The sequence below is a fragment of the Syngnathus acus genome, chromosome 8, assembly GCF_901709675.1.
Source record: "Syngnathus acus chromosome 8, fSynAcu1.2, whole genome shotgun sequence".
Taxonomy (NCBI): Eukaryota; Metazoa; Chordata; class Actinopteri; order Syngnathiformes; family Syngnathidae; genus Syngnathus; species Syngnathus acus.
Genome location: NC_051093.1, coordinates 1732168 through 1865492, shown reverse-complemented (window position 1 = coordinate 1865492; position 133325 = coordinate 1732168). Strand labels below are relative to the sequence as shown.

Genomic DNA, 133325 nt, shown 5'->3' with positions numbered 1-133325 from the left:
CCGCTTTGGAAATGGCCCGCTAATATAAAAATGTGTTGGCTCTTGCCAAATCAAACTACCGTATTTTCCGCCCTAAAAGGCGCACCTAAAAACCTAAAATTTTCTCAAAAGCCGACAGTGCGCCTTATAGGCCAGTGCGCCTTATATATGGATCAACTGATGAATTTGTTGATCCATACTGGTTGTACACAGTGCTCTGCCAAAATGTTTCAGTACGTTTTAGTACGACTAATAAATTACAAGGTCGCATCGCTTCCCAGCATTACGGCAACTGTAGTCACAGGGCGTCACCGAATAGCTGTTGTACCCGCGAGGCTATTTCCTGTCAAAATAGGCTGCTCTGTTAATGTTTCGAGTAAATCTACGGATCGATATGGAAGGGAAACATAGGTAAGTAGTACCAATGCGTTAGATCGAACTTTAGTCAGTTCCGATCATTTTATAGGAGATCGTTTGAGAAACGCGATTGTTTACACTTTGCTGAGGCTCATGGGAGATTGCGAGGTGAGGCTCGTGAGACTTTGCGGATGGCTAATGCTATTGCGATAGCTGCTATACGTACCAGGCTATTTCATGTCAAAATAGGCTGCTCTGTTAATGTTTCGAGTAAATCTACGGATCGATATGGAAGGGAAACATAGGTAAGTAGTACCAATGCGTTGGATCGAACTTTAGTCAGTTCCGATCATTTTATAGGAGATCGTTTGAGAAACGCGATTGTTTACACTTTGCTGAGGCTCATGGGAGATTGCGAGGTGAGGCTCGTGAGACTTTGCGGATGGCTAATGCTATTGCGATAGCTGCTATACGTACCAGGCTATTTCATGTCAAAATAGGCTGCTCTGTTAATGTTTCGAGTAAATCTACGGATCGATATGGAAGGGAAACATAGGTAAGTAGTACCAATGCGTTGGATCGAACTTTAGTCAGTTCCGATCATTTTATAGGAGATCGTTTGAGAAACGCGATTGTTTACACTTTGCTGAGGCTCATGGGAGATTGCGAGGTGAGGCTCGTGAGACTTTGCGGATGGCTAATGCTATTGCGATAGCTGCTATACGTACCAGGCTATTTCATGTCAAAATAGGCTGCTCTGTTAATGTTTCGAGTAAATCTACGGATCGATATGGAAGGGAAACATAGGTAAGTAGTACCAATGCGTTGGATCGAACTTTAGTCAGTTCCGATCATTTTATAGGAGATCGTTTGAGAAACGCGATTGTTTACACTTCGCTGAGGCTCGTGAGACTTTGCGGATGGCTAATGCTATTGCGATAGCTGCTATACGTACCAGGGTATTTCATGTCAAAATAGGCTGCTCTGTTAATGTTTCGAGTAAATCTACGGATCGATATGGAAGGGAAACATAGGTAAGTAGTACCAATGCGTTAGATCGAACTTTAGTCAGTTCTGATCATTTTATAGGAGATCGTTTGAGAAACGCGATTGTTTACAGAGGGCTCGTTGGTTATTGGCTAGTGGATGCATACCGCAACCCTAGTCAACCTCAGTTTGATGCAGTATAGCTTCTATTTTATGCGCCTTATAAGCCGGTGCGCCTTATATATGGACAAAGTTTTAAAATGGGCCGTTCATTGAAGGTGCGCCTTATAACCCGGTGCGCCTTTTAGGGCGGAAAATACGGTACTTGAAAACAAATAATAATTTGATTAATTTTATATTCATAAGATTCAAATATGTTGCCATTATTTCATCCCTCTGCAGAATAAAATAAAATATATTTTTAACACTGGCTGCTGTGCCTGTATCAGCGACAACACTTTGTCTTGCACGATGGTCGGAGGATTGGCCTTCGGCGAGATGATTTTCACCAAAACGCCATCGATGAAATCTCGGCTGGCCACCTGCAGGTGAAACCTGTGGCCGCAGTTCTTCACGCACGTCTCCACGACCTAGCGAGTCGCACAAGATCGTGAAATACATGCCGCAGAAAAAGATGCGATTTACCGTCAGTGCGAAAAGGTGCGATTTACCGTCAGCGCCAGCAAGACTTCTCGGTAATTCTTGTTGCCGCCGAGTCGTTTCCTCAGCGCTCGCATGGCGTCTTTTGGCCTGCGGGGGGAAAAGAAAATGCGTGTTGACTTGAAAGAAGGACTGAATGGGCGGCTCTCCGACTGGAAACAAAATTACATTCATCCAAAGTGTATCGCTTGGATTGAAACTTCCACTTCCAACCTGCACTGACTCAAAAGCAATTGTTTGAGAGAAGTACATAACATTTTCTGTCTTTCTTTTCTGTGTCCGTCTTATGAGACCACGTGCTGTTACACCGGTTTGGCAATAAAATTGTTTGCGCAGCACGCAAACAGACGACCATTTGTCAGCCAGCGGAGGTGCGCGACGGTGACAGCACGAGGCCATGGCACCATCTGCTTGTCTCGCTTTTCTCCCGAGGCGACGTCGCCGCCGCTGTCCACACATGGAGAGTCGCCACTGCGGATGACGCTAGAATTAAGCGCTTCAACGAGCAAGCGTTTCTTTAATGAAAGATTCACATCACGATTATTTCTCTAACTGGGCAAGCGTTGACTTCAGTATAAATTCTTGCATTAAGGCGTTCGGACGAGAAGTACATAGTCAAGCTTGTCCATTCAGTGACACCTCCAACACTAACAAAAGGCCTTTTTGTGGTGGCCGGGCAGTGGCTATTGTGGAGTCAGCCAGTAAAAACAATAAGAGCTCGGTGACAAACTGCCGTGGGCACGGGCAGCATTCTTCAGCAGTCCTACGCTGTGCTGGCTCGAGTCAATTGGCTAACTCACCCCTCATCCGTCTCGTTTATGATGTCACAGATCTCCATATTGAGGGCCCAGTCTTCATTCTGGAGGCCACCTTCAGTGGCTCTCTCTGGAAGAACCAACAAACAGATTTTTTTCAACTCTCAAGGAATACACACACAAACAAAAATGCCTTAAAGACCCTGTAAAGTGAGTGCAGACATTTAAGACATGTTTCAAGGTAATTGATAAAAACGTGCAAAAATTGACAATTCTGTAGAGTCTAATGTAGAATAGAATTGTGGAGATCAAGGATGGTCAAAAAAAAAAAAAAAGTGTGTTGCCCAGTTTAAATACTGTTGAGAAGTGGAAGCCTGGTCATCCTGGAAGAGGGACCCTCCCATCTGTGGTCTCTTCTCAAGGTTTCTCATTTCCCCTAGCTGGAGTTTTGAGTTATTCCTTGCCCTCTTGGGAGTTTAAGATCAGGGGATGTTTGAGAATATTTGCCATTTTTCACATGTCCTGAGTGTTGTTAGGTCACCTAAATGTTGAACAGAGGCTGTGATTTACCGAAGTCAAATTCCTTGTTTAAACATGGCGAATAAAAACTCTTGAATTTTGAAATCTCTGACAGACACCATTCACGCGTGGTCTCTGTCAACACCTCATTTTCACCTGAGTGATCATCAGTGGTGTCAGATGGTTCCGAGGCAGGCAGTGTCTTGCAGTGTCAACTGGGCTCTTTATTCCCACCCTCCACATTTAATGTCTTCAGTCCCATCACCACTTCTCTCTTTGCTGCTGTCACACTTAGAACTTCTCAGAATACAACACTGTCAGTTGCTCGGGGCATTGTGAGCTGGCGACTCGCCTTCTTTCAGCACTAAACCAGACAATCTTCAGAGGTTGGTCATCTTGCCCACACGGAAGGGGAATCTCATAGTTTGTGTAATTTTGAAACGTATCTGTTCAGACCCCAGCGATGGACTTTTTCTGGCACACCTCGTACTTGCCTTGTATCCTCTCATCTAATCACAATATTGGAAACGCCTTTCATTACAAGGCGGTGCATTTCTGGAACACTGAACCCTGCAGCTCCATCGTGCACTGAACCCCATTAGCTGATAGAAGCATACTACATACATTTGTTATGTATATTATGATTATGAATGCACATAGACATAATGGAAAATAGTGTTTGCCACATCCCTACAGTCAACTTTTCAAAACTAAAGCTAACTTGAAAATATTCCCGTCCGCTTTAATGCATTCAAATACACTTGCGTGTTGTCGAAAATGATGCCGTTTGAGCGAATGAACCGAGTAAGTGGAAAGTTTAGGGGGGGGGGGGGGGGGGGTCGTCTGGAAGCTCATTCCAGTTAGATGACGTTTGTCGCAAGGATGCTAACTCGAGATTTCCAATGGGGCGCCACTCACCCAGTTCGTCTGAGTTGTTCTATGGTACATTTCGCTGCATGGCAATTGCACAATTTTAAAAGCGGACGTACCTATGCATTGGCCCACTGGAGTGCTGTAAGGATTTCCGAGTAAGAACTCCATGTTGACAGCAAACAATCCGCTTGGCGCCGACAGGCGGAGGCCCAACCGCTACTCTTAAGCCCCGCCTTCTAAGCGACTCTATTGGACAGCACACATTCACAACTTAAATGCCAGTGGTTAGAATGGCTGTCAGTCATAGTGTTTTTCGCGGTATCCGCATACATTTTAATCCAGCTGTGATTGGTTTTTAAAATGTCTCATGAGTGTTTCAACTGCAACAAAAATGTTTTTGTGTAAAACACGATTTGTGAATCGAGCTCTGAAAGTGGAATAGACGCTAACTTTGACGGACGCACGAAGGTATTTTTTCCCAGTGTACTCGAATGCAGCACCCAGTTGCTACGCAACACCCCGTAAACATTGAAGAGCTGTAGTGTAATGTGATTTATTTATTTTGACATATACGCATTTTGCGTTCCCAGTTGTGGCTGATTTGTAGCTTCTGTGCTAACGCAGGTAACACATATAATTATTGAATTCAGACGAACCGTAATCGGCGTTTATATTTACATGTTTTGACCAATTAATACGCGCACGTGTCAACATCGTTTACTACGTTCATTGATGACGCTATTGATGTACCCTTTAGTGAATTAAAAATACAACGTTGTTACATGCAGTATCCGACACATTCTGAGATGCAGTATTTGCCCCCCCCCCCCCCCTTATTAGTCAACAGGTACAGTATTTGCTATATTTAAGAAAAAGATAGTCATAGTAGTCTATACATGCATAACCATTTAAAATGGCCAAATTAGGTTTTAGTTTGTGTTTTTCTTTCTTTTAGTCATGCCTTCCAGCAAGGAAACCTCCAACCTAAGCGCCGGTTACCATGATAAAACCCCAATTTACATCGATGAGGAGATTCTGCAGGAAGCCGTCCTGGAGCAAGGTCTCCAAGATCAAGCTGAACGCATTGCCAAGCAGGAGGGAATCCTCTTTAAAGAGGCCCCCAGATTGAGTCTGGAATACAGAAGTGAGTAGAAAAATGCAGGCTTGGTGATACTGAATGCGTCTCGTGGAATGATGGTTTTCCTCACAAGACATTCAGAAGATTGACCACTTGTGGGAGTTCTCGGCGTTAACCAAGTTAAATCTCAACAACAACTTCATCAAGAAGATCGAAGGATTGGACCATCTGGTTAACCTGACGTGGCTCAGTAAGAAAACATGTTGTTTTGAATATTCCTTAAGACAATATTGAGTCTTCAATTACCCTAACAAGCATGTTTTTGGGAGATGGGGCAAGCCTGACTAAGCTGGGTCCTTCAAGCCCGGACTTTTTGCTGTGCAGGAAAAACGTGCAAACTTGAAACAATAACGCCCATTTTGTTTCTTAGATCTATCATTTAACAAAATCAAGAAAATTGAAGGTCTGGATGGTCTTGTGAAGATGGAAGTGCTGAATTTGTCCAACAACCACATCACTCTCATCGAAAACATGGACAGCCTCATGGAACTAACTGTTTTCTGCATTGCAAACAACAAACTGCATCAACTGAACAATGTAACAAAAAAGGCGCATTGTAAAATGAAAAAAAAGTGTGTGGTTTGGGACACTTGCCAAACCCAAAGTCACTGTTCTGCACTCCAAAGGTGGTCTATCTGCGAAAGTTCAAGAAGCTCTTCAACCTCAATATAGATGGAAATCCGATCCCAGAGGAGAACAATGAAGAAAAGTACACCCTTTTCCTCGCGGCCTATTTTCAGCAATTGAAGTTCCTGAACAACGTTTTTCTCAACGAGGATATTGTAAGAAACGTGCAGTGTTTTGAAACGTTTTGCAACTTGCATGTAATATGATGCCCTGTGCATAAAGAGGAACAGGGCGTCGGTCAAGTACAACCTTGACATTGAGGAGATGAACCAGGAGGAGTTACATGCCCAACAAGCAGCGGAGGAAAAACGAAAACAGGAAGCTATACTACAAATGCACGAGGTGAGTTCAATCAACTCGTTTGGGTTTTGATCAAGATGGCTGCCAATGTCTTTATTTTTATTTCAGGATTCTTTTGTGGAGCAGTTGAATGGAGATTATCTGTACAAAAACATTATCCAAAATGATACAGAGTTAAAAAAACTACAATGCCTGCCGGGAGTGGACGAGTTGCTGGAGGCATATCCTTTGTCGCGGGCGGCTTTGTCAAGCGATTCCCGTTTGTTTGCCTCCCTTGACTCTTCTCGTTTACATTCGAGCAGCAACTGGTTGACCTGTGCAACCAGCTCTTTGAAGTGGGCCTAGCCGAGTACAAGCGAAGAGACGCCGAGGTCGCCTCATTCTTCGCTCGACTTGACGTAGACGTGACGGACAGCCAAAGCAGAGCCTCCAAAGTGTTGGCTGATTTTCAGACGGAACAGAAGCAGGTGCGCTCGCAAACGGGGAATGGAATGTCCTAAACATGTCCCAATTTGGGTTCCTCTACGAGATGGCGTGCTTTTTCAAGACATATTTTTGTGTACAGAGAACATTGGACTTACAACAGGCAGCGAAGAATGAAAAGAAGAGCAAGATGGACATCTGGCTGGAAGAAATCAATGTTTTGTGTTACAACCTAATGACGGTGGAGTTTCAACTCTACAGCTACCTGGAGGTACCTTGTGCGATGTTAACTTTTGATTCCAATTGCAATCTATGCCGACGATGTCACAAAAGTGAAACGACGCTCCCCACAGGAAACGATCCGAAAGTTTGACAACAACATCTCCGAGATGACCGGCGGTTTCAGCGAAACGGCTCAAGGCATATATCCTTCACACGTCCTCGCAGCTCCTCTTCAACTTTACAGGACGGACCTTTTGTCGCTACGGGAAAGTCCATATTACAAAGCTTTGATTCCAAAAAGTCAATTTTATGAACTCATGGGATATGTTGACATCTTCACATATTGAACTCCGCATTTAGTTCGCTGTTCCCGCTATAGCTGTGCCAGGCCTTCCTTGACTCGATTGCACATTCGTCCAGTGTCGAGCACTGGAGGACAGCCATCATCAGAAGGTAACGCAAATTGCCGTCACCACACTGGAGGTGGTGGCGAAGGGAGAAGCCGAAGATGATTTGCCCGATGATGTCCGAATGGTAGGTAGCGGCAGCACCGCACGATATCAATTAACAGCAGTTTTGATTGAGGTTGAATTGAGGTTTGTCTTCCTAGCTAGAAATGCTGCATCCACAAATACAAAGAACTTGTCACCATTGCCATTTAGCATAATAAGGTCTGACACCCGCCCTTCTCAATGTAGCTGTTCTTGGACAAAAACACAGTGATGGACACGCTGGCTGCCAGCCACGACAACCATCTGCAGATTATCAATGACAGGGAGACGCAGTTGGTCACGCGAGCCGAGGCCTGGAAAGTGGCCCTCATCAATGGGGTAAAAACCTGAAATGACTTTTGGGTCTCCCGTGTGCACGCCGCTCATGTTGTCCTTCTGTGACGTTTCAGATTGAAGACACGGAACTGAAGAGGAACCGAAAGCGCATCGCAGATATCCACAGACACGCCGACTATTTGAGGGAACAGCTGAAAAAGTTGATGTAGTGCAAACGCGGTGGGCTTGAAAGAAGGGGATTACATTGTGCCCAAATATGTAGTATTTGCTCCATGAAAACAAATATATTGGCTGACGTATTCCTTGGGTCTTTTTTTCCCTTTGCAATGTTGTGATAGTAAAATTCTCACTTGATTTGTTTCACTATGAATAAGTGAAGTATTTTTCTTATATCAATTACATTAATTAGTGATATAGGCAGTACAGTTATACTGGCTAACCAACAGCAAACGTTTTTTTTTTATCAGAGATAGCTTCATGTGTCCTCAAAAGTATTCTTTGACGCTGATTTAATGTCTTTACTTTTCATTAGTACGTCCGATTTTTTTTTTACCTATAAAAGCGTCACAATACGGATCCTACCATCCATCCATCCATTTTCTATACTGCTTGTCCCACGGGGGTCGCGGGCGTGCTGGAGCCTATCCCAGCAGTCATCGGGCAGTAGGCGGGGGACACCCTGAACTGGTTGCCAGCCAATCGCAGGGCACACAGAGACGAACACCCATCCGCACTCGCACCTAGGGGCAATTTGGAGTGCTCAATCGGCCTACCAAGCATGTTTTGGGGATGTGGGAGAAAACCGGAGTGCCCGGAGAAAACCCACGCGGGCACGGGGAGAATATGCAAACTCCACACAGGGTGGGCCGGAGGTGGAATCGAACCCACACCCTCCTAACTGTGAGGCGAGCCGCCCAGATCCTACCGTGTGTTGTAATTTAGCTATGACGTTTCAGAAGAAAAATAAATCAAACTGTTGTTGAAGCTAACCCTTAATTCACAACTATGATCATATATTTATGCCAAAGTTTAAAAATGAGACGAAGGGAGCGAACGTATTTTCTTTTTCCGTTTTGTCACACACACGCACACCCTCATTGCGGGAATCGAACTGACGGTGCCGGTTTTGTGCCAGATTTGGTTCCCCCGTGAAGATTTGTTTTTTTTTTTACCTATAAAAGCGTCACAATACGGATCGTCCGTCCAAATCTGGCACAACACCTGTTCACAAGACAGGCGAGTGTACCTGCGACCGCCGAGGGGCGCGTGTTTCGGGTTTTCGAAGTCGTCAGTGCTTTTTGGGTAGTTTCTCGTCATATTACTACAGTTCCCAAAATGCCACTCGGTTTGACAGCCCCCAAATAAAAGGTCCGCTCAAGCCCTACGCTTTCGACCAATCACATTCCGGGAAACAGAGCTCTCCATTCAGAGTTGCGCTGAGGTCGCCAGCCCAAAGAAATAGTTTAAAGTTTTGGACCTCGGCGACTTCGGGCGCTCGCCTGCTCCGAAGTTGATGACGGTAGCCGACGGTGACCCGTTGCCGCTCGCCATGCCCGTCCCAGTCGAGTGCTGCCTTGCCCCGGACGCGGCCCGTCCATCCCCGGGCTCGCTTGTCCCGCCTGGGCCGATCAATGGGCAGCAGCCCGGCGTGGCCACGTCGCTGCTGTATAGCGGCTCCCAGTTTCGAGGCTACCAGAAGAGCAAAGGGAACGCCTACGACGTGGATGTGGTTTTGCAGGTACGTATCAGGTTGACTTTTAAATTTTATCGCTCGCGTTTTTGTTCTCGTGCAAATGGCATTTTTTTTAGGTCCACTTGCGACCGACTTGGCACGTCGACGTTGGCTTACTTGACATCCAATAGCAACACACTGACTTAGTTTAGCGACCGGTTGAATGCAAGTGTGACATTTGAAATGCCATTGTTTAGTATCATTTCTTACAACTTTGCATGAACCGATAACTTTGCAATAGTGGTGCAACAATTAATGGATTAATCGACACCCCGATTATCGAATTAATGGACTATTGATACTTTAAGGTTATTTATTCAGCACGATTTGCAAAAGTTTTTCCCCTACAATGGAGGAGCATGAGAAAATGGGATACAGCTTCACTTTGTTTGACAGCATACACTAGATATTACACATTAGTAACCACACGTTTCACTACAATTATTGATTTTTCTCTAGCACGTGACTCCCGAGGACTCCTACTTGTGTGGATATCTGAAGATCAGCGGCCTGACTGAGGTGAGCGAGCTCAAACATTTAGCTGACATCAGGACTTGTGATGGTTATCTTATTGGGGGTCACCGCAGGCCAGTTGACCCGGCGATTCTCTATTTTAAGGTCTACACGCCTGCCCTAATTTCTGAGACAAGTGTGTATCCATTTCATTACGTAATACTTTGAGGGGGGCCTGACAAGGGGAACAGAATGTTCAAGGGTGAAACTTGTTGTCAGCGGGTCAGCTTGCGCTCGCATTCAAGATTCAAGAGTTTTTTATTCGCCATGTTTGAGTGTGCCAAACAAGGAATTTGACTTCGGTAAAACACACCCTCTGTTCAACATTTAGGTGACTAACAACACTCAGGACATGTGAAAAATGGCGAAAACAGTGTAGACAAATTCAAAAAAGGTGTGAAGAGCAGGATGTTATTGCACAGTAATGACTCTGAGACTCTAAGAGTGGTGTGAGTTCATCAGAGCAACAGCCTGGGGGAAGAAGCTGTCTCTGTGTCTGCTGGTTTTGGCGTACAGAGCTCTATAACGCCGTTTGGAGGGGAGTAGTTCAAACAGACTGCAACCTGGGTGAGAAGGGTCTGTAGAGATGTTACTTGCACGTTTCCTGGTCCTGGACAGGTACAAGTCTTGGATAGATGGGAGGTTGATTCCAATGATCTTTTCTGCAGTCCTGATTGTCCGTTGCAGTCTGTGCTTGTCTTGTTTGGAGGCCGATCCAAACCAGACAGTGATGGAGGTGCAGAGGACAGACTGGATGATGGCAGTGTAGAAGGTCTTCAGAAGCTCTCGCGGCAGGTTGAACCTCTTGAGCTGTCTAACCCTAACCCTAACCCCTCTGCTGGGCCTTCTTCCGGACAGAGTCTATGTGGCCGGTCCATTTCAGGTCCCGAGAGATTGTGGTTCCCAGGAACTTGAAGGTGTCTGTGGAGAGAATAGTATTACTGCGGATAGTGAGGGGTAAAAGTGGTGAAGGGTCTCGCCTGAAGTCCACTGTCATCTCCACGGTCTTGAGCGGGTTCAGCTCCAGGTGGTTTTGGCTGCACCAGTGGACCAGTCTGTACGCAGTCTCATCACCGTCCTGGATCAGTCCGATGAGAGTGGTGTCGTCTGCATACTTCAGGAGCTTCACAGGAGAGTCACCTGAGGAGAAATCATTGGTGTAGAGAGAGAAGAGCAGTGGGGAGAGGACGCACCCCTGAGGGGCTCCAGTATTGGTGGTCCGGGTGTCAGATGTGATGCCCCCCAGCCTCACACGCTGTCTCCTGTTGGTCAGGAAGCTGGTGATCCACTGACAGGTGGAGGCAGGCACCGCAAGCTGGATGAGCTTCTGTTGGAGGATGTCAGGACTCAGGAGCGATGGTGTTGAACGCCGAGCTGAAGTCCACGAACAGGATCCTGGCGTACGTTCCTGGGGTGTCCAGGTGGTGCAGGATGTAGTGCAGTCCCATGTTGACCGCATCATCCACTGACCTGTTTGCCCGATAGGCAAACAGGAGGGGGTCAAGCAGGGGGCCCGTGACATCCTTCAGGTGGTTCAGCACTAACCTCTCGAAAGATTTCATGACCGCAGATGTCAGTGCGACAGGTCTGTAGTCATTCAAACCTGTGATGGCAGGCTTCTTGGCCACTGGAACGATGGTGGAGCTCTTGAAGCACAAGGGCACCTCACACAGCTCCAGAGAACGGTTGAAGATCCGTGCAAAGGTGGGCGCCAGCTGCTCAGCGCAGACTTTCAAGCAGGAAGGTGACACGCCGTCTGGGCCTGGTGCCTTCCTGGTCTTTTGTCTCCGGAACATCTGGCGCACTTCCTCCTCGCGGATCTGGAGTGCGGGCGCGGCCTCTGCAAGAGAGAGAGTGGGTGACAACGATGATAGAGGTGTGGACAGAGTAGTTGTGGGGAGAGGTGAGTATGTAGATTGTGCTGCAGGAAGTCCCGTTGTGTGGGAGGACCGATCAAACCTGCAGTAGAACCTGTTTAGCTGGTTAGCAAGCCTTGGGCTCTCCACAGGACGGGGGGTTCGTTTCTTGTACCCCGTGATGCTCTGCAGACCTTTCCACACTGTTGAGGGATCAGGATTGGCAGAGAGGTGTCTCTTCAGGTTCTCCCCGTAACACCTCCTGGCTTTCCTGACCTCTCGGTTCAGTGTGTTTCTGGTCTGCTTGAACAGGTCGCGGTCGCCGCTCCTGTAGGCCTCCTCCTTGACTTTGCGCAGCCTCCTGAGGTTCGGTGTAAACCAAGGTTTGTCGTTGTTGTACGTGCAGAAGGTCTTAGTCTGCACACACAGATCCTCACAAAAACTGATGTATGATGTGACAGTGTCAGTGAGTTCATGCAAGTCTGAAGTTCTAATTTGAAGTGGTACTGGCACAAAGTGAACACATATTTGCTCTCATTTCTCCCAAAAAATAAAATAAAATAAAAACAGCAATGGTAAACAACAGTGCAAGTATGTACTGAGTGTTCTACAATTGGGTAGCAACAGACGGATGACCAATTTCGCCTCTCCTGCCTGCCTTGCTAACGTCTTAAATGTTTTGCCACCAGGAGTATCCGACGCTCACGACATTCTTTGCTGGTGAAATCATCAGCCGAAAGCGGCCTTTTCTAACAAGGAAGTGGGATGCTGATGAAGATGTGGACAGGAAGCACTGGGTACGTCCCCGTTCTCCCATGACCTCCACCAGGGAGTGCGACGTTTGATCGGCGGTTGTCTGACGTGACCTGAAGGGACTTTTTCCCGCAGGGCAAATTTCAGCCATTTTATAAAGTGGCCAAAAGCTTCAACTCTGATGACTTTGACTACGATGCGCTGGAACGCAGCGATTACGTCTTCATGAGATGGAAAGTCAGTCCCCAAGTGTTTTTTCAGTGACCCTTAACATTATCTCTTTGTCCTCCTGATTGTGAACTTTGAACCCTGCATTTCTGCCCTCCCAAAGGAGCAGTTCCTGGTCCCCGATCACACCATCAAGGATATCAGCGGCGCGTCCTTTGCAGGCTTTTACTACATCTGCTTCCAGAAGTCCTCGGCCACTATAGAGGGTTACTACTACCACAGGAGCTCGGAATGGTCAGTCGCCGCATTATGAAGGATTGAAATGGGTATCTGGGTACATTTCTCGAAAAGGAGCGATTTTGTAGATGAGGATTTTGACCGACAATGTTGAAATCTTTTTTTTTTTTTTTTTTCCAGGTATCAGTCCCTCAACCTGAGCCACGTCCGAGAGCACAGTATTCCCATTTATGAATTCCGCTGAAAAGACTAGCGACAAATGTTTTTGTCAAGGAGGGTTCCGCTCACGCTGCCCCGGTCTTCAATGGGATGCCCAAAAACAACATCAAGAAATACGGATGGCGAGGGAGCCACTTGCTATCCCAAATGGAGCTCGGTGAACCCCCCCCCCCCCCCCCCCCAAATCAGAAGACGCTCTCCGACTCCTGCGCAAGACTGAGAGAAAGATGCGAAGGCTAACGGACGCGATGAAGAGGTCTCACTGTGGCCGCAAAGCCCATCTTGACCTCATTTGCCAACCTGGCTTGATTTTGGTTTTTAATTATGTTTTACAAAGGCAACATTTGCTCACAAAAAGACAACTTTGCCTTGAAGTTGAACTAAGTAAGCCTTTCAGTCCTTTCTTTTCTCATTTGATTTAAAAGACTAAAGACATCTTTCTAATGTCGTGCTTTCACAACAACTGTTGACGTAACAAAGCTTTACAGAGCACATCACGGAAAACATTGGCAATAATACAAACACAACAACGATCCCTCCATTTGAAAATCAACAACTGTCATGCACTCTGGATGATCAATAACCATATCGGGTTGTGACTCATCAAATAGTCTTAAAATGACTTCAAAATGGGTTTTTTTAATCAAGCCCCCCCCCCCCTCTCTCATTTACAATTATTATTTTTGAAGAACCATGTAACATCACATACCATTTGTGTCGATATCACACAAGTCAAAGTGGCAAAGACTTTGCCTTGCTGGGAAAGTTAGTTTTTGAAGAAATGGGACAAGGGTCAGTCTAGTGGAAGCGTCACTAAAAAAAAGATTGAGCTTGAAACAGTCTTTGAGGTGCTCTTGGAAAAGTGACAAACTTAAAATTACATTCTAAACCTCCTGGTGCTTCACATCAAAACACAATATTGTATCGGACTTTGGGGGGGGCAGGATCTGTTGAATTTACCGATATGGCCGATATGGACTGATGGCAAAATGTACCTTGTGTGACATTTGCTGGAATACACCACATTAAAAAAAAATGTTGGATGTGTCTGCTGCACCAAGCATGAGGAGCAATAAAAATTTGTGTGTATCATGCGTTTCTGCATTTGAACTCACCTGCAGTGCAGTGTCCACTAGATGTCAGTATGGCGCTGCATGTCTTTGGCATTAAGTTACTACTGGGCAGTTTGAACAATTCAGTCAGTCAGTGGTGGGGTAACGTCACGGCCTTAACTGGATTCAACTGGTAAGTGTGCCAAATATACCATCGACGGTCACAGCGATTGAAGGGACAAGGTCAAGTCACGTCTCTAATCGTGTCTACCAAAGAGGCCTGATCAGTCAATCTGAACTTTTTGGCATGCTACATATTACATATTATGAAACCTTAATGAGAAAGGTACGGAAGAGGATTAGGGCCAGTAAAGAAAAAAAAAAAGGGGGAGGGGAGTGACAGGATTCTGACCTTTTTTCTCAGAATTATCACTTTAAAGTGAGAATTCGACATTCTCACTTTAAAGTGAGAATTCTCACTTTAAAGTCAGAATTCTGAGAATAAAGTCAGGATTCTCACTTTAAAGTCAGACTTCCCACTTTCTGGGAATTCTGACTTTATTCTCAGAATTATGACTTTAAAGTGGGAATTCTCACTTTAAAGTCAAAATTCTGAGAATAAAGTCAAAATTATGACTTTTAAGTCAGAAAGTGAGAATTCTCACTTTGAAGTCAAAAGTCAGAATTCTGACTTTATTCTCAGAATTCTGACTTTAAAGTGAGAATTCAAAAAAGTCAGAATCCTGTCACCCCCCTTTTTTCCCCTTCACTTCCGTGGAACAAATGACTCGCATCTCAGATAAAAGAAAATGGAGTAAAAAGCAGAGCGGTTGGGAAAATTCCACGCACCAAGTACTATTCATACGTGCCGCAGCCATGGAAACAGGCGGAAGCAAGCAGGTGCGAACGGCGCTGCAACGCTTCCTTCTCAAGATGCCGGATTCCTTACTCATGCATACTTAATTCACTCAAACTTGAGTCAGACTTGGCAGTCACACGAGCTGCCATCTAATTTTACACACAAAATGTTGTGAACTATGTATTTAAGGAATTATCTATTCACCTGCATAGAAGTGAAACCAAAGCTGGCATTTGAAGCACAAGGAAGTCAAGTTTATTTTTATTTTTGTATTAAAGGTTTCGTTTCGTTTATTTCAAACGTGAAACAAGAATAAGATTATTGTACACAATGAAAAGACATGACAAAATACATGCATATACATACATACACACACATACCTAAATACATACATATACATATATATATATACATATAAAAATATACATATATATACATATACACATACACATGCCTACAAGCGTAGCAATAAAGATATAACCGCAAAAGAACCATAAATTACATTCACATGTCTGAAAAGGAGTAGGAAGAAGTATAATTTATTTAATCCCACCCCCTTTTAATAATCCCTAAATACCCAGCCATAAATCTTATGCCTCAGTTATCCCAACAAAATACTAAATTACTAAATTATCTCCCACCTGCTGCTCGCTAGACACTAAACGTGTACCTACACACTATTAATACATACGTATATTTCACACACAGACACTTAACATACATACATACCTCAAATACAACACAAAGATACCTGAATGGTAGAAATAAACAAAGTAAAAACAAAAAATAAAAAACAGCCTGAACAAAACAATGACAAACAGACAAACAAAACCAACAAAGAAACGTAAATCAATAATTACTAAGCACCCCATGATACTCATACACCCTCATTTCTGTACCTTGTAAAAATAATTTCTTCTTTATATCTTTTTTTAAACTGATAGATGTTTGAACATTCCCTGAGCGTTTCCTCCAAAGTATTCCATAACTTAACTCCACATATTGAAATACAGAATGTTTTTTTTGTTGTGCGTGCCTTCCTTATCCTGTAATTAAATGTCCCCCTTAAATAATAACCCCCTTCCCTCCCAATGAAAAGATTCTGAATATTAGTTGGCAACAGATTATTTTTTGCTTTGTAAAGTATTTGTGCTGTCCGGAATTCCACTATATCTTTGAGTTTGATGAGTTTTGACTCTAAGAATAATGAATTTGTATGATCCCTGTATCCTGCCCCATGAATGATCCGTATTGCTTTTTTTTGTAAAATAATAAGTGGATATATTGTGCTTATGTAATTATTACCCCAGATTTCTACACAATACATGAAATATGGAAGAACTAGTGTATTATAAAGGATGCGAAGTGTTGTATGATCCAGAGCCTGTTTTGCTCTGTTTAATACTGCGATGCACCTTGAGATTTTAGTTTGTACATGTTTAACTTGTGATTTCCAACTGATCTTATCATCTATTGTCACCCCTAAAAATGTAATCTCATTCACTCTTTCAATAATAACCCCATCCAGCTTTATCTCTAGTTTCAAATTAGTTCTGTGATTACCAAAAAGTATTACTCTTGTTTTGCTTAGGTTTAAGGATAATTTATTGCTGTCCAACCATACCTTTAATTTGCTTAATTCATTATTTATTAGTGTTGTTAAGGTGTGTAAATCACTACCAGAACAAAACATATTTGTGTCATCTGCAAACAAAACCATCTTCAAAATATGTGATACCTTGCATATATCATTTATATATAATATAAAAAGTTTAGGGCCCAACACTGACCCCTGAGAGACGCCACAACTAATGTCTAAACACGCTGAACAATTGTCACCCAACTTCACAAACTGCTTCCTTTTTGTTAAATAGCTCTTGTTTCATCAGAGTTGAATCTGGAACTGAGAAGAGGTGGTGGCAGCTTTGGCTCTTTTGTAGTGACTAATCCTGTTTCGGTTTGGTTTGAAGAAGTTGGCCAAGTTGATCAATAAGACTGGCAAGAAGATCAGACAAACAAAAGTATGTTTGCTGCAGCGCCATACGCTAATGTTACATTTTGTCTGGTCTAAATGAAGCTCCTCATCACGTCAACATCAATCCTCTGCAACAATCTAGCACTACCTTTGTCCAAACAAAGCTCCTCAGCTCACTTCAACAAAGTTCCTTGGCAGTGCTCATCAAGGACAATACATGGTAAAAAGTTCAAGTAGCTGGTGGGGAGTGAACAATACGGTTACAACACGATGCAACTCCCCGTAAACCCAAATTAAAAGTTATTTGTGCTGTAATTAGTGAGGTCATTCCTTTGGAAAAAAAAAAGGTCAAACTGTGTTAATGACAACAGCAGTGCATCCGACATGTTCTTACATGTGGAAAATTGGAGACAAGTGCCATTTGACTGAAACATTGATGCGCTGCTTCAATCATTTGCTAACTATTTGCTATTTAACTAACATATATAACTATTTAACTTATTACTTGTCCTTTTTGTGACGTGCTGAAAGGTTAAGGCAAGGTTGGACTTTCCCGTAAGTGTCACAAATACTGCTGTTGCGTCACGCAGCCACACCTGTACAGGTGGAACGCGTATAAATGAACCGGTGGAGCATCTGTACCTTGCATTCCCAAACACAAGTGGACGCGTTCTTGTTTTCGTAGTCGGCGGACTTTGCAATTATCATGTCGTCGCCAAGGTACCCCATCACCATTCGTTTAACAGGAGTGATGGAGAAGGACAAGAAAAAAGTAAGGAGCCTGCTTTTCTTCTCCCTCTTAATTTTGGAAGCATTCTGACCCAAACGCTTTAACGTGTAACGTTTTGCTCCTCCAGATGTACATCACCTCGGTGCTTTGGTCGGACGAGGAAGAGATTGTCATCTACAGGACTGTTGAGGACTTCAAGAAAATGCATGTAAGTGCAAAACACCTCCTGGATGTGTCAAGACACTTTCTGACAGCTAAATGCGTCACCTTGCCTTGCGTTATAGAAGCTGATAAAGAAAGCCTTCCCCGGCACAAAGAAATCAGAAAGAATCGTGCCTAAGTTTAAAGGTATTGATCATCACATTCCCTCGACCTTGCTGTCGATGACGGCGGTGGCCCTGACCTGAGTGTCATGTATGCTTCTAGTCACAAAGAAGGCCAAAGCAGGGCAGAAGAACGGCCCCTCCAAGTCCCTGAACTACCTGAAGCCCTTGCAAAGGTACTGCAATGAATTGCTGAGCTGCGATCCGCAGGTCAACCAGTCGGTGCACCTCATCCAGTTTCTCCACCCCAAAAACGAGGAGCTGCAGCCAGAGTACTCCAGGAACGGGTAAGCATGTTCCTTTCATTGACACATAAAGGCAAACACGTGGCCGACCCATCAAGTCTAATGACTAACGTGAGGATTCGAGCCATCCGACGGGAAAGATGAATTGATTGGGAAGAGCGCTTTGCAAAATTTGAGGCGCTAACGGGAGCGCCAAGTATGTCAAGTGAGACAATGATTGCAGGCATGATTACAGTACACGCCTTAGTTAAGTGACCAAGCAGCATGGCAGCGCAGCTTCGCCTGAGGCCTGTTTCTAAGAGTCTATTTGTTACTTCTTGGGGGTAATGGCAATTGACTGAGCCAAAGGTGGAGCACACACTAAGCTGGATGAGAGCCAATCGCAAGGCTCATCCTGAAAAACAAGCATAAAAACTAAGAACTATTTTAAGTCTTCATTGAACTGACAAACCGTGTTTTGGAGCTTGGTTCTGCACTGTATTTACATCCAGTTTGTCTTTCCACCCTCAGCGTCATAATCAAGCCCCCTGAAACCCAAACCCAACAAGAGCAAGTCTTTACCAAGGGCAGCAACGTGACCCAGCCCTTTTCCACGGAGACTTACAGGTGTGTGGCCCCCTACGAGACCAAGGACACCAAGAACAAGCCCTTCAAAGTGGTGGTGGATGAAAAAGTCGACGTGCTCATCAAGGACAAAGCAGGTGAGCTAAACAGCTTTGTCAACTTTGGATCGCAAGGCAAAACAAAAAAGCGTCCAGTTCTGAGGTTTTCCGTTGTGGCTGGCCTCAGGCTGGTGGCTTGTGGAGAATGAAGACAAGTGCATGGCCTGGTTTCCTGCTCCGTACCTGGAGAGGACGGACGATGAACCGGAGGAAGACAACATTGATGGACTTCCGGAAAGAGGTACAATGTCATAACCACCAGCGACACCTTGTCTTTTTCTCAAATATGTTGAACACGCCACACTGAGTTTGACTCTTTATCTCCATCAGGATTGTTTTACACCGTTACCAAAAGCTACAAATCCAACAAAGATGACGAAATAACAGTGAGCATCGGTGCCTCGGTGGAGGTCCTGCAGAAGTCCGAAAACGGCTGGTGGCTCATCAGGTATTGTTGGCCAGCATATCAATACAACAGTGTTAGGCTTGTCATTGTACTTTGGGTCAATGGGTACCACACGAGGACTGCAGTGCTATGGAAGCATTGACATTTTGAAGGGTTGAGACTATCACCGTACCCAATGATAAAACAAACCTTAAACAGTAAAGGTCAAGGATCCAGGAAAATAAATTTGGTGCTGGAAAGGGTACAGCTTTCTCTCTTAGAGGACTGGGATGTTAGGCTGATATAAAAGTGTAGGATTAGGGTTTGTAACTTACATCCCAAGCCATTGACAAGGCACAAACAGTCATTTATGACTGTAATTACCAGGTGCACAAGGGACCCAACCTGACCCAAGGGGTACAACGGTTTGCCAATGGGGTGCTACCCTCAAAGGTCCTGCTTTTGTAGTCCTGAGACAAAAGACTTGAACGGACTTGGGAACACACCCATACCCCACTGGGAACTTGGGAACATAGCTGCAGCCTTGGACTAAGTTCAAGGGTACTTGACCCTATTTCTGACAGTGTAGAGACTTAGTCCAATACTTGAAGATTTGAACTCAACCTCTGACCTTCCGCAGATACAATGGCAAGGCCGGCTACATCCCCAGCATGTTCCTGAAGCCCCCAAGCCACATCCGCATGGGGGGAGGCCACCACGGGCACAGCAGCCCCATTCTTCTGTCCCCGACCAATCTGGCAGTGCAGGCACAGTCCATGAGCCACTCTCAGGAAACAATACAATCGATCCCCAGCGGGCGTGGCTCACATAACCCCCGACCCCTGACCAGGCAATTGTCTAGATCCCTCGAGGTCCTCAGCCCACCCGTGTCCACTAGTCCCGCCGCCAAGCCGACACCCTCCATCTCACTTCCCAAGCCGAAACCTGTCCCACCCGCCAATACAAGACGTGCCCCATCTCCTGATCCAAGACACACCCCATCGCCCGGTGCAGGACACACCTCACTTCCCAATCCAGGACGCAGCTCACCTACAAATCGAGGACACGCCTCGCCTTCCAGTCCAGGACGCAGCTCACCTCCCAATCCAGTACAGAGCTTACCTCCCAACCGAGGACACGTCTCACCTCCCAATGCAAACTACGTCCCTACGCCCATCATCTTGGTGGAGAATGAGGACATGAACGATCTTCCCCTGAGCCTGACCATGGACAGCGAGGACGACTTCACAAGCGACAGCGACTTCAGCAGCGACGAATACAATTCATCCTCGGCCAGTACAACAATCAGCCTGAGCATGAGCACAGACAATTACCGAATGCGCCACAGCCGCACCCCTCCGCCACCATCTAGGAACATACTGGACCCACAAAGCGCAACAGGGGGCAAAATGATGCCCGCCGTCTCTGACCCAAACATCTTCAAGAGCGTCTCGGCACCCAAGGTGCCGCCCAGGCCGCAGACCGAGGAGATTCTCAGTCGTTGCACAACCATCACCCGCAAGAACGTAAACAGATCTCCCAGCCCGACACCGACTCCCATACAGACTCGGTAGAAGAAGCCAACATTGGACAATTTTGATCAAACAACTACAATGCGGAAGAAGTCACACCAACACGTCGACTTCTCAAACAAACTTGTTCAAATGTATTTATCGTATTATACTAAAAAGATGGCTCGCTCCATTGCAGCTAAGGACCATCACAGACGCTCAAGTCTTTCCAGTCTTGTCAGGGTATATTTTCTGTACTGGAAAACCTTTGTTGTGCTTTATGCATTTTCACATAGAGCTCATTTATACCCAAAGGTACTTGGCATGTGTTACGAATGCTTGAAATAGACTGGCTGTGTTGTGGTTTGTTTGCTTGGAACGAAATAAAAACATGGTGATGAAATGCACTGTGGCGTAACATTACTTAAAGAGCAACTACATACGCATCCGGTAAATCTTTCGGGTTCAGACATTGTGATCCTCGATGATGGAACTCTCAGCTACATGAACCACGACACTACCATTTTCTTGACATTCAGTTGTGAGCTTTTCCCTGGGCAGCTGCGGGAAGCCAAGTTATATGAAACACTCCACTAGCAACAGGCCGATTATGATATGTGCCCGAAAGGTAGCTTGTGAACCTTTTCACTCAGTCCTACGCCAGCTACACAAAGATATAGGTCAACCACTAGCCTATGTTAAAACAGGTGAGGTACTACATTATCAGTAGTTCCATTTTAATTATTACATCGTTATATTTTTCCTGCTTGTATTACGAAAATCTGCACCCATTTCCACACAAGCTGTACAAACGTCAGATATTGAACCCCCTGGTCTCTATAATATACAGGCATTGTTTTCTATGCTTTCTTGCTCGATAGCAATAAGGTGCACAAAAGTCAACTACGTGGGCTACAATGTAAACTAACTACCACTGGCCCCGTTCTATTAATTTTGCAGACCATTGCGTTGTGAAACGAGTTGCCTGATCCCAGGCCAGCTGCAGTGAGTGATGCTCATTCATGAAAACATGTTACATTATGTGTTGGAGCCAATTTAGTTTCCTTAGCTTAAATTCTTATTTTTGTTTAAGATTCGCTGGCCTTGGACCATGGACTTTTATTTGACAAGCCTTTGGTCACCTGATCAGTCACCTGATCAGGGAAATAAATAGGCTGCTCCCACTTGGTAGTCAGACTCAGACAAAGAAGGAAGATAGTAGTGACACAGTTTTTTTACCGCTAAAAAGGCCGCGTCAAGCTACTTCAAGTCTGCTCCAAGCTTGTAACTGAGGAACTTGAAACTTAGAAAACAAACTTTAGTTGACTTCTTTGAACCCTTTATGTTGAAACCTTAGTTGAATGACAAACAATTTGGATTTGTACCTGTGTGCCACCTGTTTGCCTGCCTGCCATTCCCTCTCCCCCCTTTCCTTGCTTGGCCTACCACCTTTGCCTGCCTGCCATTGCCTCTCTCCCTCGGCCTGCAAGGCCTGCTTGCCTCCATTTTGGACATTCTACCTCCACCTTCAAAAGGGTATGAGCAACAGCTGTACACAGTGTTTTAAGATAAGCGTGTGACAAGAACTATACAACATCTAACCATTGAAATTTAAACCGAACTGAGACTGACACTCCCATTATGGATGAAGAAAATGTCAAGACACTCATCTGCTTGTGACAAAATACAGGCTGTTTGATTTTAATTAGAAAGCATAACATGCACATAGTTATTTCACAACCACACAAAAAAACCACCCCATCTCGCTTGACTGCGGAAGATCCGGTCCATCAAGCAGAACAAATCCATCATTGTTGGTAACTGGGCTGTCACTTCCTGCTCTTTCACTCACTTCCCAGCTAATGTGTTAACTGTCAAATATCGCTCTTGCCTCCTCACTGGTTGAGCGCAGGTGTGCACAGGAACTTGGTCATGTCCGTCAGCTAGTGAGAGCCGAGCCTTGTGGAAAAGAGGAAGTTGCGAGACATTTTGCAGCTGACACTGTTGTTTGCTTCTGGTCCTATTCTTCTTCCTCAGAACTCTCCTGGCTCTCAGGACGGGGGTCGCCATTCGTGGTGGCCTTCTTGGCGGCGCTCACCTCCTCGTCGTCTTCCTCGTCCTCCTCAGCGGGACAATTTGAATCTTCATCATTTCCGCTATCGTCCTCCTCTCGTTTGTCTTTGCCGCTGGGCTTTACCCCCTCCTTTTCAATCATAAACACAGGTCCGGAGCCAAGAGGTGTGGTGTCCATTTCTTCATCGTGGCCCATGCTAGTAGAGAGGACGTGAAATTTATATTACACTTACATATGTGCCATATGGATTAAAAAAAAAACACTGTACCATGAAATTCAGATTACTGATAGATGTCTACCACATTTGTTTGTCCACCAAGTTGAAGGTCGAGATCTGAACGGAAAAATTGGCGGATGGAATTTTGTTTGATTTTTCTGTCGTATAACCGTAACCGTTTGTATCAATGTTGTTACAAAATGTTCCGATTTCGTGCTAACAATGACTAATGCCAAAACAAAATGTGAACAGAGGTGAGTACAATTTTCATGTCTACTTTAAGGAACAGTTTACAAATCAGGAATCGTGTGGCTTCATGTTGTTTATTTGTCACAAAAGGTCATTCAAAGTAATGCCAACTGGCATCTCTACAACCTACCATTAGTCCGCTAGCTTAATGCTATCATAAAATGGGAAACGCCATAGACGAAAAATTCGCATCGCTGAGCAAAAACATTGGCGTAAGATAAAAGTAGAACATCTAACGATACATATTGTCGCTCTGCTCTGTGACACTGCCAAAGTTCATCTTGAGCTTTCGTATAGTTAACCGACTCGCGATTTCTTCTTGACATCAATCAACTCTAGCTGAGTCACACTCCTGCCATTGTCAGGCTAAATCATGTACTGTGGACCAGAGAGTGTGACTTAAGTGTGACAAAAAATCCATTGTAATATGCTTATCAGGGATGAGAACGGCAAATGAAAAAAAACACTGAAAAGTAGCCGGGGTCTGGGGGCCACATGCCCCACTGGGGGGGGGGCCTTTGGCCCCCCCCTCACTTGCCGCAAGGGGCCAGGGGCCGCAGCCCCCCCCCCCCAATGGGGGCCTGTGGCCCCTGCAGCCCCCAATGAGGGCCTGTGGTCCCTGGCCCAGGGGCAACGCCCCGGAGGGGGCTCAGGCGGAAAAGCTCCCTGGAAACTCCTGGATTTTGGCAGTATAGCAACCCCAAAACCATTAATTTCATCACTCAATTTCAACAGTTTTGTTAAAAAATATTCCTGCTTGGTGGGCTACCAAGGTGAATATAATACAGTCAAGCCTCGGTTCTGGAACACAATCCGTTCCGGAAGGCGGTTCGAGAAGCGAATCGGTCGAATTCCGAATCTATTTTTCCCATTACAAAAAATTGAATTTTTTTTAATCCGTTCCAAGACTTTTTTAAGCATTTTTTCATTTGCGCATTTTTGTCTGATCGCGCAACTGCAGCGCACCGCCGAACGCGCAACCGTAGCGCGTCGCCGACCGCACAACTGCACCGCGCTGGTTGCATTGTGACAGAGCCGTCGCTGAAATTTAGAAAATATTTTTAAACTCCTGATGTACTTTCCAAAATTCAAGTGGATCTCAGAGCGCAGGGACCTTAATTTAGTCCGATCGCGCAAGACGCAGCGCGCCGGGCGCTCACCGTCGCATTGCTTTAAGAGCGTCTTTGTGTTCCGAGTTGTAAGATGACGCTGCTCTCGAGCCATGCCCATCTGAAGCAGTTCCTGATCCCGTTTGATTCCCCCCCACCATGTAAAAACAATTTTCTCAACGGATCTACACGATTCACAAAAATGATACTCCCGACGGAAAAAAGCACGGTGATCCGCGGAAGATTCTCATCCCTGGCTTCCGTAGTCGGGGTGTGGCTTCGATCTCAAAAGATTTGTTATGAATTTGACTGACTAGAATTAGAGGGGGAAATGACATTCCCTTCGTTTTCTTGCATTTTATACTTGTTTGGTAGATTTCATGGCAAAGCTGAGCATCTCTCACCTGGATGCTGCTCCGGTTACTCTCATCTTCTGCCACATGTAGTTGAGGAACATGGACGCCTGCAGAAGACGGTCGATCCTCTGCATGTGTCTCTCTGGAAGGTGGAAAAAGCCAATTAGGAAGGCAACAGATGTGACTTTGTATCCTGCTCCGACTCCATCTTTTTCTATGCTAGCGTGCTGCGCTGACAATTTGCTGACCTGTGTAGGGTATGAGGCCCTCCACGATAGTACGGGCGCCCTGGTACTGAAGGAGCTCCTCAGGTGGGAGATGCGTCAGCAGCACCTGGAGCACGGCCTGAGCATTCAGGCAATTCCTGGCATTGGTGTTCCACACCCCACAGTAACGCAGCAGCGACTCTAGGAAACACGACAACGTCAAAAGGGATCGGCGATTGGATGACGCCACATAGTACTTTTATCAATCGTGCTAGTCTTTGATAAATGATCACAAACTCTTATACAGTATGTGCTAGTTTTTCCACTTTCTGATTAGTGTTCTCCTCGCTCTCTCCTTTTTTAAGGTGTTGTTATTTATTTATCTATTTATTTCTTCCCTTACCTTTCTGATCCACTCGAAGTTTCAAAACTGTCTTCTCCAGAAGCTCATGACTGTCTTGCGTTTGACGGATTGCTATGAGAAAGAGACAAGTCAATTAGGGCAATACCCGGATGGGGACCTAGCACACAAGCATGGCCATTTGCGCAACAGTGTTGCGCACATGGCCATGTCACTGCAGACGACGTGCGACCGTAAAGTAGAACATAGACTGAATGTGCAGACTGTTTGACGTGGCTGGAACCTGTGGAACCACATTGTTCCGAATGTGTTGTGACATCGTGCACATAGAAATGCAAAATGTATCGAGGCAGAACATAACCATAGACTTGAGCTAAAAATATTATATAATTATGATATAATTATTGAATAAAATATTCCTTTCCTTTCCCCTTTGCTCCTTTTCCAATCGTCAAAGGCCAAAACAAACAACTCGACTTGTTTTAGAACATTGAGACGTGACAGGCTGATGAGTGACTGATGAATTAGAGGTTAAAATACAGTTTGCAGTTGTTTTTGTCTTGTCAGAGCAGAATGATGAATAGTGGTATTCCATCGCAAGCGCTCCCCTGAACACAACCAGAGGAATATTCTTCCTGGCACGCACTGAAAATAGATTTTGGTTTCGAGCCACAATTGGGACCTTTCATTCCGCCGGAAGATAAACAAATAGCTATGAATAGATGAAGTACCTTTAATTACAGACAGCACGGTGTGCGGCTGGTCCAACGAGATGGCGAGGCCCAGCGCTTTCAGGTATTTCTTCTCATGGAGCAGGTTGGACAACTCCTGCTGCCTTCGCACAAACAGGAAAGGACAAAGAATGGCGTTTCGTGTAAACAAATGCTCGGTGCTATTGTTGGACAGATCAGAGTGAATTCTTGCGAGTTTGAACTGAACCCACTGTTGTGCTCACTACTGAAGGCACAAAGACATACTAAAGCCAATTCTAAGATTCAAGTTTCCATTTCAAGACTCTCACCAAAATGATAACTCTTACTGCTGCAGCTTTTGCCATCAGAAGGTTCAAGCTGAGAGCAGGAAGTAACTCGACCTCCGAGGGTTGATATGGATCATGTGACCGCTTTGTCATTCAAAAAGACTTCATCTTACAAAAGCTCGACTGAGCACACGCATGCGTGTGAGGGCGAGGCATGCGGGTAACCGGTCTCGGGCCCGGCCATTGTTTGCATGAAATGGAAATTTCACCTGAAAACAGTCGATTTGTTCAGATGGCGCAACCGCTGACATTCAAGCGGGAAGAAGCGGGCCGTTTGCGACTTACTTCAAGATCTGATCCTCCTGCTTAGCCTGCTCTTCGGCCAGCTCCATTTGTGTCACATCCTGGTAAAGGACACAAGGTCACGTTAATTTGGCATTCTGAGAAAGTCAAACATGTGGTCACATGATGATTTGTTTGGAGGAAGTGTTTTCATACAAACATTTACATGTGCATGTTTGGCTTTTCTGCGGCTGTCTCCCGCATTCCAAAATGTATTAGTGACATTTAAGACATTGAATTCTCCATTGCTGTAGAAAACAGACAGATGGATATTGCCTGTACTTTTGACTTTCATTTTCTTTTGTGTAGGTGACAGAGGACTCGTTGCACATGGTTCAAGTGATCCGCTTCATTTTTATCTGCGTGACCCAGTTCATATGTTTGAGTAAGCAAAGAGGACGTGTTGGAATTGTATCTTTTCAGACCAGAATGCAGTCACAAACAAGTGCAAGCAGACAAGGCCGACAGTGTCAACCGTATGACATTCAAATGTGCAGACTGAGGATTTGTACGCGCACACACGCCTAGCCAAACACATCCACGGCAAGACCATCATATAGGGGAAATATATTTGCTACGCCTTTCACCTGATGCAACTTTGGTTTTGTCACAAACTTGCAAGTGCCCATGTTTTAGGGACGTGCGGGTGATTGGCAGTGTTTTTGCTTCATGTGAAGATAGTGATCATGGGAATGGGTAACTTGAAAACAGAAGCGTTTACAAAAATAGTTTTGTGTTTTATTCTGTGGGCAAGTTGGCTTGCTAGCTGATGCTAAAGCTAGTTAGTTACTATTGTGAAGTAAACAAAACGTTGCTAGCAGGTGGACAACATTTTATGACTGTCTGATTGTTAAGCAGTGTCTATTTATTTGAGTTTATCTTATCTTACTTCATCTCAAGCATCCCTTACCGTCCACACGATGACGTTGGAGTCGGCCGACCCGGTCACCATCTTGTCGTCTTTCCTGTTGGCATGGAGCCCCCACACTTTGTCCAGGTGGCCGTCAAGCGTCTTCACGCACTCATTGGTCTTGATGGTCCAAAGCTTCACCAAACCGTCAGAGCCGCTGTGGACAAAGCGCCGGTGGGAATTTTATTGTTAGGCACTGGCACAGTTTTTGTTGTTACCAATTGGTTACCTTTGCGTATTGTGCTAGCTAGCAAAGGCGTCAGCCATTTACCTGCTGAGTAGCTGAGTGCCTCGGCTCACAAAGATGACCTTCAACACGGACGCATCGTGGCCCTCAAAGGTCTAACCAAAGCAACAAGATGTGTTTTTACTTTCTGAGTCAAACTGAACACTGCGCTCAGAGGAATTTTTGCGAGTCGCCCAAGTGTCCACCGGCCCACCTTGAGACAGCCAAAGTCTTGCAGGCTCCACAGTTTGGCGGTGCCGTCTGCGGAGGAGGTGGCCAGCACCTGGTCGACGGGCGAGAAGCACACAGACCAGACGCCGCGCTTGTGGCCCCGAAATACTCCCAGAAGCTGCACGCTGGCCTCCCCCGCCAGCGACCACAGCTTGGCCGTGCGGTCCTGCGAGCCGGAAGCCAGTAGCTTGTCGTTGGGAGAAACAGCCACGCTGTTGATATCCTGCCGTGAGACACAACAAAGCATCGGGATCATCTTTTCTGTGCTTCCACGGTTGTCTTGGGTTCAGTGACAAGACTAATCTTGAAATAACCAAATGTCGCAGTGGAAAAAAGAATCAAATTACATTTTAAAATTGGTACATTTTTTAATGAGCATTTGATTCAAGGAGTTGAAACAATACTTCAGATCGTCGTCATTATTTAACAATGGAACAAACAAGCCAGTCTTTCATTATTTCTTACATCACTTTTTTTCTTTGCGCATGCCTTGATTAGTGTTACGTCAGGGGTGTCAAACTCGTTTTTTTCGCAGGCCGCATTGTAGTCATAGCTTCTTTCGGAGGGCCATTATAACTGTCAACCCAAATAAATGTATGAGCACCTCATATTATATACAGTAAAAGCTACAAAACAAACTGACAAATAACTCGTTATCAAATCAGACGAGAAAAAACTGGTCAAATATTAGAAAAAAAAAAGATATTTAAAGTGAAGACAATTTGCAATTCTAGTAATGACACACAAATTTAATGCACAATTTGTCTTCGCGGGCCACATAAAATGATGTGGCGGGCCGTATCTGGCCCCCGGGCCTTGAGTTTGATACCATGTGTTACATCATCAATGTGACCAACACGGAAATGCACATGAGTTGAAGAAATGCACTGTTGTTAGCTGGTTTGATGACTGCACTTGATTTAAGATTGCTAGCTTAGTATAAATAAACCCCCCAGACGACTACTCCAGAATTTCAAAGATCATCTTTTACACACCCCTGTATAAATGCCAGCCCATGTTAAATTATTTTAAAACTTTTTCCATTATTGTATGCTATAACTTGATAAGCCAATTGGAAATAAACTATTGGAAGTAAATTTAGACAAAGATAATGTACACACAGCCCCTTTTAATTGGGGATGTGGTGGTGTTCAAAACGAAGCTGACGTGTTCAAATTCAAACGATATATCCGAGCTGAAATTCAAAGGCACAACTTCAGATCTCTGCGATTGGCTGGCAACCAATTCAGGGTGTCCCCCGCCTACTGCCCGATGACGGCTGGGATAGGCTCCGGCACGCCCACGACCCCCGTGGGGACATAGCGGTACAGAAAATGGATGGCACTTCAGATCTGTGAGGTTGACATGAACGTCAATTACGGTAGCCTGAATAGTTTGCATACCTGAAAAATGCCGCTTGCAACATCAAGCCTATGTGTGGGCACGAATGCAATCGCACACATGCTTAACAATTCAATAGTTGTGAACATAAACCAAAGTCTGTTTGCTGTGACATCTTCTCTTGTTGCTCTCGTCTATCGTTGTGGGCCTACCTTATCGTGTGCCCGCTCTGTGGAACGTGCGGCCAGCTGATGCAAGTCTGTGCTTAAGGCTGATAAATCTTCGGGCAGATCCCACACCTTGACTGTACAGTCCTGACTGCCCGACACCAAGAAGGATGTCTTCAACCTGCATGCATACATCAAGGTGCCTTACTTTTTTTTTCTTCTTTATACTGATCACGTTTGAAACTCAAATTTGGTTTGTTTCACCCATCCTGCATCGCAATCGGGGCCACAATGCGTGACGGGGCCGAGTTTTACCTGGAACAGGATATGGAACCCACGGCGTTGGCGTGGCTGCTGCCGTAGGCCGCGCAGCGCACGTAGCCACTGTCGGCGTCCATGTGCCACACGCGCACGGATCTGTCCTGTGGAATGAGATGCGCCACATGACGCACACTTGTTAGCAGTGTGGATGCAACTTGCTGGAAAGGTCTTATTGTGTAGGCTTGCGCTCACCTTTGCACAGCTTGCAAACACAAAGCCTTTTTTAAACACGTCCAATGACAACACGGTATCTGTGAGGGAGTAAATGCAGAACATTCCTTCAACCTGCTTTAAATTCAATTGTCGCAACATTATCTTCACCCCCCCCCCCCTTCCAGGTACAACAGTTGTGGCTCTTGAGAGGCACCTCTGCTAATTATGCTTTGTTACATATTCACACCCACGGGGATTTTCCCTTGTTGAATAATGTTTCTACTGTTATACAACACAATATTTTTACTATTATATAACAGCAACAGAAAATGGACCATATTTGCAGTTTGTGCCTTGAGACACTCTTGTTTTTATTTTATTTTTGAAAATGTTTGTTTTCAATTTTTAGTTTGTTTGTTTCTGTCAACTATAATAATCTTGGGGCAAAGCTTTCTTAGTAGCGAGGACAAAGAGCATCCTCGTACATTGATACAAGCAAGGTTATTGAATAAATCTAAGTGCATCTTGTATTTATTCTGACTACCAAATGTACTCTTGGGGTAAAGTAGCTGACAGGTGCCGCATTGCTGCCATCTGCTGGTGACTCACCCGAGTGGCCGTAGAGGATCTGGCAGCTGTTGGTGAGCAGCTCAAACACTTTGAGCTGGCAGCTGTTGGTGGCCACCACGATGTGGCTGTCGTTTTTACCCAGGAATTTCACGTCCAGCACCTCGTCGCTGTAACCCACGAACTGCGGGAAAGAACACACGTCAGAGAAGTGCAGGTCTGCCTACTCGGTTCAGTATCCATCGCACTTGTGTTATCAAATACGGTGATACAAAAGTAGCTTCAGGTGGCTCACTTGTTGCTGCGTGCTGAGAGCAGGCAGCTGGTAGAGGACAATGTTGTGCTCCGCGGTGACGGCGGCCAGCCTGCCAGAGACGGGCAGGTGAAGCAAGTATGTTAGCGCACGGGGGTCGTCATCCGTCTCCTCCGCATCCTCTGAGGGAAGGCAGAGTGTGGACGGGCGGGCCTGGCTGTAGACGCAACGGGCTGTGCTGGCCTCCCACACCCTCAAGAACCCTGCGCGGGCAGAGCGGAAAGAGTTTTCATGTCAAATAGGAATGAACTCTGAGGACGTTTCAGAGTGGGTCAAAGGTGAACCTTTGCTGCCAGCTGTGACGAAATGCAAGTCTCTGCTCTGGACTCCTATTTCCGAGAGGTCTTTTGTCACAGGCAGGATCACAACGCCCTCCACAGCCTGCACAAAAAGAAAATGCACTGCAGCATCAGATGTCAGTTTTCATAACGAGCAGACAAAATGGCAATTTCAGTTTGATTTTTTTTTTTGGTCACATCTAATAGCTGCCGCAGCCTTACCTCATAGACTGGTACAGTTCTTTTCGCCGTCTGTCTCTTTAAATCCCACACTGTGCAGATCTTATCTCTTCCTGAACTACACACAATCACATGTGGACAACACAAAAATGTGAGTTTCCCCCGGAGTGGGAAATACTAGTGATGTGTAAATTAAAAAAATAAACGTTTTGGGATTGTTGCATGCTTTCTTGATAAAATACACCTGCCAAAAAACTTGAACAAATCTTATTCAGTACACAGTTTTAATCCCATTTCCTTTACAGTTTGTTGTCTGCCTTGAAGTTGCTTCGAATAAACAATTTCATTGGTTGAGTCAGAGCGTGCACGTGACGACACTGGCATGTGCACATTTCGATTCACTCAACATTTGTACCTGATCATGGTGTCGCCGTCGGGGCTGAAGCAGAGGGAAGTGACGGCGCTGTAGTGGCTCTTGAGCACGCACACGCATTGGCTGGTCTGCAGGTCCCACAGCCGGATGCCGCAGTCCAGAGAGGACGAGAAGAGCTGCAGACGGCCGATGTCTGGGTGGAACTCCACCAGGCTGCGCGCATAAGATTGATGTCATCGTTGCTGTTACCGAGTTCCAGTTTGAATGACAATGAAGGCACTGACATGCATATGTGAAAATGAAAAAAAAAGTTAAATCTCACACTTACTGTACAACACCAGAGGAGCCTTTAAGGTTGTGGGTGCAGTATTGCTTGACCACATCCCAGAGCTTGATAGTGCCATCACAGCCCCCTAAAAGCATAATTAGGACACGCTACGTAAACTGTACAATTTGTTCGCAATGGGGGAGAATGTGTGAATTCGAAAAATAACAGGTGTTTATTATTGATGCTGACCTGAGGCCATGAGCGTGGAGGTGCAGTCAAAAGTCATGCTGGCTACAGGAACCGTGTGTATGGCCTTCCAAGTGCGAGTACACTGCGCTTTCTTCCAGTCCCACTGCTTCAACAGGAGCGCTCTGCTGGCTGTTACCAGCATCTGTGCAAGGACGCAAAGCAACGATGCAATGAACAATTTTAGACAGTCATGCAAAAAAAACAACAAAAAAAAACATGCCAGCTTACCTCGTCATCGCAGCTTAGTGCAAACGATGTAATGTCCTCTTGATCATCCTACACAAATGAGAGAAAATTAATGTTAAAAAAACACGTCTGATCACAGTGCTGCCACTGCTTGGGTGTGTTTCGGCCTTACGTGCTCAATGCTGTGGACGGTCTTTCCTGTGTTGATCTCCAAAACATTGACACGTGAGCCACACGTGCAAAAGATATATTTTTCATCTTTGCTGATCTGTCCAAGTATTACAACAAAATGTTAGAGGGGCAATTCACTGATTTGATAGTAAAACACGATTAGCTTTCTCTGAAGTAAAAGTTGAACAAACAAATTTACCTGCACTTTTCCTCCTTTGTAGAAAGGCTCAATTTTACTAGATACAGCATAACTGTAAAAGGATGACACATTAGTAAAGGACAGTGAGTTGTTACTACACTTAGCTTAGCTCATCGAATGGAGCCACCAACTCGTGCGAAGGGACTCAAGCTTACTTTGTTTTGAATTGAACGTTGATATTCGCCATGATGCGTGCGTCACAATCTTAACCCGTTATACTTCGTCGATTACGCTCACTGAAGATGAAGATTTGTTACTCGGCACGTTGGCTCCGGTCGGCACATCTTTCCCGCATGTTTGACGGTAGAGTCGCAAGAATTGGACGTCATCAGACAGCACTCTGCTGATTTGGTCGCGATGGTAAGTACGTCATATTCCGAGCACGCTGTTGGAAAAATGGAGAACAAAATTATCGCTGCTGTTTGTAGACACCCAGTACTTTATGATACTTCCAGTTACTATTACAGGGACCGCACGAAAAGATATATGGCCTGGAGAACGGTGAGCGAGGAAGTTGGCGTGTCCGGTAAATAGATTTTGTTTACTTATTTACATTGGCCACCGGACACCATTCATGCGTTTTGTTTTGTTTTTTTTGTCAGAGGAGGATTGCCGCAGAAAATGGAAATGTCTAAGGGACACTTATTTGAGGAAGATTCAACAGAAGAAGAAATGGAAGCACTTGATAGCTCTCTCTTTTCTTGACGCCTTTGTGTCACGGCGACCGAAGCGTGGTAACCTTAAAGTTCCTCTGGGGGGCGACGAACATACCACATCAAAGGGCGAGGGGGCACAAGAGGTTGCTCCAGAGCCTGGTATGCTGTTCTCCAAGACTACCAGTCTACAAACTGCTTTGTATCACAATCACAAATGATGGTGTTTTCACAGGAAAGTGGAGATTTGAGTGGAGCGCTATAGAGAGTGTGAAGGAACTAAAGGAGAACGAGCATCTTCTGCCTTGTTTGAAACAGCGTGCCTCCTCTGCTCCAGCTCCAGCCCCGTCACTCTCAGAAGATGAGCTGTTCATGATAAGTCTGGCTCCCATGTTGCAACGATTGCCAGCCCAGCAGAAGGATTGTGTCAAATTTCAAGTTCATAAATTAATTTATGAAGCACTACAAAGTTAAATTTGGGATTATTGGAATAAATGTCTGGGTCACAATGCTTGCCAGGAAGGAGCCAGGCTCAGTTTGTTTATTTTTGTGTCCAATTTTCTGTTGTTCTTTTCTTGTAAGTATATATCTTTACAATATACTCACTTAAAGTTTGATTTAGAAAGTATATTTCAGTATTGATCTGCAGTGTACAAACAGTTGTAATAATAATTTTGGTTCTGAAAAAGGTACAATTGCAGGTTTGAGATCAAAAGTGTGGGTGGCCCTCAAAAGAGCCATTTTAGGTTGTGCCGGTGTATCTATCAGCTGAGAAGTAGGAGTTGAAACCCTCCCTCACCCTGAGTGGTTGGCGGCACAACTTCACAGAACTGGTAGTGGTTGGACGTCTGGGGCTTCTTATCCACCCCACCGTACACCAGGCTCGGTATTTTAGGTTGTCTCCATAAAATGTCATAGTGTGTTAATATGAATGTTTGATGAAGTTTCCTAAATAATTTGTGACTGAGGCTCACAAAGTTTACATTTGTGCTTGAAAGGAAAGGAAAGGAAACGACACGACAGGACAGGACAAGAAAGGACGTGCTGCAAAATGGGGGCCAGGCTGCCACGGAAAGGACGCGCTGCAAAATGGGGGCCAGGCTACCACCATTGACTGCTCACTGTTGTCATTTGTATGCCGAGCTCACACGGTTCCTCCCTCATGTTGTGTCAGGAATGTTCACGTATGCGTGTTTTGTCATGATAACACGGGTGTGAACACACCGCCGTGACGCGGCTCGATGTGGAGTGAAGTTGCTCCCCTACAATGGAAACATAACGGACAGTGGAAACGAACAACATGGTGAGTAGTGAAGAGAATTTTGAAACAAAAGTTTGATTGATGATATTGTGATTCCAAGCATTCTCAACAATGTAATGCTAACGTTTTTACGTGTATGAAGGTTTAAATCATATGAGATGTTTTGGAGATCCCTGGAAACCCTATTGCTAGCGTTTACCTAAAGCTAAATCCTGGTTCTGACATGTACAAGAAAAGGCATTTGACGCAACTATTCCATTCAAATCTGTTGTCCTGCTTTCCTTTCCTTTCTCCATCAATGTCGTCACTGTCCAGACGGATGCAGACGTGTCTTCGCCAAGTGGCGGCTACGACGCAGAGCAGTTTGTGGACCCTCCAGACTACGATCTCATCTGCACCATATGCCAGGGGGTCCTGCGGTGCCCCGTTCGAGCGGCGTGCCACCACATCTTCTGCAAGAAGTGCATTTTACAGTGGCTTAAGAGGTACAAGCAAGCACGGAGTACTGTCAAATGCTTCCAAGCAACTCCTGAGTCACTGTTGTTTATGTCCTTGCTAGACAGGAGACTTGCCCCTGCTGCCGAAAGCCAATTAACGCGTGCATGATCTTTGTCATGTTCAAACTCAGCAAGACGATAGGACGCATGAAGATAAAGGTTGGCCTTATAAACACATTGTTTGCCATGAGTACTGCAATTTACCCACAAATTACATAGAGAAAGTTGCTCAAATGAGATTTGCGTCTAAATCGGGTTATGTGCTGTATCGTAGCCTATGATTATTGCTATTTGATGATGATTATAATGAATGTAACGAAATAACTTTCCGTTTTGCTAGATAAGTTACTTAAGGAGAGAAGAAAATTCGAATTATGTTGTCTTGTAATGTCTGTTACAGTGTAAGAATGAGATCCGTGGTTGCGCGGAGACATTCGCCCTCTCGGAGCAGTATTGCCACAGCCTGAGCTGCTTGTTCGAGCTGGTCTCCTGCCCGTACCCAGGGTGCCGGGCGCAGCTCCTCCGGCGCGACCTAGAGACCCACGCTCGCCACTGCGAGCACTGGCGCCAGCCCTGCCACATGGGCTGCGGCACCGTGCTCTCCCACCGCACGCGGACTCAGCACAACTGCTACATGCAGCTCAAGCTGCACTACCAAGACAAGAGCAGGAACCACGGGGCCATCGCTGTCGCCCTGCAGAGGAAGATGAGGAGGATGCAGAACACCATGACGCACATGATGAGGCAAATCGGGCTGATATGTGAGAGTCTGCAGGCGATGGATGAGCTGCACAAGGTGGAGGAGGACTTGGGAGAGGGCAGCTCCAGATCCACAGGGAGCAGATTTACCAGCGACGGCTGACAGTTGAAGGAAGAATGTCTTTATTTCATAGGTGTTGTGTGTTGGAATATGCAGATAGGTTTATCACACATGAAAGTGAGTGAATGTGGGACATTGTTGTGCTCTTTTTCATATTTATTTTGTAAATAAAACTAGGATTACCAAACGTAACAATTGTGGTAGAAACTTTGATTCTTTTTTTGGGGGGGTAAAGGAAAAGGAAAATATAGAATGTGTTTCAAATGGCTTTTTTGGACACTGAAGTATTTGTTTCAATAAATAGAATATTTTGGTAAAAAATCAAAACATGTCTGGTGTTAAACAAATCATAATCTAGTGAGATTCAACTCACAAATTTAAAATGAATTATTATATTTTTATATGATGTATTAATTTGAATGTAGTTTTGTAAGTTGCAAACAATATTCGTCCTCTTCTGCGAATTTCTTAAAGATGTTGTAGCAAAAACTAGCCACTACTGGGCAGTATGTTGCGAGAACCTCTAAATATCGCGATGTTTCATGTGAATAAAAGGCAGCGGGCCCACGGCCAGGCCTTCTTCCTGTTATAACGATCACGTAAGTACACTACACATACAAACACCGAATCCGACAAAATCGTACGCATCTGTCTCTCAATCTTACGACTGCGTGCTGGAATATATTTTAAAACTGTATTATTTTTGAAACCGATGATATTATTGAGCCGTTAAATACATTTTGAGCACCATTGTGTCGTCCTTTTTCACGAATATGGCGGCGAAACTCGCGTGTTTATGCACTGAGATCCCGAATACTTCTCGTCTCGAATACGTTTCCGATTAGGCTCCGATTAATGTTTGGCATTAAATTCCACAGCAAATGGCGGACGACGCCGGTGGTAGGGGAGGCTTTCGCGGAGGTTTTGGCCCGGGCGGCCGCGGTAGAGGACGTGGACGCGGCAGAGGCCGTGGAAGAGGCCGCGGTGCCCGCGGAGGCAAGGCAGAGGATAAGGAAGTGAGTGGAGCACACATTCTACTTGGTTAAGTGCACACCAAGACTGTATTAATTTTTTTAATTTTAACGTGTACCTTGTAGTGGGTGCCAGTTACCAAGCTGGGCCGCCTGGTTAAGGACATGAAGATCAAGTCCCTGGAGGAGATCTATCTTTATTCTCTGCCTATCAAGGTGAGTTCTGTCTGAGGTTAGGTTATGTAATTAATGGCCACTTTAAATAAATTGTATATTGTGTAGTTTTTATACTACTGCAAGTTGCTGTTTGTGCAGGTGCCACTCACCAAAAGTGTTTATTTGAAGATTGTTCTTTCAAGTGCCATTTGGCCATGTGTCTCTCATTGTTAAAGTATTTAAACTCAAAGTTTGTGATCATAAATGTACAGGAATTGTGTAAAATTGTTTACTTGTAAAATGGTCCTTTGGGTAGCCTCCAATCACGCAGTCTTTTCTTAAACTTTACAGGAGTCTGAAATCATCGACTTCTTCTTGGGCTCTGGTCTGAAAGATGAGGTGCTGAAGATCATGCCTGTTCAGAAGCAGACCAGGGCTGGTCAGCGCACCAGGTTCAAGGTGAGCCCCCCAGTCCCTCCTCCTCCCCACAGCGGAGCTCCAGATAAGAGCGTACCTTGTCTTCACAGGCCTTTGTTGCCATTGGCGACTACAACGGCCACGTGGGCCTGGGCGTCAAGTGCTCAAAGGAGGTGGCCACCGCCATCCGGGGTGCCATCATCCTGGCCAAGCTGTCCATCGTGCCCGTCAGGAGGGGCTACTGGGGGAACAAGATCGGAAAGCCCCACACGGTGCCCTGCAAGGTGACGGGCCGTTGTGGCTCCGTGCTGGTGCGTCTCATCCCGGCGCCCCGTGGTACCGGCATCGTGTCGGCTCCCGTGCCCAAGAAGCTGCTCATGATGGCCGGAATCGACGACTGCTACACATCCGCCAGGGGCTGCACTGCCACACTGGGCAACTTTGGTAAGTTTAATGACAGGGATTCCTCTTTTTTTTATCGCTGGGTGCCTTGACTTTTAAGAATTCTGTGAATAACTAATTATCGCTCCTACAGCCAAGGCTACCTTTGATGCCATCTCTAAGACATACAGTTACCTGACTCCTGACCTCTGGAAGGACACCATCTTCACCAAGTCTCCCTACCAGGTCAGAATGCATTGCTGTAGTTTCATTGCTGACTCTTCAAGCTTGAATTTGTCTTGACTTTTTTTTTTCTTCCCTCCTCTTCTCCCTCCTCTAGGAGTTCACCGATCATCTGGCTAAGACCCATACCAGAGTGTCGGTGCAGAGAGGCCAGTCTGTCCAGGCAGCGGCCTCCTAAACTTTTGTACAGTGAAACTGTTGAAATAAAAGTCTGATAAACATTACAACCCTTGTACCTTGTCTGTCTCCAAAATTAAACTGGCAAAAATTGTCACAAACAAAATGCTCACTAGTATGTTTTTGTTTTGAGCAGTAAGAACTTAATTTGGATGAGCAATGACGTGTTAGAATAAGTTTGATATACATTTCTGCTATGACAAATTTACTCAACACCTGTACGTTGGCATTCAACTTCCATGGTGATTATATGGAATTGATTGAATATTTATTGATCCCCAGGGGTGGGGAAATTCAGGCCCCAGCAGTATCCATACCACAGAGAGGGTATACAAAAGACAGATGGCATGAGCGCAACTCAATAGGCTCTCATAAGGCTGCCACACAACGGCGCCAGAAAGTGCACAAGATAAAAGCCATCAAAGCAAAAACAAAGCTAAAAGACAAAGGAAAAAAAGTAACAGCGGCCAACCAGCACCCCTCAATACAGGAGAACACCCCAAAACACACAAAATAGCCTCCACGGGGTCCATAGACAGGTGTAAGGGCAGTCCAGTTCAACGGCGCCCAATGGACCGTGGTCGTGAATCGGTGAAAACATCACAAAGCAGGCAAACGTGTGAGCAGTGTCCTGGGCACCCAGTCGGGGCACGTGCAGATGGTCACCACGGGGCTAGCATGGCGAAAGTCGTTGGTTCCGACGAGCACGAGGGAGCGGACTCCCCACAGGGGTTGCGGCTGCAAGGCCAAGGCGAGGGACCCGGTCATCACTGGCCGGATAAGCAGGAAGCCGTCGTAGAGTTACGCTGGTCTCGACCGATGATCCCGGTCCCAGGAAGAAAAAAATAAATAAAAAATATCCGATCCGAAGAGATACCGAGGTGCGGTAGAAGGCACCAGCATCGCCGAATGGACAAAAAGACAGAAAGAAAAAGGAGAAAAGAAGGAAATAAAGAGGAAAAGAGAGAACACTGCTGGGAGGCAGCCACTCACGGCGCCATACCAAGAAGAAGTGAAATCAAGTCAACTGAGGCTACTAAATAACTCTGTCCTAGGAAAAACTTGCATGATTTACTTAATGGATAAAAAGAGACTGTTGATTTAAACACTTTATTTTACAACTATTACACAGGTTAGATGAGAACAGTTAAGCAGTTTGAGTCTGAGCTGCTGCCATCATCCTCTCCTTTTGCTTCATCAGACATTTCCTGCCGCTGGCATATGCTCCGAGGTCCCCATCTGTGTCAAGACAAGAACCCATGAAATTATTTCCAAGGTAAAAAAAATAAACGGTTGAGGAAATGTGTTGGAGCATGAAGCAATCAAGTGAGAAACGTACAGCGCAACTGGTAGTTCTTGGTAACCTCATTGAACTGCTCTATCTCCTTGGAGCAGTTCTGCTGGAAGCTGGAGCCCTCTCTCTGATTACAGGCCCTCATACGCTCCTGGATTATCTTCACAATTTCCTGGTCCACTTTGCTGTGGTGAGAGCCAAAATTGAGCATTACATGCAGAATTTTTCATACTGCTGTTGTATCGGGATCTAAGTTGAAGTTCATGTCCACTCGGACTGAAGGCAAGATGTGATCTCACAAGTCTCTCCGCCACTGCATCTCAGCCTCATAGTAGCACAGGTAATCCCCTTCTTGGCACTGGGTCAGGTCGGGAACGCGGCGGAACTTCTGATGGTAGTAGACAGGCTTGTTTTTTGCCTGAATGCTGTCAACGACCTCTAAAAAGAAAAGATGGCAAAGCACATTTTGGAGTAAAAATGTTTAAAACGTGTGTGGGTGGGGGGGCATCCATCATCATTTTCAGTGACGTAGTAACTACTGTCCACTTGCTTTTTAAAGACACGTGGTTGAACTCAAGCTTGGTGGGATGACATACAGTATAGTATATAACTCGAAAATTATGAAAAAAATGCTTTTAATGTTGCATGTGTAATCCTGGCGAATTTTCGTTAGTTTAAAAATGCAACTTCGTGTGACTGACAACAGCCACAACCACCGTATTTTTTTATGCAATTTTGTTCAATTAAAAACTCTTGCAAAAACATCTTGCAATACAGCACATAATGTGTTCAATTTATAGTTGGCGTCATTATGCGGCAGCTGTAACCGTTTTGTTGTGCTAGTAGGCAGCTAGCTGCATTAGCTTCGTTTACCTCGAAATGTGGTGACAGGCAGGTCCACGGAGTAATAGAAGAGCTTAGTCAAAATCAAGGCCGGGTTCGGCAGAGCCGTCTGTTTGTCCACAACCGGAGTTTGCCGTGGAGGCTCCGGGTAGGCGTCCTTATCAAAGTCGGACGGCATTTTACCTTCTTTTGAGTCTATGCAGGAGAAATCCTACAATTCGACCTCGACAGTTCTCCTCTCGAAGTGGCGCATGCGCGCAATGGACGACGGCTGGAGGTCAATAGCAACTTTTATTTTATGAAAACATATCGCCTGACAACAGTTTAGTTTTGGTATTTTAAAAAAATATGACGTTGAAAATTCCTTATTTAAAATTCAGACTATTTTCTCCCAAACAAGGTTGAGGAGTAAAGGTCGGAGTTGAAGGCTTTGGGCAACCAACAGATGTCAGCAAAGAACCTTACAAGATTTAAAAAAAAATAAATAAAAAAAATACGAATTAATGTTTTGAACACTTTTTTTATTGAACCAACAGAGTCACTTATTACATTTGAAACATCTTGCTTTGGACATGTAAGACAAGCATAATTTCTGTCCAGCATTTTTTTTTTTTGATGAGATATCACTCCAGCCTCAGCATAGGACTTTTCCAATGAATATCTGGGGGTGGGTTCTCTCCCAATCACTCCCTCGTAAATGCTGATAATAAAAATCACTGATTTAAAAAATCTGATTCAATACATTAATAATAAGTGCAGCCATATGACCATCCTCAAGAATCATCACTGAAAAATGGCTACTCATTCACATCAGAGCAGCCAATGAGCATTTTTATCCACCGCTGGTAGGTCTCCATGGGGGATGGCTGGTGATAAAGTCGACTCTTAACAGGGTGCGAATGGCCTAACGGGCCATGTCATGAGAGGCACAAAGAAATCATCCATGTTGGGCATGACAAACAATTTCTGTTGACGACAGCAGGTGTTTTGTTTGCTGTTCAGAAAACACGACTTGTCAGGAAGTGACACTGACCTGGAACTCTGCTCTGAGCTTTCTCTCAATCCACTCTGTGACTTGAGAGAAGTTGACCTCTCTCTCCCCAAGCATGGGATGCACACAAAGGTCCAACTTGGGAGGTGCCCGGAAACTGTACCTGAAAAAAAAAAAAAATCTAAATGTTTTGCTTGTACCACTTGTATCCTGAGACACAAGAGAAGAAAGACAGCAAATACCAGATCCTGTCAGAAGGGGGAGGCGGGATGTTAATGGCCAGAGTTCCGGAGAGTTCCAGAACTTCTACGGTGAGCATCAGAGGCATGTTGGTCACCTCGTCTATTTTCTTCCTGATGTACTCATTCTCTCTGGCCTTCTGGAAATATTTGGACTTTGCTAGCTTGTCCATAAAATTCAGAATCTTCCTACTGGTGCTGCCTGCTGAGTTCCTGTTTCAGTGTGTGGGTGGTACACATTCTTAGGGTCCAAAATGTTTCACCTCTTGAACGACAATCCCCGCAGAGTGTTAACCTACATGTCAGCTGAAGCAGCAGCCGCTGCCGTCTCTGACCCACACGCCTGCGGCTCAGCGGGTAGGACATCGTCTTCATCGACACCGGATGACTCTTCATCGCTGTCCGCTAGTTTAGACAACCTGCGTTTGGAAAATATTACGATCTCTACAAGGCACTACTATTATTCGTCTTTTTTTTTTTTAAACCTGTGAAGTCTACATGAATATGTATTTTATAAATGGGCAAATTTACTCAGCCATTGATTTACCGTTCTGGCTGAGCCTCGTCTTGATCCTCTTTCCCCAGTCTGCTCAGGTTGATCTTGGTTTGCAGGGTCATTCGAAAGCAGCCGCTGTACATGATCTGCAGGTCCAGCCACAGACCTAAAACAAACGATGTGCTCATTGTGAACCCGCGTTGCTGCGCCCACCTTTACGCCGCGTTTCCGCACCTCTGCTGTCCAGTGTGGGTTTGGAGATGCTGAGAATTTGAGGCAAGCAGGTGCCCATGTCCAGGTCCACCAGGGTCATCTCGCTCATGAAGTACTTTAACTTGAGTGAGACAGACTTCATCTTTTAGGAGAACTTTGTCCAAACACAATCGACGCATTAGGATCGCGACTTTTTTACGAGTATGGAACAAGTTTCGGATGGATGGAAAAATGCCAACATCGTGGCCCCGTTAGGACGAATTAGAATCGATACCAAAGTCTGTAATTTGTCTTTCCCGCTTACCTTGAACTTTGACAGTTTCTGCTGGATCTTGCAGGCAACTACGTTGGTCCAGTATTGATCATGTAGAAAGATCCAGAAGATCCTGCCCGCCATTGAATTCATCCAGGCGGTTTGGCCCCCCGCTGGGTCTCGCTCTGCTTCACAATCTGCACTTGACTCGGCTCGAGCTCCTTCGGTGCCATCGGACGGCGTCTGTTCAAAATGTCCACAATGTGAAAGAGGAGTCGTGCTTCTAACGATCATGTACGCTTGTGAATTTGGAGTCTCACTTGATTGAGAGCACCTTTTACATTTTAGGTAAGCGCTAAGTCAACTTTGGGCGTGCTGGTCATTGACCTTTTTCTGAGCAGCGGGCTTTCCCGAATCGCCGCCACTCACGTCGGAGTCTTGAACGTGGCCGCAACCGTCCGAGTCAACCAGCTGCTTCATGTAGGCTGTGTAGTCCAGCAATTTTCTGGCCCATATTGGCTCTGGGAGGTTAGGATGCTCCTCTCTGTTGCCTTCATCAGCATCTCCACCCACAGGTGTCAGGAGTGAGAGAAAGGACGAGACTGAAAGTGTCTCCACTGTCAATAATGTCTGTTTTTCTTTGTCTCAAAGATGGAACAAATAAATCTCTTCTCAAGGCACTGCTGTATCTTTAAAGTGCAATGTGCCTAATGAAGTGTCTGCTTACCTGTGATCTCAGAGATTGTGGCGCCAAGGGTGGAAGCAGAGCGGAGGTTCTCAAACCACTCCTCCTTCTCTCGTCCCGTGTGGGCAAACAGGTAGAAGGTAACGACGGGAGGTGGGTTATGCTCAGGGATGGCAGCATTTCTTTTTGAGCCCTCTCCCTCCTGCCCTTCCTCCACATTCTCCTCCCCAACTTCCCCCTCAGCCAGAGTGATGCAGATGGGGTATTTCTTGTTCCAGAGCCTCTTCCGAGCCAAACCGGGAGGTGCGAGAGTTACCTGTTGTTGGCAATCAACAGAAGGGAATTTGTACCGCTGACGCGAAGGCCCGCTATGGCTTCGGTGCAGCGAGATGGACCAACCCGGGAGTTTGCCAGCTGGTAGGTACGCGAAGGCCAGCAGGTGCTCTCTTGGGTCGGCCCATCGGATGCTCGCAGGTAGGACAGTTGCAGCCAACTGCCTGCCAGGCTCGCAAAGACGGGATATGTGGCAGAGCGGTGGAAGGTCTCCGTGTTGTAGCTCGCTGTTTGAGTCAGCCAACCCTGAAATACATTCAGATACAAAAAAAGTAAAAACCCGGTTGTTCTTTTAAGTTAAGTCCCAATGATCATCGTCACACACACATCTGGGTGTGGTGAAATTTGTCCTCTGCATTTAACCCATCCCCGTGTGATTTTGATCCATCCCCTGGGGGAGAGGGGGGCAGTGAGCAGCAGCGGTGCCGCGCTCGAGAATCATTTGGTGATCTAACCCCCCAATTCCAACCCTTAATGCTGAGTGCCAAGCAGGGAGGCAATGGGTCCCATTTTTATAGTCTTTGGTATGACCCGGCCGGGGTTTGAACCCACAACCTTCCAGTCTCAGGGCGGACACTTTACCACTAGGCCACTGAGCTGGTCACTGTTAATAATATTGATTTTTACCTCAAAGGTTTCTGCTGCCGTGGGCTGGCCATCCAGTGGTTGTCTATTCGTGGGCTTGGCGTAGCACGATTTTCTTGTGGAGCCGGAGCATCGGGCAGCGAGTACAAAGGCGAGCGCCAAGCCCACAATGAATCCGCAGACGACCCCCACTGACACACCGGTCACGTAAGAGGCTAAGGGCACGGTGGACAACACATAAAGCACCAGGCCTGCCAAGAAGATCCAGTAATTCTGAAAGGATGTGTCCGGCATCCCGGCACCATACATTCCGCGCCGTTGTGCAGCACTCGATTTGTTTGGCAGGAGCGCCGCCTTTTTCATATCAGTGCAGGTGGGAATGCCGTCTCTATTGGACCGCCCCTGTTCTGGAGACACAATGGAGCTCCACCGACGTCTTCTCACATGAGCACCGCATCCATCGCCTTCGGATGTCCTCTGGGATGTCAGGTCTGCATCTTCTCGTCCCGCTGTGCCGGCCACGCCCAAACTCCAGCTCTCCTCACTACGCGTGGTTTGATTGACCTTGCTCTGAAACTCTTGCAGGGCCTTAGAGTGCTCTCTACATCGGTTCTCTGTCATGGGGTCTATCGGATGGGGTGTTTGTTGGTCATTTTGCTCATTTGAGAATCCACCTGCGGGCTGGGTGTCTGCTGTCTCGGTCTTTGTGTTCATCAATGGATGCAACTCAAGCCTTGAGTCTGGCTCAGAGATGTTGGCATCCCCCGCAACCTTGCGGGAGACCTGAGGTTTTCCTCTCAAGTCTGTTGAGGATAATTTGAACAGGCTGGCAGCCGGAAAAATACGCGCGGAGGATGATGCGGACAAATCGTCAGAAGAGGCCGGAAAGGATGGTGGATGAGGCAGTTGGTAGCTTAATGGGCTCTGGTCGGGCTCCATCTCCAAAGGTTTGTCTTTGGAGAAGGCTACTGTGGTACCCTCCTTGTTGTAGTTCATGTTTAAGAAGAGCTTACGCTCTTCCATACTGCTTAGAAAAAGTTAGTCCAAGAAGAATGGCTAAGATGAAATCAATTCACGGCCCACTGGAGCGAGCATCACCCTGAAAAATGTGACCAAAAAAAACTTATTAGGTGACACTTGCGGGATTAATGCATTAACAGTTCAAAACGCAGACATCCAACGTCAGAACAAAGAAATTAAATCCCATCACTCATTTTAAAATACTTGCAATAGCGCAGACACTGTTCAAACAGTCAAAACAGAATTATCAAGGTGGGAACGTTGCACAGACATCTCTCCTGCGCTGCATCCTGCATCCAGAATGATAGCAAAATGTAAAAGGCTTCTGCCTTTGTACCCTTGCCATTTGCTTTGGGAAACATAATTCTGTATTTCCCGTCCTGGAAAACGTTAACTACCTTTGACAGTCAAGTGGGGAAGATCTTGACGGCGTGTCACGGAGCAGGGACGAGCGACAGATGCATAAACTCAGTCGAATGTGTTCCAACTGCCCCGCAATTTTGCGAAGAAACTCTTGGCGTGTGCCGCAAGAAACGGCACGTACGTAAAAAAAAAAAAAACTTCAGAGACTAGTCTTTGTTACTCAGGTTACCCTTTCCCCCACGCAAAAAAGAAATTACAGGAGGGCTACTTTAGCGCTCGTCTCTTGCTTCTTTTCGGCGTCACACCAAAGCGTTACAGTGTCGTCTCTTTGTGTCCTTTCAGCGGGCGTCAAACCAAAGCATCATAATGTGATTATTGGTCTCCAGAGAGCGGTAGACTGGACGAATCTCTTAATCCAGATTACTTTTGGAGTAGAAGGTTAAAGCTTGACAGCGCTACTCATCCTGTTGCCAATACTTATGTAATCGCACCGCCTGTATTGCACAATTGTACACACGTCGTTTTGAATTTAGTTTAAACTTTAAACTAAACTTGGCAGGTGTCAAGCTCAAGGCCCGGGGGCCAGATACGGCCCGCCACATCATTTTATGACAAGACAAATTGTGCATCAAATTCGTGTGTCATTACTAGAATTGCAAATTGTCTTCACTTTTAATATCTTTTTTTAAAAAAAATATTTGACCAGTTTTTACTCGTCTGATTTGAAAACGAGTTATTTGTCAGTTTGTTTTGTAGCTTTTACTGTATATAATATGAAGTGCTCATACATTTATTTGGGTTGACAGTCATAATGGCCCTCTGAAAGAAGCTATGACTACAATGTGGCCCGCGAGAAAAAAAGAGTTTGACACCCCTGGATTGAAGCCATTATATTTCACTGTGCACGCTGCTGGCAAACCGATAGATATTTAATTTACGAGGGTGAGCTCTTGATGGGCGTTTCCGGTTTTATTTTGAATGGTATGTGACTCTAGGCCGGAAGTTGTTGGTGGCTACGTTGATTTTGAGGCACTTTATCATTAGAACACTGTTGGGCAAATTTGGCCAAACGCAGGTGGAAAAAAATGTCGTTTTGTTCCTTCTATGGTCGGGAGGTTTACAAAGACCACTTCAAACCAGGTGCTGTTACCACTGATGCCTCTTTACTCAATGTTCTTTCATAGTTCCGTTGCCACTTACAACTCTTTAATGTTCGAAGTCAACGGTGGCGAGCTAGCCGTTTAGCCCAAGCTGGACTCGAGTTATTTAGCTGTAGTTCTGTAAATTCCTCGACAGCTGTGTGAGTTAAATATGTGTTATCAATAAGTGACATAGCAGTGCAATTGTCTTTAATGGTCCACCCCGGCCAAGTTTTATTATATGAAGTACGAACTTTTGTAACAAACTTTGTAGGTTGCACAACCCTTACACTACTTCCTGATTTGACAAGTAGCATCCCGAATGTTGTCATCATCCAGTCATCTGTTTTCAACGTGAAGTGGTTGCCTTTGGGCAACAGGTGTGAGGCAGATGACCTAACCTCCATTCCACGTCGTCATCATCATCACAAAAATGATTGCTTCTCGGATCATATCAATTCTCATGGGATCAGCAAACTGTTATGTTCATTTCATGGGGTCTCATTTTTCTTTTTTGTCATCCTATAGGAATTTACGCGTGTGCAAAGTGTGACCATCATCTTTTCACCAGCCGCTCCAAGTTTGAACATTCATCTCCTTGGCCCGCCTTCACGGAGACCGTCCATCAAGACAGCGTGGCCAAACATCTGGAGAGACCTGGAGCCTTCAAGGTACAATCCCAAGAAAATCACAAATAGACACCGATCGCAAAGTTAATTTAACACTTTTTTTTCAGTTGTAGTATGAGTGACCCGCAACTGACATGTTGTAGAATGATTCATTCTAAAACTATATGATTGTGACGGCCCCAGAAATCACTCGAGAAATTTTGTTTCGCTCCAGGTGTCATGTGGCAAGTGTGGAAATGGCCTCGGCCACGAGTTTGTCAACGACGGGCCCGCCAGAGGCTTGTCTCGTTTTTGAATATTCAGCAGCTCACTGAAGTTCATCCCTAAAGGTACAGTAGAGGAATTCCCTCAATCTCTGCATCTGCATGCTGAGAAATGCTGTCACGAATCATAAATTGAAAAAAGTAAACGAACTGAGGACAATTGTGAACTCATCGGCAAGAGTAAATAGTTTTAATCTTCCCAGATGCCTGAGCCCTACTTTTTTTTTATAATCTACGATTTATTGAAAAATTATTACGCTTTTCTGACCGTTTTAACTATTTTTTTGAACTCGGCATTTACACATTTTGCTCTAGAAAATCTGCTTTTGTCATCTTTCTCCATTGAAATGAACGGGAATGGTGTTATTCTGTACCAACCCCTCATTTTGTGCGTGAGGGTGTGTGAACAACTTGGCCACCAAGGGGCAGTACAATACACAGACAAACGAATACATTTGCAACTTGACTCAGCAAGCTGCAGTCTAAAATGGTTTTCACAGAGGAGAAAGAATATAAGCCAGTGAGTATTTTTATTGTTGCTCTACATATGTTGCTTCACCATTTGTGTTCGTAACTTATTTATTAGCATGTATATGATAATTTTATGTTTTATAGAGTGTTTTTTATATAATGTTTTGGTATCAACCTTGCAGATTTTGCTATGGTCGTGTTTATCAGGAGAAGACCTTTATTTGTATAAATGCATGCTTAGAATACATGTCATATATTTTGCATTTCATCTCTGCTGCCAATGTGATCTTTACACATGCCATATCTGCATTTTAGGCAACTATTGTTGATATAATAATGTAAACAGCACAGGCAAATGGCATTTGTTCGGGATGTAGCTTTGATTCTTTCAAGCGGCTACCATTTGAGCAAACTTGATTACAATTGTATGCCAAGAAAAGTCCACATCATGCTGCATGTTTTTGCCTCACCCCACAGACAAAATTGATGGACAGCAAAGTGAGCGCACGGGAGGAAATGCTGCTTGATGCGTAAACGTTTCTGGATGCGGCAAAATGTGTGGACAGCGAATGAAGCGCTCTGGGGAAAAGCCCGATGGGAACACCAGAGTTCGGATGGACAGTGGCCACTCTGGACCGCAGCAACAAAGAGCTTTTTATTTTAATGTTTAAGATTTAGGAAAACAATGCTTGGCTAACTTTTACACTAGGTCTTTAAGTTATTGTATTTGGTGATGAATTTGATACTTAAATTATATTTTCTCCCTTCTCACGATATTAACACTTAAATCTTCACTTTTTTTTTCCTTGGGGGCAGATATGTGAAACCATGCACTGAAGCAACATAATATTTAAAACTTTACTTCGGTAACATATTTAAAACTTTACTTTTGTCTTGATGAAAACAAGCACAGCTTTACTTCTTGAATAAATATATTTAATTAACCAATCCTGTTATTTTTTGTCTTTCTTGAATGTTGGACGTATTCCTATGAAGCAATGTCACGCTTTAAAAGACAACTGTTCGCATGACCGCTATTGTCGAGTTATTCTTACTCTTGTGATCACATTAATGTCATCAAGTTTTCATCAACTTCTTTGACGCATTTATCTAAGTTGTACTATTTTTAGCTTTGTTATCAGCCAATGCTAATATACCGTCGGTTGGAGGTTTTTAACTAATTTCAGTGCTTCGGAGTGTGATAAAGCTTTAGCTTTAGCAACTTCTTGTTGAGCATCATAATCATCGGCTTGAAGCCTTTGGACTGTAATGCCAGGGAGACTTTTGCTGGCTTAGCGTCAACGCCTGCTCTAGGAGTTTGGGTTTTGTGTCAGTGTAGGTCTTCCACTGCATGCAACAGATCCTGCTTTGAGAAGCTTGCCACGGATGGAATTAATTGTCGTTTCCCCCTGGCAACTTTGCATCGCTCCTCGATTGTCAGTTGGCAAGATGCTTGCATCAGATGCAAAGCCAAAGTCGTCCAATGTTGACGGCCTCATGCTGGCGCATTGTGCAAATGATCCCTCAAAAGAAACAGAAAAAATGAAATGTATGCCGACTTTGGCAACAACCCTTAACATTTGAAGCGTTTCAATCTGTATGTACTCTGTGAAGGTTTTTCAGTGGATGGCCTAAACTTGTCCTCTCTGTCTTGGCCTAATCTTGCCCGGGGGCCCCTCATTTATCCAGTAATACCTTCCTTGCCACTGATTAGATGTCTCTGTTGTGGTTCCTCTTCAGAGTCGCCACACACAGCTGGCACACAGACTCCTCATCGTGCTCGGGGTTGAATACGGGATGAGGTAGCGACAAACCCTGCAGACAAAAATACAAAATTAAAACAGATGTGAGAATGACAGATGGGGAGGGAAAAAGGAGGACGGGACGCAATTAACGTGCGCTATCTGCGCTCAAACACTTTGTTGCTGGCGCAGGCTCAGCAGCCGCATGGCCGAGAGGAAGCAAACTGGAAGCAGGAAGTGGTAATCCCCTGATAAACATCACAAGACACACTTGGACTGCAAACACGTTTTTTCCTCTCTTCCACTGATCTCTGGGGCTCATCCTGAGTCCGGATCCGTAATGATGTCGAGAATTCCGGCGGGCCAAGGGCAGAGCCCGGAGGTTGCCGCTGAACAATCTACTACGCAGGGCAACCTGTTGTGACTAACTTTATGAGCAGCTTCCGCCCACCCGTTCGGGCTGTTTATGAGCAGATGCACCTGCTTCTGTTTTGAGTTCTTCAGAATAACCACACGCCATGCCACTTCAATTCTTCTCGATTGAAACCATCTTGTGGGCTCTTTAGTGGAGAAGCTTGCCATGAGGATCAACGTTCCAGAGGAAGCCAAACACCTCCTCCTATAGCGATGGTGAAAATGTCCTCCATATGGGCTTTGGACTTGGCATAATGAAGAAAAAGAGAAATGGGGCTTTTATACAGCAGGATTCTTGCTGTGGATCAAAGGAGATCACTGCAAGAGATTGACAGTGCTCCAACATCTTAGTGTCTCTGTCAGGATGGCTCACGCTTGGAAACTAGGGCCCTTGAAAAATGACATCATAGCAAAAGCAATTGCTGCCATTTCGGTACCGAGTGGATGGCTATCCTTAGCTGCTAGTCACCAACGAGCTCGCTGCTATTATAATTTCACGTTCAACATGAAGTCAAATCAATTTGATCACAAACAAGGGCTTCGCATGGCCAAAGTTGACCTCACATCTTTTGTCACTTTTGATCACCGTCGTTCTTGTGACATCCAGCGTCTCTGCAGGCTGCCTTTTGAACATCACGTATGTGTTTGCAACGGTCTCTCACTATCTCCTCACTCATCTGTCTCAGAGGAACTAGCCCCAGACGACAGCTGAGATCCACCTGAGAGCTTCAAAGCGAAGCGTGGTAACGCTATTGTTCTGGCGGATCGGGGAGACGGGCTTTTATTTTCAGGGCAGGACAAAAGTGGCTGATTGTGGGCCCCACATGCTACCTTTTATCCTGGCCTGATCACAGACTACACAGGGATTTAGGCTGGAGTGCTTAGAGGGGGCCATCATAATCCTGAAGTTGGGGGGGGGGGCTCTTCTATGTTGAAGAAGAACAATCCCTTGGTGGTGGTTTGACTGTGTGCTGTACTTTCTTTTTTTATTAAGTTTTTCAAGTTAAATCAAGATCAAGTTAAATGGAACTTTGTAGAGGCTTAAGGCAAAAGAGAAAATAATGAAATGTTTGTGTAAATCCAAATAGCACACTACTTTTGTTGAACTTGGCAGCTGTTTGTACAAACCTTTTAACTTTTGCTGCTGTAGAAAACAAACAAAACAAAAGTCAGGAGGCGACTACTAGAACAACTGAACCTTATTTGGTATTAATCGAAGGCACTTCAAAGAGTTATGACTTCCATTTAACTCAAGTCTAAATGGGTTTGGTCTGTTTTGAACACAGCCACATTCCAGTTTTTTGTACAAATACCGTTAAAGGTGCTGCTCTCAAATTGAACAGAGGTGTGTAGACCTTTAGATCCACTCTTGCACATCTCGTTTGTTTGCATTTATTTTGACCTTTCATCGCGCCAGTGGCCAGTCTCACATAATTTACATGGTTTGGTCCACGCCACGACCTTTCAAGCCAGACTTTCCGTGACTGGCCCACTCCAAAAATTATGTTTTTCACAGCTCCACTTTATTTTTTTTAACAAATTGGCTCAGTGATATGTAGTGTCCTTCCGCAACCCGAGCACCCTGTCCAAATCTCAGCCACCCACTGAGCCAACCCTGCAATTTGCTCATCCTCTCTCATCTACTTGGGTCGTGATGCCACATGAGATGCGCTGCATACCTACCATGCGGGCGAAAAGAAAAAAGTTAAGTCAAGGGTGTGTTTTTGAGAAATTAGCCTGAAATATCTTGAATGTGCGTTTGCAGCAGATGTGCACTTCAAGGTTTTGGCTTGGCCGACCATGTTGGTTCTTGGTGGTTCTTTTACCGAACGGGAAATTTTAAGTTCTGCAGAAACTGAATGCTAGAAAGTGCTGTCAAGAGTAAGTGGTGATTATCATCCAGACAAACCACTCCAAGCATTTGCAGTATTCTTGGGATTGATGCCAGCAAGGACGCTTGCTGACTCGTGTCTCTCTTCACAGGTGAGCATGGGGAGCTGTGCCGTCCCTCCAAACAACACCAAGCGCAATAGGAAGCGCTGATGAGCGAGACAAGACCTCAACGTGAGTGACTCAAGTGTTGTGCGCGCGCGTTTGCTGGTGCAATCGTCACATCTTGAGCAGGTGGAGTTGGGCCGAGGGGGGCTTTCCAGTCGCCTGATGCCTTTGTGCCCCTCGGCGCCTCCTGAGCAACACACTCGTCCACGCGCTTCTTCGGTTGTGGAGCCAAGTCAATCTCCGCAGTTATCCATCACCACCTTCCCCTCGCATGTCAGAAAATTTGACACTTGGCGTAGATCGACTTCAGTTCTACTCTGTTGCATTTCCCCCCTCCCTTTTCTTTGTGTGCCAGAAAGGCAAACACACGCTCAGATCGGCTATCAGTTCTCTCGCCCTCGCACCCTCAGGATGCGCCGATTCCGAATGAGCCTGTTTTTCTGTCTTTGTTATTGCATCCGTTGAACATCAGCTGAGAACATCTTGCTTGAAGAGCATTTGTCATATTCCAATTTCCGACTAGGCTGCAGCAACCCAATAGTCTGCATTGTTCACTGAGCGTCCCTTACGATCGTGCTCTGGGCTTCATTAACCACGACGATGGCAATAAAAATCCAGTGGCCGCGTTGCAGAATCGCCAGCCGGCATAAACTCCAGCACCGGCGCTTAACAGTCTCATCACACATTTGTTGGCTGGACGCTGCCATGTAAAATAGCGAGTGTTGTTTTCTCATCACGAGCTAGTGAGTCGTGCCATCCCTTGCAAAATGGCGTCAATTGTATTTCTTTGTAGAACACAGAGGCAGCAGTTCTTCATGCTGGCGGAATGATGAGGCCCGTTGAGTTCACCAATCAGCGCACAGCAAGCTAAATCATGGATGGAGTCTCTGGTGTGTTGCGTTCGGAAGACACACTGGCACCGAAAAGACTCTCAGCCAGAATTGTTTTTCTTGCTCGATGATTCCGGATGAGGATCTGTTTTCATTGTACCGCCGCCAAAGAGTTTAAAAAAAGGTTTTCATTAAATTTCGATGATTTTGTTTGCCAAGTACGAGGATTGGCAGAGTTTGCCGCATTTGTTGCCTGGGATAAACAGATGTTCTCTTTTGATGGAGATGATTGAACATGTCCGTGGAAGGGATCCACGTCATTCTGAAGCTACTATTAGTTCCCAGCCGGCCTGCTTTACTTCCTCACAAACTGCATTTGGTACACTCACGTTGCCTTCGGCCAAAACCGCTGTCAGCACCCAGGCTGATAGTTTGCTCGTTTGAGTCGAACCTAATTTCGCATTCCTTTTGAAATGCAGACTCTTCCCACGGGGTAGAAGCCCATCTCTTGTTTCTGCAGCATGAAGCCATTTTGACACACACACACACACACACACACACACACACACACACACACACACACACACACACACACACACACACACACACACACACACACACACACACAAACTCAGAACGTTGCCTCGCTCGTCTGCAAGATATTACAGGACAATTGATACTATTCACTCCTGACTCCTCAAGGGAAGGGCGACCGACCAACAACTTCCATCCCCTCCTTTTTTTTTATATTAGCTTGACAGCTCCTTTCTATAACATTCTGGATTCGACAGGCTGGAATGACAAAAACTTGGGAAACTCCAGCGAGTGGCTAGACAAAGTGTTGTGGTCGCATTGGCCAGTCGTTAGAGGCATCACACAATAGGCTGTATGAAAGAAACGGCCGTAGAAATGTGACGTCACCCACTGGTTTGCGGACTCCGCTTTAAACCTCCTCAAGGCTGGCATCCTTGTTATATTGCAACAGGAAGCGACCATCTTTGGAGGAGAGGCTGGCGGTCTGGACTGGTGAAAGCGTGGGAAAGCTGCATATCGTTCCTCTGTCATAAAACCTATAAGAGTCAGCCGTGCTGGCAGCAACCTTTAATGGTCTAACCTACAATCTTTTTACAGCAGGTGTCACCATCATTATAAGACAGCATAGTAGGCCCATGTGTTTAAGGTGGAGAATACGAGTTTTTTTTTCATGTAGTGTTTCTATAGAAAAATACTTAAAATGTATTGCACATGAGAGAGTCCCTGTAATATTAAAATAAATATCAGCAGGAGCCCCAAAATTGAACCCTGAGGAGCACCACATGACAGTGGGACAGAGCAACCAAGGCTAACACAAAAAGGACCTTTGAACTTCTATAATTTAGAATCAAATCTCTGAATTTACAGATTTTTGTCAGTATGACAAAAGGAGTGGTTGACGAATGTAGTTTAAGTTTGAGTAACCAACTGCACGGGGGGGGGGGGGGGGGGGCTGTTACAGTGACACAATAAAGGTCGGGCTGTGGTTTTAAATCTGACGTCAGGGCAATCAACATTTCAGAAGATGAAAAAAAGCAGCCTTCAATTATCCCATTTGAGGAAGAGCGTGGGATTGGCCGTCACGAAAGGCTCCGTACAGGAACAATAAGTCTCCGCACGCACATCCACAAGAAGAGCGTACAGGTAATAAGGCGACTCGCACGCATAACTTGAGACAATTACAGACGAGCTGTCAGATTTGCAGCCACATGTCTCGGTGAATCCCCCAAACGGGGCCGGAAGGCACAAAAGTGTATGCCAAACTAATCACGTCTTTTTTTTTTGCTTCTTTTCTTGCAGCCTTTCACGCATTTGTGTCATGCACGCCCACAGAGGCCCGCAGCCGGCACCCCCACCGTTCCCTACACACCCGACCGCGCGCATAGGAGCCAAACTCCGGATCCCACTTGGGCCGCGGATTAGAAGATGAGGCATTTCCCAAACGTTATTCAGCCCGTGTGATGACATGACTGTCATTCTGTCTAATTCCCCCTCAAACTCTTGCAAAGATTCAGCCTGGGAAGAGGGAAGGTAAATAACAGTTTTAAATTGAAAAAATAGTGCTCCTGCCCAGACTTGCTCTCTGGAAAGGCATTTTTATTTTTTTATTGGCATCATCAAACACACATGAAAATTGCTCTAGTGCAGCTGCTTTCCACAGCGGTCGACGGAGGCCGGCCCATATTTTTGTTTAGGAGTCACATAGCTGTTTACTTCTATGTATCTCCTCCTGCTTTGAGCTCATCCCATAAAAGGGCAGCAAACTCCTCTTTAGAATGAAATTGCTTCCATACCCAAAGAGAGCTTCCTTCATTGATGTGGCTTTTGCTGCTCTTTCATACGTTCAAGACTGTTAATGTGCACCCCCCCAGCACTTTTTCTCCAGCTATAAACGTCTTTGGAGCAGCGATGTCTCCATCCAGCAGGAAGTGCGAGGGCACCTGAGTGAGGTATGCACATCCAGAGCGACGACCACATAAGGGTGCTTTCCATCATTCTTAACGCACATGAAAAGTTGGGGGAGGCTCCCCCGGCTTGTTGCCTTTGTAGCTTTTGTGTTCTCTTCCACCTGAGGGCCCCACCGCTGAACATCTTAGCGGTTACCTGTGTGACATCACGTACCGCTTCAAAAGAAGCCGCACTTCAAACACTGTCATGTGGGCATTGCATCTTGAACTGTTTGGACTTGATTCAGAGACTTCACACAAACATGAATATTGACTGAAGGCTAGTCGAAGACAAAAACGAGCATAATGCACCCTCTGAAAATATTTGTTCCTTGACAGGCTAATAAGTTTGGCAGACATCTGCCAGCGTGTATAACTCTTCTATCCCGTTATTTTTGCCCATATAACATCTCCTGCAGCAAGTGTGGACAGTGAAGCCACAAAAGCAGCGGTGCTTCCCATTCCATATCGCAAATGCTCACCAGCATCTTCAGAATGCGTGTGGAACATTCTATTTTTTCCTCCCTCTCTCCCTCCCAGCATTTTGTAATTTGGCATAATAGCTGACACGTGTACACGGCATGTATGTCGTGCTCCGGCCGGGCTGCAAGGAGCGCTCCATCAGAGGCAGAGAATGTGGCAGTGCAGCCCACCTGCGGGCCAGATAGTTGATACAGCCAAGCGCTCGCATCCTCTTCCTCTGCTGCTGCTGCATGTTTGTTTCTTTAATCTGGCTGTTTATATTACCGGTCCCAAACACGTCAGCAGAACCCTGAAACAGAGCAATTAGCGTAAGGGCAAAGAGCAAATAACAAGACGTGATGAAAGCAAATGCTCCGTCGTGACCTCATTGGGGCTGCGTGCGACTCCCAAAGATGAGAATTCCTCCGTGCCAGAATGGCTTTACAATAGCCGTGCCTCCTTCCAAACGTATCATTATTCTATCTTTGCCAGGGTCACGTCAGTGTCTGCCGAGACCTTTTGTTTGAGCTGCTTTTTTGTTCCTACAGTCTCCGTCAAAACAACTGCAATTGCACTTGTTTTGATGCTTAACTTTATACATTTGATAGTTTGCCTCAGGCTTTTTAAACAAGAAAGAAGGCCAAACCTGTAGAGAGGGAAGAAAATCACACGTATAGAAGATTGCCAGATTCATTTATCAGTATGTGACGAGAACTCGGCCTCAAGGTGGTGCGTGTGCGCGCGTGTGTGCGTGCGTGTGTGTGTGTGTGTGTGTGTGTGTGCGCGTGCACTTGTTCCTCAGATACCTATCTCTCCCCTTTGCCCTCTCGTCCAGTCACACGGTCATTTATTCCGGTTCAAAGTCTGATCATCTCTTTGCCAGAGGCAACTGGAAACCTGTTTTAGCTCTGTAGAGGGAGCGGGGTGCTCATGGCACACGGCAAACCTGAAACATACTGAAAAGTGTATTTGCTGCCCCACTAATATTTCAAACAGCATCATGCAAAGGGGCTGGTTTTCTTCAGCTGGCAGGAAAAGTCGACTAGAACGCCCGTTTAACATGAGTTCAAATGCGGTCGGTTCGTTCTGAACACGGACACGTCCTCGGTTTGTAAATATTTGTGAAGCTATTTGTGAAGTGGACCCACCTTCGGCCATCCTTTTACAGCCTCCGCCTTCAAAGGGTGAGTAGCTCTTCTTCCTTTTACTTCTGTTTGTACAAATAGCATCACTATTTTAGTGTCAGTTCACAAAGTCAGCAAGCTATGCCAGTACTGTACATTCCTTTGATCGCATATCCAAATGTATCTTACTATTGAGAATTACTACTCTGTACTTTCACTGAAGTTTCTTTTTTTCCCAAACAGAAATATTGCCTTCTCATTTGCGAGCAGCTTCTGTTGCTGCCACCTCAGGGGGTGTTGTTCATCAGTGGAAGGAAGGTGGAGACTTGAAGAAAAGGGGGAGGTTAGGAGCCCGAGAGAGCAGAGAGAGAGAGAGAGAGGAAACCTTGAATGAGGGATGAGTGGAGCTCAGCCTACAAACACACAGCAGAGCAGCCTGCAAGGACACCTCAAATCACAGCCCGCCCGGACTTGAAACCGACCAAAGGTTTGGAAGCAGAAGAAGAGGGAGGCTCGTGTGTGACAAATGTGCTGTTTGCATTGCGCACTTGTGCAAGTCACCCCCAGCCACCCCCTGACGCAACAGGTCGGCGCCCAAAGTGCACCACCGCTGACTGATGTCCGGAGGCTGCTATCAAAGCCGCGGCCCTTGGGCACCGCGCAGCAGCTCCACTCATGGGATGTAGCGCATGCAGAGTCAGGTTCAACTCAGCCAAGGCACTGTCCTTCCTCACCATGCTCCTGATCTTCACCTACTTCTTCTACTGTCTCACGGGGATCTGCCACTCGGCTCCGAGGACATTTTACGTGGACGATGGGCGTCGCAGCCCGCCGGAGCGGCCCGGGAGCGCTTCCCCGGTGGACGCACAGGCGGTTCAGCCCCGCAGCCTCCTGGAGGACAGCAGCAGTAACAACATGCCCGTGTCCAACACCTTTGGCAGCAAACGCTTCCCGCAGGCCATCATCATTGGCGTGAAGAAGGGAGGAACCCGCGCCTTGCTCGAATTCCTCCGGATCCACCCGGACGTCAGAGCTGTAGGAGCCGAACCCCACTTCTTTGACAGATTCTACGACAAGGGACTGGAGTGGTACAGGTAGGACACCCGATTGTCTTTCACCTGTCTTTCCAGTACTGTAGGCGTCCCAATACATTTGACTCCCTAACCCTGAAAAGCAGCAGCAGAGTGACAAAGTGCTTACGTCTGCCTCACAGTTCAGAGGCCTGAGGTTTCGTGTGCAGATGAGATTACGCGCGAGGTTCGAACACCAACATCTCGCCTAAAGTCATCGGGAATTGACTCCGGCTGACCGCTAAATTGGGCTTTCCTGCCCGGCGTAGTGATTTCAGTTTGAAGGTGGGGCGGATTAACGCCACAAAAGGAAACGGCAGCAACGCGATCCCGAGTGAGGTCACCGAAAGACGACTCGTTTGTTGTCACCCAATCTCAAAACTCAGGCTGGGGAAAGGAGACGGCTTGCTGTCATCTGCAGCAACCCACAGAGAAGTCGCCGGAAGTCATGAAGCGCGAGACGGGGAATGAACTCATTGAAGCGCAACAAGCGAGTCCTCTTTTCAAACTGCCAGCTCAGTGTCACATCTGGAACACACACACACACTCGCACACACACTTGATTTCTTCCAGGCCGGTATGCTTGACAAGCCCTGAAAAACATCACTGAAACTTTTGACCTTTCATCTTGTGGAATTGTTCATCCGCGTCATTTGAAAAAAAACAAAAAACAAAATGCAGTTGGACGCCACTGCTGACTGTAAATAATGGTAGTAAATAATAAACATTGATTGATACCAAAAGGACCATCAGTATAGACTGCAGACCTCCGCCAAGGCCGAACAATCCTTGTTTTTCATTCGGATGTCTGTCAAATACTGAAATGTGGAAAGTCTTTAGCCCAGTCTTCCAAAAAAAATGCAGTTTGAGATGTGGACTAAACGCAGTCTGTACGAAAATAAACATTGCGAAAGGGAGTCCTAGTTGAAGCATAACATAAATACCAGAAATGCAATCTGCATAATTATTTCACTTCCTCATTGATGTTTTTGAAAGCTCGTCAATTGTCAACCTGCAGTCTCGACACCAGAGGTCATTTCTTGACAGCAGCGCCATTAAAACGCAGCCCAAGTCCTCAAATGGCCAACAGCAATGTCAGCGCTGACCAAAATTGAGATTTATTCAAATCCGCATCGAGAGCCATTGCACTCTCAGCGACACTTTAATTTGGATTTCTAAAAATGAAATTACTTGGACTAAACGTGTCCCATATAATACTTTTACACATTGAAGTTCTTTATTGCCAGTCCCAGTTGAAGTCTACTGTAAACTAAACATAAAATAAACCACATCTCTTGATTTGACCAACATCTACGCGCTTAATACGCAAAGCAAAATGCCATGGTCGGCTAACAAAAGTAGCATCAATGTTGCGGGTGACATTTTGGACACCTCCGTGAATGCCAGCAGCTGATAGGTGTAACAGACCCGCCTGCGCATGTTTTTTAACGGCAGCAAAGTTGTGGCTGGAGTTGGAGCTTTATGTGATGCTTAAAAGGCTGATAAAAAAAAATGGCCAAACTCGTACACCATATGGAGGATATTATAATAAAGCGAGAACTGTGGTTCTTGCTCTTGCAAAGAGTTGAGCTGCGTCACCCTTGTTTGAAATAATTAGCTGGGCAAGGAAAGAAACAGGATGGAAGCAATGAATTACTGGAAGTCAACAAGCCTGTATGGTAGTGAAGCATGCAACAAAAAAAGATGCATTACATTTTGGCACGCCGCTGCGTCATATTTACACTTTGAACCTTTTTGTCTGAAGTGGGACGAACCGAGTGTTTTTAAAAAATAGTTCGATACTTTTCTGTAGCTAGAGTAGATATCCCCTCCTGGAATCTGTGCTTTCAACCATATAGTACATGAATTAGATTTTTTTTTTTTTTCAAATGACAGTTGTCATAAGAAGGATCCTTGTGGAATGCCACTTGTCCCTGAGAGATGCATTTAGTCCAGTTGTTAGATGTCTTAACATGCCATCGATCATAGATCTGCCATCGATTAAATATGCCCAGGTGAGAGCAGATGAAGAATATTAATGGCAATTTATTCAACAACAAGATTTCTAAAATAAATCTACAATCGTTATGATCAATGAAGTGATATTGTAATTCAACTATTAAATTCAAACATATCATAATTAACAAATAATGCAGGTACATCTCGAGCTGAAACCCTTAATGAGTAGGCATATAAAATATTATGACATCCTTCCAGGCCATTCACCTCATGTTGAGACAACCTCCTGTACCTCTATTACTGCATTGTTCTTCCCCGGGGGCTGGGGGGAGTAAAGAAAAGAACAATTCGCAGTATGTTTAGAATCTGTCGGTGGCAACTATGATTGGGCTTGTCGTGCGGTGCAGCCATGAAGTCACTTTGACCATTTAAACGTCTTGCGCTGCTCTTTACCCTTCTTATTTCCTCACCGATATTTCTGACAAAAGCAAAAGCCATTTGAATCCAAACGATCCATTTAGTTGCCATAATAACAGTCAATGTGTTTTTCTTTGAAGAAAATGAAATTATAATTGCATTTGGAGAATATTTTTCAGCTCAACTTCCTGCGCAGAATGTCTTTTGTTCTGGTGCAACGGGGGCAATTCAGCCATCAAGTTTTTGGGCAGGAAGTCTCTTAGCCACATCCACGTCTGCATTTAATCTGGAGATCCGGACTGTCTCCGAGTATCAGTACTTTCATCAGGCCGGTATCAGTAGAGGCGGGAAAAGCACGACGACATCTTCACCGCAGCAGGTTTCAGGCTAACTATTTTTCCCTCGTCGTTGCTGCCGATTTTCTGGCTTCAAACGCAGTCGGCTACGAGCGACTTTTTCCTCAAATGGACTTTTTTGTGCTGCAGTACGTGTTGGTCACGCTTTACAAGCACGGGCTTATAAACAAGCCAAACATTAGTTGTTACATTGCGTGATGATGTCGTAAACTCGGTGCGGTTAGATATCAAAACAAGGAGTTGCCTCCTGGGTGCCGTCATTTGGTTCGACTTTAGTGATTTGCTAGTTATAAATTACCCTGACAAACGGGGCTCCCTTCTGTCAGCTGTGGATGATAAGATTGATCCGTCACTGGGAAAATGCACGTTGAGATAGTGGAGCAAAAGGGCAAAAAAAAACATTACGAACGTGGAAATTGTAGATTTGAAATCAGATCACTCGTTTGCCCTCCTGTGATTGCCCTCCTGTGATATAAACAGCACCGCTGCTGCAAAGTGCCACCTCGACATCAACACGTAGACCACAACAGGAGTCCATTTACATGCACAACAACGTGCACAAGAAAGGAATCGCACGATTTGTCACATTTGTCTCCTGACACCACATCCAGGAGCAAATTTATGACGGCAAAATGTCTTTTATTGATTGCGCGCTAATAGTGAGACACATTAAGACGAGGCCGACAGCATTCATTAGTCATGAGGACATCAGACAACTTATGGTCAATTACCCAAGTGACACTTCAGTGAAGGACAAATCTTGCAGAGCGGAGGAGGAGACGCCTCATCTGCATCTGGACACACAAACACACACACACGCGCACACACTGGCAGCAATCTGTCATATCGAGACAGACGTATTGATTAGACACAGCTAAAGCGGGGGCAGACAGGCGGCAATGGGACATTTGCAGCTCCTGTACATGGATAAGAATCAATTCATGGTCTTTTATCACAGAGTAGTTTGCGATTCAAATTACTTCAAGTCAACTTTAGATCAATGTGTGACTACTTGGGGCCGTTCAAGAGAATTTCCTTCTGTAGTCATTCATCCGACAATCCCACTTGAAAGAGCCACTGTGTTTAATCTCCTCTTTTTACTTAAACAGTGGAGCCTTGAGACGCCGGCTTAGCAGTTTTTCGAGACATTTAGTTTTTGATTTTGAACAAATGAACTTGTATCCCATGGCACCACTGTACTTCACTAACATGTATCCTACATAGTTGAAGACGCTATTTCCTCAAAGAGTGTGGCCTCCGCCCTAATAGACGCCACCATTCCATTAATCACACGTTGAATCATTCACTGAAAACAAATAAATCCTCATGTGTGGTAAGTAAGTAGAGTTTTTCGTCTCGGTGGTGTCTACATATTTTGTTTCTTATTCAATATCATTATTATTATAAAATAACATCTCCTCCCTTACCCCTGGCAGTTTTTTTCTTCGGCGTTGACTGTAGTTATGGTTCCAGTCATGTCTGTAAGCGTGCTACAGCGTCGTTGGTATGCTAATGTTTCTATGTTCCGGAGAGCTACAGGCATAAATAGCTTCACGGTTTAGTCTAGTCTGCCCATGTCGTCTTTTGTCTGTGTTTTCAACTATAATCGTCTTGTAGCAGCAATTTCGTTCTACAAGCTCCCATCTGATAGAGTCCCTCAAGGCTCCACCCAAAGTCCCCTGTCATTTCAAACAATTGTTTACATGTTTGATTTGTTTCCTACAGATCAAATTGTAAAGAAATGATAAAATTTTCAGTCTCTATGAATAAGGCTTTATTCTTCAGCACCTGATATAGTTAACCACAATAACTTTCAAACTTTAACTTCACTTCCCTTGGACCTCCATCCATCATCACTACTAGCGAACGTCTTGCTATTGACACTTGAAGCCAAAGGCCAATAATGACACAGATGCGGCACAGCAACTTCTCCTTTAGTCCTTTATGTGAACCCAAGCCACATAAAAGCTCCATTTGTTTTCCAGCAGCTCTCCAGAAGACGTGTTGAGAAAACGAAGCGCCGAGCGTTCATTCAAAAACAGTCTGAAATCTTCTGTGGCTGTCTGTCTGTGAAGATGGAGGGGGTGGCTAAAATCAAACACATTTCTGTGAGGACGCAAAAAGATGCCACTTTGATGAGTCTAAACATGAACTGAGTGACGACGCCATCGCTGCTAACCTCACCAGCATCTTTCATCATGTGTTCAAAAAGAAGAGCTGAGCTAAGCAGTCGGCCACGCCGGTGGGGCTTTTGGGGCCAGAGGTGCTTTTGGGGGGTGCTGAAAGGTGCCTCCTTTCTTGCTCTCGCAGAAGAGGCTGGAAACCTGTAGCAAATTGCCCATAAGTGCTTCACGAGTCTTTGCGGTTATGACTGATCAGGGGCTACGGAGGAGCGTAGAGTGCCTCAGAGCGAGAACCCCGGACAACACGAGCGCAAAAGTCCGTGCGGCTTTAATCAGAGAAAATTTGGCGGCGCTTCCACGTGCAGCGATGTGTTTAGCTTATCTCCTCTCTTGATGTACCACTTTTTTGAAGTGGCCTGTGTGCGTATGTGTTTAACTAACCCAGGCAAAGTTGGCCGCAAGCTCGAGTAGACACCAAAGACCAAATTGAAAATAAAAAGGAGGGGGGAGTGGGAAAAAAAGTCCAATCACAGGAATACCTGAATGAAAAATTTTCAAGCTGTAGTTCTTGAATGACAAGTGACAGACACGTTTTGACTGCAGCACACGCCGGTGCCGCTTGTTGTCGGTTCCTGTTATTATCGTAACCATGGTGACCAACCTCCCATTTCCCCCTTCAACATTTTTATAGTGGCGCTATACGTAGCGTCTGAAGCATTTGCTAAACATTTCAGTTTCCATGGGAGTAGACGTCAATTGACTCCTGTCTGTCATTTTGGTTTCAGGCTGCGCTCAACATTTCAAGGCGGATCACTTGCGAAGGGAATGTGCTTGTGTTTGCTGCCTCTTGGGGGCGCTGTCATTTTGTCTATTTTAAAGAAAAATAAGTTGCTGTTTCCTCAGTGGAAGGAATAGTTAACCAACACCAAAGAGAGATTTCTAATGGAGCACAAGTTGCACAACCATCACCTAGTAAGAGGTTTTCCTCCATTGGCTGATGCAGCAAGACTTGTGAGGGCCGTTAGAAGTCAGGTAAGCGGTTGACACTTAGCAGTGGCTGATACAGGATTGAGTGGCGACCTCTCGAGAGTCTCGTCTTGCGTTTGCCTAAGTGGGCTGGGACCGGCTCCAGCCGTCCAACCCCTTGCCACACCCTCCCCGCCGCAATGGGATGAGCGGTATAGAGAATTGATGCATGGATGATTTGTTGTGTCTGCGCTATACATAACATTTCCGTTGGGATTTAAAAAAGGCACATCAGACATGACTATACTTTTTTGGGGGTGGCAGGGTGTGGCCTGTGGTTGCTGCTTGTGGTTAGTGTGCCACCAAATTTCTTAAATGCCGCTAATAAGGACGGCTTCGAGTGACTACGTTGTTGTTTTTTAAATCCGTTTAGGTTCACGACTCAAAGTAGAACAAAACAATCTGAGTTTGGAAATGGTTGTTGCTAAATAACAAATAAAAGGAACCAGACTGTCACACTGTTTGCTATGTTTCAGGAACTTGATGCCTCGAACGCTGGAGGGTCAGATCACCATGGAGAAGACCCCCAGCTACTTTGTCACAAAGGAGGCGCCGAGCCGCGTCTGCACTCTGAACTGCCAAACCAAACTCATCGTTGTGGTCCGGGATCCCGTGACCCGAGCCGTGTCTGACTACACGCAAACTCTTTCCAAGAACCCGGGCCTCCCCTCGTTCCAGAGCCTGGCCCTGAGGAACGCTTCAACGGGCCCGATTGACACCTCGTGGAGCGCCGTTCGCATCGGCCTCTACGCCAAACATCTGGAGAACTGGCTTCAGCACTTCCCCCTGTCACAATTTCTTTTTGTTTGTGGCGAGCGGTTAGTGTCCGATCCCGCTGGCGAGATGGCTCGGGTTCAGGACTTCTTGGGCCTGAAGAGGGTTGTTTCCGACAAGCACTTCTACTTCAATCAGACCAAAGGTTTCCCTTGCTTGAAGAAACCCGAGGGGAGCAGCAGGCCTCGCTGTTTGGGCAAGTCAAAGGGGAGGCCGCATCCCCACATTCCCAGCGCCGTCCTGCAGAAACTCAGAGATTTCTACAGACCCTATAACCGACGCTTCTACCAGATGAGCGGGCAAGATTTTGGATGGGACTGACAGCGGGACAGTAGCCCAGACAAAAAAAAAAAAAAAACTGATTCTGACTTTGTCTCAGGAACCGGATGTGATGCAGCATCTTCCAAGTGAACCTCCTTCAGGGTATCCAGGATCACATGAAAAAGGAATCAAGTTTCTCCCAAGCAGCCAGTTTAAAATAAATAAATAAATAAATAAATAAATAAATAAATAAACAAACATGATTGAATGAACGAACAAATGAATGAATCACACAAGTACGATTATGAAATTCAATGATAAATAGTCTCAGACAATGTGGTCTGGCTTCAACAGAATATAGTGCTAAGCTAGCATTAGCACTGTGATAACAAAATGAAAATACAATCGCTTATCTTCCTTACGAATGGACAGGAGCAAACAATACGGATCGAACAATCGAACCAAATCAAGAACTAATACCTGCACGGAGATTCGGGCAGGCATTGAGCACAAGAAAAGAACAAAAGACATTTCACGAAAACGGTGGAAACAACCGCCATGACGTGCGACTGCTTTGCTGTCGCGTAAAAGCCGCCGACGCCGCTGAACTACAGCGCTGCCTTTGCTCGTTTATTGAACCAAAGGGAAAAAATTGCCTCCAAGTCTATTTTGGACTTTAATAAGCTGATATTTATAGTTGATGTTGATTTACTGATAACTGAAAGATCTTTTATGTATTTATGACACATCAAGACGTGAAAAAAATGCCTTACTGACATTTCCGTTCTTGTTTGCAGTATTAAGCTAAGTGGATTGTTCTTATTTTCACGAACATTTACCCATCAGAAGGAAATGTGTTTTAGGTTACAGGGTGCCAACTGTGTTTCATTTTAAACTCCGTATTCAAGTTGTCATTCTCAGTGTTGTAAAGTTCTGTTCTGTTTTCCATGACTGCCAGCGTCCCCGCTTCATTTGTTGGCCCGGCCTCACAGAAAAGTTTTTGCTCGAGCCGTATTGGAATTGAAACCACTTGTCCCGCCTCGCAATCTCATGCACTTGGTGACACTTCCGTACATTTGAGCCACATGTGCAATCGCAGGCCTTTCATTATGACCGTGGGGCTCCGAATTAGTCGGTATCCGTTCGTGACACACCGCCAGCCTGTACCGAAGCGACACAACAAACAAAAAACAAACCTCCAAAAGTTGTGATCAGGTGTATGAAGCCCAAGGGGGGCCAAAGGCGAGTGTCAATTGGACAAATTCAAGTGAGTCATCTCAATGTGGTTACTCAGAAATTGAATTCATTTTGACTGCCTTAATACTCAGTCATTGCTTCATTTCTCAACTGACACTGAGTGCAGTGCAAGTGGCACAGTCTGTGTTGAGAGCCTTGGCGCTTCCCATTAAAAATGCTTTGTTTTCTTCTTGCTTTCTCCTCTTCAATGGGAAAACTGCTTCAAACTTGAAATCAACTGAAATTGTGGGGGGGACTACACAAATGTGTCCCTGAGGTTCACAGCACAGACTTTTTTTTCCCGCTGGGTGACTGTATAGGTGCGAAAGGTCTGCTCAGTGTGTGCATGTTGGCCCAACTTTGCAGGCAAACCGCTTTGGCCGCGGTCCTGGTCTCCACACGCCCTCTCTAATTGCGCTCGACATTTCTGTCACATTCGCCCTCAGTTTTATGGGTCTGGCAGCGGTGTTTCAGTGGGCCCCCACCAAAATTCATAAGCGCTCGGGCCAAAGCCGATAATGCCTTTCACTGTGTAGCGATCGGCCTGCGGCGGGCCTGAAGCGTCTTTGCAATGCCATCTGCGAAATCCGTTAGCATCAATGGCGTCCCATTAAAGCCGCATGGCTTTGGTTGTCACTAAAGCCCGCTAATGATGTGACAAATGCAATTGCGGCGACCGGTGAGAGCGGCTGGAGGAACAAGCGAGGCGCGCCAACGTGGGCAACGCTTAATTTGAAGGTGTCAACGGCACGGCCTCGCTTCCCTAACGCTTTGCACTCAGGGCTGACAACGAGGCACTCTAAAGAGGTCACGCCAGCTCGGCAAATCAAAAGCCTCGCTGTCGACAGTCTTTGCATGTTTTGAGCCGTTTTAACTTTTACAATGTCTTACGAAACAAATTTCTGAATTCACTTTACAGGCTTTTGAATTAAAAACAAAAATACTTGATGGGAAAAACAAGTCGCTGCCTTTTCATTGCGAAAGGTTCAGTTGTGGAACCTTTTGAGCTGGAAGGTTGCTTCTGAGGCTTTAAATGCATACCAGCGATTCCTCCCATTGTGGATTGATTTGCATGAGTGGAAATTGGGCCTCCGTGGCTATTTGAAATCAGGCGAGAGGAGAAATTTTCTGTCATGACTCCTCCTTGACAAGGAAAGAAGGTTGGTTTCTTCAAAGCAGGTTGAAAAAAAGGATGATTAGAAAGTTTAGTGGTTTCTCTTGTGAGGAGCCACAAATGAAGACGCTTGTGGGACTAATTTTCCATCCTGGACCGCAGTCTCCTTCAATCGGACCATTTTTCTCTCGTCTTTGTGGTTTGTGGGCCTCGCCGAATCTCAACTTGTGACTCCCAACAACCCAAATTGACGGGAAAGTCATTTGGTTCGCAGAGAACGGACGTTCTCAAACCAAATGAAGGAATGTTCGACTCTTACGGGAGCTCCAGTTTGCCTTTTCCCAAACGAGGATTGTTTATCTGGAAACGTTTCAATGTAGGCTTGTTTACCAAAAAATACGCTCTGACTCAAGTTGAGTGAGATGCCTGCTGCACTTTTACGACAAGGGCTCCGCCGCCAAATGAACGGAAAACTCTCACACTGAGTGAGGCCTCAAAGTAAAAATATGCCTGATGGGGAAGCGTGGAAGCAGTTTGGGATGTGGCTTTCTTTGGAGGAATCCACAAGACACTTTGAAGGGCGACATGTGCTCCCTGATGCTCGGCACACTTTACTCCTCCATCTGGGCTCCTGAGAGCGATTTGCACCTAGCTTTCATGCTTGTTTTGCTTTTTATTCTGTGCCCAAAACAAAGCAGCTTAACTCAGCGTGCTTTTAATATGAAGAACGGTCGCCAGCCACTTGTTGGATGTGTTTGCTCACGCAAGGAGACGTCGAAGAGGTGACTTGACTTCATCTCGTAAGTTGCGCACTGCGGCAAGTCTGCTTGCTGTGCGATTGCTTTCACGAATACCGCCATTGTGATGGGAAAACACATACTCGTGGATTGAATTCACCATTTCTCCCATAAGGATCTTCTGCAATCAGTGCTATAGCCTGCTTTTCAAATATATCAAACTGTGGCAACACTGGCAACAGCCTCAAGGGCCAATCGCACAAAAAGCCTTGTCTTAAATATTCTACAAGGTCATGTCGGATTTCAATCACTGCTCTGTATTAAATATATTTTTAGAAAAGGCAACAACACTCAACGCCCAAGTCTCATGAACCCTTCTGCTTTCTCTCCTCGTAAAAACTTTAATTTCTTTGGTCAAGGTTTAAGTAGACTTCAAGAACAATGTAGAAATGCAATAAGAATGTCGGTTTGTGCCTATTTCTGTACAAGGGAGACGTAAATCACTTTTCCACTGCTGGAGCTGCTGCGCTTTTTGTTAAGCGCATTTTCCCTTGCTGCCTTTTTTTGGCATCAGTGCACCTGGCGTGAGGTCACTGCCCAGTGACATCACGACGGGCTGCAAGCTCGGCCCCACGTCGGATGCCCGTTCACGGATTTCTGCATGCGCTGAATGCTAAAGCAGAGCTGGGCCAAGCTCTAAGTAGTAAATTGAAAATGAAATGGGTCCCAAGCACGAGCCTTGGGGCACCCCTTTGGTAAGTTTCTTGGATCAAACACCTGTTGTTGATTTGATGCTTCAGAAACATTCAACTGTTGCACATTGAAAAGTCTAGAAATCAACTGAAGTTCACACGTGATGGTTTATACAGTACTGTCTTTTCGATTCAACCCGAAGCTTAAACATACATCTCTTACAAAAGTGCACAGAGTGACTTGTGTGCAGCTCGACACGCCCTCAGGTGAGTGACGATGCACAGGCGCTCACGTTACAGCCGTGCCGCTTCTGATTGATCCTGAAAGCAGAGAGGCCTGTGGGAACACACCGTAACCCAATCGGGAGCAGATGTGCATCAATAGGACGTCTGCAGAGTCCAAATCTTCAAGCATTAACAGCAACACAATCATTATTTGTATTTTCAAAGCAGACAACGCAGCTGGAATGGAATGAATCTCGCAGTGTATCCATCTTTTGTCCTGATGCAGAAAGCTGGTGTCGGAGCGTGACTCCATCCAAACGCTGGCGGGGGGAAACGTGTCCCAACTGATCCCAACAAGCGGCCTCATGTGGTCTGTGTTTCTCGAGGAACCACAGATGGTCGCTGCCAAACCGAGCCCAGCACAAACATCAACTTGAACTCTGTTTTTGAAGTGGACCTTCCGTGAAGGGTTGCCACCTGTGTCTGAAAGAAATCCTGTAAATTCTGACCATTGAATCGACCTTTTTGTTTGTAAGCAATGGCGCTCATTGCCGATCTAACCCAAGATGAAAATCACCCTTCTACGCTGCAATTGTATAGCTCTAATTAGTAAAAATGACACTTCTTAGTTATTTGTTTTATTAATTGCTTCAGGCCTTTATTATTTTTTATTTATTGTCAACGTTTTTTTTGTCATGGACACCTGGGGGCAGTATTAGGAGGAAAAGGGGGAATAAATAATTAGGTTCCATTTGCCTATGTGGAATAAAAACAAGTCATTTAATTATTCACAGTCTATAAGAATAACCAAATGTAGTAATGTAAAGTGTAATGTCAAACAACTTACTTGATTCCTTAGAGTGTGGTGGCTGGTGGGCGCTTTGCTTCTGCTTCTGCTGCTTCCTGCTCTTGGCTGGGTTCGATTTTGATGTTTTTTAGACTTGGCGTGATCATCTAATACGGTTTTACCTTCATACATATATTCGCTGGGCACAGGAAGCAGCTAGCATAAAATGGATCGCCAGGGCATGGTCTTAGCCACAGCGTATTTCTGTTTTAACCCATCCATTTTCTATACTGCTTGTCCCCATGGGGGTCGCGGGCGTGCTCGAGCCTATCCCAGCAGTAGGTGGGGGACACCCTTAACCGGGGCACACAGAGACGAATAACCATCCACACTCCCACTCACACCTAGGGGCAATTTGGAGTGCTCAATCGGCCTACCAAGCATGTTTTTGGGAACTGGGAGGAAACCGGAGTGCCTGGAGAAAACCCATGCGGGCACGGGGAGAACTTGCAAACTCCACACAGGGAGGGTTGAAGGTGGAATCGAACCGGCACCCTCCTAACTGTGAGGCGGACGTGCTAACCAGTGCCCCGCCGAGCCGCCCCGTCATTGTTTAAACATGTCGAGCATTTTTATTTTTTCTTTACTGGCTTGTCATCACCTATAGCACCCTCGTCATCTGTCCCTCCACCCATTTTCACGACATAATTTCACTCTTTTTAGTCACTGGATCCTTTCCTTTCTGTCTCTCCTTATCCTACACACTCTCTGTTTTCACCTCATCATTCCGAATTAGCCGCCACTGCCCGCCGCCCCAACACCACAAATGAGTATGCTAGAGCCAATAAGGCTGTGCACAGGTTTATGGACGTAGGCACACTACAATTAAACTGAAATACACATTTTGCACAACATGTACGAAAATCCGAGACATCTCAGTGTCCCGGAGTTTTTTTTTCCGGGACAATCAGGAAAATCCGGCACAGGTGGCAATACTACTTCCATGTGAGTTAATTCTGATCCCTTTTAAGTTGACTGCCAAACTCAGTATAAAACGTAGAGAATTTGTGTCGTAAACAAGCAACTGCTTTATAACCGCCGCTGCTAGCTTAAGCTAACACATAGAGAACAGCACCAAAGATGCGCTAACGCTAGCGTTAATAGCCATAGACAGACAACGTAACCGCCTTACTCACATTCTTTATCCTCTGCAAGAACAACTCACTCACTTGTCTGTATGACTGTATTACACTGCCTCCTGGTGGCCAAGTATACCAGGATTTTCCAGAATGTTCTATTTAATTATCCATCCATCCATTTTGTTACTACAAACTAAAAAAAATAAGAAAAAAATGTCTGTACAATTTTCATTACCAAAGAATGCATACGTTTTAAAGATGTAAAACATGAATAAATACAAATCTAATTCACTTTAAATTCTCATGATTTACAAGTAAAAGAAATCCAGTAGATCCACAATTTATATGCCGATTTGTTGAAATGCACACAAATCTTGTCTGTACAGAAAAGGATTAGGGCCAGTGAAGAAAAAAAAGGAGGGTACAGCATACAGGATTCTGACTTTTTTTCCCTCAGAATTCTGACTTTAAAGTGAGAATTCCCACTTTAAAGTCAGAATTCTCACTTTAAAGTCCGAATTCTGTCGTTGAAAACTCTAAATCCACGTTGCCCGCAGGAACGTTCGAAAGAGAACTCACCAGTGATGCACATTGTGATTTAGGAATGTTTTACAAATGATTATTTGAAAATGTAAACACGTGCAGAGATTTGGAGTAAAATGTTTTCTATTGAGCTTCAACAACCTCATTATATGTTGATACACTGTAAAAAAAAATACTGTTTTGGGTATAAAACAGTCATTTGAGTTGGAAAAACTTTAATATAAGTTAGTCATTTATAACAACAATGTTTGCGCAACAAAGCAAGCAAGTTGATTTTACTTGCCTTGCCTAATTAAAAGGGTAAAAAAACCAAGGCACAATTTTTGTTTACACCGTCCGTAGAAAAGGCTCTATCATTGCTCTCTGCTGGTCAAAATTGGCATTGGCCTGTAAAGGAAAATTCTATGGAGCTAGATTAGGGTCAAAGGTTTTGTAGTTGAAAAAACAAAATTCGTATTTGAAAAAACAACAACTTGAATCTGAAAATAAACGTGTTGATCTTAAAACTTGAAAATAAAACAATGTATTCAAAATAAAAATACTTGTTTGAAAGTTTTTTCGAGTTGAAAATAGTTTTGCTTGGTCTTGGTCATTTTTTTTAAAATAAATTATTTATTTTCAGGTTTTACCTGAATTTACTTTTCAAGATTTTAGGTCTTTTTTCAGTTGCATGTTTTATATTTTCAGATTCATCTTTATTTTTCAGGTTCAACTGAAAGCGACAGCGCTTTCAGGGAACGTAGGAACTAAAACAAATGAAAGTTGACGCCTATATACGGCATAGTCATGACATTGCCAGCCTTAGATTTGATGCCTGTGACAAATTTATATTTAAATACCCATTTGTGACAGTATTGAGCACAAAAAGAGATTTAAGGGCGATCGAGTTAGCCACATTTTGCAGTTCAGCAACCACATTTCAAGTACTATTATGCCCGATTATGACACGGCCCTTTGAAAGCAGCGCGGTGGGGTCGAGAGCTACTACCCACATTCACCGAGCGCAGATACAATTGACTCAGGCTACTGTGGGTGTTTTTCGCAACCCATGCAGCGTCAAATCGGCGTCAAATTTCATTTGTTTTAGTTCTGCTGTCTCTGGCGGGTGGTTCCAAGTAGGGATGGGCGGATCGATACCAAAATATCGATATATCGATCCAGGCTGCTAATTTTTGAGTATCGATCTCCCTAGCTAAAATATCGATACTTACAATTATTTAATTATATTTTTCCTCATTTTTTTCTGCTCCAATTTGACGACTTGCACTCATGCTAGCACTACTTTTCCTTCCGCCTGCTGCACCGGCGTGTCCTGCTCTGCTCTGCTCCCGCCCCCTTTTCTCACAAGCCAAGCCCTCCTCCTCCGCCCCCCTTTCCAATCCAAACACAAACAAGCATGGCCACGGCGGCGGCCCAGTCCGAACGCAAGAGAAGTCTGGTTTGGGGATATTATATTTTAGTTAATAACAACGAGGCAAAATGTGAAATATGTCACAAAACAATTAAATATTGTGGCAACACCACAAACTTGACAAAACATTTAAGCAAAATTCACCCCACGGTTCATGAAGAGCTGCAGTTGAAACGTGCCGCAGACACTAAGGCAGCGACGGAAAACCCTGCAGCCACACCGAGGCTAAGGTACCAAAGTACCTTAGAAGCAGCGTTTCAGAAAGGCAAGACATATCCAGGTAACAGGTGCTAACCAAAAATCGTAAGCATTTGTGGTTGATGTGCTATTTGAAGCAATAATTACTGCGCTTTAGTCAGTCATTTATAAATAAAGTTTTCCCCTTTTCAATTTGTGGTCGAACGCCATACGTTTTATTTGTAACTCCACTTCCTATAAACAACACTAAAGTATTACAATATTAAATGTAAGTATCCAGTGGCTTTACAAATTGATAGTTTTGCTGCTCATGACGATTAAGCCCTGCATCTCTGTTGGTACCATGTCTCTTTTTACATTATACTAAAAGACAAAACTTTTTCCCAACAACAGAGAGAGAGAGAAAAAAGTAAAGAATAGCTCCTTTTAATTAAAGTTATACTATTAATATGCATCTTCCATTAATGTTTTTCTAAAAAGGTTAATAATTCATGTACATGACGTAATACTTTTTTCTACAAAATTCAATAGATGACTCTCCAAGAGCAAGTATCATTTGCAGTGAAACACCTGCTGTAGTATACAAATGTGCAGGTCAATAGTCACATGTAAGGCACAAAATATTGATGCAGCATGCCACTGCATTTAAAAAAAAAAATTTGGCGGGAAATTACACTTCCGGTATCGACATCGGATCGATATCGGGTATTTTGGGCAGGAAATACTTGGTATCGGATCGATTCCAAAATCATTGGTATCGCCCATCCCTAGTTCCAAGCCTTCCAGTTCAGCTGTCACTCGTGATTCCACGCCCCGCTCAGCTAGTACCACGCCCCCACGCCAGATTCGGGTCAAAAGTATGCATCTCGCAAAGATTTGAACCTGTAAAAAAAGAGACGAATCTGCAAAAACAAGAGTTTAACCTGAAAAAAAGGTGAATCTGAAAATATAAAACATGCAACTGGTGAAAAGAAGACCTCAAATACTGAAAAATAAATAGAGGTGAAACCTGAAAATTGTTCATTAAAAAAAATGACTAAGGCGAAGCAAAACTATTTTCAACTCGAAAAAACGTTCAAACAAGTATTTCTATTTTTATTACATTGTTTTATTTTTCAAATTTTAAACTCAGCACGTTTATTTTCAGATTCAAGTTTTTTTTCCCCTCCAAGTACGAGTTTTGTTTTTTCAAGTACAAAACTTTTGACCTCAATCTACCTCCTTAAAATTCGCCACTCAGTCATAATTTGAACAACTTTCTGTTGAGTTTTTATTCAGTTGACCACCGCTAGTGAGCTTTCCTCTCAACTCTGAAGGTCATCGTGACGACTCCATCGATGCCTGCCCGCAGCTCGTCGTGCTCCTGAACGGCCGACACCCCTTTAGGGGTCCCGGTGAGGATCAGGTCGCCCTCATCCAGGGTGATGAAATCGCTGATGTAGCTGACGAGGTAGGGGATGGAGAAGATCATGTGGGAGGTGCAGCTACTCTGCCTCAGCTGCTCATTGACTTTCAACCACAGATTGACGTTGCCCGGCTCGGGGATGCGCTCCTTGGGGATGAATTCGCTCACCGGGCAAGAGGTGTCGAAAGCCTTAGCCAGCGTCCAGGGAAGACCTTTGGACTTGCACTCGTCCTGCACGTCCCGGGCCGTCATGTCCAAGCACAGCGCGTAGCCGGCTACGTGCTCCATAGCGGTGGACTGTGGGATGGCCGTGCCCCCCTTGCCGATCACAACACCGAGCTCCACCTCGTGGTGCAGGTTGTTGGAGTAAAAGGGCACTAGGATAGGGGAGCCCTCCCGGACGTAGGCGGAAGGCGGCTTCAAGAACAGCACCGGCTCCGTGGGGACGGCGTTTTTCAACTCTTTGGCGTGCTCCGCGTAGTTTCTGCCCACGCAAATGATCTTCCTTCCCCATTCCCAAAATCGGGATATATTTCCTGCCGACATTGTTGGAAAAACTGGAAAAATGTCAAATGCCGCAGCTTTCGAGCAGTGTGCACGAGTTGAAGTCAACTTTGACCGATACCCTATGCAACTGTGAACGTTAAGCTACGGCGAGTCGTAAGGGACAGGTTGTAACTAACTTGTATATAAAAAAATTGTATAGCGCTGCCTTTGTTTTATTTAACAAAAATGAAGCAAAACACACAATATTTACAATACAATACGTATTTCGTATACGTAAGAAATACACATTGAGTGTTTTTATTGCTTGCATAAAACGCAACACACACTGCCGACCACTCTCCCGAATGTGATTGGTCGAGCTCAGTAAGCGAATGGTGACGATACGGAAATGAACTAAAACCTAACGTTTTCTGTTGTGATGTCGTGATAACTATATAATGTCTTTAAATGACAACCACACAAATGTCATGGTGGATTTTGTTGTTTAAATAAATAAAAAATAAAAAGCGTTTAACACGATTCCCCCATCCACTCCCCCGAATTTGATTGGTAGAGTCTGCGAGGTGAGTGGTGACGAAACCGGAACTGAACCGCAACCAAACTTTTTGCCCACCGCTAACTGATAGGTTTTCTGCATTTTGGAATGTTACTGAAAGCACTCGTAGGGAGTGCCTGCACTCTAGTAGGAGCGGCCACAGCTTTAAAACTTGGTAGGATACACTCCATGTCGCACTCGGCAGTCTTGTGGGGCTTATCGTCTTAAATTGTTGTTGCATTACGACACATTTTTTCGTTTTATGACATATGGTGAAGACGAGTTCTTACATGAACACAGCTGGTCTCCTGTCAGTTACTGTCTCTTACACACACACACACACACACACACACACAATTATCGTCTTCACATTGTTGTTGAAGATGAGATATCAAATAGGTGCAGAAAACAGCGTGCTTCACGTGTACACACGTTATTTAAGGTTAACCTAGTGTCAATGATTGACTCGTGCGTTGTCCCGATTCCGAAGCACCTGTGGAAGTCAAGGCCCAAGCAGCGGCTCTCCTGCACAACACCGTGAGAAAAACGTCAGTGGTGGAGCAAGCCAACATGAAGATTGAACTTCTGCCAGCTCTCACTGACAACTACATGTACCTGCTCATCGACACGGACACCAAAGAAGCAGCAATCGTTGACCCCGTGGAACCTGTGAAGGTCTGTCATAATTTGTATTTGAGTTGAGTTTAAACTTTGCTCAGGGTCAGTGAGGCCTTCTCTGATCACCTACAGTCACGGGGAGAATATATGTATAATTTTTTTGAATGAAGTAATACAAGTTGTGTTCTAAACACAGTGTTTAATCCAAATATCTGAGCTGTCTGAACAACAAAAAACACCGTCGTAATATATGCTCAGCCTCGTTTCTTGAATTGGTCTAGTTCAGGCCAGTTTCCCCGAAACTCTCCATATACGTGTTATATAAAATTGACCTTTGCTGTTTTTAATTGCAGGTTGTGGAGGCAGTTAGAAAACATGGCGTAAGGCTCACAACAGTGTTGACCACCCATCACCACTGGTAAGCCGCATAGCAAACACACTAGAGGGAAACGCGCTTGTGCTATAAAAAATTGGACTTGAGGAACACTTGACATTCGTTATTCAACATTATTCATTTCTGAATTTGAGCACCATTGTTTTCAGGGATCACGCTGGTGGCAATGAGAAGATGGTAAGCCTCATGCCCGGCCTGAAAGTCTACGGAGGAGACAAACGCGTCGATGCCATAACAAAGAAAGTCTCTCACGCCAACAGTTTCAAAGTACGAACATCAACCCGAGCAGCAGAGAATATCTCCATCTCTGATGTCATCTCTGTTCTCAGGTTGGCTCGCTTAACGTCAAATGTCTGTTTACGCCGTGCCACACCACCGGCCATATCTGCTACTATGTCACCAAAGATGACAGCTCCGAGCCTCCCGCTGTCTTCACAGGTACAACATCCCGTTAGCCTGCTTTGCCGCTACTTCCATCATTGGTCTTACTTGAGCAATCGCAGCAGCCTGCCATGTTAACGCTGATTTTTGTTTGTTTGTTTGTTTGTTTGTTTGTTTGTTTTTCCCCACATGCAGGGGACACACTATTTGTTGCAGGCTGTGGGAAATTCTTTGAGGGCACCGCGGAGCAAATGTACAAAGCCTTGATTGAAATTCTGGGACGCCTGCCTTCTGAAACGGTGCCTCTCAAACACTCATAGCTTAATGAAGGATTGTAGCGCCCAAATGTTCAAGTCGCAAACCTAACGTCGTCAGAAATTGCAAAATGTCATGAAACGAGCATGGTCGTCATTAGAAACCTTCAAGTGCTACTTGGCATGGCCGTAACACATAAACAGAGCATGCACACGAATATTTGTCTTTCTTTCAGCGAGTCTACTGTGGTCACGAGTACACTGTCGGCAACCTGAAGTTTGCACGCCACGTCGAGCCAGACAACGAGGTCATTCAGAAGAAGTTGGCATGGGCAAAGGTATTTATTTGTCCGTCGCGTACAAGCAATCGTCGCTTCAGTCACATGATCACCGGATTTGTGACGAAGGTTGTGCTTGTTTCCTCAGGAGAAATGCAGCAATGGTGAGCCTACCATCCCATCCACTTTGGCTGATGAATTCACCTTTAACCCATTCATGAGAGTCAAGTATGTCCACCGCACCGAGTCTTTGATGATTTCATCCACAGCAAAGAGAGCGGTCGGAAATGCCATCAGCATTTTTTTTTCCCGCTCAATACAGAGAGAAATCCGTACAAGATCACGTCAAACAGACGGATCCCATCGAAGCCATGAGGAGCCTCCGTAAAGAGAAGGACGCCTTCCGAGTGCCCAAGGAGTGATGTTGCCCGCTGGGACTCAAACCACTAATAGCACTGCAATATGTCCGCATTACCGAAACTGTCTGCGAGTCACATGATGCAACATTCGTTCTTCATCAATGCTCACGCTGAGCCCCAGTTTGGCTTCAAAACGAGCAGTCGAGTTGTTTAGCGACTGCCAGGGTTGTTGTTTTTTTTGGTAAAATGTGGCCATTGCACAACTGCTTTAAATAAGAACAAATAGTTTTAGTCTTTTTAGGTACGTTCTGTAAATACATATGTTCAAAAACAAATTCAGCTGTTGAAACCGCATTTTATTTCCAAGATGGGATGTTTCTACTTAGCGTTCAATCGATAATTAATGGGAAGTTGTTAATCTGATTACGAATGATTTGAACAGTTCATGCTCAACTCATTGTGTAGATATCAAATGTTAGATGGGCTGAACATTTGTTTCAGTACAAAAGTACAAGTATTTACATTGTAAATTTGTAATTATCTAATTGTATCAGGGAGCATGAGGCTAATTGTACACTGTTGGGTCCTTCGTGTATCTTAAAAAAAAATTATCTGCTAAACTAATTTATATGTATGTGTTAATTTGGCGGAGAACGCGTTCATTTGCTTTACTTATGCACTGCGTCATCACGATAATCTCGCGAGAACTTGGGCTAAGAGAAATTGTCTTAATAAAAACAAAACCTATGTACATGTTTTTTGTCATTAAATTGATTTAGGTCACATTGCCATGCCCGTGCCTTTTAAGGCACTAACTTGGATTTGTTGGCATAAGGCCGTAGCGAGAAGTGAAAACACCGGCGGCCATCTTGCGTTGCCATTTCCGTAAGCGCGTCTAACTCGAGTTCATATTTTCTGCTTCCGCGGCAAAAATGGCACCATGTGTGGCGTATGGTTTTAGCAACACAGTAAACGCGTCCTCGGGAATCTCCACGTTGAGGGTAAACGTTATCTCCAGCTTGGTGAACAAATATTTGGTCATTGGCTTCAGTTGTGGACCCTGCTCATCCTCACAGGTAAGAAATACTTAAGACTTCATTCCTGGGCTTGGGGGAATTCTTTTAGGAAAATGTCTTTTCTCTCCACAAATCACACAGCCAGGTAAGTACGATTTGTCCACCACAGAAATACAAGACATTTTTCTTTGCACATATGGACACAATATACCTTTTGTAAAATCACATTTTTATTTGCTTAAAATATATTTGTGTAATTATTAAATTAAAATGCTCCCGAATCATGCTCGCGAGTCGCCGAGGCTAACGTTGCCCGCTCCCCGAAATATATAAAAAAAATAATTTTCTCAACGGATTTACACGATTCACGAAAATGATACTTTCGACGGAAAAAAACACGGAAATCCGCGGTCCGCAGAAAATTCTCATCCTGCACAGGTAAGTACGATGTGTCCACCACAGAAATAAGACATTTTCTCTTTGCACATAGGGACACAATATACCTTTTGTAAAAACAAATTTTTATTTGTTCAAAATATATTTGTGTAATTATTAAATTAAAATGCTCCCGAATCCTGTTCCAATATACATAACTGAATTACTATTTTTTCCACTGAAACAGACACAAATGCTGCGGTCGCATGTAATTAGACAGCATCACCATTTCATGGTGAGCCCATTGGTCATCTTCTCCACGGCGTGGTAGTTGGTGTGCAGCAGCTCTCTGGCGCGCTCCTCGCCGATGCTGCCGAGCCACGACTGGTAGAGTTCGGCCACGCAGACGTCATCTTTCGGCGCTCGGGTTGCTTCTGCTTTGTAGAGCGCCTCTACCTGCTGGAGGAACTCCTTTGGGTTCTGACCAGGGCCTGGTTTCAGCTGCCCACCGCCGTTAAGACAACCTGAAGATTCACAAAACACGAAGGACCTTAAAATAATATTACAATAAACATAATATACTATATAGAGCAGGGGTGCCCAAACCTTTTCAGCTCGCGAGCTACTTTTGAAATGACCAAGTCACAAAGATCTACCCACTAAAAAAAATAATAATTATATATATATATATATATATGTCATGTCCTACTCCCATTCCCTATGAAAGTGATACTTCTTACTATGGCCAGCTGCCCCACTCATTTTTATACCCTTTCTTAAATTTAAGAGAAAAAACAGGGTTCTGACAATTGGAGGGAACTCGCGAGCTAGCGTGTTTGTGTTGTGTTGTTAGCGCCGTTGTTTGTACACGTGTCAAGTGCGAAAAAAAATAAATAAATAAAAATAAAAACATTTTAATATCACGCGATTGACCAATCGTGGCTTGGTGATCGACCGGTCGATCGAGATCGACGTATTGGGCACCCCTGATATAGAGTATACTAAACATGAAGTCAAAATGAGGCATGTATAAGATAGCTCGTCAACTCACAATGGTAAAGAGTAAAGATGTCATTTATATTATACTATGGCGCTGTAATACTGTAATACTTTGCATACTTTGTACTTTTATATACTGATTGATATGGTTATGTTGAAGTAATTGTGGATTTTTGAGACTTTGGCCAACCTGAGGGACAGGCCATGACCTCCACAAAGTGGTACGGCGACTTCCCCCTCTTGAGTTTCTGCACCAAGTTCAGGATGTTGCGGAAGCCATACGTGGACGCAAAACTCAGCACCACCGCGCCGTCCTTCTCCAGCGTCACCTCCTGGAAGTCCTTATTCCTGCGGTGGCAGCACCGGCCATGAGCCGCCATCCCCTTATATGAGCGCAAAGCATTCGGGGGCTCACCTGAGGGTCTTGTAGGTGAGTTCCTTGACCTCCTCTCCAAAAATCTGCTTGGCCGCGTAACTGAAGACGTGATGGAGGTAACCGCCCGAACCGCTGCCGGCGTGGCTGAGAAACTCGCCGTCATCCACGTTGCTGAAACTGGACGGAGAATCACATCAATGGCATGAAAAGTCAACCTGCCGCCAAAAGCGCTCAAACTCACAGCGTGTCGAGAGGTGCAGCTTGCATCTCGTTAAGAGTCACCTTTTCCTCTTCCAGCATTTTCTGAACTTCTCCTAACAAGGAAAAGAGAGACATGGTGTTCCAAGAGAAGTACGATGATGGAAGTGGAGACCGTACCGGATGTGATGACGCAGTCCACTTCTCTGCTCTCAGCTTCGCTCTGGTAGAAGTCTGGCCTAGAGGCCTCCAGTTTCTTATCGAAGCAGGGCATCACCGCCACGTGGTAGATTTGCTGTGGGCTCAGGCCCTGATAAAACACATGACATACAGCTTCATACAGTACAGGTTACATATTGCCCACGTCAAACCATCGCTTTGCAAAGAAAAAGAAAGAAAACGTGTTTGTGGAGCTGATACTTTAGGTTAGTCAATAATTTGTAAAAATAGCAGAGCCGTGTTGAGCAACTGGCTATAGACTTGAATGGACCATAGAATAAAAAAAAAATTTATACTATTTTTACAAAGTCCCAAAATTATTGTATTTTTTTTTATTGGGGGGTCAAAGGTCCTTTCTCCTTTTCAAAGTACCGTATTGGCCCGAATATAAGACGACCCCCTCTTTTTCAAGACTCAAGTTTGAAAAAAGACTTTTTGAACACCAAATTAAATTTTTATACAGAAAATAATTACAGTACATCTGAAACAAATGATTATAACAATATATTCGAGAGAAAAAGCATGTTATTTTGCCTTATTCAAATCATGCAAAAACTGTCCATCACATCTTAATATCTGAACATTTAAATATGTAAACTAAAGTGCAATCACATTTGTAAATTTCTGGTTTTTGAAATGTAATTAAACCTACTGTTTCTCTGTTATCTCTTCTCTTATTTTCTTCTCTTTTCTTTCTTACCGCTATTTTTTATTTTTCTTCTTCGTGCTACCGCTATTTTTATTTTTATTCTTCGCGACAGGGGTTCGCGTTGGCCTGGGGAGTTAAGATCAGCATTCGCTTTAAAGATATCTGGCGCCATCTAGCATTGTGAATGGGTATAATGCCTAGACCCCAAATGTAAGACGACCCCCACTTTTTCAGTCTTATTTCAATGCAAAAAGCACTGTCTTATATTCGGGCCAATACGGTATGTGTCTGTTATACCTGTTGCTGTGCAAAATAGCCTTTAACTAGAGAGCCCATCATGGCCTGAGGGGAGCGGGTGGTGCTGATGTAAGGAAGAATAAAATCTCCGTGCGTCTTCTCCGCATAGCAGATCCAACCTAAGCACACATGAAAAAAAAAAAACATCCAGCACAAGTCAATCTTCATTCTTCAGCAGTTCATAAGACGCACTTCAGGAGACTTCCACGGAATCGGAATGTCAACAGGAGAGGTGTGAGATCTCTGATGAGCTTGTAGTTTGCTTTTGCAGCGTACCTGGACATGCTGACGTCAGCATGGGCAAAGAACGTCTGTCTTGCTCCTTCCTTTGGAAACGCTCCACAAACTCTCTCTGGCTCTCCAGTAGGCTGAAAGTGCGGCTGAAGCTTGTGTCAAACACGTGATGGACGCCTGCAAAAGCAGCATTGGGAAAAGCTCCAAATGAATTGGTGGAAAATGTCAAAGGTGAGTAAATATTTAAATATTACAGTTTAGGTTTTTCACTCAGTCCTCCTGATAATAGTTGGAAGAAGAGAAGACCTTTCTGACCGTGACGTATTCCTTACCGAGGCCTTTGAAGAAAGAGGTGAGCCTCCTCCCCACCTGGCTGCTGCTGAGCCCGTAGAAGGCGGCAAGGGACGCTCGGGACTGAGGTGACACTGACACCACCACCACTTTCTTCTCTGTCTCGCTCACCTGTGGTAGAATGATTCTCTTTATTATGGGACAGATTGACGACCTTTCATTTGATTTTACATTGCGTTTGGCCATGAAACAAATCCAACTCATCAGGGCAACACCACCAGCGCCACTATTGACCTTGTTGTTGCGCAGCACTTTGAAGAGCTCCTCGTGGCTCTGTTGTGTGATGAGGACACTCTCGGCCGATGTGATGCATCCGCTACAAGCCAAGCAGTCGTTCAGTGTGATCTTTGCTTTCTCAAGCTTCTGCTTCTGCCCAGCCTGTAAACAAGCAAGCCAATTGTGAGAAAAACATAAGGGGAAAAGACTGAATGATTATTCAATACCCACTTGATTGATCTGGACATAACTGCCATCATCTTCTATCTGGATTTTGGCAACAGACCTGCCCTGTTTCTTCTCTATTTTAACAGGTTTGACACATTCCTACAAAACAGGAACACAAGTATTAATTGTCAATAATCGACAAAAGGAGACCAAAGCAGAGATTCAACCCCCCCCCCCCTACAAAAAATGCGATGGTTTACCATGAAATTGTTTTATAGCTTGCTGACAGTCACCACACGACATTTGCTATTTACTGCGTCATTGTGTTACGTTATGAATGACATAACATCGATGAAGCCTTTTCTCTGCTACTGCAGCACCGTACCGTATAGCTAAACAAAATAATGCGTGAAAACACGTAAAATGTATATTTCAATACCTGAGACGGCGTGATAAAATCGTCTAGATCAGTCAGCTGCAGCACACCGCTAAAAACAGAAGCCATATCTGCTGCCGTATAGGGATTCGTTGTTTACATTGGTGTCGTAAACAACTTTGAACGATTAGTTTTCCGGCCGGTACAAGAAGCTGCATACCAGTAGTTTACTGTTATTTGTGTACTCGGTAAAATTTTGTAGGTGAATGAAAACAGTAGTAAGCACTGAAAAAAAATACAATCATCTAAATACGACCAAGTCGGTGTCTCTTTTGCGAGGGACACGTACACGCGCAGAGCGCGTTGTTATGACGACGGGGTCGTAAATCCGCCATGTTTGCCACCCCGCGGCCGTGTTGCGACACAGACGGAGACCTCGAACGACATGAATGTCGAAAATAATCTTACGGCACACAAACACGCGAAGGACGGCAGCGAGACCATCACCATACAAACCAGTCTCGGAGACGAAGGTTAGTTTCCTATTTTTTTTTAAACATGCCTTATATTTTGTGCTTTGGTGTTTGGGCCTAGCATGAATTCCCTCCAAATGTCGACATTGTTAGCTGCTAGTTAGCTAGCAGCAATGAGTTGTTAGCGACACGCTGTTGAACTGTCTCTGTTGAGCACATGAACAAGCGCACAAGTTACTGTTTAAATGATAATCTAATCTTGTTTGATCGTTTTACCAGATGAGGACGTGCACAAATGTGGGCGCTGTCAGAACGAGTTTTCCACCTTGGAGGCTTTTATACAACACAAGCTGCGTCACAGTTGCAGACGTGAGCCGAGTAGTCAAGTTGAAGAGCAAACGGTAAGGCCAGCAATTAACACTGTTGTGGCTCAATTACCAGAGGCAAACTCCTTCTGTCCTTTGTACATACTTTACCGGTAAAGATGAATGTGATTCTACCTTTGAGAAGTAACATGATAGTTTCAACAGGTTGAGACTATAAATAGAGACACGCACGGGGTGCAAGAAGCTGCTAGTGAGCCAGAGAGCACAAGTCCTAATGACAGTAAGCAAAACCACTCTCTGCACACTTTTGTATATAATCCATGTAAAAGAATTCATAATAATGCTTATTTTCAGAGAAATGATAATACTCTTAGTTTTAATGATTGTAATGTAGTTGTAGTTTGCAGCGGTGAGTAACTCCCATGTGTTTCTGATGTTTTTTCTTTCCCTATGGCTGTCTTGTCTGTAAGTTGATCCAATTACGTTGGTTCTGCAAACAGGCGCAAGCACTGCCGCGCTGGGACGAGGATGCAGGAAGAAAATCACTTCTTTGAAGTTATCCCAGGGGTCCGAGACGCCTAAAGACTCCGACATTGTCGAGGGTGATAAGCCCGTTTTCAAAGTCAATGGAGACGGCCGCTACATTTGCCAGCTCTGTGACAAGACCTTTAAAACGGTGCGGCAAAAATAAGACTTTTATTACACGGGCGGTGCCAAGCATGGGCAGCGATTGAGACTCAAACTTTTTGTTGGGGTTCACAGAGCAACATCTTGAAAACTCATATGAAGACTCATAGCGATCAGAAGAACTTTGCGTGCGAACTATGCGGCAACTCCTTCCGCACTAAAGGGTCTTTGATTCGTCATAACCGCCGTCACTCTGGTATGCTCCAGACCTCAAAGCGTTCTTTGTTTAAAACAAAACAAAGCAAAAACAAAAAATGATGTCTGACTGAGTGTTTTGGTCCAGATGAGCGGCCGTACCACTGCGTGCTGTGTGGCCAGTCCTTCAGAGAGTCGGGAGCCCTCACCAGACACCTCAAGTCCCTCACACCCTGCACTGAGAAAATCCGCTTTGTTCAGTGCAAGGAGATTCTGGTGAGCAAGGATGGAAGGAAGAAAGGTATTCACACTAGAAATAAAGAAAAATCCCTACCTCCCGCAATGCCTGCACTCTGTCATTAGCATAGAGTGTGAATTATGTAACAAATGCAACTGGCAAGTCAAGGTGCCACTGTATGCAGTTGAAAGATGCGTTTGGCCCGGCATGTATCCAGGACTTGATACTGACATCCCGACGGAGACTGCCCAGCAGCAGGAAGTGGTGGTGGTGGAGGAGCAGCCGGCAGAGGAGCAGGTGATAGAGGCACAAACGGCCGTGGTCAGTTTGGTGGAAGCAGGCTCTCAAGAGGTCATCCACGAGGTTCACTTCACCATGGAGGTGGATGGCACAACGCAGGAGCAGCAGGCGAGTGACACCGACACTCACCGCTCACAACATTAGGAACGCCCATGAACTCCGCCTCTCGCCGTAGGTGATGGTGAATCAGTCTCAGGCAGAAGCTCTTGCCGCCGCTGCCGCAGCGGGTGATAACCTCATCTGCCAGGCCATCCTCAACGCCGGCATTGCTCTGAAGACGGAAGAGGAGCGGGTGCCGCAGGCCGCGCACGAACTGGAAAAAATGGTCATTGAGTGTCCCGTCACAGATGGTGCTGACATCCAAGTTAAAGAGGAGTTGGTAGAAGTGGTGGCACGGGTAAATGGCTAAAGTGGACTATTTTTACTGCTTTGGCTATGAAATTGATGACCAAGTTAGGCTTTCAGACAGGCAAACCTTTCCACACTAGGCTTATTTTGTTCTTCCAGGAGGTGGATCAGACAGTCTCCAAATTGTACACATGTCCACACTGTGATCGCTCTTTTAAGGGGCTGAACTACTTCCGCTTCCATGTCAAAGGCCATTTGGGTACGTTTCAATTTGACAATATACTTCAGACACACAATTGGGGGGGGGTTAATGAACATATCATGCTTCTTTTGTTTCATGTTGATGGCTTTGCATACTTTGGATTTGTAAACTCTGCTCCCTCCCAGCTGTAAATTGCTTCTTACTAGTCATGCACGTTTTTTTGCCAATTAATGTGTGATGTCGCATTTGCAGGTTACAAGCCCTTCAAGTGCACCCTCTGCCAAAGGGACTTCCTGAGTGGGTACCTGCTGAAGAAGCACATGGAAGTCCACGTCAGCGAGAGGCGCTACAAGTGCGGCGAGTGCGGCAAGCTGTACAAAACGGTCGGACACGTACGGGAGCACATGAGGGCCCACTCGGACGAGCGACCCTACCACTGCACCAGATGCAAGAAAGCCTACAAGACCAAGGTGAGCCTTCCACCACAATGATTAATCACGCAGCACCCTTCAACTCTTCATTTTCACTTCCAGACGGTGTGCAAAAGTGGGCGTACACATTAATAATGTTTAGAGATGGGCGAGTATCGATACCAGATATCAGTATTGGGCTGAAACTGGCTCTATTTCAATGTATCGAGTGCTTGCGAGGTCGGCCAATACCAAGGTGCCCTCTTGTGGGCACAAGTTCCTTTATCTGTATGTGTCGGCCTGGTTTAGAACGCGCTGCAGGTGCATCAACGGACCCACGGCGAGGAGAAACCATACGTGTGTCAGTTCTGCTTCCGAGGCTTCCGAGAGAAAGGCTCCTTGGTGCGACACACTCGCCACCACACCGGCGAAAAGCCTTACAAGTGCCCAAAGTGCGGTCGGGGCTTCGCCGAACACGGCACTCTCAATCGCCACATCCGCGCCAAAGGTCTGCTCGGTGCTCAAGAAGCAAATTTTGTGTCAACGGGGCCTGATCATCCAGATGGTGTGATGTCCACTAGGGGGCTGTAACAAGGACGAGTCCAGCAAGCAGCAGCAGGTGGTGGAGGAGGTGGTGGTCACAGAGGAGCAGCTCTCCGGCGACAACGTGGCTACTGCGGCTATCATCACTGAAGATCCTCACGCGCTGCTGGTGGAGTTCTCCTCCATGGTAGCAGACACGCAGGAGTACATCATCAAGGTGAGACATGCACTTTTGTTTGTGTTCTTTTTTTTCTCATTCATTTGGGAAGGTACTCACAAGTAACAGTCAAAATCTGAGCAATAAAAAAAACATACAAATAGTTTACTCTTAATGGTGACTTAAATCAGCGGGGTTTACTGAACATTAAATCTAGCATTTGAGAATTTTATTTATTGCCACATGCTATTTCGGTCATGCTCTTCCCATATATCGCTCAGACTCAGACAGACGAGGAAGTGCACGAAGACGGCGTTACGCTCATTCAGGACAGTCAAAATGAGGTCAGTGCCAGCAGCTCATCATTCTTTGAACTACTTGACCGTATCTTTGGCTGTGTTTGGAATCCACGGGATAGTGGCCTCCAAGTCTTTTCATATTCTCTGTCTAAACAACATGGACACCAATTTTAATTTAACTATTAAAAATGTTAGTCATAAGCTAAATCGAGGAAGCTTCATTTTTAAAGATTTATTCATGATCTGAGTTGAGTTTGCTACCACCGTACAAAGCTTGTATCCCAAATGGAGGCGAGGTCACTCGCCCCTCAAGGCAGATAATCAGAAATAGGGAATGACCACGTGATTCCCAACGCAGTTGGAGGCATGCGAAAGTTATTCCAGCTGCCCGTCTCATGACCCCGTAACCTGGTTCCCGCTGCTCGCACCAGATGGGCAACCACATTGTGAAAGTGGTGCAGCAGATCGTCAGCCAGGCGCACGGCACCGGCGGCACGGGCAGTCACCAGATCATCCTGCGCAACATGAGCGGGAGTGAGGAGGGCGCGTCCATCCTGGACTGTGGCGACACCATCACCATCGCCACCCCTGACAGCCTGACGGAGCAGGTGGCCATGACGCTGGCCTCAGCCATTGGCGACGGCACACTGCTGGCCCGAGCTGTGGAGACCGCACGGGGGACGGTCGCGATGGTGACCGCAGAGGAGACGGCGCAGGGGCAAATCCAGCTGATGGAGCAGCAGCAGCCCGAGGAGGCCTACGTGATCACCACGCCACAAGAGGTGGAGATTCAGACCGTCGTTGTGTGATTGGGGACGCGCCTACAAACTGAGGTCCAAGCTCTTCGAACAACAAAGCACAGAAGTTGTCACTTCATTTATGCTCTGAATGGATTCCTTTATAATGCAAAAGACACTGAAGAAGACATCTTGGAAATTGGTGCAAACAGAATTCATGTTTTTGAAGTCCTCAACCTCTTTTGTCAACCAAGCAGCTCTCGATTCTTGCTGAGTGCGAGAGATAAGATTTGTCGCCTTTCGTACCTTCACCCAGCATGTTAGTTTTTTGGGGCAGTCCTGATGGTTTGATTTTTTTTTTTTTTTTGGCAGGCCCAGTTTTGTCTCATTAGACAACATAAAATAAAACCTATTTTTGTAAAAAAAAAAAAACTATGGCAATGTTTCTCCGACAGTTTAAACCAAGTACCACCCAAACCAACGTAAGCGCCACCAGAAATGACCTGCAAGAATGTGAATGTGTGCTGACAGAGGGAGCCTCAAACCACACCTTGAGGACCCTTGGCCTGACTTTGTCATAATTCACTTCAACTTTTCTTTTTCTCATCTGTATTGAGAGCCCGCTTGTTTTTACTTGTGAGCGGCTTTGAGTGCGTTTTTGCGTGTGTGTGCAACCCGGAGGAGAATCCGAAGGTTTCGTGTCTCAACTGGCACTCGCACAGTGGCAGAGGTGAAAGCAGACGCGATCATTTCCCCGGCCGGCTGGTACACGCCGCCGTTTCTGGGTCACTCTTTGGCCCTCCGAGAGGCCCGGCATCCGCGAGCACAACGTGAAGCAAACGCGAGAGAGAGAGCAGGCAAAGGTATTTATAGAAAAATGGGGCTTCGCTGTCCCTTTTCCTTGCTCAGAACCATTTCCGAACTGACTGTCCCACTTCTGTGATCCGTTCACTGAGGCTGGAGCAAGCCTCCCTTGCTGGTTTTCTCACTTTGGACCACCACTGTGAGATTTTCTTTGGGTGTGCTTGATTTCTCAGGCACACAAGGCTAGAGCATTTCCAGAGGTCCAGCTTGAGCGGCCGAGCGACGGTGCGAGTAGGCACTTGACTGCATCTGCCCCCCCCACTAGGCCGGGGGGTGTGAAGGGTGAGGCTGGCCGGGACGTGCCCCGCCGCCAGCCGGGCGAGGATGAGGCGTTTCCTGAGCCGAAAGGGTCGCTTCTCCCTGCGCCAGAGCAAGTCCGGCACCCGCAGCGCTTCCAGAGATTTCTGTAAGTCGCCATCATTTTGACATCTCACGAACTTTCTGTCAGGGTAAAGAATGATAACATGGATGTATTTTTTTAAATTGCACGCTTGGAGAATAGAATGCTTGAAAAGATTCACAATGCATATTTTAGCAGATGTGACGGAACCTTGTGCTTTCATCCACCCACGCACGTCTCCAAGTGACTGATTAAATTCCTTTTGCACCTCTCGTTGACTTTTTTTCTGATTACTTTTCTGACTTTGGTTGTCCTAATTGGACATTCTGGCTTTGTCTTAGCGCACTATGAACAGTTGTACAACAGAGCAATATTTCCCTACTACTGCTCTTTTGATGGCTGCCTTGCATTCCAATTAGTGTGCTCTGTTATTTTTCCTTGGCTATATCAAGTTGTATCCACACTTTGCGTGTTGATGTTAACGTTTCAAAGCTTAAAGCATTGCCTTGATTTCAGGAGGCCATGTGTGACATGGTGTTTTAATATATTTATATAACCCAGGTTATTTTTCCCCCCCCAGTGTTGCTGTGAGACCAAACTAAAAGACAAATACCAGTTGTCGAACAGACCCACGACTGAACCGATGACTAAAATAAACATCCCCTCTCCTCAAATAGTCAGGTTCAATGTATCCAGATGTCATATTAGCCTCTAGGGACTCCTTATCGCACCAGTGGAATGAGGTCAGTGACCACCAGATGAAGGCCACGAGGGGGCAGCGCTGTGCGCGTCACTAATAACCTGCCTTTTCTAGCTCGTTTTTTCCCTCTAGCTCCATGCTGAGGCGTGAAGGACACTCTGACCTTTATTTCGCACCTCACAACCAGTTTGTGTGTGAACAAATGCAATATTAACATTGTTTTCTGTGTCAATGCGTTGTCATGACTAGCTTTTTTTTTAAATTTGTTTTTACAAATGTCAGCAGACATTATAAAACTAAGGATTGATAACTTGTCAAATGTGTCAAACTGTAATTTATCAACATCGCCACTAGACAAGGCTACATGAATGGTGCTTTTACTTGGAATGAAAACAAATGTCAATTGGAATTAGGGCTGGGAGATTAAGTTGCTAGACTTTCACAGTCCACGTTTTGTTTAGTGTTTAGTTTTTCCTCCTCCCTGAAGGTGATACCACCCAGCGCTAACTAAAACGCACTGCCTGCAAACTCCCGCCTTGCACATCAAGATCACAACTCTACATTTCACATTGCAGTTCTTGGTCTTCCCGCTACCAATCAGAACTGGCCCGAGGCTTTCGGCTTCCGACTGGGCGGCACCGGGCCCAGCTACATCTTGTCGGTGGTGGAGAGCAGCAGCGCCTTCCTGGCGGGCCTGCAGCCCGGCGACCAGGTGGTGGACATCGAGGGCCAGGACGTGACCAACCTCAGCACCCCGGCACTGATCGCGCTAGCTCAAACCCTCAAAACGGTGCCGCCCAGCATCGGCGTGGTGTCGCGCATTGAACAGGTATCTGGAAACACGCACCAGGAAAGAATGACTGTTTAAGAGATGTAGACGGATGATATAAGAGCAGGCAGCCACAGTGGTCTTTATTGACTGTGAAAAACTATTCATATTAATGCTGCACCGAGGAGCTGAGAAGTTCACACTATTTAATGATTGGATTTAAAAGCCAACTGTTTGAAGTTTAGAGCTGAAGGTGAAACTCGCATGGCGTGTTTTCTCTTCGTTAGATTGACATCACTCCCGGTCCAGACGGCCGCTTCGGCTTCACCATCGTGGGCGACAGCCCTTTGACGGTGGAGGACTGCGTGGCCGATGGTGCGGCCGCCCGTGCCGGCCTCAAGGCTGGCGACTATGTCCTAGAGGTCAACGGCATTCCGGTCAAGCGTCACGAGACAGCGGCCGTCATGATCAAAGCGGCGCAGGGTCGTCCTCTGCGTCTGGGCGTGCTCAGCATAGCACGCCGGCCCAAGCGGCTGAGTAGCAGCATGAGGGTCCTCTCGCAGAGCAGCGACAGCATCAGGGAGAGTCGCGCGCACAAGGCCATGGAGTTCAACAAGAAGGTGGGTCACCAGGCCTTGTGTCATTCGGCCCTCTGAGCGGTCGCATCGAGCCAGCTCAGCTTTATGCATTACTTTGTGCTCGTGTTTGAGGTGGAGGAGGTGCTGGGTGAGGAGCCAGATTTGAAGGAGCAGCTCTTTGACGTCTTGAAGCAGTACGCCGCCGATCGCCACGTGGAGAGCCTGGCCGAGGCGCTGCCGGACATCCTCGTCACAGAGCGCCATCGGCAGCTCATCGAAAGTGTCAGGTACGAAGAAGACTTCCTTCCCCCCAAATCCTCAACACTACTGTATTGCGTTTCCTCCGTTTCAGCACCCTTGTGAAACTCAAACCCCAAACACAGCACTGCTCTGCTGAGCCTTGCAATGTTTTCACTCATCTCCGATTCCTGCTTCTCACACTCTCTTTCTCTCGGTGGCCACCAAGCTCTTTCTCTATCTGCTTCTCTCTCTCCCTCTCTCCGCCTGCTGTGATGCATCCGTCCTTTGATAGGCAATTGTGTGTATGTAGCGCATTGCTGCTTGCTTTTTATGGGCTCCTCTTGGTGGAGCTGTTCTAGCCGCTCCAGCCAGTTTGCAGGCTGGGTGACTTTGCGATGAGCACACCTTCCAAAATTGTGACAAACGTGCCAGCTGCACTTTTGGTCATACGTGTGCTCTGAAGGTCGTGTGTTGGAGGAAATGATGACTTGCTGCCTCAGGTGAGTACCGTTTGTCAGTTTTGTTAATTTACAAGGCTTCTGTTGGGGTTGTCATTGTCAAAGCGTCTTCATCGGCTGGTTAAAAATAGTACAATGCCACTTTTATTGCATACTCAACGGCCACAACATAAGGTAGCGTACCTTACCTGCAAGCGTTGCAGGTTGTAAACTGATGAGATTCATCCAAAATGTTTGCCTTTACAAAGTCACTTTACTTGGACAGCATCACTTTGACTGTTTCTAATGGTTTTGTGGAACAGACTAAACCTGAAACTCAAAATGCTGCACTCGAGCTTGCACCACTTCTCTTGTGAAATGCTTATTGAATTGTGCATTTTCTTTTGTGCAAGTGTAGCTAATGGTTTGTCCCACGAGTGTGTGTCCTGTTTAGAAAAGTGACCGTGACATTTTTTTTTTGCACAGGCGTCCCATCTATTATGCATCAGCTGTATCCATCGAGGACGGTTATGGCTCCATTGCTGATTCTCGAACTAACTTTAGCATTTGTTCCTTATAATTGCGTCTTCCTCTTTCTCGCTCAGGTGCTCTGTGACCTTGCGAGACTTTGATATGCAAAGTTGTGCCTCCTCTTCCCGGTGTAGCTGTTCCGTTTTGAAGCTAGTGCTGGGTTTGTTTCCCACATGAAAGGCAGACGACATTAGTGCCACATTTGCAAGAAGCTGCAGCAGCATGATGGGACCATGTTGTTTTGGTGCCGAGAGCCTTGCAGAGTTTTGCCTCGGGGTGCTTCTTGGCATTCGTACAATGACAAAATGGATCCGACATCTGGAGAGTCAAAGTGATAGTGCAGTTTTTAGGCCAGCATGCTCATTGGACAGATTTTTCAAATGAAACTTTGGTTGGCACCCGCTCAGATTTTGGAACACAATTGAGAAAAAATGAAAGAGCGTAATGGGTCGAATGCAATTTTTCAGTTTCTCTTTGTGTTCATCTTGAGGTGTCTGATGGTGTTGAGGTCAGGGCTCTCGTGTTCTTACATCGTTCTGGGGTCTTGATGAATAGAGAATTAGGGCCTGAACGATGAATCGGTTGTCTGACTTAATCGGCCGTTATCTATCGAGGCTAAATTCTTAGTTTTATTTTGTTTCGGATATATTTCTGAATTGATCATTTAATCGGTCTGTTGGAATTTTAATCTGCCAAATATAGGAATCACCAAAATCCAAAGCTCCCTGGCCTTCCTCAAAGTGAACTTTCCAAATGAAGGTCGGATGTGAACGCGATGTGTGATTGACGCCAGGCGTGTCAACTGGTTCCTTTCTTTCTCCCGCGCGCCCGCCTGTGCACGCGCTCACACCCCCACCTCTGTCCCTGCGTCTGCCTCGCCTTCCCACGGGAGGCCTTCTATTTATAAGCAGCCTACTTCTTTTAATACCTTTTCATTTTTGACGCAGTGACAGTTCTTCAGCGCTTCCCCAATGGCAGGCGCGCGTCTGCCGTGTGAGTCAAGACGATCCCACAACGGCCATTGCCGCTTTTGTGGCCGTTGAGTGAAATTGTTGGCAACCCGCTTGGCCTTCAAACATTTCAATTTGGGCTCAAAGCCATGATCTGACGTCAACATTGGAAAGACACGATGTTTCATGTGGAATTTCTGGTCGCTGCACGGGTCGACGTCTGCAATCCCCATGACTTTTCCAAATCCTCCGATGCTTGTGGGGTCTTTCTCTTCTGAAAGTGTATCAATGAAGCCTTGTAGGGCTGCGCACGCACGCACGCACACACACACACACACACACACGCGCACACACACACTCTTGGACAATCCACTGGGGCGCTCTTCAGTTCTTGTCACTCTTTCCCTCCTCCTCCTCCTCCTCCTCCTACTCCTCCTCCTCCTCCTCCTCATCTTGTGAGGGAAGAGCCGCTTGTCACTTTTGCTCTTGTTAGCGGCGCTGCATGATGGATGAGTGTGACTGGCTGCCAGGTGTGGGCCAATGATGGCAAAGTTGGTGACCATCTGCCGACGCCGCTTAGGGAGCTTTTGCTGGTGAGCAGGGAAGCTGAGCGTTTGCCCTGTTGGCCGGGAGTCTTTGCCCGCTGACGGCAGACGGGAGACTCGAGGAGACGTTTGCATGGCTTACTGAGAGGCGGCGCTTCCTCAAAGAGCCATGGGAAGAGAACGCAGCCTTGCCAGACATTTTCGGTACGTTACATTTTACCTTCTATGCTGGCACGCTTGTCCCACCGAGGACTCTATCCATCAAGCCGCGTTTTCTATTTGACGACAATGACCCGCCTGATTCTGTTGCGTTCGTCTGATGCATGATTGGTGACCAGAGTTGCGTGGCCCACATCAATCGGTGAGCACAAGCATGTTCCCGTTGCCTTTGTGATACACGACCTGGCCCAGAAAGAGCTCCTACTCCACATTCTATCTTACTCCGCAGGCTGAATGTATGTCAGCAACGTTTAGCAAGTATTGAGGATAATAATGAACAACTTGCCTGAAAGTTTTTTTTCCTTGCAGCCTGCCCCATCAACAAACCAAATTATTTGCTATCATTTGTTGTATCGGTGTTGTTTTTGTTTGTGCTCGAGTCCTGCGGCGGCTATGCGCAAGTGGGCCATTTCGGAATATGCAAAGCACCCCTGGAGAGTTTGGATGAAGGCTGCGCTGTGGGGTTGAGGAGGAGGAGGAAGAATAAGGGGTGATGATGATGTTGGTGGTGGCTGCCTTTTTGGAGGAGCGATGCGGTGGATTTACAAACTAGTAGAGGGCCAAATTCGAGTCTGTTTTGCTTGTGTGTGTTTGAGCGTCGATAAAAGAAGTTGTCAGGACTGACTTTGCCTTGTCTGTCAGCTTTCCTGCATTTCTGGGTCAATCCCGTGTTTTGTTTTCTTGCTCTCGCAGCTAATTGGCATCATATAAACCACGGCGAGATCTTATGAAGCCAAATATGTCAGACTTGTTGACGAGAAACAAAAACAAGCCTCTGCTTTTCTTTCACATGCAGTGTGAAATTCAAAGCGAGAGCTCTGTCATGCCTCCCTTGAAAGAGCAATAACACAAACAATGGCTGCAATGTCAGCTACGTAGATGAGACATCTCCTCATGCCTTAGGGTGAGGCTTTTTTTTCTTTTTGGGATAAGTAAAAGGCACCAGAGGTTTTGATGGGGAGTGGAGTGTCCTTTGTTTTGGGGGGGGTTAATATGCAAGTGAATGTGAAACCCTCCTTGCATTTGCTGCAGCAAGTGCACATACAAAAACCGTCTTTTTATTGCAGCTTACTGAGAAGACGTTTTTCAAGTAATTAAGTGGGCCCTACCCATGGACAAAAAAAGCGAAACATTTTGCAAGTAATGTATCTGCCTTGGTTTCCTGCTCTACGCTTATTGAATCAAGTTTTTCTGAAGTTCACCCTGAGGGCTTCTCTCACTCATCCTCAAAAATGTTGTCCAGGATCTTCATTCCCAAGAAGCACCGGGAGCGTTTTGACGAGGTGGTTTCCCAGAGCCCGATGAGTCGTCTAAAGGGGCGGAGCTTCAGCGACCCCAGCCGTAGCGACCTGCGCCGCAGCCGCGGCGAGGCTCATCCCGAGCGCCCGGCGGTCTCCACACGCGCCAGTTCGGTGCCGCGCACGCACGCGGACGAAGGCTACGCCCCCCTGCCCCGTGGCATGCGCAAGACCACCTCGCTCATAGCCGGACACTCGGGCGGATCGACAACCAACTGCAGGTCAGGGCTGTGTAGAAACAAACTAAATCTCAAGCATGTTTCTTGAGGGAGATCTGTGACTATATCCATTTATTCCATCTGCTGTTGTTGTCTTTAGGACGGTGAGAGTGTGCAAAGGCAACATGAGCTTCGGCTTCACTCTCAGGGGTCACGCCCCTGTGTGGATCGACTCTGTCATCCCGGGTAACTTCAAGGTGCACATTGAGAATCTCGGTGGCCTCGCTTTGACTTGTTTTGCTGTGTAGGCAGCGCAGCAGACAAGGCTGGTCTTAAACCAGGAGACCGCATCCTGTTCCTCAACGGACTTGATATGAGGTAAGAAGTTATCATTGGCGCAGCGTTAACCAGTCACCTCATAACGCGTCTGGCCGTAGGACCTCCTCCCATGAGAAGGTGGTGTCCATGCTGCAAGGAAGCGGCGCCATGCCCACCCTGGTTGTGGAGGACGGCCCGCCCTCTTTCAGCATGTCAGAGCAGGACTTGACAGGGGGCGGCATTTCCACAGAGCGCGCGCGCTCCCCCGCGCTCGGCTCCCTGCGCTGGGTGGCCGAGATACTGCCACCGAGCATCCGAGTCCACGGACGCACCTTCGGGCAGCAGCTGGAGCACCTGCTGACCATCCAGGAAAGGTACACAGTCTGCAAGGCTCTGGAGAGCTTCTTCCAGCACAGGTGAGAAGTAGAATCAAAACATAAACAAGTGCGTGTGAGGCATTCTCAGACGTGATGTTTCCATGGCAACAGGAATGTGGATACGCTGATCGTGGATGCCTTCCCGGTGCTGGATACGCCGGCCAAGCAGGTCATCTGGCAATTTGTTTACCAGCTGCTGACGTATGAAGAGCAAGAACACTGCCAAAGCAAAATCTCACGCTTTCTTGGATTCAAGGCGCCAGGTGGGAAGACAATGTTTTATGCTTTAACCCCTTTACTTTTTTGTCAAGTGGAATTTCTTTTTGGAAGCATCCTACAGTAGGTATGAATTATAATGCGTGGTAAAATCCCTTTTGCGCGAACTTAAAACCAACAAAATTGCCTGATGTTTTCCTGTCATCTGATTGGTCAAAGACAGCCAAACACGTTGACGGGCGAAACACGTCCCGCAGCAAATACGAGGCCCGCCACTGTTTATTTATGTGTGTGATTGTGTGTGATTGTGTGTGTGTGTGTGTGTGTGTGTGTGTGTGTGTGTGTGTGTGTGTGTGTGTGTGTGTGTGTGTGTGTGTGTGTGTGTGTGTGTGTGTGTGTGTGTGTGTGTGTGTGTGTGTGTGAGAGAGAGAGAGATTGTGTGTGTGTGTGTGTGTGTGTGTGTGTGTGTGTGTGTGTGTGTGTGTGTGTGTGTGGTTGTGTATGTGTGGTTGTGTATGTGTGTGTTCCAGCTCCACCAGCACCCCCTCCCCCTCCACCAGAGCCCGAGGTTGCCCCCGAGCCCCATCGCCGCAGCAGCTCCATGAGGGTGACGGGCACCATGTACAGGAGCAGTGTGAGGGGGCGGAGCTCTGACGACTTGCTCATTGGCACAAACTTGAGCATGGGTACAGAATCGGACTTGCTTTTTTTCGTTTATTTTCTGGCATAATTATTGACCAAATGGCCAGCATGTCGAGTGCTTCTCATTTTTTATCATCACAACATTAAGTAGTGGGAACAGCTACACGTTGTAATCTAGTAGACGATCCTACTTGTTTTTCTAATTTGATCATTTTGAATGGACAAGGGAAGCTCTGTCTAATATTTCATTTGATATTATATTAGATTGTGCAGTTCTACTTAGTGTTGTTGCCTGTTTAGTATGGCCTAAACTATGTTTGCATGTAGGATAGGCTCAGTGATAAAATCAAATGTCAGTTCTCGATCGATATTCATTATGAACCCAAATCAGAAGTAAAGCCAAATTTGACATGGAGCTTCCCCGGTGTGGAATTGGGTGTTGGCTCATTGTCATGCCTGGATGACTTTAGGCTTCCGTGCAGACTCGCTACTGGAAGCCGGAATGCGGTTGGCTCCAGGAGAAAGACAATCAGGCGATGGGACCTCTCTTCCCGAGACTCCCAACAACCTCGCCAATGTACGTGCCGGCCCCTTCTCACTGGAAACCATTTGGGCAGAAAGGTCTCATCCTGCTCTTTTTACATTTCCACCACGCAAGCTGTCAGCCGTGTACGCCGAACTGGAAAACATGTACGCGGCCAAGAGATCCAAGTCCCTGAAGACTCGCCCTCCTCCCGCCCCTGAGACTTTGCTGGAAGTGGACTCCCCCTCCCGCGCAACTTCCCCGACAACGCGTGCTCACACAGGTAGCCCCGCCGGGACCTCGTCCGACTGTCACGCATGCTCTGCCTCTCTCAAGATGGGATACCAAGTCGGTGGAATGATGAAAAAGTGCAGCGACGCTTCATCCCCAAGCAGCTAACCCACATCCAAATCTATCCTTGAATTTTATATCGATGATGATATTTTGTTCCATAAAACCCAAAACGAGGTCAGCTTTTGAAACTTTTGTTGTCAAAGCGGCACACGCGAGCAAGCTTGAGGATGTGCTGATGGTGGAAGTGGAGCTGGGAAACACACACGAGGCCCAATTTCTTCAAAGCACCACAATTTGAATCGGACGAATGCAACTTTTACACATTCTTGCTGTCAGGAGTTAGGTCGGGTCCCGATGTACTAGATCCAAACTTCCTGGAGCACTTTTTGGCACTCTTCTGTTACAGCATCAAAATGGTGGCGCTTGAAACAAACTGTTTTTTTCCCAAACTGTGATAAACATTCACGTGCCCGGTAGAAATGGCCCCAAATGTCCTCCTTCCATTCTTGTCTCTTGCTCATTCTTTTCTGTTTTTCTCTTACTGTGCTCCTATTTGCATGCACTCTCTCAATTTTGTTAATGTGCATACGTATTTCTTCTTGGTTGCAGGTAGCCGCAAAGGCCTCCCGCCCGCTCTAACCTGGCCAGAGCCTCTTCCGAGCCCTCCCCTTACCCAATTCTACCCATCAGGCCTGATCAGCCAGAACAGCGGGGAGTCCAACCCCTACATGAGCCTGGATAGCCCACCACCCTCACCACCGGAGCTCATTGATTTGCCGTCGAGTCCGCCGCCACACCGCAGCAGCAAACGTCGATATACTTTCTCCAAACCGCCGCGGTCCGAAGATACTGACCGCTTTCTGGACGCGCTGAGCGAGCAGCTGGGCCAGCACGTGGCAATTGTTGATGACTTTCTCACTCCTGAAAACGACTACGAAGAGGTATTTATGTGCAAACATTTTAGGCAAATCACTGATTTACTTACTATCTCCGCTTTCATGGCAGGAGTTTGGGCAGGTGGCATTCCCAGATGATGATGACGAGGAGGAGGAGGAGGAAGATAATGATGAACAGTTAGGCATGGACGAAGAAGAAAGCGGAGGATTCGTGGGTCCCGAGTTGAGCAGCCCGAGCGACATCCAAAGCAGCAGCGGGGACGATAATGCTTCCTCCCTCACCTATTCCTCCTCTTCCGACCACATCCCTCCGCCCCCCATGACGCCTCCTCCACCTCCACCTGTTCAGTTCAATGATGCGCCGGCTCCTCCAGCTGCACCTGCGCCGTCTCATCCACCAGCACCACCACCACAGCAGCAGGCTAGCTACAGCCCTGAAAACCCGCCGAGAGCTTACCTGCCCATCCGCCGGAAATCTGGCCCGCCTCCCCCACCCCCGCCCCGCAGCAACCCGCCACCAAAACGACACTCCTTGCATAAAGTGCTGCCGTCCGAAGAGGGGCTGCAGGTCCAGGCTGCCATACAGGAGCTAAAGGCCTATCAAGAGCAGCAGTCCTACAAGGAGCAACAAGAGTATCAAGAAAGGCAAGCATATGAAGAGCTGAAGGCCTTTGAGGAACATCAGGCCTTCCAGGAGCAGCAGTCATATCAGGAGCAACTGTTCAAGGAGAGACAAGCCTATGAAGAGCACAAGGCCTTGGAGGAGCTCAAAGCCTTTGAGGAGCAAATGTTTGAGGAGCAACGAGCATTCCAGCAAAGACAAGCGCATGACTTCCAGGACCAAAAAGCTTACGAGGACCAAGTGATACAGCAGATCTACCAGAGCCACCACTCAATGCCCGCCCAGCCCACCCAGCAGAAATCCCACTCACCACTAGCACTCCAGCAGCTACACCAGTCTTTACCGCCACTTCCTGCACCGGAAGCCTCCAACCACCACTCTCGCCATCCTCTGTGCATGATGCTGCAGCAGCAGCAAGTGCAGCCCGGACACCACCGACGTCTATCCCGGTCGGCCCCGCCTCCGCATCACCCGCCCCCCCTTCCCACGGCTAACCCGAGTCGGCAGTATCCCGAGGATGTTTACCAAAGCCACCAAAGCCACCAAAGCCTCAGGGCCCAGCCTCACCATGCCTCAGCCGAGATGCTCCACCATCCCTCGGCGGAGATGATCCAGATCTTGCAACATGCGCAGGTCCACCAACCACCGCAGCAGATGCAACAACCCAGCAGCCACTACTCCTCTGCAGAAATCTTCCACCAGCCCAAGATCCATCACTCCTCTATGGAACTCCTCCATCAACCTCACCAGATGATGCAGAGGCAGCCTCACCACTCATCCACGGAACTTCTCCATCAAGGCCAGCAGTTGCACAGGGGGCAGCCCCACCATTCATCCAGCGAGCTGCTCCATCAGATACACTCAGCCCAGCCCCACCACGCCTCCAGCGAGCTACTTGACCGGTCCCAACAGAAGCAACAAGTCAAGCCGCATCATCACTCCTCCAGCGAGCTGCTGCATCACATCCAGAAAGAGCCTCCCTGCCAGCCGCTTCAGATGAACCGAGAAAGCCGTTCGCAGCAGAGCCGCCGAAGTCTTAAAAGTCAGCCCCAGCCCCAAGGCTCAGCACAAGGGCCGCCAGTACACCAAAGGCATCGCCCCCAACCCATCAAGCCGTCCCCCCAGAGGCCCCATTCCATTCAGCAGACTCGCCACCATTCGGCCACGCCTCACATCCATCACATCCGCCACATGACCCCGCAACCTCCGCCACAGGATTACCAGCACCAGATTCAAGTGATCCATCCGCCGCAGCAAGCCCACCGGCCACACCCGCTTCTGTCTACGTTCCAGCCTCTCCAGCCGCAGCAGCCCGTGCTCTCCTCCTTCCAGCCTCCGAGCCAGCGCGAGCAGGCCCAGTCGGCCACCCAGACCACCCGCCCCCATTCCCAGCCCTCCCATCACCTGATGCAGCAGCAGCAGCCCCAGGGCCAGTCCCAGCACGAAGCAATACAGAGCCCAATTCAGCCCCAGTCGCTCCCCCCATCTCTATCTGAGCCACCTCCACCCCCACCACCACCTCTGCCTCCACCCTGCTCCCCTCCGCCATTACCCCGGCCCACCCTCTCCAGGATGGACTCCCATCACATGAGTGTCAAGAGGCTGCGCTGGGAGCAAGTGGAGAACTCGGAAGGCACTATCTGGGGCCAGGTGAATGTCGGGCTAGTTGCACGTTGGGCGCGTAAGGCTACGTCTTAGAACTTTGACTTGAAAAGAGTCTGGCTGAAATTGTTAGTAACGGTGCTGCCACGCTTGTTGTCTGTTTCTGTAGTTGGGCGCAAATTCTGACCACGAGAAGCTGCATGACATGGTGAAGTATTTGGACCTGGAGATGCACTTTGGGACACAGAAAGGGTCTCGTAAGTGGATTTGCTGCTTTCACTATGTTCTGACGAATGTGTTGACTTTTGACGGACAGTCTTGTTTTCAGCGCCGGAGCCCTTGGCACAACTGGAAACATTTAGGAAAAAGGATGTAATTGAAATTCTGTCCCACAAGAAGGCCTACAATGCATGTAAGTGTGCTTCCGAGGAGATTACGGGTTGAAGGCAAAGTGAACGATGCTCCCGTCTGTTCTTTGCGCAGCCATCCTGATGGCCCACCTGAAGCTGTCCCCCGGAGAGCTGCGTCAGGTGCTGCTGAGCATGAACTCCGACAGGCTGCAGCCATCGCACATTAAACAGCTGCTGCTATATGCCCCCGACGCCAACGAGGTAAAAAAGTACCAAGACTACAGCGAGGACCCTGGCAAACTCAGCGAGCCCGACCAGTTTGTACTGCAGGTACCGTGCAGTCCGGAGCGATGGCAGGCATTTTGGTAGCGATCCTTTCAATTCTCCTAATGGTGTCCTCTCGGTCCCCCTACTTTAATAGTGTCTTGGTAGAGTCCTCCGCTGCTCACTTCTCTCACCGTTCTTGGCATACATAAGCATTTGGAGGACACATTCATACTACGTATGTATTCATGAAGGTTTACGATTTTATCTTTTTCTCCCGGAAAAATTAGATGCTGTCAGTGCCTGAGTACAAGACCCGCCTGGAGAGCCTCCTCTTCAAGTGCTCACTACAGGAGAAGACAGAAGAGCTGAGGGGAGCCTACGAATGCATCAACAAGGCCTCCTCGGAGCTCAGGAGCAGCAAGAAGCTTGCAAAGATTCTCGAGGTACCAACCTGTTTTTTCTTCTTGGGGTTATTCTGTTCCCCTGAAGTTGCTTCTGACTTTATTCATGGAATTTGATGTCCCTGCTTGCAAATATGATGAGCTAACTTTGTGCATTTGTATCTGCCCCACAGTTCGTGTTGGCCATGGGGAACTACTTGAATAGCAGCCAGCCCAAAAGCAACAAGACAACTGGCTTCAAGATCAATTTCCTGACAGAGGTACACGGACCGGCAGCAACACTCGAATCCTTCGGGGCAGGAGGGTCATTTTGTTTCTGAATCTTTGCAGCTGAGCACAACGAAGACGGTGGACGGGAAGTCGACGTTCCTGCACATTCTGGTCAAGTCGTTGTGCCATCACTTTCCCGACGTGCTGGATTTTTCCAAAGATCTCACCACGGTTCCTCTCGCAGCCAAAGGTGAATGCTAACAATCGAGTCATTCAACGCAGTGCCCTAAATTGTTTCGGTCCATTCAGTCAACCAAAGGACGATCACATCCGATTTGAACGACATGCACGGAGCCATCCGTAACATCCGCTCGGCCTGTCAGAAAATGCCCGCGAGCGCCGAGGACCGCTTTGCCGCCGTCATGAGTGTATCCTTCAGTGTTAGGGTGCAAGTGTCCAACACCTGCAGCACCGCGCTCAGACTAGCTGATGGCTAGTGGAGGTCCAGAGTTGGCCCGTGAGCCATGGGTTGGATAGCAGTGCATTGGCGGCCATCTCCCTTGACTGGGCCTTGCGCAGACCTTTCTAGAAAACAGTCATCCGGCCGTGCAGTCTCTGGAGTCCCTCCAGCAGAGCTCTCTGGAAGAGTTTTCTCAAACGGCCTCCTACTTCGGGGAGGACGGCAAAAGCACCAACACGGAGGCCTTCTTTGGCATCTTTGCTGACTTTGTCAGCAAGTTCGAGGTGAGGAGGAACCATTTCAAGTGTACATGGTGTGTGTGTGTGTGTGTGTGTGTGTGTGTGTGTGTGTCTGCGTGTGTGTGTGTCTGTGTGTGTGTTTATGGGGTTGAAAGTCTTCTCTTCCTGCCAGTAGATATACTTCGCAATCCTGAATTGTTAGTGCCTGACTTAATAGTGCGGAGATTCCAACAATGTGTTACTTCAGTACTGTACTTTAATCACAAGTTTTATTGTTACTTTGATGAACTGCTCATCCTCATAAAGTTTGATTGCTTGAATCATACAGTCACAGAGCCACCAGGCTTTCCTGTTATACTGACGCCAATGTGCATTTGTTTCTTCACCGCAGAGGGTTCTCAGCGATCACCAGGCAGCTGAAAACCCCAAAAGCCCGAGAAGTCCTCGAATGGCCTCCCCGCTTGCCTGGTAGCACTTACAAAGAACAAACACGCACATACACACACACGCTGTTATGCTCGAAAGCACGGCTGGCAAAAGTATGGCAACTTACCACTCCGCCCACACCGTTCTTCATTTGGTCCTACAAGCATTTATAAAATCAAGATTTTTGCCCAATTTTCCCCCATCTGTAGCTTAGCTAGCTTGCTAGCTTTCGTTAATTGTGTAGCTTATACGCAATTGCTAAACCCTGAAAATGCATTTTCCACGGATGCGGCTATTTAAATCCCCAAGCAATGAGGTCACGCCGCAGATGAGCCGAGTGCAGCACCCGAAGCCTGTTAGCTCGCCAGCTAGCTACACTGTTTCACATCCAGTATGTAACTTGTTGCACTTTTCTGAGCCAAATCAGCTTTCATGTACCGTTTCTATTTGGAAGGGACATACAAGATGGCTCATCTATTCATACCAATAGTGTACTATATTTATGATTGTATTGCAGAATTTATTATTGCATTTTCCACTTTTAATTTTCCTTTTCAAAGTTCACTAAGTGGGTGTGCGGTGTAACTTAGCCATTGAACTATTTTGTAGCAGCATTTAGGATGTTTAGATGAACGCAAATGTGTTGAGTACAATCATAGTTTTTCTGTTACCGTATTGGCCCAAATATAAGACGGTGTTTTTTGCATTGAAATAAGACTGAAAAAGTGGGGGTCGTCTTACATTCAGGGTCTGGACCAGGGGTGTCGAACTCATTTTTTTCGCGGGCCGCATTGTAGTCATAGCTTCTTTCGGAGGGCCATTATGACTGTCAACCCAAATCAATGTATGAGCACCTCATATTATATACAGTAAAAGCTACAAAACAAACTGACGAATAACTTGTTTTCAAATCAGACGAGTACAAACTGGTCAAATAAAAAAAAAAAAGATATTGATAAAAGTGAAAACAATTTGCAATTTTAGTAATGACACACGAATTTGATGCACAATTTGTCTTCGGGGGCCACACAAAATGAATTGGCAGGCCGTATCTGGCCCCCGGGCTTTGAGTTTGACACCTGTGGTCTAGACATTATACCCATTCACAACGCTAGATGGCGCCAGATATCTTTAAAGCGAATGCTGAACTTAACTCCCCAAGCCAAAGCGAAACCCTGTCACGAAGAAGAAAGATAAAAATAGCGGTAGCACGAAGAAGAAAAATAAAAAATAGCGGTAAGAAAGAAAAGAGAAGAAAATAAGAGAAGAGTTAACAGAAAATGGAAAAACCAAAAGCCATTCACTTACAAATGTGATTGCACTTTAGTTTACATATTTAAATGTTCAGAGATTAAGATGTGACAGACAGTTTTTGCATGATTTGAATGAGGCAAAATAACATACTTTTTCTCTCGAATATATTGTTATAATCATTTGTTTCAGATGTACTCTAATTATTTTCTGTGTAAAAATTAAATTTGTTGTTCAAAAAGTCTTTTTTCAAACTTGAGTCTTGAAAAAGAGGGGGTCGTCTTATAATCAGGGTCGTCTTATATTCGGGCCAATACGGTATTTGATATTGTTTATTATTTGAATTATCTGAATGTAAGATAAGTTCATATTTGGCATTGTCTCAACAGATTGTTTTGAAAAATGTGATGACAGACGGCTCTCGATCGGCTCCAATATTTTCTCTGTGCTGACAGCGGGCAGTGTGCAATATGCAAATGTTTGCCTTCTGGTCTAGAAAAAGAAATGGCTAGGATGCATAAGCAGCATTTTCATTTCTGACAGAAAATTTGTGTTCTTCCTCCATTTTATGAGAACTCTAGTGCAGATACGGTGACTTTTAATCTGGTAGCTGCAGTCATGTACATAAACGGTTGATGAAGCTGGAAACTGGTTCCTCTCGTGTAAGCCAATGCTTTGCAGAACAACTATTGATTCTAAAGCTTTTATCACAAATGTCAGAGTCTATTTATTTACCTCTCTTGTGCATCACACCAGGCTGGAATAGCTGAAAATGTAGCATGGTAAAAGTCAACCTTTTATTTCTTGTCAATATCTTTGGAACACACAAATCCACTTTTCATACAATCCAAACTATTGAAATTCACTGACATAGTATCTTATCAAACCGCAATCATCATGTATAGGGCAAAAGCAAAACAACTACCAGAAAATATCCAAAACTTATTTAGGAATCGGGAGGGAGGTTATAAGTTGAGGGAGGTTATAAGTTAAAGGGGAATCACAACTTCAAAATCTTAAACATAAGAACAACCTTAAAAAGTTTCTGTATAACTATAACCGGGGTCAAACTATGGAACATTCTAAGTGAGGAACTCAAGCAAAGTCCAAATATCCACCAGTTTAAAAGAATGTACAAAAATATGTTGTTTAGCGGGTACAAAGGTTAAAAGTGCCGAAGGGCTACACACAAGTAAAAATGAAACAGAAAAATAAGTGTGAAAGTGTGTCTACTTGTGTTCTGTTATAGAATTACAGTATATGTTGAATCGTTGGTTTAATGGATAAAGTGAGAAAGGGGTAGGAATCTAAAAAGCTATGCTTCCTCCTACTCCTTTTCGAGCATTCTTTATTGATTTATTTACTTATGTATTATTATTATTAATTAATTTAATTTAATTTATTTATTTCTGTTTGTTGGTTTATTTTTTGTTTGTTTGTTGTGGACTTATATGTGGCACTTTAGAGTGTTATTTGTTTTTTTTGTTTTCTTTTTTGTTTTGGATGTTCGAAATAAAGATATCAATCAATCAATCAATCAATATCAAGAATTACAATGGGTGTTTGTTTCATGGAAACATAGAGCTTAACTTTACAGCAATAAATGGATTTTTTTTTACTATGGAAGCTCTCATTTTACAAGAATAGGCCGTCATCATGACAGTAAGTCAATTATTACTGAAGTAATTATTGATATATATATATATATATATATATATATATATATTTTGCAGTGGGGATGTAACGGAAAGCTCATTACATTTTAACTTTATAGTCAAAGATCTTGATGTTTATCTGAATTTATTCAAATAAACTCGACATTTTTTCCCCCCAAAATGAAGTCTTGGTTCTTGTGACAGTGGCGTTTCTTCTAAAATGACAACACTAGTCCCATAAAATATATTTTGAAAAAATATTCTTGTAAAATTCCAACTTTATTTGTGATTTTTTTTTTTTTCTTCTTCTAAAATTAAACCTACTTCTGTAAAATGTAAAAGCTTTCTGATAATAAACCTATGGTGAACTTTATTCCTGGAATTGAATTATTGTCTTTGTTTTTCTTTTGATTTTGTGTCTGATGAACACATTCGTAGACCTCTGATTCTCTGCCATGGTTTGGTAAAGCACTTGCAATGAGTGCGTGTGCGTGTCAAGTGTCGTGCGTCTGACGACAATAAACCTTTTACATTTTAACTAGTGATCAGCGTGCACGTGTTGAAAGTGGAATTTGATCTCCAGGTGCGTGAAAACACCTTCCTCGTGCTCATTCACTCATCTTTGGCTAGTTCCTGGAAATGCTTTATTGTTGGTGGCAACTGACGGAGAGGTGAGTTTTCTCTATTTGCAACAAAACACAAACTTGTAATGCATGGCACCACTAAGATTCTTCTGTTGGCATTGTCGCCGTTTTCCTCATTTGTGGCAGCAGGGCAAGTTAATTCAACTGACAGCACTTGAATTCACATGAACTACTTTAGTGTCTCATTGTATTTTTAAAATGTACAAATGTGAAATCAAGTGTTGCTTCTTGCGTGTCCAAGTACCTGCTTCTAGTAGAATAGTACATGGCTTGCTTTTCTTCAATAAATGATGGAGGTACAGCACATTTTAACCACAGATGTTAATCTCATGCTTCTTTTCAGATGACCTTAGATCTTGCAGCAACCCAACAGGGGAGCACCATGTCGACGACGCCGGCTCCAGGCGGAGGAAGTCCTCCCTTGGGAGCTTTGGACATTGTGGTACTGGTGCTCTATTTTGTCCTGGTCTTGGCTGTGGGCTTTTGGGTGAGTCCAAGTGAGGGAGGGGGGGGCAGGAGTTTCATTTGATCACTTCATTGTTCTCTTTGTGTTCTGTCATGTGTCTACTAGTCAATGTGGAAAACAAAGCGCAGCACAGTGGATGGCTACTTCCTGGCAGGGAAGAGCATGACCTGGTGGCCGGTGAGTTCAAACACCTTAAGAGGCATCCAGACTGACTTTGAACACATTTTATCAACCTGTAAATATTTAGAATTCAAGGCCAAGTGGTTTCACTGAGCAAGACACAGTTTTCAGCCAACTTATTCGCTGACACCTACCAAGCCAAGCCCTGCCTTTTGAAGCCATACACTCTCAAAGTCACAGACACCACAGTAGAACGGACCAAAAATTCCACTGCATCTCATCCTCTTCTTGCAGGTTGGGGCCTCTCTGTTTTCCAGTAACATCGGCAGCGGACATCTCATCGGGTTGGCTGGATCCGGAGCAGCGGCGGGAATCGGGGCGATTGCCTACGAGTGGAATGTATGATGTGCCGAGACTCTTGGGGGCCTCGGGGTACTCAAGCGTTGCTTCCATGTTTTGCTGTGACAGGGAATTTTCATGGTGCTTCTGCTTGCGTGGATCTTCCTGCCCATTTATCTGGCCTCCGGGGTAAGCTGAGTCCACACCGACATGAATTTCATTGCATCATCACTTAGTGACACGTTTTCTGGTCGCTTCCTTCCAGGTGACAACTATGCCTGAATATTTACAGAGGCGATACGGTGGCAGAAGAACGCATTTGTTCATGGCTGTCTTATACTTGTTTATTTACATCTTCACCAAGATGTCGGTATGACTTGGACCTTTACGTCTTCATTTGGCATGTCCAAGTGTGTATGATGCTCACTCTCTCTTGTCTGAGATGTCAGGTGGACATGTATGCTGGTGCATTGTTTATAAAGATGGCTTTGCAGTGGGACATCTACCTGGCGATCGTGCTCCTGCTAGCTATCACTGCGCTCTACACCGTGGCAGGTCAGCCCACATTACTCATTTAATTGCATCAAATTAATGTTATTTTTAGTAAATGGTAACACAATTGTATGGCCAAGAGGCTTCCTGTAGTCTTTTAAAACTTTACTTGAATGTGTTGTCTTGTTCCTTCCTCAGGTGGTTTGGCTACTGTCATCTACACCGACGCCGCTCAAACGGTTATCATGCTGGCGGGAGCGCTCGTCCTAATGGGCTTTAGTAAGCGCATCCCAAACAATGACGCCACCTGTGTCATGGCATCTTTTCACATTGGCTCACTCTATTTTTGTGCTGCCGTTCAGGTTTTGCAGAGGTTGGAGGTTGGAATGCTCTGATGGAGGGCTACCTTAAGGCCATCCCGTCAGTTCGCGTGCCGAACACGACGTGCGGCATCCCCCGAGAGGACTCCTTCCACATATTCAGAGACCCAGTGGACTCTGACCTCCCGTGGCCTGGCGTCATCATGGGCATGTCCATTCCTTCCATGTGGTACTGGTGCTCTGATCAGGTCAGGTTTCTTCTATTTTTTTTAAATATGTGGCATCCTTCAAGGATCACTTCTAGAAACCTTGTTATTTTTGTCTTTTTAGTCTAATTGCTCCTTTTGGCTTATCAGTAAACTATGGAATTCATTGATTTCATCGTGTCATGCAGTAGCTATTCTAAAGAAATACACCACAACAAAAATGGCTTCAACTGCGTGTGTGGTTGTTATTTAGGTGATCGTGCAGCGCTCGTTGGCTGCCAAAACGCTGACCCATGCTAAAGGCGGCTCCCTGCTGGCTGCTTACCTCAAGCTTTTGCCTTTCTTTGCCATCATGTTGCCCGGCATGATCAGCAGGATACTTTACACAGGTGGGAAACATCAGCGGAATACTCCAGTTGACCGTAGTTGCCTCCACCTTTTTTCAATCAAATGATGGAATAATCATTTGGGTCCAAGAAAATCCAGAACGTTTCACACCCATTTGCCCTTAAATAAAACTGTTTCCAGATGACGTAGCCTGTGCTGATCCAGAATTGTGCGAGCAGATCTGTGACAACCCAGTAGGATGTACCGACACGGCTTATGCCAGGCTGGTCTTGGAGCTTCTCCCCGCAGGTGACTTCCTGTCCTTTATTCAACCTCGGTATTCATATAAAATGCATATTCATATGCATTCATATAAATGCTGCATCTTCCAGGACTCCGAGGTCTGATGATGGCTGTGATGATTGCTGCGCTTGTCTCCTCGCTCACATCCGTCTTTAACAGCGCCAGCACCATTTTCACCATGGACCTGTGGAAGACATACCGACCCGGGGCGTCCGAGTGGGAGCTTATGATCGTGGGCAGGTCCGTTTATCTTTTTATTCGTAGCTATGGACCACACAATTGGATGTGAACTCTTTTGGACTGTAAAGTAAAATGACATGGATGGGTAATCAGTATTTTAGTATGCGCACTGTCTGTTGGTAACCAAAACAGCAGCACCGAAAACATTCTGATAAGCAAATGTTTTACTTTCTAGGGTTTTTGTGCTCATTCTAGTGGTGGCGTCCATTTTGTGGATTCCCGTCATTCAAGCCAGTCAAGGGGGACAGCTGTTCATCTACATCCAGACAATCAGCACCTACCTGCAGCCGCCCGTGTCCATCATCTTCCTCCTGGGCTGCTTCTGGACTAGGACTAACGAGAAGGTAGAGCAGTATGTGATTTAGGGCTGCGCATTTGGTTTCCGGCACCACTGTGTCACAATTCGAGAGAGCACCAATAGCTTGCTGACTCCATTGCTAATGTCGTTGAACTTTCCTCAGGCCGGGACCAAAGCACATGTTCCAAGCGTTGTTTTCTGCATGCCGGCAGGGTGCTTTCTGGGGCGTGGCCGTGGGCCTGACGATTGGCTGCGTCCGCATGCTGTTGGATTTTATCTACCCGGCTCCGCTGTGCTTCGAGCAGGACGACAGGCCCGCCGTGGTCAAATCGCTGCATTACCTCTACTTCTCCACGCTGCTGTCCTTCATCACACTCGTCGTGGTCGTGCTGGTCAGTCTGGCCACCGACAAACCCAAAGCCGAGCAGGTCAAAATGTTCCTTTATTTGTTGTGAATGCTGCATTTGTGCGTGTTCATTGATTGGAGAATGTTTTTTTTTATTTTAGATTGACCGTCTGACTTGGTTCACAAGGTTTGCCCCCGTGGAAGTCAAAGAGCAGAGCGTGGAAGAGGTCACGGGTCACGAGATGGCGGAGATGGTCGTCACGGAAAAGGCAGTTGACAGCACGAGAAAAGGTATAGTTTTCCATCTTTTTGACCTTGCTCCACTATCTGCTCATTTGCCATCTCACCCAACTTCCAGAGTCTTCGGACCCGGGCTCCGGCTCGAGACGTCAGTCACGGCTGGTGTCTGCTCTCTACTGGCTGTGCGGGATGGAGCGACAGTCTGACGAGGCAGAGAAAAGACCCGTGACGCCCATGGCCCCCGACCTCAGTCAACTAAAAGAAAATCCAGGTCTGAAAAAGTTGGTGAACGCCAATGTCGTCATTTGCCTCTCTGTGGCCGTGTTCATCATCAGCTACTGGGCTTGAAGGGCTGCCATGCTCCTCAAAAGGTGTTGCTTTTCTCGGGACATTAGAGATTTTTGCATTCCAAGAGAAACGGCAAGTGACAAAAGTACGGCCAGGTTTGTTTTTCTGCAGCAAGATGATGATCACATAAGTGCAGCCCAGGCCACAATGTGAAAGTCAGAAGTATCCTACATGATTGCTTTGATATGTAAATACATGAAAAAAAGAAAAACATGACAAGATTGTAAAACTTTAATCATCACAAGTCATGGCGCAGCAACGGTCTCATGTTTCAGTATTACTAGTATAAAGGTGAAGATTGGCAACGATATGAAAACGTTGGGCTATATTTGGTCAAAGCTTTGAAATATTGGAGCACAGTTGGTCATTACCAACCATTGTCAATACCGATTTTTAAATATAAATCATTTTTTGGACCAAATAACGAATATATCCTCAAAGCAATTAAAAATGTCACAAATCAGTCCCCAAAATATACAACAAACCAAATATGAGCCACTGGAAGACAGTCGGTGCACAATATTGCACTTTGGTCAACAACCGGCACCACACAAGCCAAAACAGCACCTCGTTTTCATCCCCTTTCTGTTTTGCTCTGTCTTTGTTCCACGCAATTTCACTCGCACTTGGCTGCCGTGTTAAATAGATTCACAGAAAAAAAGCCTTTGGATCAAGCCTGCCATCAGATTGTCAGAAATGCGTTCCTAAGGTGTTGAGCGGAACCTGGCGGCGGCGTAAAAGGGGCGCATGGCGCCCCGCTCACAGCGAGGTGCTCTCCGTGTGTGCGTCGAGTGGCGGCGGCAGGGTGGCGGGCGGCGCCGCTTGCGGGCTCGCTACCATCCCCGGGATCCACACTCGTCTGGCCCCCTTCAGATCCAGGTCGCCGTCTGCACGGGGTCGTAGGGGAAAAGGTCAGATACGAGCGCGCCCACAAATTGGCACGCTTGATGCACACTAAGACACTAAGGACTCCTTGAGCGTGGTGCCTCTAATTACGAGTGGTTCACGTTTTTGGAGATGCCAGCCGTTGGTCTTGAAGGCATTGCTGATTTTATTGTCCATTGAGACTAAAATGTGATTTAGTCTTTTGGGGGGGAGTCCTTGGAGTACATGTAATGTGTGGCACATGATCAGTGCTACATAGAATAGGCACAGTTTTTTTTTGTTTTGTTTTGTTTAGTCACACCCAAGGTCGATGTTAGTTTGTCTGGACAGCAGCAATTGACACGTACACATCACACCGGATGGATTTCGAGCCAGTCTATCTATTGTATCTTAACGACACGCTGTTAGGATTTCCCAGACACCCTCCCTCCCTCACACACCTGCACCCACACACACATGCAAGCAAACCAGGCGCATCAGCCAGTCGGAGTCTTACCAACGCCTGCCTTACAAGGCCCGCCACCTCAGACATCTGCAATGTTAGACACACACACACTTCACGTCACCAGTCACATTGAAACCCAAAAGGCAGACAGTAAAAGAAAAAGGAAGCTGAAAATGTCACTCAGCCAAGCGGCACATCCAAACCAACACGTCGTTTAGAATTCGGGCTGACGTCGGCAAATTCTTATTGGTCGAGCAATCGCTGTTGTAAGTTTAAAAAAATGACTTTAGATAAAACCGTTTGTAAAATTGATAAATCAAAATATATCATACTAATTTAATCAGATGTTTTTCTTAATGAATCTAAAAGTAGACTCGGAATTACCCCGCACCACCACCGATTTTTATTTCCCAATTTTTAAACTGCCAATTGATAGCGAGATAGAACCGCCTTACCTGTGATGATCTTGGACGAGGAGCCGACGAGGCCGTTGCAGCTGTCGTTGCTGACAGCCGGTTGAGGCGGCGGCGGCATGTTAGGCCGGGGCCGCGGCTTGGGTGCCGGCCGGGCGGGACGGGGAAGCGAGCCGTAGTGGTACACGGGTGGCTGGGAGTGGGCGCCGTCGTGAGGTGGCGTGTCGGGCGGCGTGGGCGTCCTGGGCGGCGACGGCGGCTCCCCCGGTACCAACGCTTGGGGCGGCTGCGGGGGAGGGTGGCTGGGAGCCTGGATGGGGCTTTCTTTGCCCGAGTGGCGCCTGGGATTGATGGCGGGATTGTGAGGGGACCCCGGAGTTTGGCTGGCAGGCTGAGAGGCGAAAGGACTGGCTTGTTTGGGTGGTGCCGGCGCCTGTTTCTTGGTCCCTGGAAAAAGGAACATATTGCATTTCAAGTATCAACTGTGTTTCCTCAGCCTGTGCATCAACTCGACTTTTTGTTTTTTGTCTGTGGTTCTAATGCCAGTGCTGCACGGGCTCCCTCTAGTGGTATCCGAAAGGATCACGCCCTGGGTGTAATTGCGTTGTTTTTAAACTTTTTTTATTCAACACATTTGCCTGAGAGAATTGTTTATTTTGAATTTACTTCCAAAATGAGATCTGCTCATTCAATGCAGAAGTGCGGCTCATTACACACTTCCTGTTTGAAAAAAGGAACGGTGTATTTTTGAGGTGACGCCTTCAAGTGGCCATCTGTGTTAATTCAAATCGTGCAGACATTTTGAGGCACTGTGCGGGGAAACAACATTACGTGCCGCTCGTCTTACCTCTGCGGACCATGTGAGGGCTGGGGCCCCTGGATCCACTCTGGGAATGCGACGTTCCCGCTGTAAGCTGAGCTGAACCATTCCTCTGCGGAGGCGGCGTGGACATGAGCTCCCGAGCCGGGCTGCGGGCATAGAACGGCTCCAAATCATTTTCAAAGCGCCATGTAATTGGACTGGCCAGACATTTCCAATTTGCTGGCTTCTGACAAACGCAAAGAGGCGAGGGCGAGTTGGGCAGGTCGGATTGCTTGAGAGCAAACGGCGTTGCGGGGAGGATATGCGGCTAGCTCGCTCCTTACCTGCTCTCCTCCACGCCCGCCTGGGAGACCAAGTGAGGTAGCACGGCAGCAAGCCGGCCCCCGGCACCTGCGCCGCCGGGCTCGATCTCCAGGGCGGCAGTTAGGGGCTCAAAGCAGGCGGGACCCCCGCCTTCCTGGTGGGGCAGTGGCGGCTGCAAGTTGGGCGAGCTTAGCTGTGGCTGCTTTCTAATGGTGGTGCCGGCTCTACGTGGGCTTGCCTCCGGAGGTTTGTTAACAGTGCTACGGAAGGGGGGGGGGGGTCAAGAGGCAGAGGGGCAAACCACACACACAAATTTTAAGAAAATTCCCAGGAGAGCTCAAGAGGAACAGAAAGCCAAGGGCAGACATAGCCGAGCCCTCGGAAAGCAGAACTCGACATGAACATGAAGGGAAGCAACGTGGCTGCACGAGACGAGACAGATGGCGGGCGGGAAGCCAACACATGACCAGCAACCTGCAGTCAGACCCAAGCTTTAATTGCAAGAGTACACAATGGGAGGAGTTCAGAACACAAATTGCCACATCGACAAAACGTCTTTTGGAGAGAATCAAGATGATTCTCCAAAAAGATAGGGGCTACTTTGGACTAGAGCACAGGCTGAACGTTTGGACAGGGCTGCTGTCGGGTGACCGTGATGGAGTCGTCAGCCACTACGTAGTGGGCCGACACCGCCGGGGCCCGCCAATCCTGCCCGCTGGCTGTCTTGGGCCGGGACGGGAGGGGAAGTGGCAGGCTGAGGCTGAGGTTGGCGCGAGACAGGTACCTGTCTTTGCGGGGAGACTGCGTGTCCCCGTCTTGCACCACCAGGCTGCCGGGGCGCTTCCTGTCCGGTTCGCCGTCCGACGTGGATGGGTGGGTGGGCATGGCGAACATGCCTGACACGTTGAAGTCCATTTCTGTGTGGAAGAAACCAAGCAGCCAAGGACATTTAGTTCAGCAACATTATGTCAATTAGGGCTGGAAATAAAATCTACTTGTGTTTGTATTTTGTTCCCTGAGCTACTTTTCAGCCAGAAAATGTTTTATGAAGCATTACCTTCAGGAAAGAACCAATCAGCGTGCTGGATGATGGGCTCAATGATGGCGACCACATGGACCGACGTCGCTGCCGCCATTTCGGCCAGAGTCCTGTGGGAGACGAGGCGCAAGTTCAATGGCCGGCGAAGACCAAGCGAGGCGAGTGCGCGGGTGCTTGCGCCGTCCCCTCACCCCTCCATCTTTGCCCACAGCAGGTTGGGGCCCAGCACAATGGCGATGTTGCTGGGAGACATTTTGTTGATGTCGCAGTTTTGAGCCAGTCTGGCCAGAAACTTCACCAGATACCTGTAAGCATTCCTTATTATTTAGATGATTTTCCCACATTCGGTTGACCACATCAACGCTGAGCACACCTACCTAAAGTTGGCTTTGTGAGTCTTTGGCAAATGGTCACATGTCACCCACAAAGCCTGAAGTCGCTTGTCAGGGTCAGACACACTGAAACAACATGTGTGCACACAGTTAGCGGAATCACATCCTGGGCACACACACCTTCAGCTGTGTGCGTCGTCTTACTTGGACGCCTGCGTCCACTCGTCATACAGGCCAAAGGTCATGAGAGGTTCAGGAAGTTCCCTGAGGTAGGACTTCAGGGCTCCTGTGTACAAAGTGGACCATTATTGAGAAAAAAAACCACGACTGGGAGCAGATCATGGTTTTGCGGTCATCACCGGCGACGGCGTGAGGGTCCGAGTAGAACTCTTCGAGCTGGGACGTCGAACAGTCCAATGCCGCTTTCAGCTTTTTTAGTTTGGAAGCTCCCGCTGCTATTCTGAACAGACCCTACAGAGCGAAACCGCAAAATGTGAGTTAGCGTAGCGACTTGCTAAACAACAATCACAAATTGAGAGTTAGCGCAGCGACTTGCAAAAACAATCACAGACCCCCCACCTCTTCCCTCATCCCGGTCTCCAGCAGCATCATGACGCAGGCCTCGATGGGCAGCGCAATGTCTCGGTTACTCCGCTTCAGATGCTCCTCCAGGGCGGTGCCGAATGCCGGCTTCTCCGTCCAGGAGTCTAAAGACAAAGGTGCCAACCAAACGTTTATGCGCTCGTTTCCTCTTTGAAATGCCTCGCTGCTCACCTTGCTGCAACTGAATATTCGGTATCGCTTCCTCCAGAGCTGCCAAAGACCTTCTGTGGTACTCGGCCTGGGCCTCCAATAACTGCCGACATAGGCGAGCACCAATGTGGTTCACTTTGCTCGTTCATCTCATCATCAGGTCGTGTACCCACCATGAGATAGTAGCGAGCGTAGTCGCCTTCTTTGGACGCAAAGTTGTACATGTCTGCCGATAGCTGGTCCTGCGGGAAAAGTGTTCGCAGACGTTGCGGACAAAATGGCATCGTCATTTTATTTAGAGCAGCGGAAACCTACTTTACATATTTCCACTTTGTTCAGAGCTTCGTCCATCTCGTCCTTGAGGGAGTCCACCTTAGCCGCCATGGCCTGGTTGCTGGACTTGGTCGCTTGGTACCACCTGCACCACAATCGATTTTTACCCTCAACAAATTGGACCAAATGATGAATTTTCAAATGTGCTGAACCAGTACCAAAAATGTCGTGCTTTCTTATTTCTGTATTTAATGGTCTCTTGATTTAATGCCCCATTAGAACCAGACTAATTATCTTATTTCCACGTGAATTCGCTTTGAGGCAGAGTTAAGTTTTGTTTGGGCTCATCGGCTGTAATGCTGCAAGAAGAACCGAACGCCAACCTGGTCTTTGCCGAGTCGTAGTCCAGGACCAGTTTGGCCAGTTGCTTCCTCTGTTTCAGTATGTTGGGAATCTCAACCTATGAGAATTCAAGTTTCAGCAATGTGAGCAGAATCAGGACCCCCACCCCCCAGCAGGTGTGGTACCTCGGCCAGCGTGTTGAGAGGCTCCAGAATGTCTCTTTCGATCTGCACCTCGTGCTGCATCAGCTCGCTGGCCAACCTGCCCTCGGCTTCGCCGCACACGTCCATCATCTTGCTGCTTGCACACGCGTTGCATTCAAGACAAAATGCAAACATTTGCAATTTGGGGTCACGACAAGGTGGACGCGGCTCACCCGATCAGACTTTCGTCGCCCAGCTGCGAGCCGCCCTCCTGCATGGCCTGAGACAGCGTCGTCAAGGGCAGCTTTTTCTAAAGACACAACTTGGAAGCTCATAATTTCGCTCAGCCAATCAAAGTGCGCTAGCGGCCCGAGAAAGGCTTCTGTCTTTTTTTTTTTTTTTTTTTCTCCATTTTGCTTTCTTCAATTTTTTTTTTTTTATTGAAAGAAATGACTGCTGCTTTGTTATCCGACTCACGTGTCGCTTCTCGGTGTCTGTGCCCAAATGACCCTGCAGGCAGGACACCAGCCTCTTGTTCGTGTTGTGCGACATCAAGCGCACCAGCTCCATGCGCCTCTCGATCTGATCACACACACACACGCACACACACACGCGTGCGCGCCCCGCCCTGGTCAGTTTTTTCACAGTTTTTTGATTTGGAGTAGATCCATCTTAAAAAGGAAGTATGTTTTTTCAACAAATGCTTATTTGTTCTGCCTTTTGAGTTTCTTTTTGAACTTCGAAAAGCGCATTTGCAAAAGATGCCATCGCACTTCCTCTTCCTGCCTGCACATAAACAAGCAGGGCGCCTCATTGGCTGAGAGATTCCCATCTTTGACTCTCTCGTCATCCCATTTTCACGTCTCCCATTTGACATCCTTTTTTTTCCCCCCAGACGCAGATGAACGCCGCTGTCTGGATCCAATTGATTAGCTCATCATTCCGCCTCGTCCGCGGCCGGCTCAGATTTCCACACTGCAATCGAGCTCTTTGACAGGAAAAAGAAAAAAATGAATCCAGGCCATGTGGGGATCAGACATGATCCCACAACTTTGGATGTTTTTAACACTCCTGGCTGTTTTGATTGTGGAATGCACTACCTTGTAACCCTCTTCACTCTTTTCTAACAAAGTAAGCTTCCGCAGAAAGTCAGACAAGTTCTAACTTGTACTTCAACCTGCAGGTTCCTCCGCCGGAAGGAGTTGTAACCCACGTTGGCGAGGAAAACGTTGAATATTGGGCATATTCTGCTAGCAGGCAGGTAGATGAGCGCCGTTCTCAACAAAGATGTTGCTCCGCATGAAAACTTCCAACAAGAACCCGCACTTGCTTTTTACACCTGAGGAATAGTTTGAAACGTCAGTCCATGTCTTGTCAGGTCTTGACCTGCCTCAACACAACTTGTTGAGAACATCTCCAAACAAGTCTGCCAGATCTCCAAAGTCTGCCCATGTAACTCCCATTTTGCGTGTTCTCTTTGTTTTAGGCTTCGGTAACAAACTTGCAGTCACTTAGAGAGTCCCGGCGGTCATTTGATTGTCTTGTAGACTCACTTTGCTCCTTTCAACACCAGTGGCGTCTTCTCTGTCATATCGTTCATCCTTTTCGCTATTTTGCGGGGTCATGTGACCTTGCCGCACGGGCAATTTAACAATTAACAAAACTTAAGCGCGATCCCGCCAGCCGCAGTCCTCGATTAGGTGAGCTGTCCAAAGGTTTACAAGATGGCCAACTGGTTTCCGCCCTCAACAGCCGCACGCCGTGAGGAGAAACGGAGCCGGTGACCTCGCACTTATATTATTTCTCACTCACTTTGCTCCGTTCGTCAGTCCGAGCGAGCACAGCTCGATGGCCAAGCCTTCAATTTCAAATCATCTTCTTTCATGTGGCCAAGCGCTGCTCTATTTTCCGTCCCCGCCCCCAACATTTGAAGCTAGCACCACATTGCCTTTGGTGGAAAGCCGCCAGCCACGTCTCCTCCCCCCACTAGTCGTCAAACTCAACTCAACTTGGGCTGAGGGAAGATGATGACTTGAGCAGAAGGCCTCGTACTGCCGTTTGCTGTCCACTAGTAATGACATCAGTGCCGACGGGCTCAGCTAACAGCCCGTTTTCTGGGTTGGGTCATGTGATGTTACCACGCCAGCAAAAGGCAGCTTGCGATGGCAACACCAAATATTGATCAAAAACACTGTAGTGGGCCTTCATTTATGATGGTGAAATTGGCATGGCACAAGTATTTACCTGCAGGAGGTCATCACTCAGCACCTCGGTCTTCTCGGCCCTGGCGAGAGAAAAATTGCACTCATGGTCAAAATGCAGGCAATGACAACAGCAGTATGACACAATACAAAATGTTCTTGTCTTGAATTGAATTCTGCAAGACTTGGCATGCTGCAAACGAGCGCAAACTTCCAAATGGAGTTCAACCTGTCTTTTTGTGTACACAGCAGAATGTGAGCCGCTCATCACACGATCTCACTTGAGCAGAATAATAATGCGCACAGTCAAACTATGTGTTTACTCGAGCAACTCAGCGGAAACTCGTTTCTATGAAGGCGCTGTGAGATTCCTCCGTCGTGTCCCAACAGACGCATCCCGTTGTGTCACTGTGTTTGTTATGGCAACACGAGGTGAGCGAGTAAGTGAGCGCCGGAGGTCGCCAAGGGGCACGTCTGAGTCTCAAGCACTCCATTCAAAACAATCATACTCAAAAACTTCTTTTCTCTAGTTGTCGAATTGTCTTGTATTTGGTGTGTCAAATATCCCGGCCTGTGAGCCTCTCCTTTTCAAAAATCGGAGTCTCGTCATGACTGTTGTCCGACTTTTCAAAAATTGAAGTCTCATCATGACTGTCGTCCGACTGGAAGAAAAGCCTTCAGTTCACAAGTTGTACATCGGACATGTTGCTCAGACAACAAACATCTTATGAGTGAAATTAGAATGCGAACGGCGAGCATCTTCCTCTTCAATTTGAGATCCAAAACAGAGTTTTCTTGCCGGATGGCTCTTTAAGCTCCGAAACGGCTTTGCTTCAGAAGCATGACCCCAACGAGCACACAAACCAGGCAACAAGCACACAAAACTTCAAAAGCATGGCGTGTGTGTGACCACAACATGGAACTCATGTTTCCATTCCAGTCTCACTCATTTACACAACCCCACCCCTCTCTCCAAAATGCTTACTCCACACAATCCCTCTGTGGCCAAGTGAGCCTGCCTGAAAGGCACATCACAGGGGACACAAATCCATCAAAGAGTTCCACTGTGGGTTTACTGCAGGGCAAAGCCTCAGTGGGTGTATCTCATATTTTCAGCCTGCTTGTGGGGAAGGGGCTTCTCACTCAATCATCACATCGCCACAATTGTAGCATCACTCCACCGACTTGTCGTTTTTGCTTCAAGTAGGCCTGGCTCCGAGCTAGTTCTAGGCTTGGAAGTGACGTCGTCTCCTCCAACCTTTTATCGATTCATTTTATTTTCCTTCTGTTGTGTAAAGATGGACGTCAGACATGTTTGATTTCACAAGTCTTTGCGGCGACGTGATGCAATAGATGAGCACCAACAAAACCAGAAACAAAAAAAACACTTCGTGACGGTTTGATCTGCTGGGTGGGTTTCTGAGAAAGTTATCGGGGTTAGGTAGGTTTGGTGAAGGGGTTCAAAGAATTTATGGGGACTCTATGCATCTGTTGATACCTCGGTACCGAGGAAGGTAGTTGGCTGCTTAGTATTGGTGGGTGGGGCTCTTTGAGAGTGCCTCGGTCGGGAGATAGTTATCTTTCGGTAGGTCGCTGGAAGAGCGGCTGGGTAGGGTCAAGAACTGCGCAACCTCGATGATGAACACATTGTTGTGCCGTCATACAGGCGATATTAAATGGGTAATGCGTTTGGATTCGTGTACTGGCTCCCATTATAGCCCGTTATTTTTTACATGCAGTCATTAAACCAATCGAGTAGGAATTAAGAAGACAGCACTCGAACCTTGTTGAAGAATTCAGCATGAATTCGTTTGCACGAGACTGTCGAGAAAGCTTCCCCGCTCGCCCACCCACGTTTAAGAGCGACGGATAAAGTGGCAAATGTTCTTCGTTTTGTATATCAAAGCTGCGCGTTCGTTTGCTGCCACGAAAGCTTCCAATAGAAAGTGTCGGTTATATGCTGGCGTTGGCTTGTAACGTCCTTCTAAATCCGAACAACTCACCTCCCGACTGTTTGGTTGGCCAGTTGCCTCATCCGGTTGAACTGTTTCTTCATGTTGCTCGCCCGCTTGCTTCCACTTACATGAAACCACCTAAAAAAAGGGCAACGGCACCTCCGCGGAACTCTTCCTCTCTATGTGGCTCCGAAAAAAAGTTGGGCTAGGTCGGAGCCATTGTACTTTGGGGGGAAAAAAACTCCGCACAGACGCCCAAATCGTCTTCGAACTCTCCAAAATGAAGGACTTTAGAATAAACAGAAGCAGCTAACGTAAAGTGGCGCAACTTCTGTCTCGACCAGCTGACAGCAAGCCATCGAGCGCAAGGAGAGACGAAAAAGTTGTGGGCTGGTTCGTTATTGCTGCTGGGAGCGCACAAGGAGGAAGTGACTCGACTTTCCTACTGTACCGCACACACACACACGCACACAAACACACGCACGCACACACACACACACACGTGATACCTCCGCACTCGAAAGACGCTTCATTAGGGACACCTCCTCCACAGCTCGTCATAGTCAGAATTGGTGTGGAAACTTGCTGCCTTTGCAAACATGTCATAAGGCTGACTTTTGGATCACACTGCCACTGAGGTGTTAACTTGACATCATAGTGAGCTAATGCAAAGTTTTATTTAAAAACAAAGGATGTCAAATAAAAATTCATAAATTATCAAATGTATTTTTGTTTTTCCTTCTCGGCCGTTGTAACTGTTATTGTAATGTAAGAATTTTAACAAACTACCAACAAAGCACATATTGCTGGTCAAAAAACTATTACATATTTTTTAATCAGAGATGCAATTTAACTTTTGCAGATGTATTTGCACCGATTTGGAATCTGCCCTCGTTTTTTTTTCTTACACATCGTTTTCATAATAATAATATAATAACACTAATATTTTTTTGAATATTTATGAATTAGATTAGGTTCAGCAACGGGTGAATTTGTCTAACGTTGTAGCTATAAATTACATCAGATTGTAAAATCCTTATAAAGCAGATATTTATAGGTCAAACCTAAAAACATAAAATAGAATATTTCAAAAACTTGATGTGCTATTTTCAAAACCTTGTCCAACATTTTACAGACACTTAAAGCCATCTTTGACTCAAATTTGCTGTTTCCCAATGTGCTATTATTATTATTATTATTATTATTATTATTGTTGTGGTACAAGGGCTCTCTCTAGTGGCGCACTGAATTAAGTGTTGAAATCGGAGGTTCTCAAGTCTGTTCCTCGAGGTACCGGTGCATGATTTCTCGGTCTCCCTGCTGCAACACACTTTTAAAATGATCAGGACTGCTGTCTGCCCTCTGCAGACCTTGCTAATTATCTGATCATTTCAATCAGGTGTTCCCCCGTAACAAAAAAGATACAGCATCCTTTGTGCTCCACGCGCTGCTCAAGCAAGGTAACAATGTTACACTTTTCCATAATAATTCACCCAGTGTCACCCAAGCAGTTTCTCTCAATAGCCTCGAGTTTTCTCTCATAGCTACGGCACTCCTCTGCCTTATCTGCCTTATCTGGCCTCTTCTTACAAGAGGACGTCGTGTAAAGGCCCGACCGGGATTCCTGCCTGTCGACCTATGAACCTTTGCAGTTAGTCATGAGCGCAAGTGTTTTGCTCGTGGCGGTCACGCAGCGTCTTGTACTTTGTACTACTCGGGTGGTTAAGCTGATTTTAACTAAAGTGTTGGGCCAGCGCTTGTAATCTTGGAACAATTTAAGTGAGGGCTCGGGGAATTAAAGTCCCGATCTGGAAACGGAGTGGGCTCTCTGGGCTGAACTCATGAAATTTTTGTTTGCGGGCACTATCTGCAGGCACTGTGGGGTTATTACAGCTCTTTCCGTTTTTCGGTTCCACCGGCCCATTTTCCTCCATTCACATTTATTTTCATTCACCATTACTTCTCTGTATTCGACATTTCTTGTAAACAATTAAGTGATATTGGATAAATTCCTGTTGCAACGTTTGACGATGTCTCCTGGTTGGGATGGACTGCATATAGTTGAGGTTGGCAGGGCAACCACTTCATCTCGGGCGTGTTTTGTTGCGTGTGTTATTGCTGCGGCATATTGGGACGTTCGCGTCTAGGTTGGAGCGTGTCTCGGAGAGACACTAGTGAGGTTTCCATTAAATGTTTCGAATTTTCAAGCGAATTTGGAGAATAATGCGCAAAATGAACGTGCTACCTATCACCCTTTCTATTTGATATTATTATGTGAATATTACAAGAGAGACGTCAAATGAGAACGTCTCTACTACTATTAATTAGCATTTATGTTTTGTTTTTGTGTCCTTAATTGGCTATTGAACATGATTTGGGTATGACAGTTTGTGACGACGTATACTGTACAAACAAAAGGTTCATTCGTAGCGCCCTCTTGTGGAGACAAATGTGGAGCACATGTAAAAGCCTGCAAGCACAATTATTTGCGAAATTATCGGAGCCATTTGTGTGCACGAAATTATTTATTTTTAGAAGTATTATTTCAACCCACTCCCCACAACACAAAATAACAGTTTATTAGCTCGCTCGTTTATGATACATGTACGTGACAGATTAATTACAAGTTTTTTATTGCTTTGGAAAATTTCCATTTTCCAGAGACGTGAGTTTCGAAACTGAAGGGAGAGCAACAGCATATTTTTGTTAGTTTATACAAACTTATATGCTTTTCATACTTTTATACTGTTTTACTTATCATGTCAATCAATGTGTACAGATTCCTATTGATCTATATATTTTATCATGTCAATCAATGTGTAAATACTCCTAATAATTTTTATACACACATAGTTATTCAATCAGAATACTGACACAGCACATAGAGCTTGGTAACTTTTCCATTACACATAAGGCACAGCTCATTAACTTCATGACACATAGATACATTCAGTTGATAACAACACATTCAGGTGGTAACAGAACAAATGTCTGCCTTATGATGTGTTTTTCTCTTTTTCCCCCTCCCTTATTCCTGCTTGTGGACACTACAAAGCCTTCTGACCGGAACTATGAGGTTGTTGTTTCATCTGCCGAAGTGCATTGTGTACTGACTGCCGTAAAACAACCCAAGATCTTGCAAACAAAGAACCAACTATTACTCCACATCTTTGTTTTCCTTGCTCAACGACGGACATCTTGAACAAACCAATCCTAATAAATCCATATTAAAAAAAGCAACCAAAAGCAAAGCAAAAAAGCAAACGTATCGTCTTGGTTACGTTGTCAAGGGAGATTTTCTTTTTTCTATGAACGATTGAATGCAGCTTAAGATTTGTCCCCAGGCCAAAGCGAACCCCTGTCACAAAGAAGAAAAATAAAAATAGCTGTTAGAAAGGTTCCTATGTTGATGTTAAAATGTTGGAAAGTTACGTCATCGCGTGAGTTACCTCAGCTTATCGCGATTGTTGGAGCTTGTGCGCAGCGGTAAGTTAAAGGTTGCTGGTATCGACTGAGTATGTTGCTGTGATCGTGTGGGTTTTTGACACAAAGTGAGTATATACATTTCATTTTTACTACCGTCTACTGTTGTGCCGTTTGTCTGATCGCGGTTTGTTTCGTGTGTGCGCCGTTTGATTGATAGCTTCAGCGCGCTCCTTTAAATTTGCCTCGCTTTGTACGAGTAGCCGTTATGCAGCGGCACGGCGTCTAACGGTCGCCAGCAAATGTATTTTGTTGTCTGGATGACTTATTGTGTGTTGCCAAGAGTATTTCATTTATGGTGATTTAGTATAGCAGAACCGTTACGCGCAGTTAGTTATGTAATGTGTGCCGTCTACTAGTGTTGTGTGACATCAGAAGTTGAGCGTTGACTTACGTGCTGCATTTCTGTCTGTTGCAGAACCACACGCACACACATCACACACCCACACTACACACCCTTCATATAATATCAATAATCACACACACAAGAATCACATTCACACACCCAAAGACTCACCCATGTACACTACACACACCTGCTCTCACATTCTTACGACCAAACGTATACCCTTTTGCCAGTTTGCCTGTATGCCCCTATGAGCCACAGTGCCTGTTACTTTTTTGCCAATAATTCAGTAAAGCAAGCAAAACTGAACTACGTCTTCCCTCCAGTGTTCTGACCGACACCCGGGGGCGAAATGAGCATAACCATCCGAGCCAACCCCCTATACAGTCCTCAGGCTCCCCAACAATAGTGTTAGCAGTTTGCATTATTTTATTGCAATGTTTTTCCTTATTCAGATTTGTTTCAAGACTACAGTTAGACTTAGACTTCACTTTGATGGTTAATGTAGTTATTGCAATTTTGTTGTTTTATCACAGTAGATTGGTTTATTTACATTTCAAAAACCAGAAGCCATTCATTTAGAAATGTGATTGCACTTTAGTTTACATATTTAAATGTTCAGATATTAAGATGTGATAGACAGTTTTTGCATGATTTGAATGAGGCAAAATAACATGCTTTTTCTCTCAAATATATTGTTATCATTTGTTTCAGATGTACTGTAATTATTTTCTGTATAAAAATTAAATTTGGTGTTCAAAAAGTCTTTTTTCAAATTTGAGTCTTGAAAAAGAAGGGGTCGTCTTATAATAAGGGTTGTCTTATATTCGGGCCAATACGGTATTACGCTTTCGTGATAACGAAAAATACTTTTGTTTTCGTCAATGAACTCGAGTCTTGTACGTGAACACATGACAGGAAAAACGCTTTATAAGGTGCAAGTTGATAGCTTTATTCCAAATAATTGTAACCAATACCTCTTCACGTTTTCAACATGAATACTGCAACCCTGCACGCGCGGGAATAAAGATTAAACTATTTTGTCATGTTTTTTCAGTATTTCAGCGGCACACGGAGCACAAAAAGCATGCAAAATGCAATTTAGCTCAAACTTGGCTTAATTCGTTGTGGGGCACGACGTTCATTCTTTTACTGATCTGACACGTGAAATGCGAAAAGTACACAGTGAGGCTAGTAAAGTGAAACCAACGATAAAGGACAAGTACACAAAAATGAAAAAAGTGGCTTTGTTGACAGTCAGACGGCTACAATGTATTCTAAATTTGGCCAACAATATAATGTGCAAAAAAAGCATGATGTTACTCTTAAATCATATTCAACTGTTGTTTTTTAACAATTAAATAATGTTTGAAAGCTCTATTTTTGAAAATATATATTTTTAGCATGACAGTAGCATGTAGCGTCATTGTTAGTAGCTTTAACTGGCCACATCATTAGGTACACTTGCACAATACAAAATAGTGGACAATGTATTCAGGGTGGGCCAAAAGTAGGGATACACTTTTTAAATGTACTTTTTAAAGTACTTAAGAATGATTGCAAAAAATAGTCACGAACAAAGAAAGTGCATTCTATTAGACAAGTTTGGATGGAAAAAGGCCAAAAAGCAGTTTCATGCAAAGGGAGGAACGAGGAAATAAAAAGCAGGTCTGAGAAAAAAGCTAGAAAGGAAAAATCAGGGCTGAGGTGGAAGGCGGAGGTAAGGGTTGAGGACAGAAAAGTGTGTTAAAGTGAGGACAGGAATGAAGGCAGAAAAATAGATTCAAGCAACATAAAGTGAGGCTACATAAGAAGGAAAGAAGTCAGGAAGGAAAAAGGAAGCAAGGGAAAATAAAAGACGGCCGAAAATTAGGTTGAAGCCAAGGAAGAATGGCTTACATAAAAAGAGGATCTGATGGAAGGAAGACTTTTTGCACTCCGGCCAAAGCCATGTCTAATAACAAAACATTGTTTTGCTGCCACCTTGTGGCATCTCAAAGCAATGACAAAGATTTTGCCTACTTTTGGCACATCCGTCTATGAAATGTAATGTTAGCAGTGGTCAAGTCAAACTAAACTGTTTGACTTCCTCATTTAGTGAAATGGTGCAGAATATTATAAGTAGGAAACAGTTGTAAGATTATGATGAGGTCAGTGTCAATCCGAACAGAGCCTCGCAGCTGTGGTATCGCACATGTGTGCCTAATAAAGTGACCCACGTGACTTCGGAGGTGTGTCCGAAAAGTTCCAGGACTGGTGTCACAAAAGACAAATTTGAGAACCAAATCCAACACGTTGGGGGGGGGTTCTCCTCTTCCAGGAATTATCAGATGCTCATGGCATTGTGAACTAATTTAGTGAAATTCCTTTTGGTGTGTACAACGTGGCCACTGGGAGTAGTATAATACAGCAATGCAGATAAACGAAGAAGAGTTTCACAACTGCGACTGATAAGCTGTAGTAGTAGTCATTTTTCACAGAGTGTACAGAATCTACATCTGTATAGTTTTGCAATGCTGTTTACATGTGTTGATGCACTACATCTTGATTTCAAATATTTGTTCTTTTAAGGGTGGCGGGCACTGGTTATGTATGGTATGCTGATTGAGCACTGCAAATTGCCCATAGGTGTGACTGCGAGTGCGGATGGTTGTTCGTCTCTGTGTGCCCTGCGATTGGCTGGCAACCAGTTCAGGGTGTCCCCCGCCTACTGCCCGATGACTGCTGGGATAGGCTCCAGCACGCCCGCAACCCCTGTGGGATGGGACAAGCAGTATAGAAAATGGATGGATGGATGTTCTTTAAAGGTTTGCAACTAAAATATCGATGCTAGTTCCATTAGTCTTGAAAAAACTAGTCTTGGAACCTTTCTGACACACCTCTTATGAGTCTCTCATCTTTTCTCTCGAAAAAAACCTTTGTCGGTGTAGTTCTCTCTGACAGTGACGGTGAGCAGGTTCATGGTGACGTCTGTGACTGTCACCGTGTCCATGTTGGTGAAACGAGGGGTCCAGGAGGAGCCTGGGGCCGTGGGGGGGCATACCACCCCGAGTTCTTCTCCCGTTATTATCGGCAGGCTCACGTTTTTGTCACTGTGCTTCAGGACCGCCAGGTAATGAGTCCTGCCTCCTCGGTCCGGACGGGTGTAGGCCACGCCCATGTGCTCACTGCTGGACCTGGGCGTAATGGTGGTCTTCTCCTGGAACCTTCTGGTCAGCTGGGCCAGGCTGGGGTCGGAAGATCCCCCGTCCTGAGGGAAGCGTCTGCACATTTTGGGGGCGGGTTCCAGGCTTTCATCCTCGCCCCGCTCATAATGCAGACGCAATTTGGGCTTGCGTCCTCGCTTTTTGGGACCTGGTTCTTGGTGAGAACTGGCTGCCGATCTGACCCTTCTTTCTGGTTCCAGGGCTTGGCCGGCGACGCTCTCCCCTCGGTTGACTGCGCTCGGGGGGAAGATGGTGGGGACCACCGTGCGCAGACCCTCCCGGGCTCTCGGTGTTATGATGGGCTCCGGGACCGGATAGGAGACCTCAATGGGCCGGACTGGATCTCGTCTAAATTCGTACGTTTTCTCTCTGGCTTTGGCCTGTTTGATGATGACAAAGTTCAATATAACTGAACTGGATTTCGGCAGCCAGTGTTTCATACGCCACTACAAGGAGCACACATTTTTAGAATCACTGTTGTAAAGCCAGGTAATGTTCATCTCTATCCTCAAGCAGCAGTATTAGTCACTTCAGTTTTATTGAAAGTGTGACAGTAACAAAGACAAGATATGGAAAGGACTCAATTAACCAACCTTCAAGAGAAACGTCTCAGGCTTGGGTCCTCGCTTTTTGGGCCCAAAAAGCTCTCTCTCACGTTCTCTTATGGATGAAAATAGATGTAAATGATTAACGATAGAATGTTTAAAACAACAAATGATTGTCTTAAATCTATTATTAGCTTTGATTATGCTAAAGCAAGCAGGCAATATCTTGAGTTAGCTGGCCATCGAGCTGGATAACGAAAATATCGAGTGTGATATTTGACTGACTTTGGGCGCAGGGACGTGCGGTCAGAGGAGGCAACGCCTCCCCTGCCATCATGAAAAGGGGAAAAACAAATTCAATTGTTTTTATTATAAAGTCATTTTCCTTTTAATTTCAATAATTTGGTATCATTTTGAACCAAAAATCGCTGAATTTTTATAGTTATTTTAAAACCGAAGACAATTCGCTTGGAGGAGCCAACTTCCTGTCTAGCCTCCTCTGAGGATTGCGTAATCACACGGCTGCCTGTGTTGACAGGCTATGCAGTTAGACATAACTGCTCTTTGTCTTTATGTCGCTGTTAAGTGTTCAAACACTGTGGCTATACTAACTAATTTCCGTAGTTAAGATGGTGTATATAATATCTTGTGTTTTTTGTCATCTGTCTGTAACATCATGTTTCTTTAGATGAACAAAACGGCTTTGAAAAGAGACCTTACGGAGGCTACGAAAAAAGGTTCTCCAGCCTTATCGCAGGGGGTGCTAGCGATCCCGGGATGCTTCATGCGCCTACCTGTAGAATAAGAGATCTCCAGGTCAAATTTACAGTGAACAACTGAGGAGCAGTCGTCTATTTGTTTCGTTTTACGTTCGCTTTTTTTTTTCTTTTTTACATTTCGTTTTACAATGGAGGATTACATATCCAAACGATTTTCAACGATGGATTTTCGGTCGAAGCAGGAGGTCATCAGTAAAGGAAGAGCAACTCTGGAGTTAAAAGGTTTGATTCGGACAACGGGACTTACGAGCATGTCTTTTCAAAACAGGTACTTCAGGCTGTTAGGATCCTGAACTCGCTCCCCCTTTCAGCGTAGCGTCCTGTTCTTGCTGTCTGCTGTATGCACACTGGCTCGGTTTTGCTCCTCTTATTTATTGGGTTATTGGTGTATTATTTATTCATCGCTCGTTTTATTTATTCTTTTTTATTTATTATTTATGGTTTGTGCCTTCTTGTTTTTGTTTTGTGTCGCCTACTTGTATGTCTCGTCACCGTGGGATGGAGGAAACGGAATTTCGGTTTCTTTGTGTGTCTTGACATATGAAGGGATTGACAATGAAGCTGACTTTGACTTTGAAAAGGAGTGGTACGCACAATCGAAAACAAGTTTTTGATTCCATGTGCTTTATTGAGTGTTTTTATGTATGAAGACTGCTGGTATGAGATTTTAATTAAAATAGTTCACTTTCTTTTGGGAGGGGTGATGTCAGTGGCTCCCCAGTCATGAACCTCACCGCACGTCACTGTTTGGGAGTGTCCTAATAATTTCTACTTTATGTGTTTTGAAGTGAGAGCAGCACTAATCTTGGAACGTAGTTTTGGACTCACCTCTCCTCAAAAGCTGCCAGGAGGCGCTCATCCAAGATGTTCTCCTCTGGCTCCCATGTGCTGTACCTGCAATAAGGAGAGCTATGTTTCCCAAGAGACACGCACCAGCCAGCCAGACGGCCCTGAATACACTCACACATACACTTGAGCACCAGTTAACACTACGCTATGCATTTGCTATGCATTTATAATCCACACTTGGTTTAGCTGTGTTTCAGATAGCTACAATCGTCCCTTCAACTCTTCCAACCATGGCACACGTGTCTATACCACTTTATGTTGTGTGTATTGGAAACAGTGAAGCCAAGGGAACGAATCGCTACCAAATGAAAAATTGACCGTTGGGAATAAAATCATTTTATTTCGTTAAACGAAAGATTGAATTGGGATTATAAATACAGGTCAGGGCTCCCCACTGCTTGTCTACCGTAAACACGGATGGAAAACATGGCTGCAACTAAGCAACAGCCTTGATCTGATATTTATGTAGTTCCGCATGCCGTCACGCGGGGCCGCTGCCCCCTCCACGACCTAACGTCCTTGCTATGAAGAGAATTGTATACTGTACAGTACTCACTTGTGAGACCAGCCCTTCCATTTCACCAGATATTCCCAACGACCCTGCGAACGACACAAACACACGCGCACGCACAACCGGATTATAGGCTCCGTCGGGTTCGTGCACGTCGCCGCTGCACAAACACAAGCTTGCGTAACAGGCGGAACCAAAAAAGTATGGAGGGCTAAAAAAAAAAAAAAATCCAAAAGCGGCAGCAGCGGCTGAGCGACACCATACCCGACGGATCCGTCGCTTAATGATGGACTCTGCAGCAAAGACGCTCTCCCCGACGGCAGACAGCTCCATGATGAGCCGCTCGCTCGCAATCCCCCGCGGCCTTGTACTCTTCTTCGCTACCTCGCGTCTTCCTCGGGCTGCTTAATTCCGCACATCCCATAATACGCAATCTGGCGTGGACGATAGGGGAAGGAAAGAGAAGGGAGGGGGGGTGACGTAACGCGCTGTTGCCAGGCACCGCATTCTGCAGGGGCGGGCGGTGGCGGAGCCTGATTGGCCAGCATGTTGCTACGGACGACGGAGGGGGCGGAGTCTGAGTGCTGTGGAGCCCGTTGGAATGTGCGCAAGTGGCGGACTCGCTGCTCGCTCCTTCCCGTGAGCAAGCCACAAAGTCCCACCGGTAAACTTTTCAAAGGAAGATGGGTTTAACTTCTGTGTATTCAAATGTAGTTCTATTCACGAGCACTCCCATCTCACACCAAAATGCTAATTGAAGAGTTAAATTTAAAATATTGATCAGGCAATAGCCATAAGAGAGCGTGAAGTGTAAAAAGGATGATGAAATGGTTTGTCGGACGTTATCATCACATTATTTTGTCATTCTAGGTGCATTTAACATTTATACCTATAATCACGCTTATTTTCCAGCGCTTTAATGTTCATAAAAATGCGCTTTATATTTACCTTACGCACGCCGAATCCTCCCTGCTGGTAAAGCGACATAATCAGATACACAAAACCTGCGTTATCCTCCCTGCTTTTAACATGGTAAAGAGACATAAATTAAATACACAAAACCTGCGTTCATCAGAAAAACAACGTGAACAAAAGATATGAAATAAAATGTTTTCATTCGAAGAGGCCTTAAGCCTCATTTCATCTGTTTTTAAATCTGACTGATGTGTTACTGCGCGTGCAAGCTCTTAAAACATGTGCGAAAATTAATTTCAATTTTAAAAAACAATTTAAATTCAGACAATTACATTCAGCTAAAACCACCCATTTTAATTTAAAATGAAACAACAACAAAAGAACGGTCATTTTCTCCCCTAAACATTTTTCCGTATGAATTGGTCACAAAAATTCCTTTTTGAAATGGCATGTTGACTTTGCAACCTCTACGTCTTGTTAACTAAAGAGTTACAATCACAGCTCATGAAACACTTTGACAAGACATAATGTGCTATATTTAACATTTGATGTGACCAGAAATGCATTTTCGAGTTAACATTTTTATACAACCCTAACAAACAAAACATATTTGGACACTTTGGTTTTTTTTCTGTCTGCAGGCTGTCTTATTAAAAAAAGATTCGTCATTTGTATCAAGGTAAGAATGTTTATTCATTGTATATTAATTTTAGCTTTGGGAGATAATCATTGTGCATTTATCAGTTCATTAAAAATCAGACAAAACACGATTTTGATTTAATATTAGTAAAACAAAACGACCGATTATTATTATTATTATTATTATTATTATTATTATTATTATTATTATAGTTGTAGCGATTTTGTATCATATCGAGCATTATACAGTTGTAAATGAAACGGAACGAGAACATTTCCACGTCTATCCTTGAAACGACAGAATATGTAGGTCAAATTTTGAAATAAAAGAAATACAATTCCAACGTGTATTTGTGTGTTTAATTGTTCCACGTGGCGATTGTCGTTGAAATAAATTTTGGATGACTACTCCTGCTGTTTGCACGCACGCCATATGATGTGCCTCGGTTTTTTTTTAAATGAAAAAAAAAAAAGCCGAGTTATTAATAAAGCGTTGCTTTTGTGACAGTGACCAAGTTGTGGCAGTTATAAAATATTACTTTGTAAAATAAAAATTAAAAGCTAAACTGCAACCTATTTCCGTTTTCACGTAAACGATCTTTTTTTCTGCTTCAAATGAGTTCCACAAAAATG

The 133325-nt window shown here is 45.7% G+C and overlaps 19 protein-coding genes across 36 annotated transcripts in view; 11 read left to right on the top strand and 8 right to left on the bottom strand.

The window, feature by feature from the left end:
- The window catches only part of LOC119125282 (TOM1-like protein 2), a 10526-nt gene extending 6150 nt beyond the window's left edge, over positions 1–4376 (bottom strand). For both annotated transcript variants that reach the window (XM_037255595.1, XM_037255596.1), the window contains exons 1-4: positions 4247–4376; positions 2784–2868; positions 1995–2073; positions 1764–1913 (exon numbers count right to left, since the gene is read on the bottom strand). In XM_037255595.1, the coding sequence (XP_037111490.1) occupies positions 1764–1913; positions 1995–2073; positions 2784–2868; positions 4247–4298 (366 nt within the window). In that variant the 5' untranslated portion in view covers positions 4299–4376. The remainder of the gene's footprint in view (positions 1–1763; positions 1914–1994; positions 2074–2783; positions 2869–4246) is intronic.
- A 242-nt stretch (positions 4377–4618) lies between these two features.
- Positions 4619–7998, top strand: drc3 (dynein regulatory complex subunit 3). 3 transcript variants are annotated; one of them, XM_037257371.1, is made up of 14 exons: positions 4631–4754; positions 4888–4977; positions 5086–5274; positions 5342–5458; positions 5639–5805; positions 5895–6050; positions 6118–6237; positions 6304–6416; positions 6488–6662; positions 6761–6889; positions 6972–7042; positions 7251–7374; positions 7539–7670; positions 7742–7998. In XM_037257371.1, exons 3-14 carry the CDS (start codon positions 5088–5090, stop codon positions 7835–7837), a joined length of 1587 nt encoding a protein of 528 aa, XP_037113266.1. In that variant the 5' UTR covers positions 4631–4754; positions 4888–4977; positions 5086–5087; the 3' UTR covers positions 7838–7998. The 3 variants fall into 3 exon arrangements, with proteins under 3 accessions (XP_037113265.1, XP_037113267.1, XP_037113266.1); XM_037257370.1 differs by lacking the exon at positions 4888–4977 and having other exon boundaries at positions 4619–4754; XM_037257372.1 differs by lacking the exons at positions 4888–4977; positions 7742–7998 and having other exon boundaries at positions 4619–4754; positions 7451–7591.
- A 1013-nt stretch (positions 7999–9011) lies between these two features.
- gid4 (GID complex subunit 4 homolog) lies at positions 9012–14169 on the top strand. The gene is made up of 6 exons (XM_037257012.1): positions 9012–9366; positions 9820–9879; positions 12419–12526; positions 12618–12719; positions 12814–12944; positions 13068–14169. The coding sequence occupies exons 1-6, from the start codon at positions 9142–9144 to the stop codon at positions 13129–13131; spliced, it is 690 nt and encodes a 229-aa protein (XP_037112907.1). The 5' UTR covers positions 9012–9141; the 3' UTR covers positions 13132–14169.
- A 3435-nt stretch (positions 14170–17604) lies between these two features.
- LOC119125345 (NADPH oxidase organizer 1-like) lies at positions 17605–21255 on the top strand. Of its 2 annotated transcripts, XM_037255708.1 has the most exons (9): positions 17605–17764; positions 17850–17930; positions 18007–18070; positions 18149–18332; positions 18801–18991; positions 19080–19193; positions 19283–19400; positions 19978–20076; positions 20167–21255. In XM_037255708.1, the coding sequence occupies exons 1-9, from the start codon at positions 17699–17701 to the stop codon at positions 20909–20911; spliced, it is 1662 nt and encodes a 553-aa protein (XP_037111603.1). In that variant the 5' UTR covers positions 17605–17698; the 3' UTR covers positions 20912–21255. The 2 variants fall into 2 exon arrangements, with proteins under 2 accessions (XP_037111603.1, XP_037111602.1); XM_037255707.1 differs by having other exon boundaries at positions 19978–21255.
- Positions 21256–22519: 1264 nt separating this feature from the next.
- Positions 22520–33192, bottom strand: tbl3 (transducin beta like 3). The gene is made up of 23 exons (XM_037255706.1): positions 33030–33192; positions 32875–32926; positions 32677–32772; positions 32547–32594; positions 32319–32460; positions 32130–32214; positions 31844–32014; positions 31471–31546; positions 31255–31351; positions 30953–31173; positions 30700–30841; positions 30130–30188; positions 29932–30038; positions 29662–29797; positions 28092–28331; positions 27923–27993; positions 27652–27808; positions 26745–26803; positions 26152–26255; positions 25463–25534; positions 25102–25260; positions 24902–24995; positions 22520–23118 (listed from the first exon to the last, which is right to left on the bottom strand). The coding sequence occupies exons 1-23, from the start codon at positions 33059–33061 to the stop codon at positions 22869–22871; spliced, it is 2670 nt and encodes an 889-aa protein (XP_037111601.1). The 5' UTR covers positions 33062–33192; the 3' UTR covers positions 22520–22868.
- Positions 33193–33242: 50 nt separating this feature from the next.
- On the top strand, positions 33243–36297 carry rnf151 (ring finger protein 151). 3 transcript variants are annotated; one of them, XM_037255710.1, is made up of 7 exons: positions 33243–33400; positions 33477–33689; positions 33763–34660; positions 34782–34830; positions 35104–35273; positions 35348–35444; positions 35686–36297. In XM_037255710.1, the coding sequence occupies exons 4-7, from the start codon at positions 34828–34830 to the stop codon at positions 36145–36147; spliced, it is 732 nt and encodes a 243-aa protein (XP_037111605.1). In that variant the 5' UTR covers positions 33243–33400; positions 33477–33689; positions 33763–34660; positions 34782–34827; the 3' UTR covers positions 36148–36297. The 3 variants fall into 3 exon arrangements, with proteins under 3 accessions (XP_037111605.1, XP_037111604.1, XP_037111606.1); XM_037255709.1 differs by having other exon boundaries at positions 33763–34830; XM_037255711.1 differs by having other exon boundaries at positions 33250–33375; positions 33763–34830.
- Positions 36298–36644: 347 nt separating this feature from the next.
- Positions 36645–38497, top strand: rps2 (ribosomal protein S2). The gene is made up of 7 exons (XM_037256658.1): positions 36645–36704; positions 36984–37121; positions 37203–37292; positions 37584–37691; positions 37760–38093; positions 38185–38276; positions 38371–38497. The coding sequence occupies exons 2-7, from the start codon at positions 36987–36989 to the stop codon at positions 38449–38451; spliced, it is 840 nt and encodes a 279-aa protein (XP_037112553.1). The 5' UTR covers positions 36645–36704; positions 36984–36986; the 3' UTR covers positions 38452–38497.
- A 1047-nt stretch (positions 38498–39544) lies between these two features.
- Positions 39545–40851, bottom strand: ndufb10 (NADH:ubiquinone oxidoreductase subunit B10). Its single transcript, XM_037257102.1, has 4 exons — positions 40618–40851; positions 40044–40182; positions 39790–39929; positions 39545–39689 (listed from the first exon to the last, which is right to left on the bottom strand). Exons 1-4 carry the CDS (start codon positions 40763–40765, stop codon positions 39598–39600), a joined length of 519 nt encoding a protein of 172 aa, XP_037112997.1. The 5' UTR covers positions 40766–40851; the 3' UTR covers positions 39545–39597.
- A 248-nt stretch (positions 40852–41099) lies between these two features.
- Positions 41100–46154, bottom strand: LOC119126195 (testis-expressed protein 2-like). The gene is made up of 12 exons (XM_037257329.1): positions 45801–46154; positions 44425–45481; positions 43864–44043; positions 43507–43780; positions 43167–43381; positions 42831–43022; positions 42548–42647; positions 42365–42479; positions 42117–42236; positions 41821–42030; positions 41621–41741; positions 41100–41553 (listed from the first exon to the last, which is right to left on the bottom strand). Exons 2-12 carry the CDS (start codon positions 45403–45405, stop codon positions 41473–41475), a joined length of 2589 nt encoding a protein of 862 aa, XP_037113224.1. The 5' UTR covers positions 45406–45481; positions 45801–46154; the 3' UTR covers positions 41100–41472.
- Positions 46155–46759: 605 nt separating this feature from the next.
- Positions 46760–55583, top strand: LOC119125679 (methionine-R-sulfoxide reductase B1-A-like). Of its 3 annotated transcripts, none has more exons than XM_037256429.1 (5): positions 46760–46905; positions 47433–47575; positions 47748–47862; positions 52407–52487; positions 55085–55583. In XM_037256429.1, the coding sequence occupies exons 1-4, from the start codon at positions 46851–46853 to the stop codon at positions 52454–52456; spliced, it is 363 nt and encodes a 120-aa protein (XP_037112324.1). In that variant the 5' UTR covers positions 46760–46850; the 3' UTR covers positions 52457–52487; positions 55085–55583. The 3 variants fall into 3 exon arrangements, with proteins under 3 accessions (XP_037112324.1, XP_037112322.1, XP_037112323.1); XM_037256427.1 differs by lacking the exons at positions 52407–52487; positions 55085–55583 and adding exons at positions 48220–48316; positions 48745–49215; XM_037256428.1 differs by lacking the exons at positions 52407–52487; positions 55085–55583 and adding an exon at positions 48745–49215.
- Positions 55584–57097: 1514 nt separating this feature from the next.
- On the top strand, positions 57098–66518 carry LOC119125678 (heparan sulfate glucosamine 3-O-sulfotransferase 6-like). Its single transcript, XM_037256426.1, has 3 exons — positions 57098–57377; positions 57561–58411; positions 64745–66518. Exons 2-3 carry the CDS (start codon positions 57993–57995, stop codon positions 65361–65363), a joined length of 1038 nt encoding a protein of 345 aa, XP_037112321.1. The 5' UTR covers positions 57098–57377; positions 57561–57992; the 3' UTR covers positions 65364–66518.
- Positions 66519–74478: 7960 nt separating this feature from the next.
- On the bottom strand, positions 74479–75466 carry fahd1 (fumarylacetoacetate hydrolase domain containing 1). The gene has a single exon (XM_037255619.1). The coding sequence runs from the start codon at positions 75334–75336 to the stop codon at positions 74674–74676; it is 663 nt and encodes a 220-aa protein (XP_037111514.1). The 5' UTR covers positions 75337–75466; the 3' UTR covers positions 74479–74673.
- Positions 75467–75851: 385 nt separating this feature from the next.
- On the top strand, positions 75852–78872 carry hagh (hydroxyacylglutathione hydrolase). The gene is made up of 9 exons (XM_037255618.1): positions 75852–76007; positions 76323–76507; positions 76804–76868; positions 76994–77111; positions 77174–77282; positions 77421–77524; positions 77716–77817; positions 77906–77985; positions 78080–78872. The coding sequence occupies exons 1-9, from the start codon at positions 75941–75943 to the stop codon at positions 78177–78179; spliced, it is 930 nt and encodes a 309-aa protein (XP_037111513.1). The 5' UTR covers positions 75852–75940; the 3' UTR covers positions 78180–78872.
- Positions 78873–79707: 835 nt separating this feature from the next.
- Positions 79708–83776, bottom strand: narfl (nuclear prelamin A recognition factor-like). The gene is made up of 11 exons (XM_037255617.1): positions 83654–83776; positions 83278–83373; positions 83065–83208; positions 82812–82941; positions 82522–82656; positions 82246–82364; positions 81261–81390; positions 81124–81196; positions 80922–81059; positions 80697–80854; positions 79708–80031 (listed from the first exon to the last, which is right to left on the bottom strand). Exons 1-11 carry the CDS (start codon positions 83717–83719, stop codon positions 79790–79792), a joined length of 1431 nt encoding a protein of 476 aa, XP_037111512.1. The 5' UTR covers positions 83720–83776; the 3' UTR covers positions 79708–79789.
- Positions 83777–83965: 189 nt separating this feature from the next.
- e4f1 (E4F transcription factor 1) lies at positions 83966–88614 on the top strand. 2 transcript variants are annotated; one of them, XM_037255615.1, is made up of 14 exons: positions 83966–84123; positions 84343–84464; positions 84594–84669; positions 84890–85065; positions 85152–85272; positions 85360–85512; positions 85691–85857; positions 85925–86146; positions 86257–86356; positions 86552–86769; positions 87019–87217; positions 87291–87469; positions 87691–87753; positions 88140–88614. In XM_037255615.1, exons 1-14 carry the CDS (start codon positions 84036–84038, stop codon positions 88515–88517), a joined length of 2262 nt encoding a protein of 753 aa, XP_037111510.1. In that variant the 5' UTR covers positions 83966–84035; the 3' UTR covers positions 88518–88614. The 2 variants fall into 2 exon arrangements, with proteins under 2 accessions (XP_037111510.1, XP_037111509.1); XM_037255614.1 differs by having other exon boundaries at positions 85667–85857.
- A 234-nt stretch (positions 88615–88848) lies between these two features.
- grid2ipa (glutamate receptor, ionotropic, delta 2 (Grid2) interacting protein, a) lies at positions 88849–104532 on the top strand. 7 transcript variants are annotated; one of them, XM_037255609.1, is made up of 24 exons: positions 88849–89715; positions 90925–91178; positions 91406–91738; positions 91829–91983; positions 95862–96137; positions 96235–96320; positions 96383–96452; positions 96512–96808; positions 96881–97032; positions 97516–97671; positions 98110–98204; positions 98286–98433; positions 99054–99385; positions 99450–100796; positions 100845–101612; positions 101734–101821; positions 101881–101976; positions 102048–102244; positions 102469–102624; positions 102756–102842; positions 102913–103042; positions 103102–103220; positions 103372–103536; positions 103883–104532. In XM_037255609.1, exons 1-24 carry the CDS (start codon positions 89634–89636, stop codon positions 103961–103963), a joined length of 5670 nt encoding a protein of 1889 aa, XP_037111504.1. In that variant the 5' UTR covers positions 88849–89633; the 3' UTR covers positions 103964–104532. The 7 variants fall into 7 exon arrangements, with proteins under 7 accessions (XP_037111504.1, XP_037111505.1, XP_037111503.1 ...); XM_037255610.1 differs by having other exon boundaries at positions 98098–98204; positions 99135–99385; XM_037255608.1 differs by having other exon boundaries at positions 98098–98204; positions 101893–101976.
- Positions 104533–107355: 2823 nt separating this feature from the next.
- slc5a11 (solute carrier family 5 member 11) lies at positions 107356–112074 on the top strand. The gene is made up of 16 exons (XM_037256400.1): positions 107356–107494; positions 107811–107954; positions 108039–108110; positions 108348–108452; positions 108522–108581; positions 108658–108762; positions 108842–108947; positions 109083–109163; positions 109247–109452; positions 109664–109799; positions 109939–110046; positions 110130–110280; positions 110456–110624; positions 110791–111006; positions 111086–111215; positions 111283–112074. The coding sequence occupies exons 2-16, from the start codon at positions 107811–107813 to the stop codon at positions 111510–111512; spliced, it is 2019 nt and encodes a 672-aa protein (XP_037112295.1). The 5' UTR covers positions 107356–107494; the 3' UTR covers positions 111513–112074.
- On the bottom strand, positions 111728–121860 carry arhgap17b (Rho GTPase activating protein 17b). 3 transcript variants are annotated; one of them, XM_037256397.1, is made up of 21 exons: positions 121468–121860; positions 119508–119547; positions 117741–117845; positions 117497–117573; positions 117306–117417; positions 117162–117238; positions 116821–116923; positions 116679–116747; positions 116527–116608; positions 116332–116459; positions 116112–116223; positions 115957–116038; positions 115798–115878; positions 115612–115725; positions 115439–115530; positions 115166–115298; positions 114402–114641; positions 114103–114224; positions 113298–113702; positions 112894–112929; positions 112265–112399 (listed from the first exon to the last, which is right to left on the bottom strand). In XM_037256397.1, the coding sequence occupies exons 1-20, from the start codon at positions 121518–121520 to the stop codon at positions 112922–112924; spliced, it is 2235 nt and encodes a 744-aa protein (XP_037112292.1). In that variant the 5' UTR covers positions 121521–121860; the 3' UTR covers positions 112265–112399; positions 112894–112921. The 3 variants fall into 3 exon arrangements, with proteins under 3 accessions (XP_037112291.1, XP_037112294.1, XP_037112292.1); XM_037256396.1 differs by lacking the exon at positions 112894–112929 and having other exon boundaries at positions 111728–112399; XM_037256399.1 differs by lacking the exons at positions 112894–112929; positions 114402–114641 and having other exon boundaries at positions 111728–112399.
- A 6188-nt stretch (positions 121861–128048) lies between these two features.
- cbx8a (chromobox homolog 8a (Pc class homolog, Drosophila)) lies at positions 128049–131598 on the bottom strand. Its single transcript, XM_037256587.1, has 5 exons — positions 131403–131598; positions 131184–131227; positions 130607–130672; positions 129048–129114; positions 128049–128834 (listed from the first exon to the last, which is right to left on the bottom strand). Exons 1-5 carry the CDS (start codon positions 131469–131471, stop codon positions 128142–128144), a joined length of 939 nt encoding a protein of 312 aa, XP_037112482.1. The 5' UTR covers positions 131472–131598; the 3' UTR covers positions 128049–128141.
- Positions 131599–133325: the final 1727 nt, after the last annotated feature.

Bases quoted from the DNA above. Each gene is read 5' to 3' on its own strand.
- drc3 (XM_037257370.1), top strand. From the start codon at position 5,088: ATGCCTTCCAGCAAGGAAACCTCCAACCTAAGCGCCGGTTACCATGAT. The intron at 5,275-5,341 runs GTGAGTAGAAAA...TTTCCTCACAAG, and splicing joins ATTGAGTCTGGAATACAGAA to ACATTCAGAAGATTGACCAC. The intron at 7,375-7,538 runs GTAGGTAGCGGC...TTCTCAATGTAG, and splicing joins TGCCCGATGATGTCCGAATG to CTGTTCTTGGACAAAAACAC.
- gid4 (XM_037257012.1), top strand. From the start codon at position 9,142: ATGACGGTAGCCGACGGTGACCCGTTGCCGCTCGCCATGCCCGTCCCA. The intron at 9,367-9,819 runs GTACGTATCAGG...ATTTTTCTCTAG, and splicing joins ACGTGGATGTGGTTTTGCAG to CACGTGACTCCCGAGGACTC. The intron at 12,945-13,067 runs GTCAGTCGCCGC...TTTTTTTTCCAG, and splicing joins TACCACAGGAGCTCGGAATG to GTATCAGTCCCTCAACCTGA.
- LOC119125345 (XM_037255707.1), top strand. From the start codon at position 17,699: ATGTCGTCGCCAAGGTACCCCATCACCATTCGTTTAACAGGAGTGATG. The intron at 17,765-17,849 runs GTAAGGAGCCTG...TTGCTCCTCCAG, and splicing joins TGGAGAAGGACAAGAAAAAA to ATGTACATCACCTCGGTGCT. The intron at 18,071-18,148 runs GTATTGATCATC...GTATGCTTCTAG, and splicing joins AATCGTGCCTAAGTTTAAAG to TCACAAAGAAGGCCAAAGCA.
- tbl3 (XM_037255706.1), bottom strand. From the start codon at position 33,061: ATGGCGAATATCAACGTTCAATTCAAAACAAA. The intron at 30,039-30,129 runs GTGAGCGCAAGC...CTCATTCCACAG, and splicing joins TGTTTGCAAGCTGTGCAAAG to GACAGATCCGTGCGCGTGTG. The intron at 27,994-28,091 runs GTGGGCCGGTGG...TGCTTTGGTTAG, and splicing joins AAGACTTTGGCTGTCTCAAG to ACCTTTGAGGGCCACGATGC.
- rnf151 (XM_037255710.1), top strand. The intron at 35,274-35,347 runs GTACAAGCAAGC...TGTCCTTGCTAG, and splicing joins ATTTTACAGTGGCTTAAGAG to ACAGGAGACTTGCCCCTGCT. The intron at 35,445-35,685 runs GTTGGCCTTATA...TGTCTGTTACAG, and splicing joins TAGGACGCATGAAGATAAAG to TGTAAGAATGAGATCCGTGG.
- rps2 (XM_037256658.1), top strand. From the start codon at position 36,987: ATGGCGGACGACGCCGGTGGTAGGGGAGGCTTTCGCGGAGGTTTTGGC. The intron at 37,122-37,202 runs GTGAGTGGAGCA...TGTACCTTGTAG, and splicing joins GCAAGGCAGAGGATAAGGAA to TGGGTGCCAGTTACCAAGCT. The intron at 38,277-38,370 runs GTCAGAATGCAT...TCCCTCCTCTAG, and splicing joins TCACCAAGTCTCCCTACCAG to GAGTTCACCGATCATCTGGC.
- ndufb10 (XM_037257102.1), bottom strand. From the start codon at position 40,765: ATGCCGTCCGACTTTGATAAGGACGCCTACCCGGAGCCTCCACGGCAA. The intron at 40,183-40,617 runs GTAAACGAAGCT...TTTTCTTTTTAG, and splicing joins GCCTGTCACCACATTTCGAG to AGGTCGTTGACAGCATTCAG. The intron at 39,690-39,789 runs GTACGTTTCTCA...GTCTTGACACAG, and splicing joins CAAGAACTACCAGTTGCGCT to ATGGGGACCTCGGAGCATAT.
- LOC119126195 (XM_037257329.1), bottom strand. From the start codon at position 45,405: ATGGAAGAGCGTAAGCTCTTCTTAAACATGAACTACAACAAGGAGGGT. The intron at 43,382-43,506 runs GTAAGCAGACAC...AGACACTTTCAG, and splicing joins CACAATCTCTGAGATCACAG to TCTCGTCCTTTCTCTCACTC. The intron at 43,023-43,166 runs GTCAATGACCAG...CATTTTGAACAG, and splicing joins AGCCCGCTGCTCAGAAAAAG to ACGCCGTCCGATGGCACCGA.
- LOC119125678 (XM_037256426.1), top strand. From the start codon at position 57,993: ATGGGATGTAGCGCATGCAGAGTCAGGTTCAACTCAGCCAAGGCACTG. The intron at 58,412-64,744 runs GTAGGACACCCG...GCTATGTTTCAG, and splicing joins AAGGGACTGGAGTGGTACAG to GAACTTGATGCCTCGAACGC.
- fahd1 (XM_037255619.1), bottom strand. From the start codon at position 75,336: ATGTCGGCAGGAAATATATCCCGATTTTGGGAATGGGGAAGGAAGATC.
- hagh (XM_037255618.1), top strand. From the start codon at position 75,941: ATGTTACTGAAAGCACTCGTAGGGAGTGCCTGCACTCTAGTAGGAGCG. The intron at 77,818-77,905 runs GTATTTATTTGT...TTGTTTCCTCAG, and splicing joins AGAAGTTGGCATGGGCAAAG to GAGAAATGCAGCAATGGTGA. The intron at 77,986-78,079 runs GTATGTCCACCG...CGCTCAATACAG, and splicing joins AACCCATTCATGAGAGTCAA to AGAGAAATCCGTACAAGATC.
- narfl (XM_037255617.1), bottom strand. From the start codon at position 83,719: ATGGCTTCTGTTTTTAGCGGTGTGCTGCAGCTGACTGATCTAGACGAT. The intron at 82,657-82,811 runs GTAAGGAATACG...CTGCTTTTGCAG, and splicing joins CTCTTTCTTCAAAGGCCTCG to GCGTCCATCACGTGTTTGAC. The intron at 82,365-82,521 runs GTACGCTGCAAA...ATGTGTGCTTAG, and splicing joins GCTGACGTCAGCATGTCCAG to GTTGGATCTGCTATGCGGAG.
- e4f1 (XM_037255614.1), top strand. From the start codon at position 84,036: ATGAATGTCGAAAATAATCTTACGGCACACAAACACGCGAAGGACGGC. The intron at 85,513-85,666 runs GTATTCACACTA...GCATGTATCCAG, and splicing joins CAAGGATGGAAGGAAGAAAG to GACTTGATACTGACATCCCG. The intron at 86,357-86,551 runs GTACGTTTCAAT...TCGCATTTGCAG, and splicing joins CCATGTCAAAGGCCATTTGG to GTTACAAGCCCTTCAAGTGC.
- grid2ipa (XM_037255607.1), top strand. From the start codon at position 89,634: ATGAGGCGTTTCCTGAGCCGAAAGGGTCGCTTCTCCCTGCGCCAGAGC. The intron at 89,716-90,924 runs GTAAGTCGCCAT...TTCACATTGCAG, and splicing joins CAGCGCTTCCAGAGATTTCT to TTCTTGGTCTTCCCGCTACC. The intron at 91,739-91,828 runs GTGGGTCACCAG...CTCGTGTTTGAG, and splicing joins CCATGGAGTTCAACAAGAAG to GTGGAGGAGGTGCTGGGTGA.
- slc5a11 (XM_037256400.1), top strand. From the start codon at position 107,811: ATGACCTTAGATCTTGCAGCAACCCAACAGGGGAGCACCATGTCGACG. The intron at 109,164-109,246 runs GTAAGCGCATCC...GCTGCCGTTCAG, and splicing joins GCTCGTCCTAATGGGCTTTA to GTTTTGCAGAGGTTGGAGGT. The intron at 110,625-110,790 runs GTAGAGCAGTAT...GCATGCCGGCAG, and splicing joins GGACTAGGACTAACGAGAAG to GGTGCTTTCTGGGGCGTGGC.
- arhgap17b (XM_037256396.1), bottom strand. From the start codon at position 121,520: ATGAAGAAACAGTTCAACCGGATGAGGCAACTGGCCAACCAAACAGTC. The intron at 115,879-115,956 runs GTAAGACGACGC...ATGTTGTTTCAG, and splicing joins GAGTGGACGCAGGCGTCCAA to TGTGTCTGACCCTGACAAGC. The intron at 114,642-115,165 runs GTACCTGTCTCG...CCCCTTCCGTAG, and splicing joins CAGTCTCCCCGCAAAGACAG to CACTGTTAACAAACCTCCGG.
- cbx8a (XM_037256587.1), bottom strand. From the start codon at position 131,471: ATGGAGCTGTCTGCCGTCGGGGAGAGCGTCTTTGCTGCAGAGTCCATC. The intron at 131,228-131,402 runs GTATGGTGTCGC...TGTCGTTCGCAG, and splicing joins TTAAGCGACGGATCCGTCGG to GGTCGTTGGGAATATCTGGT. The intron at 129,115-130,606 runs GTGAGTCCAAAA...TTCATCCATAAG, and splicing joins CTGGCAGCTTTTGAGGAGAG to AGAACGTGAGAGAGAGCTTT.